Here is a 105,028-nt window from a genome sequence, read left to right on the forward strand (position 1 = left end):
GTACAAATAAAGAAACTAATGAGAAGGTGTGCCAAAATTTGATTGGAATTGTACATAAAATAACAAGTTTTATGCTCAACCAAACATCTTGAGGATTATGCTACTTGATAGAGGGCCAGTCTGGCTCTAACCTCGATGGTGATAGGCCTCAGCTCTATCCTCACACTTAATCCCATCAGTCATGATAGAGGAAGCTGATATCTCCTCTTCAACTGGCTCAGCTTTCACCTTTACCATCGGACAACTCTGGATTTTTTACTTTGGCAACAGGCGATCAGGATAGCTGTTTTCTTTTAAATCTTTATAACCCATGTCCTCAAACTTTGTCATGTTGTTGGTAAAGCTTCTTATGGTTGTTGCATTTTACAAAACAAGACTCCTTTCAAAGAAACTCAACATTCAAGGGAGGCTGAGCTTCTCCAGTGATGATGCAAGCAGTCCTTGTAGAAGCTGTGGCCAGACCTTAAATTTGATCTTCAAATCCAAGGCCTCATTTACTGTCACTAGCTAAATATTTGATGGAGAGCCTTATAGTTGTTTTCCAACTTTCACCTCCTTTGACAAACAACCAGAGAACCTTTTAATGAGGTGCCATCAACACACCTGCTGCTCAGGGCCACAATTTTCTGTTTGGTCATTTCCTCTTGATAATATAAACAAATATTGTATTTTATGACAGTTTTTATGGTAGTTTGCATAAAGGATTTTGGTAACACTTTATTTTAAGGATCATAATAAACCATTTATAAGGCATTTACAAACTGTATGCTCACCATTTATTAATCATTACTCCCATATTTGTAAATGTTAGTAAACTAGCTATTTACACCGGGTACTACAGGATTGTATACCAATGGCATGCCAACCTTTTTGTGGGAAATTACACTGGTCCCTCAGACACTTATAAATATACAGTGCCTTTGGAAAGTATTCAGACCTATTGACTTTTTCCACATTTGGTTACATTACATCTTTATTCTAATTTTTTTTAATCAAATCTACACCCAATACCCCATAATGACAAAGCAAAAACTGTTTTTTAGAAATTTCTGCACATTTTATTCAAAATAAAAAAACATACCTTATGTACATAAGTATTCAGACCCTTTGCTATGAGACTCAAAACTGAGCTCGGGTGCATCCTGTTTCCATTGATCATCCTTGATTGATCATCCTTGATAAGGTCCCACAGTTGACAGTGCATGTCAGAGCACAAACTAAGCCATGAGGTCAAAGGAATTGTCTGTAGCGCTCCGAGACAGCATTGTGTCGAGGCACAGATCTGGGGAAGGGTACCAAAACATTTCTGCAGCATTGAAGGTCCCCAAGAACACAATGGTCTCCATCATTCTTAAATAGAAATAGTTTGGAACCACCAAGACTCTTCCTAGAGCTAGCCGCCCAGCCAAACTGAGCAATCGGGGGAGAAGGGCCTCGTTCAGGGAGGTGACCAAGAACAGAGCTCTAGAGTTCCTCTGTGGAGATGGCAGAACCTTCTCTGCAGCACTCAACCAATCAGGCCTTTATGGTAGAGTGGCCCGACGGAAGCCATTCCTCAGTAAAAGGCACATGACAGCACACTTGGAGTTTGCCAAAAGGCACCTAAAGACTCTGACCATGAGAAACAAAATTCTCTGGTCTGATAAAACCAAGATTGAACTCTTTGGTCTGAATGTCAAGCGTCATGTCTGGAAGAAACCTAGCACCATCCCTACGGTGAAGCATGGTGGTGGCAGCATCATGCTGTGGGGTTGTTTTCCAGTGGCAGGGATTGGGAAGCAAAGATGAACAGAGAGATCCTTGATGAAACCTGCTCCAGAGCACTCAGGTCCTCAGACTGGGTCGAAGGTTCACCTTCCAACAGGACAATGACCCTAAGCACACAGCCAAGACAACGCAAGAGTGGCTACAGGACATGTCTCTGAATGTCCTTGAATGGCCCAGCCAGAGCCCGGACTTGAACCCGATCAAACATTTCTGGAGACCTGAAAATAGCTGTGCAGCAACATTCCCCATCCAACCTAACAGAGCTTGAGAGGATCTGAAGAGAAGAATGGGAGAAACTCCCCAAATACAGGTGTGCCAAACTTGTAGCGTCATACCCAAGAAGACTTGAGGCTGTAATCGCTGCCAAAGGTGCTTCAACAAAGTACTGAGTAAAGGGTCTGAATACTTATGTAAATGTAATCTTTCAGTTTTAAGTTTTAATAAATTAGCAAAAATGTCTAAACCTGTTTTTGCTTTGTCATTATGGGGTATTGTGTAGAGGATGCGTTAAAAGAAAAAGCTGTTTTAGAATAAGGCTAACGCAACAAAATGTGGAAAGTCAGTCTGAATACTTTCTGAAGGCACTGTAAATAGCACTCACTTTAGTGACCAACAATACTAATGATTTATTCATGTGAAAGTAATGATTGATAAATGGTGAACACACAATTTATAAATGCCTTATTACAGACCCCTAAAATAGTGTTGGTATAGTAAAAAAATGTCTGGATTTTCATTCTAAAATGCTAGAAAAATATACTGCAATTCTATACAATTAAGCATGACTTCTGTGAATCTTAATGTGAGATTGGGAAATTAGTGTACTTTAGTATCACTCCTAACCATGCATACAAATGAAGAGTGGATGTTTATATACTTTTTATTTGATCGCGTAGAAAAATCACATTGAAATTCCATAGAAGACAATTCCCAGCACAATTTCTCACTCCAGAATGTCACTAAAGAGCTTCCTCTTCTTCGATTCGCCCGTCTGCACTTCCTGCCACTGGGCCCTCCTCTTCACAAAGTGGGTCAGTGCAAATTTGGCCCAAACGTGACGAGAAAACTGGCCTGATCTAAGCTGTGTCTCACAAGGCACTGAGAGAGAAAGAGAGAGAGAGCAAGAATGACATTTAAAAACAAAACACATGGTCTCTAAAAACAGCGTTTCCCAAACTCGGTCCTGGGAACCCCAATTGGTACACACTTTGGTTTTTTGCTCTAGCACTACACAGTTGATTCAAATAATCAAAGCTTGAAGACAAATGTATTATTTTAGGGCAAAAACCAAAACATGCACCCCTTGGGGTCCCCGGGACCGAGTTTGGGAAACGTTGGTCTATGTGGTCCAACCTAAGACAGAATTTGATTATATGCTTGCCACAACCCCCAACACAATGAAATCAATACTAACCAGTGAACTAGTGAGTAGCCCCATTCTTGGGTGACAACTTAACTTCAGCAACACTAACACATTTCTGTAGATTTTACCTAATTCCTTAGCGATGCTTTGTCTCTGGGGGACAGTGGCGCTGTTCCAGACTGCCTCCAACACACGGCTGCCATACCTGGAGCAGGCCATCTGGACATACTGGCCCTGGGAGCCAAGTAAGGACATGGCAGGGAGAGGAAGCAGGGGATTAGGAGATATGGGGACTGCTGTGAGAACGTGATCAACAAAACAGTCAGCTTTGGACCATGACTAACAATGAGAGGAAGTACTCTGTTTAGGTTGTCATCTCTCCAGCAAGTACTACCTCCAGTCTCCTCAGGATCTTTCCCCTCCCCTTATCACTGGAAGATGTCACCAGGAGCTGCAGAACGTGGCTGCCTGATTGGTCGGTTCCCAGGGTCAGGTGGTCAGCGGGGGTCAGAGAGCGTAGGCTGTTCAGGAGCAGGGAGCGGTCTTTGAACTTGGCCAGTGACTGGACCAGACGCGAGCCATGGTAACAGATAGAGGATAGGGGGCGCTAGGGAGGGAAGAGGGAATACAAAAGACGATAGTGTTGGTCTTTTTATGGATAGACACAATATGCTTGGTGTCAGATCCAAAGTAGGGTGGGTGGGTGTATTCAGAACATCACGTTCATTTGGGGACTTTGAGACCAATACCTCTGTTTGTGTGTTGCCCTCTGCTGCCTCTGAGCTGTAGTACACCTCGTGTGTGAGCAGGGACAGGAAAAGAGGCAGGCAGGCGGTGTGTCGAGAGGCAGGTTCAGCACAGTGAAAGGCATTAAGGAGGCGTTGCATCATCTCTCCCTGTTTCTCCTCCCGCTCTGCACAGCTGTCTGTCAGCTGGACGATCACACCCATGTGACCTGCTGCCAAGATGGCCTCCAAACCCTCGGCTAGCTCATCAAACACCTTCAGGAACTGTGGAGAGAGAGAGAGGGAGGGAGGAAGAGACAAATAGTGGAGGTAGAGTTACCACTGTCATTGTAAACTTTTGTTCTGTTTTATCATGCACCCTGATAAATACAGATTAAATTCATCAGTATTTACCATCTTATGGATTTCAGGACTAATAGTATGGTATCTGTATGAATAACACTAAGTAACCATGATGCATACAAAAAACTTAATCACAGCAATAACTATAGAGGGTATACATATTGGCATACCACTTTGTAATTGGTAGAGGCTGCTGTCAGTCTCTGTATGGGGAAGTTGGCGATTGGATGGATGGCCAGGGTTACCAGCTGACCCTGGAGGTGGTTCTTATAGAGGTCCCGGAGCAAGGCCTTGTGGGATAACTGGAGGACTATTTCAATTAGCCGACTAGAGGCCTGGTCCTTCAGAAAGACCAAGAGAGGACTAAGAGAAAGGGAGACAAAGACAAGATATCCAAAAGTATAAAAAGTAGGACCGGGACGATACCAGTACAGCGATACTCGTAAGTATCGTGGCAAGGAAACCAAACACGAAGTGGATTTAACTTCTTTAGGAAAACAGCCCTAATGTTTTAAACATCATTATGTCATCCAGTCACATTTCTTTTCCCAGCTACAGAACACAATATTTTACATACAGCAGGTTTTTAAACAAAGAGTCTACTTTGTGTTTTCATTTTTGGCATGGAAATATATTGTAATACTGGTATCGTCCGGGCCCTAATAAAAAAAGGGCAAAGATACATTGATTCAAATGTCTAGAGGAAATCTCACTGACCTGACTCCAGGAGCAGAGCTGAGTGATGTCAGGTACTCCACGATACCTTTGGTGAGCAGCTTGCAGAGCTTGGGTCGGTTTCTGTGACACACCGTCAACATGGTCTGGAACACTGTACTAGCCACTGCATCAGTCACACACACTGATGGGAGAGATGGAAGAGGAGAGATAGATCATGTAATGCCATTGTGACTTGCTTGCAAGAAACATCTCCAATAGTATGTACTGTAAAGATCTACTATGAAGACGTACTGCGAAGTGCAATGAGGGGTTTCAATGTACTGTAGCTTGATGACAGAAGACTTACCATTGACATTATCCATCAAGGAGGTAGACAGGGTTTTTAGTTCCCACCAAAATGATGTGGGCGCCTCAAAGTAGGTCAGCTGAGTGGTGACATTCCTGTCCTTTACACCTGAAACAAAATACACAGTCAAGATAAGTTATTGTGTGTATGAGTGTGTTTGGATAATTGTGTGCGTGTATGTGTGTACCTGGGCGTGCTGTGTCGGTGCGGGCTGGACCAAGGCAGCCTGCCAGTACATGTATGAGCGTGCGGGCCACGTGGGAGCCGTGTGTGTGTCTGATGAACTCTGCACAGTGCTCCATCACTACGTGACACAGGGACAGAACCTGGGCCTCTAGTATCCCACAATCCTCCCCTTCCGTCTCGGAATCTCCTTCTGTGGTAGCTGTCTTTTCCTCCTCTGATGAGCTCTTTTCTAAGAGACAATATAAAGGAGATTTATTTCATGTCATTCTATTATATCTTGACATTTCAGGTGCTAGGAATTGTTTTCAGACTGGTCACAATCAGACTCACGTCTCCATCTGGGCATCTGTCTGAGGGCGCTCTCCAAGACATGACCCCCACATTTGTCACATGACACCGTCTTAAAATCGGACCCCGATTCTCCGCCAAGCTCAGCCAGCACCTCCCCCACCTGGCCGGGGCTAGCCAATGGGAGCAGACGCTGGAGGGTGACACTTCCTGTCACATCCATGGCAACCAGGGCAGCTTGCCCTTTGACCTCCGTCAGCACGTTCTCCACAAAGAGAACTATAGGGGAGGAAGACATTAAGATGTGAAGCTATGTTGTAAAGGTCACAGCATTGTATGCTCATGCAAACATTTATGCACATAATTGACCCAATCTCCTTCCCTGTGCAAGGGCTCTCACCTCTCTCCTCGTCCTCTGTGAAGCCTTCGCTGAGTCTCTCTCCCACTCTGCGGAAGTATCCCACACTCAAGGCATCTAGACGCTTCTTGGCACCTCCTCCTTCACCACCTCCTCTTCCACCCCTACTTCCTCTTCCACCTGCTCCTCCTCTCTTTCCCTCTCCATCTTTTCCTCGTTCACCTGCTTCTCTTCCTCTATTTCTGTCTTCATCTCCTCTTTCTCCCACTCCTCCTCTCATTCTTTCTCTATCTTCAGGATACTTCCTCTTCAATCCTGCCTCTCTCCACTGGTTGTTTTCCTCCATCTTTGCCAGCATTTTAAAGTAAGGACACCAATGCAACTTGATTACTTGGGTACTGGTGTCTTCTATCTGGAAAAAACAATGTGCATGTTTTTGAATAAGATGAAAAGCAGATGCTTACCCCCTGCTCACTCTTAAACTAACACGGACCAGCCATGAATATGAGACAAAAAATTAAAATTAAAATATTTGTCCGTTGAAAGTACACTTTTGATTATTAAGAACAACCTAAATTGAAGGAGCTGTCAATACATTAACAATCGGAATCTTCTTCGGTTTAGCTAGCAAGCTAACAACAAGAATAAACTGTTTTGGTTTAGCTGACGTTAGCTAGCTAACAAGAATAACCCATGGAATGAATCAATTGCTAACAAGCTAGATCACTGCGACCGTTCTCTTCCAGTTCAAATCGTCTGTATCTTTGATTGTCTCATAACTTATAAACTAGCTATATGAATGGACTCAAAAACAAGACACATAATAACATTTAAAAAAGTTTCAAAATGTAACACCAAGCTAGCTAACGGAACAACTCACATGTGAAACGATGGTCTGTTGTTGACGCGTGAAGATGACGTCAATTTCGTGCATTATTTTCATCAACCAGCAGGGGGCTCTTGGCTTTGCTTCATTATCCACAGGGCAACAGAACGAATCATGAATTGTGGTTGCTGGTTGACGTACAGTAGGACTGACTATGAATGGGCTTAATTGATTAAATAAAAATATCATTGTCACAGTGTCTAATTTCTCCTGAGTCCAGATATTCCATTACATTACAGTAAAACCAGTGGTGAAAAGGACTCAAGTAAAAGTATTTTAAGTACTAAAGTAGTTTTGTGAGTATCTGTACTTTACTTTACTATTTATAATTTTTGACAAATTGTACTTTTACTCCGCTACATTCCTAAAGAAAATAATGTTATTTTTACTCCATACTTTTTCCCTGACACTTGTTACTTTTTGAATGCTTAGCAGGACAGTAAAATTGTCCAATTCACACACTTATCAAGAGAACATCCCTGGTCATCCCAGTGCCTCTGATCTGGCGGACTCACTAAACACAAATGCTTCATTTGTAAATTATGTCTGTGTTGGAGTGTGCCCCTGGCTATCCGTAAATAAAAAAAACGAATTGTGCCATCTGGTTTGCTTAATATAGGGAATTTTAAGTTATTCATATTTTTACTTTTGATTCTTACGTATATTTTAACACTTACATTTACTTTTGATACTTAAGCTACCGGTCAAAAGTTTTAGAACACCTACTCATTCAAGGGTTTTTCTTTATTTTTACTATTATCTACATTGTAGAATAATAGTGAAGACATCAAAACTATTAAATAACACATATGGAATCATGCAGTAACCAAAAAACTCAAACAAATCTAAATATATTTTGTATTTGAGATTCTTCAAATAGCCACTCTTTGCCTTGATGAGAGCTTGGCACACTCTTGGCATTCATACCTCTGAGGAAGCACAGTTCCCGCTCAGCCCAGTCAAAACTGTTCGCTGCTCTGGCACCCCAATGGTGGAACAAGCTCCCTCACGACGCCAGGAGAGCGGAGTCAATCACCACCTTCCGGAGACACCTGAAACCCCACCTCTTTAAGGAATATCTAGGATAGGATAAAGTAATCCTTCGAACCCCCCCCCCCCCCCCCCCCCCCCCTTAAAAGATTTAGATGCACTATTGTAAAGTGGTTGTTCCACTGGATATCATAAGGTGAATGCACCAATTTCTAAGTCGCTCTGGATAAGAGCGTCTGCTAAATGACTTAAATGTAAATGTAAATGTAATTCTCTCAACCAGCTTCACCTGGAAATATTTTCCAACAGTCTTGAAGGAGTTCTCACATACAGTATGCTGAGCACTTGTTGGCTGCTTTTCCTTCACTCTGCGGTTTGACTCATCCCAAACCATCTCAATTGGGTTGAGGTTGGGTGATTGTGGAGGCCAAGTCATCTTATGCAGCACTCCATCACTCTCCTTCTGGGTAAAACAGCCCTTACACAGCCTGGAGGTGTGTCGGGTCATTGTTCTGTTGAAAAACAAATGATAGTCCCACTAAGCCCAAACCAGATGGGATGGCGTATCACTGCAAAATTCTGTGGTAGCGATGCTGGTTAAGAATTCTAAATAAAGCACAGACAGTGTCACCAGCAAATCACCCCACACCATCACACCTCCTCCTCCATGATTTACGGTGGGAACCACACATGCAGAGATCATCCGTTCACCCACACCGCGTCTCACAAAGACATGGCGTTTGGAACAAAAGATCTCCAATTTGGACTCCAGACCAAAGGACAAATTTCCACCGGTCTAATGTCCATTGCTCATGTTTCTTGGCCCAAGCAAGTCTCTTCTTCTTATTGGTGTCCTTTAGTAGTGGTTTCTTTGCAGCAATTCGACGATGAAGGCCTGATTCACACAGTCTCCTCTGAACAGTGGATGTTGAGATGTCTGTTACTTGAACTCTGTGAAGAATTTATTTGGGTTGCAATTTCTGAGGCTAGTAACTCTAATGAACGTATCCTCTGCAGTAGAGGTAACTCTGGGTCTTCCTTTCCTGAGGCAGTCCTCATGAGAGCCAGTTTCATCATAGCGATTGATGGTGTTTGCGACTGCACTTGAAGAAACTTTCAAAGTTCTTGAAATTTTCCGTATTGACTGACTTTCATGTCTTAAAGTAATGATGGACTGTCATTTCTCTTTGCTTATTTGACCTGTTCTTGCTGTAATATGGACTTGGTCTTTACCAAATAGGGCTATCTTCTGTATACCACCCCTACCTTGTCACAACACAACTGATTAGCTCAAACACATTAAGAAGGAAAGAAATTCCAGAAATTAACTTTTAACAAGGCACACCTGTTATTTGAAATGCATTCCAGGTGACTAGCTCATGAAGCTGGTTGAGAGAATGCCAACAGTGTGCAAAGCTGTCATCAAGGCAAAGGGTGGCTACTTTGAAGAATCTCAAATATAAAACATTTTTTGATTTGTTTAACACTTTTTTGGTTACTACATGATTCCATATGTGTTATTTCATAGTTTCGATGTTTCATTATTATTCTACAATGTAGAAAATAGTAAAAAAAAAAAAAAAAAAAAAAATCCTTGAATGAGTAGGTGTTCTAAAACCTTTGACCGGTAGTGTATGTATATTTCAAACAAAATACTTTTAAAAACTTTTACTCAAGTCATTTACTGGATGACTTTCACTTTTAATTGAGTTGTTTTCTATGAAGTCATCTTTTTCTTTTACTCAAGTATGAAAATTGGGTACTTTTCCCACCACTGTGTAAAGCACACAGTGAGGTTAACACCCTCATGATGTCACCAGGTCATTGTCTAGAACTTTTAAATGCACTCAAACCCTCAGACACAAGAAAGACATGACACAGTAAAACATGTATGTGCAAAACATGCACACAGATCATGTGTTTTCTTCATAATTTCCTCACTCCCTTCCTGTCCACATTAATGTTGCTCTACTCATCTATAGGCTCTCTGGGCTATCTTCACTATATATTTTTATTCCATACACTTTCCGATGTGGAGTTGCCCACTTGGCTGCCTGTCAAAATTATTATCGCTCTCGTTTTCTCGTTTCCTGTCAGTCAAAGGCATCACTTCCTACTGAATGTTCTCAATTGTGATGCTTTGCTTTCTTAAAAGCCAGCCCAACATACAATAAGTCACTATATTAAACATTGTTTGCCCATTTCCATTTCATTTCAGGCCTCAGAACATATGATTAAAATACCCACACTCTTCAATATGCTCTATTGAAATATTGGGGAATTATGTGACTATATAATCTCTTTCAGATTGTAATAAAAATAAAAATAAATATAAGTAATGGGCTGTGGTCAATGTTATAAAAATCGGCCCTGACTAAACCCATATCCTGTCAGAAAAACAGAATGACATTCCAGTGATTATATGGAATCAATACCTAAAATACCTGCCGCTGCCCACTAAAAAAGTCCTTCACTTTCCTTACACCTATAGTTGAAGTAGTAAACCCCTCAACAGGAATGGGAGAGGTCTAAATAACTCAGTTATTGTTTAACAAAGAGGTGTTACTAAGGCACATACCAATCCTGACTCTTGACCCTCAGCCTCAATCACAAGAACTCTCTGCATTTCTAGACTGTGTTAGCTGTACTGTAGTAGGACGAGACCCATTTGAGTATAAATATGCACTTTGAAGAATAAGTCGCTTTGTGAGCTTTTGTAGGACAAACTTTTGTATTTTCCTTTACCAATATTCTCCTCCAATCATAATAATGGATCATATTGGGACTCTATTCAGTGCATCCAGATTTCTATCTTTGTCATCACATTTAATCACATCATCATGGTTAAAGGTATTATTTATATAAATAAATAGAGGCGAACACTCTATAGACTGTATTCAGATAGTATTCAGACTGCTTGACTTTTTCCACATTTTGTTACATTACAGCCTTATTTTAAAATTGATTAAATAGTTTTTTCCTCATCAATCTACACACAATACCCCATAATGACATAGAAAAAACAGTATTTTAGAAAAAGAAAAAAAACTTCAATATAACATTTACATAAGTATTCAGAACCTTTACTCAGTACTTTGTTGAAGCACCTTTGGCAGCGATTACAGCCTCAAGTCTTCTTGGGTATGACGCTACAATCTTGGCATACCTATATTTGGGGAGTTTCTCCCACTCTTCTCTTCAGATCCTCTCAAGCTCTGTCAGGTTGGATGGGGAGCGTCACTGCATAGCTATTTTCAGGTCTCTCCAGAGATGTTCGATCTGGTTCAAGTCCAGGCTCTGGCTGGACCACTCAAGGACATTCAGAGACTTGTCCCGAAGCCAGTCCTGCATTGTCTTGGCTGTGTGCTTAGGGTCGTTGTCCTGTTGGCAGGTGAACCTTTAACTCAGTCTGAGATCCTGAGCACTCGAGCAGGTTTTCATCAAGAATCTCTCTGTACTTTGCTCCGTTCATCTTTCCCTCGATCCTGACTCGTCTCCCAGTCCCTGCAGCTGAAAAGCATCCCCACAGCATGATACTGCCACCACCATGCTTCACCGTAGGGATGGTGCCAGGTTTCCTCCAGACGTGACACAGTTCAATCTTGCTTTCATCAGACCAGAGAATCTTGTTTCTCATGATCTGAGTCCTTTAGGTGCCTTTTGGCAAACTCCAATCTGTCTGTCATGTGCCTTTTCCTGAGGAGTGGCTTCCGTCTGGGCACTCTACCATAAAGGCCTGACTGATGGAGTGCTGAAGAGATTGTTGTCCTTCTGGAAGGTTCTCCCATTTCCACAGAGGAACTCTGGAGCTCTGTCAGAGTGACTTTCGGGTTCTTGGTCACCTCTCTGACCAAGGCATTTCTCCCCTGATTGCTCAGTTTGGCCGGGCGGTCAGCTCTAGGAAGAGTCTTGGTGGTTCCAAACTTCTTCCATTTAAGAATGATGGAGGCCACTATGTTCTTGTGGACCTTCAATGCTGCAGAATTTTTTTGATACCCTTCCCCAGATCTGTGACTCTACACAATCCTGTCTCGGAGCTCTACAGACAATTCCTTCGACCTCATGACTTGGTTTTTACTCTGACATGCACTGTCAACTGTGGGACCTTATATAGACAGGTGTGTGCCTTTCCAAATCATGTCCAATCAGTTGAATTTACCACAGGTGAACTCCAATCAAGTTGTAGAAACATCTCAAGGATGATCAATGGAAACAGGATGCACCTGGGCTCCCGAGTGGCACAGCGGTCTAAGGCACGGCATCTCAATGCTAGAGGCGTCACTACAGACACCCTGGTTCGAATTCAGGCTGTATCACAACTGGGTGTGATTGGGAGTCCCATAGGGTGGCGCACAATTGGCCCAGCATCGTCTGGGTTTGGCCGTCATTGTAAATAAGAATTTGTTCTTAACTGACTTGCCTAGTTACATAACAAAAAATTGAGTCTCATAGCAAAGGGTCTGAATACTTATGTAAATAAGGTATTTCTGGGGTTTTTCCCTGTGTGTGGAGTCAGAAGAAGGATGTTTTCCAGTGCCTCATTTGTAAATTGGGAGGTGCCTGAACAAAAAAAAGGAAAGGGGATTGACCTGAGGGTCTCTGAGGTACTGGAAACTTTACATAAATACACCTTTTTAATAAAGCATTGCATGCATTATCATCACTCTTGCATTCTGGCATAGAGTAGTAGAGTATATATTATGTAGCCTACTGGTCATGGTTAAGACCTCATCATAACCTGGTAATGACCACCTGACTACAGCTTATTACCCACACTCTTAGAAAAAACGATTCCAAAGGACACTTCAGCTGTCCCCATAGGACAACCGTTTTTGGTTCCAGGGAGAAGCCTTTTTGGTTCCATGTATAGAACTACAATATTCTGTGGAAAGGGTCCTACATAGAACCCAAAAGGGTTCTACCTTGTACCAAAAAGGGTTCTTCAAAGGGTTCTCCTATGGGGACAGCCAAATAACCCTTTTAGGTTCTAGATACCACATTTTTTTCTAAGAGTGTACTGTAAAAAGTATTGCAGAGGATAAAGTTGGATATTGAAATCATTGTTCATTACATGTCTATTTGTTTCCATAGTCACCAATTAAAGTTATTCTTCAACATATTCTTACATTTAAAACAGATCAAGCAATGGCAAAAACAAATCTACATCAAACACTGTAGCACATCTGCATACAGTAATTGTTTCATAATTCACCCACAGACATTACATGCATAGAAATACTGGAACACAGAGTATATAAAGGCTGATTGTTTTATTTGATTAATGATTAATAAGAGTGGTGTGATGGGGTAGATGCTCATCAAGGACCTCTGAGCACAGAAGGTGATCTGGAGCGTAGTGGCCCTCTTGAAGAGTTGTGTGATTGGTCAGATCTGCATTGAAGAGAATCAGCTCATTCCAACTGATCAATTTTAGATATATACGCAAACTAGAAAAGGACATTCTTGAAGAAACTTTGTGGACTCAGCTGGCTAAAGGTATTTCCATGGTACTACATGAAGAATTCTATGGCAGTTATAGGTTAGAGATGTCTTCAGTAAGGAGCAACTTGCTCATATGCACACTTTGTGTCCTCCCCCACGTTGGTCAGGGAAATATTTTAGGACTTTCCAGAGGGCCAGCAACAAACCAACATCCTGAGTTTCTGGCTTTTCATGAGACTTACTGTAAGCATAAAAAGAGAAGAAAATAAATTATTGATTGGCATAATGTGGGCATGGAGAACACGACAGAACAGTAACGCACAGTAAAATATCTTTAACAGTCAGAATCTACTAAAAGTGGTAGCAAAGGGATGTTTTGTCCTCTGTCCCTTCATATTGACATGTTGTAATATATTTTTTTAAATGTATAAACACACCGCTCCATAATCCTGAGGACATTGTCCCGGACAGAGGTTCACCCAATTGAGTACAGCTTGGCAGTCTTAAAAAAAGAAAGCTAAATGCAAAAATGTAAGTATGTGTAAAGAGGCAATAAAGAGACAATAAAATACACTGCTCAAAAAAATAAAGGGAACACTTAAACAACACAATGTAACTCCAAGTCAATCACACTTCTGTGAAATCAAACTGTCCACTTAGGAAGCAACACTGATTGACAATAAATTTCACATGCTGTTGTGCAAATGGAATAGACAACAGGTGGAAATTATAGGCAATTAACAAGACACCCCCAATAAAGGAGTGGTTCTGCAGGTGGGGACCACAGACCACTTCTCAGTTCCTATGCTTCCTGGCTGATGTTTTGGTCACTTTTGAATGCTGGCGGTGCTTTCACTCTAGTGGTAGCATGAGACGGAGTCTACAACCCACACAAGTGGCTCAGGATGGCACATCAATGCGAGCTGTGGCAAGAAGGTCTGCTGTATCTGTCAGCGTAGTGTCCAGGGCATGGAGGCGCTACCAGGAGACAGGCCAGTACATCAGGAGACGTGGAGGAGGTCGTAGGAGGGCAACAACCCAGCAGCAGGACCGCTACCTCCGCCTTTGTGCAAGGAGGAGCAGGAGGAGCACTGCCAGAGCCCTGCAAAATGACCTCCAGCAGGCCACAAATGTGCATGTTACTGCTCAAACGGTCAGAAACAGACTCCATGAGGGTGGTATGAGGGCCCGACGTCCACAGGTGGGGGTTGTGCTTACAGCCCAACACCGTGCAGGACGTTTGGCATTTGCCAGAGAACACCAAGATTGGCAAATTCGCCACTGACGCCCTGTGCGCTTCACAGATGAAAGCAGGTTCACACTGAGCACGTGACAGACGTGACAGAGTCTGGAGACGCCGTGGAGAACGTTCTGCTGCCTGCAACATCCTCCAGCATGACCGGTTTGGCGGTGGGTCAGTCATGGTGTGGGGTGGCATTTCTTTGGGGGGCCGCACAGCCCTCCATGTGCTCGCCAGAGGTAGCCTGACTGCCATTAGGTACCCAGATGAGATCCTCAGACCCCTTGTGAGACCATATGCTGGTGCGGTTGGCCCTGGGTTCCTCCTAATGCAAGACAATGCTAGACCTCATGTGGCTGGAGTGTGTCAGCAGTTCCTGCAAGAGGAAGGCAGTGATGCTATGGACTGGCCCGCCCGTTCCCCAGACCTGAATCCAATTGAGCACATCTGGGACATCATGTCTCGCTCCATCCACCAACGCCACGTTGCAGCACAGACTGTCCAGGAGTTGGCGGATGCTTTAGTCCAGGTCTGGGAGGAGATCCCTCAGGAGACCATCCGCCACCTCATCAGGAGCATGCCCAGGCGTTGTAGGGAGGTCATACAGGCACGTGGAGGCCACACACACTACTGAGCCTCATTTTGACTTGCTTTAAGGACATTACATCAAAGTTGGATCAGCCTGTAGTGTGGTTTCCCACTTTAATTTTGAGTGTGACTCCAAATCCAGACATCCATGGGTTGATAAATTGGATTTCCATTGATTATATTTGTGTGATTTTGTTGTCAGCACATTCAACTATGTAAAGAAAAAATATTTAATAAGATTATTTATTTAATTCAGATCTAGGATGTGTTGTTTAAGTGTTCCCTTTATTTTTTTGAGCAGTATATTATCTTGTTCTATAGCTGTCTGTCATATCAGTCCTGCAACAAACATTGTTAGAAATGGGTGTAACTGGCTAATCTCTTCCCCTTCTTTGGAGTTTGAGTGAGCGACAGGGAGAATGAGCAAGAGAGAAATGGGAGAAACTTTACATGACCCACCAAGGGAGATTGAATCACAACACAAGGGTTTTGTTTACTTTACAAACTTATATTATTGTAGTTCTACCTGGTTTTTTTTATTTAATTTTTTATTTCACCTTTATTTAACCAGGTAAGCTAGTTGAGAACAAGTTCTCATTTACTACTGCGACCTGGCCAAGATAAAGCAAAGCAGTGGAACACAAACAACAACACAGAGTTACACATGAAATAAAGAAGCGTACAGTCAATAACACAATAGAAAAAAAGAAAGCCAAAGGAGGTGTTGGCTTTTGGGATGACCAGTGAGATATACCTACTGGAGCGTGTGCTACGGGTGGGTGTTGTTATTGTGACCAGTGAGCTGAGATAGGGCGGAGTTTACCTAGCATAGACTTATAGATGACCAGGAGCCAGTGGGTCTAGCGACGAATATGTAGTGAGGGCCAGCCGACTAGAGCATACAGGTCGCAGTGGTGGGTAGTATAAGGGGCTTTGGTAACAAAACGGATGGCACTGTGATAGACTGCATCCAGTTTCCTGAGTAGAGTACTGGAAGCTATTTTGTAGATGACATCGCCGAAGTCGAGGATCGGTAGGATAGTCACTTTTACTAGGGTAAGTTTGGCGGCGTGAGTGAAGGAGGCTTTGTTGCGAAATAGAAAGCTGATTCTAGATTTGATTTTGGATTGGAGATGTTTATTATGAGTCTGGAAGGAGAGTTTACAGTCTAGCCAGACACCTACGTATTTGTAGTTGTCCACATATTCTAGGTCAGAACCGTCCAGAGTAGTGATGCTAGTCGGGCGGGCGGGTGCGGGCAGTGAACGGTTGAAAAGCATGCATTTGGTTTTACTAGCGTTTAAGAGCAGTTGGAGGCCATAGAACGAGTGTTGTATGGCATTGAAGCTCGTTTGGAGGTTTGTTAACACAGTGTCCAAAGAAGGGCCAGATGTATACAGAATGGTGTCGTCTGCGTAGAGGTGGATCAGAGAATCACCCGCAGCAAGAGCGACATGCTTGATATATACAGAGAAAAGAGTCTGCCCGAGAATTGAACCCTGTGGCACCCCACAGAGACTGCCAGAGGTCGGACAACAGGCCCTCCAATTTGACACACTGAACTCTGTCTGCAAAGTAGTTGGTGAACCAGGCGAGGCAGTCATTTGAAAAACCAAGGCTATTGAGTCTGCCGATAAGAATACGGTAATTAACAGAGTCGAAAGCCTTGGCCAGGTCGATGAAGACGGCTGCACAGTACTGTCTTTTATCGATGGCGGTTATGATATCGTTTAGATTGAGGAGGGTTAATTTAAAAATGGAAAAGAGATTGAAAAATAAATTTAAATATATACATAAAAGATGAAAAATACAAAAAATAAACGAGAGGACGACAAACCACGTCTGCACTGCTACGCCATCTTGGTTCTACCTGGAACCAAAAAGGGTACTTCAAAGGGTTTTCCTTTGGGACAGCTGGTGAACCCTTTCAGGTTCTAGATACCACTTTTTTTTAAGAGTGTCAGATCAGGCAATCATTTGCAGCTGAATAACATTTCTCTTGTGGAATCCAGTCTCAGAGAGACCTGATGCAGAGAAAAAACGTTAATGATTATCAGCATAGCTAGTACAACCCTACTGTAGCTCTTACAAAGCTGGTTAGTAGGAATCAATACACATTGAAGATCAGAGTATTAAACAGATAACTTACTGTCAATCACTATGGATTTAATAAGGGAAGGTTCTGCTCTCTCCTTTCCCTGGGATGTGGCAGAATTGGTCACTGGTAACTGAGTGGGTGGCCAAGCACTGCTGTAGAGGCCATGCATCCGGTCAATGACGTGTTTCAGGAACTGAAAGACAGAGACTAATCATGATTAATCATTACCTATTGTCTTCACTAAATTAGACTTAGCCTAGAACAACAGAGAAGTATATTTTCTGGGTGATTTTAATATTGACTGGCTTTCATCAAGCCTCCCACTCAAGAAAAAGCCTCAAACTGTAACCAGTGCCTGCAACCTGGTTCAGGTTATCAGTCAACCTACTAGGGTAGTTACAAACAGGACATGAATTAAATCATCAACATGTATTGATCACATCTTTACTAATGCTGCAGAAATTTGCTTTAAAGCAGTATCCAAATCCATCGGATATAGTGATCACAATAGTAGCCATATCTAGGAATAGCAAAGTTCCAATGGCAGGGCCAAATATAACGCATAAGAGGTCATACAAAAAGTTTTATATGACCTCTTATGCAGAAGCAAACGTCATTCTGCTACCTAAGTAAATAGTAAAGAAATTGAGCAAGTTGAGGTGACTAAATTGCTTGGAGTAACCCTGGATTGTAAACTGTCATGGTCAAAACATATTGATACAACAGTAGCTAAGATGGGGAGAAGTCTGTCCATAATAAAGTGCTGCTCTGCCTACTTAACAACACTATCAACAAGACAGGTCCTACAGACCCTAGTTTTGTCTCACCTGGACTACTGTTCAGTTGTGTGGTCAGGTGCCACAAAGAGGGACTTAGGAAAATTACAATTGGCTCAGAACAGGACAGCACAGCTGGCCCTTAAATGTACACGGGGTGCTGACAATAATAATATGCATGTCAGTCACTAGTTGCTCAAAGTGGAGGCGAGATTGACTTTATCACTACTTATTTTTGTAAGAAGTGTTGACAAGCTGGATGCACCGAGCTGTCTGTTTAAACTACTAGCACACAACTACTCGGACACCCATGCATATCCCACAAGACATGCCACCAGAAGTCTACACAATCCCCAAATCCCGAGCAGACTATGGGAGGCGCACAGTACTACACAGAGCCATGGCTATATGGAACTCTATTCCACATCAGGTAATAACTGATGAAAGCAGTAGAATCAGATTTAAAAAACAGATAAAAATACATCTTATGGAACAGCGGGGACTGTGAAGAGACACACACACACAGGTACAGACACGCATACACACACACATGCTAGCACTCGCACTTGCACTCTACACACGCCTACATTGTAATATTGTTGTATGCTGATATTATACATTTTGTATTGTAGATATGTAGTGGTGTAATAATGTTTCATGATGTACTGTTTTATTTTCTGTTTCATGTAATGCAAGGGCCTTAATGTGTTTGGACCCCAGGTAGAATAGCTGCTGCCTTGGAAGAAGCTAGTGGGGATCCGTAATAAATACAAATATGTTGACTATGTTGCCCCTCAGCAATCTGGCAGTCAGGCAGACAGACGGAGAGAGATAGACAGCAAAACATAGGCTATTTACTTAACATACATTTCTTAGTCACCAGGCTGGATAACTTCTGTACTCCTTCTCTTTGTTACCTCCTCCATCCTTCCATCCAAGCTAGAAGATTCCTGCGAGAGAATCAATAATTGAAAAAGGCATTTGAGAGGTGTAACATTAGAAGGAGCGTTAAGGGGGAGCAGGTGTAGGGTAAATGTATCGTATTGTCAAATACAAAATACATACAAATACAAGGATCTCTGATGAATCAAGAAAATCTTCACATCCATATTGGGGGGTACATGTTTCAAGAATTAAGATAGATTACTGTCTCACACACACACACACACACACACACACACACACACAATCAATGTTTCCTATATGTGTATCCATGTACCATCTCTCTCTCTCGCTCTCTCACACACAAACAGCTAGCATGATACAATGTTGACATGACGACAATCTTTTCTACAAGTTATTGCAATCATAATCACCCCCCCCCCATACAGAGAATACACACACATAGCTAGCATGACAACGTTGACATGACAATGTTTTCTAAAGTTGTTGTGATCATCCTCTCTGTCTTTCACACACACATTTACTATCATTAACTAAACAGATATCAACATTTCTAAATGTTAGCTAGCTAGCTACAACCAACGCCTATAACAGGTACATATTTAAAAACGTATCATGTCCATGGAGGATTACTCAGAGTGCTAATGTTAGCTAGATAGCTAAAATTAGGCAGCTAAGTTAGCTAGATAATTAACTAGGGGCGGCAGGTAGTCTAGTGGTTAGAGCATTGGGACAGTAACCGAAAGGTTGCTGGATCAAATCCCTAAGCTGACAAGGTAAAAATCTGTTGTTCTGTCCCTGAACAAGGCAGTTAACCCACTGTTCTCTGGTAGGCCGTCAGTGTAAATAAGAATTTGTTCTTAACTTAAAGGTTAAATAAAAAAAAATAGCAAATCTCTCCTTGACATTCTCCTCCCCAACAGAACTGCTGCTTTACTTATAAAAGAGAAACAAGAATTTAGGAGAATAGGGACTACCACTTAACAGTCAAATTATTTTGTGTAAATGTTGAGAAACTTTTGTTGTTTTCCAGCTGTGTTGTTGTATAGCCTACAGTGTGCTCTGTCCCAACTGTTGTATGGAATGTTGACAGATGCTCTCGAGCAAGCAGGCTGCTTGCGTGCAGAGATCAGATTCCAATCCAAGTTTTAGCTGGAACTGATATGCCTACCTCCTTATTTAGCTACTGAAATGAAAATACAATTACTGCCACATTATGTTAATTGCTTAACCTCTAAAGGTCTAAGCCATTTTCCCTCAATAACGTAGCTGTCAGTAGAGTCGGAGCTAGAAGGTGTATAGAGAGAAAAGGAGAGGGCCTAGAACTGAGCCCTGGGGGACACCAGTAGTGTGAGTACGTGGTGCATACACAGATGGTCTCTACGTCATCTGGTAGGAACAGCCTGCCAGGTAGCATGCAATCCAAGAGTGTGCATAGCCTGAGACGCCCAGCCCTGGAAGTGTGGAGAGAAGGATCTGATGGTTCATGGGGTCAAAGGCAGCGGATAGATCTAGGATGATGAAAACAGAGGAGAGAGAGTCAGCTTTGGCAGTGCATAGAGCCTCCGTAACACAGAGAAGAGCAGTCTCGGTTGAGAGACCCGTCTTGTAGAAGATTGTTTTGAGAGAGACAATGAGAAAGTTAATCAGAGACAGCATGCTCAAGTGTTTTGAAAAGAAAGAAGGGATTCAGGTCTATCGTTTTTTGACGTCAGATGAGTCGAGTGTTGGTTTCTTGAGGAAGAAAGCAACTCAGGCCATTTTAAAGTGAGAGGGGACAGAGCCAGTGGTCAGGGATGAGTTGATGAGGGAAGAGATGAATGAGAGAATGTCTCCAGAGATGGTCTGGAGAAAGGAGGAGGGGATAGGGTCGAGCGGGCTGGTTGTCAGGTGGCCAGACCTCTCTAGTCACAGGATGTCATCTGGAGAGAGAGGGGAGAAAGAGGTCAAGCCGTAGGGTAGTTCTGCTTGAGTGAGATCACTGGACTCAATAGGCTGAGTAGCAGATGTCGTCAACCTTTTTTACAAAGTGGTTGACAAAGTCGTCCGCAGAGAGGGAGGGGGGGTGGAGGAATAAGGAGGGAGGAGAAGGTGGAAAAGAGTTTCTAGGGTTAAAGGCAGAAACTTCAAATATCGAGTGGTAGATAGTGGCTTTAGCAGCGAATACAGAGGAAGAGAAGGTAGAGAGGAGGGAGTGAAAGGATGATAGGTGTCACGTCCTGACCAGTATAAGGGTTATTTGTTATTGTAGTTTGGTCAGGACGTGGCAGAGGGTATTTGTTTTATGTGGTTCGGGGTGGTGGTTTATTTAGTATGGTGTTTGATTTATTATTTCCGGGTTTTTGGGTACTGTTCTATGTTAGTGTATTTCTATGTTCTGTCTGGTCTTTTGTATTTCTATGTCTAGTTTATTGGGGTTGGACTCTCAATTGGAGGCAGGTGTTTTCTCGTTGCTTCTGATTGAGAGTCCTATATATGGGTATGTGTTTGGTTTAGTGTTTGTGGGAGATTGTTCCATGTATAGCTTATGGCCTTACAGGACTGTTTATTCGTCGGTGTGTTTCATTTGGTGTACGTGTTTATTTTGGTTTTCCCTTCTTTCCTTAATAAAAGAAGATGAGTACACATATACCCGCTGCGTTTTGGTCTCAATCCGACGACAACCGTTACAATAGGTCCTCCGGAAATGTAGTTTTCTTCCATTTTCACTCAAATGCCCGCAGCCCTGTTCTGTAAGCTCGCAATGAGTCACTCAACCTCGGAGCAGGAGGGGAGGGCCGAGTGGAAAGGGGGAAGTGCGAGTCATAGGATGCGGAAAGGAAGGAGAGTAGGGTCGAAGAGGCAGAATCAGGAGACAGAAGGGAGACGGATTTAGGAGAAGGGAGAGATGATAGGATAGAATAGCAGAGAGCAGTGGGAGAGAGAGAGCAAAGATTGCAACGGCGCACAACGATCTGGGTAGGGGTTGAGTGGTTAGGCTTGGAGGAAAGTGAGACAGAAAAGCAAAGAAAGTAGTGATCAAATCAAATCACATTTTATTTGTCACATGCGCTGAATACAACAGGTGTAGTAGACCTTACCGTGAAATGCTTACTAGCCCTTAACCAACAATGCAGTTAAAGAAATAGAGTCAAGAAAATAAACTAAAGTATAAAAATACAATCAAAAAGTAACAAGAAAATTACATAACAATAACGAGGCTATGTACAGGGGGTACTGGTACTGAGTCAATGTACTGGGGTACAGGTTAGTCGATGTAGTTTGAACATATAGGTTCAGAATGCAGATGCCATCACATGAAGCATCAGGGAGTATTGGCGTTCCGGGTGGTATGGTGGTATCGGCTCTGGGTCGCCACCGATGGAACCGGGGGTGCCTAGCCAGCTCGTCAGGCTTCCACGCCCTAGCTGGCTCAAGAGGTTTCCTTTCCCCGGTTGGCTCGGATGGCGCCCATCCCACGTCAGGGCTCAGGCGGATCGTCAGTTCTTGTTCGCCCAGCCGGTCCAGGAGTTTCCGCCGCCGATGGAACCGGGGGTGCCTAAGCCGGCTTTCACGCCCTGGCTGGCTCGAGAGGTTTCCTTGTCTCATTTGGCGCAGCGGCTTCGCATCCCACGTCACACTCCACCGGATCTTAGGGCTCCCTCTCTGCAGCGGGATCAATAGGTGTCTTGCCTCAGCTGGATCGTCGGGCTTCCATGCCTCTCACGCTCCTGCCGGTTCGTTGGGCTTCCACGCCCCAACCGTCTTGCCCAGCGCCCATGTCTCGGCCGGTTCGCCCAGGTGGGATGCCGGATGGCGCCCCTGGGAGGGGGAGGGGGGGGTTACTGTCATGTCTGCTCCCGCTCTCCCCCCCCCCCCCCCCCCCCCCCCCCCCCCTGGTGCTTGAGGATGACAGGCTGCCCTGCATCACGCACTCCTATCATCCATTACGCACACCTGCCTTCCCTCATCATGCGCATCAGTGATATTGGACTCACCTGGACTCACTCATCACCTGTTATTACCTCCCCTATATTTGTCAGTTCCCCAGCTCTGTTCTCTTCTGCATTGATTGCCTTTTGTTTGTGTTACCTGTTTGCTGACGCTGTTCCTGTCTCGTTCCATGTCCGTTGTTTATTAAATGTTTTACTCCCCGTACCTGCTTCGTCTCTCCAGCGTCATTCCATGTGACAGGTAGGGGTAAAGTGACTATGCGTAGATAATAAACAGTGAGTAGCGGCAGTGTAAATAGTCCAGTTGGCCATTTGATTAATTGCTCAGCATTCTTATGGCTTGGGGGTAGGAGCTGTTAAGGAGCCTTTTGGTCCTAGACTTGGCGCTGAGAACAGTCTATGACTTGGGTGACTGGAGTCTTTGACATTTTTTGGGGCCTTCTTTTTCATAATAATAAAAATTGTTTTAAAAAATATATATAATAATCTTCACATTTTCAAACATTCAATTTAGTAAGGCCCGAGTCCTTAGAGACACATACCAGCTCTACTGGTAGTATTGCTACTACCAGGAGTACTACACCTGCACCTGTCGACGACACAAGTTGTTCTGCTTCCACGAGCACATCCAATGCTAGCATCAGTAATTCTACATTTGTTGTTAGCCCAGCTAGCATGGACACTGACAGTTGCGAATCTGATGCAGCCGAAGAGCTACAGCCCCCTTACCCGGGAAAGCACTGAACAACAGACAGGGACGTTGGACCATCGAAGAGGCGCAAATAGGATGAGAACTACATTGATTTGGGGTTCACTTGTATTGGGAGTAGTGCCTTTCCTCAGCCACAGTGTGTTATATGTGCAAAAGTACTATCTCACAACTCGATGAAGCCTTCACTCTTACGCAGACCATTTAGAAACGAAACATGCCAATTTGAAAAATAAGCCACGGGAGTTTTTTGAGCCAGAATTAAGACGACTTTCGAGTAGTAAGACATGTATAAAAGCAACAGATACCATTAATAAGAAGGGGCTAGAAGCGTCTTATCTGGTGATCTACCAAGTGGCTAGGACAGGCAAGCCCCATACTATTGTGGAGGACTTAATTATTCCTGCTGCCGCAGATATGGCTGGGACAATGCTGGGGGGAAAGGCCAAAACAACTATACAGACAATTTCTTCATCAAACAACACTGTTTCACGACGCATCAGTGACATGGCAGGAGATGTTTTGAAACAATTACTGCTTCGCATAAAACCCAGTGAATTCTATGTGTTACAGCTGGATGAGTCAACAGATGTGGCGGGCCTGGCACAGCTCCTTGTATATGTCCGTTACGTTTATGGGGGGTCAATTAAGGAGGACATCCTCTTCTGCAAACCATTGAAAACCAGGACAACAGGAGAGTATATTTTTCAAGTACTGGACAGCTTTGTGACATAAAATGGACTTTGGTGGTCAAGATGTGTTGGTAACTGTACTGATGGCGCAAAAGCCATGACAGGGAGACACAGTGGAGTGGTAACGAGGGTGCAAGCAGTTGCTCCCAACGTCACTTGGGTACACTGCAGCATGGCTCTTTCTGCCAAGGGAATGCCTGACAGCTTGAAAAACGTTTTGGACACTACAGTGAAAATGGTTAAAGCAAGGCCCCTGAACTCTCGTGTATTTTCTGCACTATGCAATGATATGGGCTGCAACCATGTAACACTTTTACAACATACAGAAATGTGCTGGTTATCAAGGGGAAAAGTATTGACACATTTTTTTTAATTGAGAGATGAGCTTAAAGTTTTCTTTACTGACCATAATTTTCACTTGTCTGAATGCTTGCATGAATAACGAGTTTCTCACACGACTGGCCTATTTGGGTGATGTTTTTTCTCGCCTGAATGATCTGAATCTAGGATTACAGGGACTCTCTGCAACTATATTCAATGTGTGGGACAAAATTGAGGCTATGATTAAGAAGTTGGAGCTCTTCGCTATCTGCATTAACAAGGACAACACACAGGTCTTTCCATCATTGTATGATTTTTTGTGTGGAAATGAACTCAAGCTTACTGACAATGTCAAATGTGATATAGCGAACCACAGGAGTGAGTTGGGTGTGCAATTACACAGGTACTTTCCCGAAACGGATGACACAAACAACTTCATTCATTATCCCTTTCATGCCCAGTCCAATTTATTTCTGGATTGGGCTGCGCTCAGAGTATCTTGCCTTGGCAATCACCCTGTTCAGACACTGATGCCATTTGCAACCACATACCTATGTGAGAGTGGATTCTCGGCCCTCACTAGCATGAAAACTAAATACAGGCACAGACTGTGTGTGGAAAACAATTTAAGACTGAGACTCTCTCCAATACAACCCACAATGCAGAGTTATGAGCATCCTCTCAAGCACACCCTTCTCGTTAACCTGTGATGAGTTATTCACCATTTTCGATGAACAAATAAGGTTTTATATGTAAGATGGTTAAATAAAGAGCAAAATTATATTATTATTATATTATTATTTGTGCCCTGGTCCTATAAGAGCTCTTTGTCACTTCCCACAAGCCAGGTTGTGACAAAAACTCACATTCATTCTTATGCTTAATGAATGTATCGTATACTGTGTGTGTGGCAGGCTTACAATGATGGAAAAAACAACATTTAATAGTGTGCTGACCCTGGTGCTCGAGGGGGTATGCAGCTGGAGGTTGAATGTTTGAAGGGGTACGGGACTATAAAAGGTTTGGGAACCACTGGCCTAGTATATAGGTGCTGGATGTCAGGATGCTTGGCCCAAGTGATGTACTGGGTCGTACCCACTACCCTCTTGTAGCGTCAGATGCTGGCCAGTTGCCATACCAAGCGGTGATGCAACCGGTCAGGATGCTCTCATTGGTGCAGCTGTAGAACTTTTTGAGGATCTGGGGACCCATGCCAAATCTTTTCAGTCTCCTGAGGGGGAAATGCAGGCACGGCGCCAGGATTTTTTGTCTTCCGGGGCTAAGGGGGGGCTTGACCAATACCTGGGGGTGCTAAGAAATGTGTTGATTTTCATGACTTCAGAGTTATAAGGAAGTTCTCATTTAAAAAAAAAAAAGGTTTATAGATGTCCACGAAGGAGTCTTTGTAAGGTTTAAGCATGGACAGGAACTCCAGTGTGCTGCTAACTATTTTGGCCTGTTGTTTTTTTATTTCCAAGAGCCAGCGCACTTGGTGCATCTCGGCCAGCAGATTGTCCTCTCTTATTCCATAGTGCTGTGCCATGGGCACAAGACTCTCCTTTTGAAGGAATGTGGCATGCTTGGGGTTGAGGGCTGACGTTCCCATGAGAACTGCACCTGCTTCTGTGGAAAAGCGTTGGGTAATTTCATTCACTAGTCGGTCAATGACAGGGTAGAACGAGGACATTTGGAGTTCATCCGGAGAGGACATGGATGGATATTCGGTTTGAATTGGAGCTTCAACTATAAATTCCTGTAGATGGCGAGGCTGTTGCGATTGTCTCTTCTCTTGTGGGGGTGGCGGTAGTTCTTTGGCAACACCGACCTTTGCGCACAGGGCCTCTGCCTTGCTCCATATGGGTCTCCAAGAGTCCTCCATGCACTTTTATTTTACGCTCGTGATGACCGAGGGTGCAAGGTCAGTGGCAGTCTCGAGGAAACGATCAGGGGACTGACATGAACATTGTTGTGCAGAACAGATCCTCAAACAGGATAAGGTGGAGGATGAATTCAGCATCAATGAGTGTGAGTAGTGATCGTGCATCAGTCGATCTGCCTGAATTTGGCTGAGACTTAATGTCCTTTAAAGTTGCAATGATGGCTGGGAGGGTTTTGTGCACTGCCCACAGCGAGTAGTACTGGCAGGGCCATCGCGTATCAGACAGTTTCTTGAGTTCAATGAGCTGCTGTGAAGGCTCAAGTTCCCTTTGCATCTTAATGAAATGAGCATGGACAAATGAGCCTGAGAAAAACTTGTACATGTCTTGCACAATAACAAAAAAATCCCCCGCTGGCTTCTGACACAGTCCACCAAAACAAGATTGAGACGGTGTGCGTGGCAATGAATGTGGATTGCCTGAGGGACCTCTTCTCTGAATTTCTCCTGGACCCCGTTGTGAACCCAGGTCATGATGGCCGCACCATCATAACACTGAGCAATACGGGCAGTGTGATCAGTGTTACATTTACTAAGAGTCTCTTTGATCGAAGCAAGAAGCGATTCGGAATCTAATTCGTCAGCTGGAGTGAAATGAAGAAATCCCTCTACAACTTCATAATTTTTTTACAAAGCGCACCACCACAGACACTTGTTTCGTTTTACTGAGGTCCTTACTCTCATCTACCATCAATGCAAATAGCTCAGTATCTTTGTCACGTCCTGACCCTTGTAAGATGTCATTTTCTATCGTAGAGTAGGTTAGGGTGTGACAGAGGGTGTTTTTGGGTGGTTTTCTGGTTATCTGTTTCTATGTGGGTTTCTAGGTTTCTATTTCTATGTTGGGGTTGTTGGGATGATCTCCAATTAGAGGCAGCCGGTTCTCATTGTCTCTAATTGGAGATCATATTTATGTAGGGGTTTTTTCCACTTGTGTTTGTGGGTTGTTAATTTGTGAGTAGTGTGTATTCTCTCTGCGTCACGGTTTTGTTGTTTTGTTATTTCAAGTATTTGGTGTATTGCAACATTTCACGATAATAATAAATATGTGGAACTACAAACACGCTGCGCCTTGGTCCGATCCTTTAAACAGCCGTGACAATCTTGTATTTCACCACTTATCTGATCCCTAATCATATTTGCCATAATGTCTAGTATTTCATTCTGTATATCATGATGTGTGTACTTAGCATTTCTAGGATTATCTGAGATTTTCTGTGCAACTATTTTGTCGAATTTATGACCTGTAAAAGTTCAAGGAATTTTCCCTGGTTGACAGCTATGTCGTTTTCTATGTCTCCTCTCTATGAAAGTCCCTGGTATGCAGTGTAACGCAATGACTCCACAACTGCTCTCATATACTCTGTCATTGCATATTTATGCTCCACACTAGCATTGTGTGTCTTGAACGAACTTGTCGCCTTCTTCCAGTTCTGGTAGCCATCGTGGGTAAATGCTCCTTCTCTCCACCATGGTTTCCTGGACTTTGAAAGTGGTTGCATGTAAAGCAGAAAACAAGGTCCTTTGAAATAGAATATTCCAGCCATTTGTAATTCTCATACCATCTACGATTGAAGTAGCGATCCTGCTGTCCAACTTTTGTGGCTGGATAACGCCAAAGAAGAGGGCGCCTTGGTACTTCAACAGGTGACTGGCTTAATTCATTGTGAGCGATGGCTGTGCTGACAGTGCAGCTAATGGTGGCTGTGGAGCAGCTAGCAATGACTAACTGCTCTGGTGCTCCCTCACATCGTGGCTCACAAGTTTCTCTCTCTCCGACTCATCTTTCTTATCTCCCTCTTCTTCTTTGGCCCCCTCGGAGACAGGGTCTGGGTTTTGATTTTCAATTTCTACCCGCACTCTTCTCTTGATCAGAAAATGGTCCATTGCAATGGTGCAAGATGGGCGACTAGCTAGCTAGAAGTTAGCTCACAGAACTTAGCCTAACGTGCATGAGCACACACACACACACACACACACACACACACACACATACACACACACACACACACACACACACACGACATAGGGTACACGCATGGCACAAGCATGCAGCCAGGGATCAGATTGGGGACAGAATGGCTGGTTATTAACTTTTACATATTTCTTTATTTAAAAATAAAAAAATACTAAAATGCTTGAGGGGGCTTAACTGGGGCTATGCAGATTTGTGACGGTGCTATAGCCCCCCTAGCCCCGGTGTAGCTCCGTGCATAGGGAAAGGTGTTGTCGTGCCCTCTTCACGACTGTCTTGGTGTGTTTGGACCATGATAGTTTGTTGGTGATGTGGACACCAAGGAACTTGAAACTCTCGACCCACTCCACTACAGCCCCTTCGATGTTAATGGGGGCCTGTTCAGCCCACCTTTTCCTGTAGTCCACGATCAGATCCTTTGTCTTGCTCACATTGAGGGAGAGGTTGTTCTCACAGCACAAGACTGCCAGGTGTACTTATCACTCCTGGAGATATCAAGAGTCCTCTAGTTATAGAATGAAGCACTTTAGGTATCCCCCAAAAATATTTTACAATTTGATAATAGTTTGAAATTGGCCTTTATAGCCCATAGAAAAATATTGAATAACACATTCATAAATGAAAAAAAATACAGTCCGTTGAAAAATAAATCATAAGAATAAGGTTTTTGAAGTCTCTTTCCTATATATAGGATATATAAGCGCAGGTAAAATATATATATATATATATATTTTGCACATATTTATCCCCTTACTTTTGTTGGCACAAAATGATCTCCATACTTCCATTCGTTTTTATGGGTTAAAGAACACCATTTGTAGGCCAGACCGTTTGGACACTACAGACGTTTTTGTGAGAAGACCGATTTTCGGAATGTCTGACAAACACCTCTGTAGCTCGGCCACCTTCCACCGCAGATGTGGAAGGCCAACATAAACAGCTGCGGTCAATTGAGATGCAGACACTTCTCAACATCAACTGTTCAGAGGAGACTGCGTGAATCAGGCCTTCATGGTCAAATTGCTGCAAAGAAACCACTACTAAAAGACAACAACAATAAGAAGAGACTTGCTTGGGCCAAGAAACACGAGCAATGGACATTAGACCGGTGGAAATCTGTCCTTTGGTCTGATGAGTCCAAATTTGAGATTTTTGGTCCCAACCACCGTGTCTTTGTGAGACGCAGAGTGGGTGATCTCGGATGATCTCTGCATGTGTAGTTCCCACCATGAAGCATGGAGGAGGAGGTGTGATGGTGTGGGGGTGCTTTGCTGGTGACACTGTCTGTGATTTATTTAGAATTCAAGGCATACTTAACCAGCATGGCTACCACAGCATTCTGCAGCAATATGCCATCCCATCTGGTTTGTGCTTAGTGGGACTATCATTTGTTTTTCAACAGGCCAATGACCCAACACACCTCCAGACTGTGTAAGGGCTATTTGACCAAGAAGGAGAGTGATGGAGTGCTGCATCAGATGATCTGGCCTCTACAATCACCTGACCTCAACCCAATTGAGATGGTTTGGGATGACCGCAGAGTGAAGGAAAAGCAGCCAACAAGTGCTCAGCATATGTGGGAACTCCTTACTTTTGGAAAAGCATTCCAGGTGAAGCTGGTTGAGAGAATGCCAAGAGTGTGCAAAGCTGTCATCAAGGTAATGGGTGGCTACTTTGAAGAATCTAAAATCTAAAATATATTTTGATTTGTTTAACACTTTTTGGTTACTACATGATTCCATATGTGTTATTTAATAGTTGTGATGTCTTCACTATTATTCTACAATGTAGAAAATAGTAGAAAATATAGAAAAATCCTTGAATGAGTAGGTGTGTCCAAACTTCTGACTGGTACTGTATATATACATTTATGCCATAAATGTATGGCATAATTCTACTATTTCTATTCATTTGCATCACTGTCAATGCCATACTTTTATTTTGAAGGCAAACCACAAATTCCACTATTGTGCCTAATCCTTATTGTGGCTAGCTTCACAACACATGACCCGGTCCGGTCGAGCGTCACGAGCCAGATGAAGCTAGCTGGCTGCTTATAACTACACACTAGGACAAGGGCTAACATAAGACTGCCCCTGCGGTATGGGGACTATGTCCCTTAAAAAGATGGATAATTTAAAAAAAAATCTTAAATACTTTCTTTTTTTTAAAGGGTGTTGATAATGTAAATAGATATTTTCACTGTGGTATTAAAATGGTATGAAGTGCTCGAGCTAATTTTATATAAAAAGGAAGCTGTTAAGATAATGGGCATAATGCAAACCCAGAGATGGCGCTAGTGGGGCACCTATCTAGGATATATAAACAGGTGCATTATGAGTGTCTGATTGGGATGTCGTGACCTGTTATACCTGAGTAAAGGATTATACTTGAACTTTACCAAACTCTCCGAGGTGAGTTATTCACATACACATAAAAACACCCTGTTCTTTGTGATTGAATCTGTGTTTCACTGCTTGACTGATGGACCTTACAGATAATTGTATGTGTGTGGTACAGAGATGAGGTAGTCTTTCAAAAATCATGTTAAACACAGAGTGAGTCCATGCAACTTATTATGTGACTTGTTAAATCTTCTTAGGGATAGACGTCCCGCTAGCGACAACATCCGGTGAAATTGGAGGGCGCGTAATTTAAATAAATCGTAATATTAAACATTCATGAACATACAAGCATCTTATATCATTTAAAAGCTTAAATTATTGTTAATCTAACTACGTTGTCCGATTTACAATAGGCTTTACAGCGAAAGCATACCATGCGATTGTTTGAGGACAGCGCCCCACATCAACATATTTTTCAACCAGCACAGGCTTCATAAAATCACAAATAGTGAATAAATAAATCACTTACTTTTGAAAATCTTCCTCTGTTTCCAATTCCAAGGGTCCCAGCTACAACATGAATGGTCGTTTTGTTAGATAAAATCCTTCTTTATATCCCAAAAAGTCTGTTTAGTTGGCGCCATCGATTTCAGTAATCCACTCGTTCAACGTGCAGACAAAGGAGTCCAAAAAGCTACCGCTAAACTTTGTTCAAACAAGTCAAACTACGTTTTTATTTAATCCTCAGGTATCCTAAAATGTAAATAAACTCTAATATTTCAGACGGGAAAAAAGTATGTTCAATAGAAAAGTAAAATTAGTAAGTGCGCATCCTCTTCACCGCGCGCCAACAGACTGATTTTGAAATGGGAGCCTTTGTACAAAAACTCAAAATTCTTGCTTGTTCTTGAAGAAACAAGCCTGACAATGAACATCGACTGTTGACATCTAGTGGAAGCCATAGGAATTGCAATCTGGGAGCTGGAATTACAAAGAACCCATAGCTTTCCATTACATAGTTGAAGTCGGAAGTTTACGTACACTTAGGTTGGAGTCATTAAAACTCGTTTTTCAACCACTCCACAAAGTTCTTGTTAACAAACTATAGTTTTGACAAGTCGGTTAGGACATCTAATTTGTGCATGACACAAGTAATTTTTTCAACAATTCTTTACATACAGATTATTTCACTTATAATTAACTGTATCACAATTCCAGTGGGTCAGAAGTTTACATACATTAAGTTGATCGTGCCTTTAAACAGCTTGTAAAATTCAAGAAAATTATATCATGGCTTCAGAAGCTTCTGATAGGCTAATTGACATAATTTGAGTCAATTGGAGGTGTACCTATGGATGTATTTCAAGGCCTACCTTCAAACTCAGTGCCTCTTTTCTTGACATAATGGGAAAATCAAAAGAAATCAGTCTCAATCAAAAGAAAGACCTCAGGAAAAAAATTGTAGACCTCCACAAGTCTGGTTCATCCTTGGGAGCAATTTCCAAACGCATGAAGGTACCACATTCATCTGTACAAACAATAGTGTGCAAGTATAAACACCATGGAACCACGCAGCCGTCATACCGCTCAGGAAGGAGATGCGTTCTGTCTCATAGAGATGAACGTACTTTGGTGCGAAAAGTGCAAATAAATCCCAGAACAACAGCAAAGGAGCTTGTGAAGATGCTGGAGGAAACAGGTACAAAAGTATCTATATCCACAGTAAAATAAGTCCTATATCGACATAACCTGAATGGCCGCTAATTAAGGAAGAAGCCACTGCTCCAAAACCACCATAAAAAAGCCAGACAACGGTTTGCAACTGCACATGGGGACAAAGATCCTACTTTTTGGAGAAATGTCCTGTGATCTGATGAAACAAAAATAGAACTGTTTGGCCATGATGACCATCGTTATGTTTGGAGGATAAAGGGGGAGGCTTGCAAGCTGAAGAACACCATCCCAACCGTGAAGCACATGGGTGGCAGCATCATGTTGTGGGGGTGCTTTGCTGCAGGAGGGACTGGTGCACTTCACAAAATAGATGGCATCATGGGGGAGGAAAATTATGTGGATATATTGAAGCAACATCTCAAGACATCAGTCAGGAAGTTAAAGCTTGGTCGCAAAATGGGTCTTCCAAATGGACAATGACCCCAAGCATAGTTCCAAAGTTGTGTCAAAATGGTTTAAGGGCAACAAAGTCAAGGTATTGGAGTGGCAATCACAAAGCCATGACCTCATTCCTATAGAAAATGTGTGTGCAGAACTGAAAAAGTATGTGCGACCAAGGAGGCCTACAAACCTGACTCAGTTACACCAGCTCTGTCAGGAGGAATGGGCAAAAATGCACCCAACTTATTGTGGGAAGCTTGTGGAAGGCTTCTCAAAACGTTTGACCCAAGTTAAACAATTTAAAGGCAATGCTACCAATACTACCAATACTAATTGAGTGTATGTAAACTTCTGACCCACTGGGAATGTGATGAAAGAAATAAAAGCTGAAATAAAGCATTCTCTCTACTATTATTCTGACATTTCACATTCTTAAAATAAAGTGGTGATCCTAATTGGCCTAAGACAGGGAATTTTTACTATGATTAAATGTCAGGAATTGTGAAAAACTGAGTTTAAATGTATTTGGCTAAGGTGTATGTAAACTTCCGACTGTAAGAGCCTGGGAGCTCAAAAACCCCAAATTTCTGGTTGGTTTTTCATTGGAATTTCGCCTGCCATATCAATTGTGTTATAGTCTCAGACATTGTTTTAACATTTCTAGAAACTTCAAAGTGTTTTCTATCCAATATTACCAATTATATGCATATCCTGGCTTCTGGGCCTGAGTAACAGGCAGTTTACTTTGGGCACGTCAGTCAGGCGGAAATTCAGGAAAATTAGAAGTTTTTAAGAAAAATGTTACTCCTGAGCTTATTTAGGCTTGCCATAACAAAGGGGTTGAATACGTATTGACTCAAGACATTTCATCTTTTCATTTTTTATTAATTTGTGAAAATGTCTAAAAACATAATTCCATTTTCACATGATGGGGTATTGTGTGTAGGCCAGTGAAACAAAATCTCAATGTAACCCATTTAAAATGCAGGCTGTAACACAACTAAATGTGTAAAAACTCATGCTTTCTGAAGGCACTGTAGATGGCAATGATTTTAATGGAGCTAAGGGTCTCCTTGCCCCCCAGCACCCAAATCAAATGTTTTGTGATGTGTTATTGAAAACCATCCTATAGAACAGTGACTGTGTGTATGTTTTCACAGAAATGTATGGAGCCAGCACATGGAGACTTGCAAGATGATGTGATGAAGTCCAGACGTACAGACAGGCTTGATACTATTGTCTTAAAATTGAGAGACCTGGCACTCGGCATCATTTTTTTTAATAGACACAAATTGTTCTTGTATTGTCTTTTTTTATTATTGATTGAATGGTATCAGTCAATATGGGGAGGTAGAAACCTGGTTTATCAGGAAACTATACATCAGGCGGTGTCAGAGGAAAGCCTGAAAAATTGCCAAAGACTCCAGCCAACCAAGCCATAGACTGTTACTCTGGTCCCGTCCTGCAAACGGTACTGGAACATTGGCTCTCAGACCAACAGGCTCCGAAACAGCTGCTACCCCAAAGCCATAAGACTGCTAAATAGTCAGACAGCTAAATAGTCAACTAGTGGTACTCAAACTATCTGCACTGACTATCTTGCACTGACCCAATGAACAATCACTAGAATTGATATACACACTCACTCACACACACACTACACTGTCACTCTCACACATTCAAACAGTACATACACACGCGCACACTCACACACACACTTTTAATTTGCTGCTGCTTCTCTGTTCTTTATTTTGCTCTTATTATTATCTATCCGGATGTGAGTCACTTTACCCTGCCTTCATGTACATATCTACCTCAAGTACCTCGTACCTCTGCACATTGTTCTGGTACTGCCTGTATGTAGCTCCATTCTTGTGTACTTTATTCCTCGTGTTAGTTACTTTAAAATTTGTATCATTCTTTTTTAAACTTTGCATCGTTGGGAAAGGTTCTTAAGCAAGCATTTCACACTTAAAGTCTAGACCAGTTGTACTCGTCGCATGTGATAAATGAAATTAGATTTTGATTTGATTTTGTATACGGGACAGCACACAGGAAGGTATGACCACTGAAATGTTTGCCAAGAAAAAAAATGGATTCTACCATGTGATGTCACAGAAAAGCATTTTTTTAGGACCTTCATTTTTTAACCACAGACAGAGAAACGCACTGTTTTTCTAACGCCCTGGCCATAGAGAGGGTTTTTTGTTCTCTATTTTTTGTTAGGCCAGGGTGTAACATGGGTGGGCGTTCTAGGTTTCTTTTTCTATGTTGGTGGTTATCTTTGTTTCGGCCGTGTATGGCTCTCAATCAGGAACAGATGTAGATCGTTGTTGCTGATTGAGAGTCATACATAGGCAGCCTGTTTTTCCTTTGGGGTTTGTGGGTGAATAATTTCTGTTTAGTGTTTGCACCTGACAGTACTGTTTGGCTGTCGGTTTCTTGTTTTTTGTCTAACGTGTTCTTTCTTGAATAAATTCATTTAAGATGAACACATCCTCCGCTACACCTTGGTCTCATTCTGACGACGGCCGTTACAGTTTTCATGTATGTAGACCTTGGTTTGGTGCTGAAGATGATGAATATGAAGTTGAAAAGTGGCGGAAATGCCCTTTAATTTCTCTCCACCCCATGGTACAATTAGTAGAATTGCATGAAATTTGTTATAATTTTTTTTCTCTCTTTCTGCCGCATGGCAAAATTTCTAAAATTGCAAATTAACTTTAAAATGTACATTTTTCTCTTTGCCATCAAGAGGGTTGCCACCAAAAAAGTGCCTGCTTGGTTTCCACTGCTTTCTGCATTAGAAACTAACGCGCCTGTTATTGCGTAACCTGCGGGTTTGCTATGTATGCTGTCTGCTGCAGTGCCTTGATGCTCCACACAGGATGTCCTCTATAGGGGGCTATGGTTTATTAGATGTCATAATGGGGGGGGGAGCAGGGTGGAACTGTCTGAGGCAGAGGGTGTGTCAAGTCAAGTCCCGTTTGCATTCGCAAGAGGAGCATAGGCTAAACCTTATCCAAGAAGCGTCTGTTAGAGACAGAAGAACTGGCATGAGCTGAAACTTTTGAAGCTGATAATACACGAACGGATATATATTACAAACTTTCAAAAGTCACTCAAACTTTTTCGTTGAATAAAGAAGCCATCACTCAACACAAAGTAAGGAATTGTTCATTTCATTCTTACAACTCTTGACAGTTAGTTACACTGTGGTACGATACTCAAGTAAAGAACTTTCGCAAATTTCGCAAGTGAGTAGCCTATAGGCTGAAAGCTTGCAACTAGAAGCCTGCATCCACCACATGTAGCTTATCAACTTGGCATGAGAGGCAGACAAAGGAAAGTGCTTATGTAGCCAATGGAAAAATCAAAACACCAGGCACTTTGAAATGGTAGATAGTTATTAGCTCAGCTGGGTGAACAATATTACGTTTCATTTGGCCATTGAATTACTGAACACTGAATTGCTCTCTCTCTCACACAAACACACACACACACACACACAGGGTGATGGGTGTTATTGGCTCCAGTGGTACCAGGCTCTGCTCATAAAGTGAGGGATTCCCAATTGCCAACACCTTTCCACATAAATATTTTAGATACCATGCTGATAAAAACATGGAACACATTTTCTCTCCCTCCAGAAAAGTTTTCCTGTTCCCTCACATAATGTTGTGCGTCGACAACCAATGGAAATATGAGGCATTTTTTGCCTTTCTTATATATATATATACATACAGTACCAGTCAAAAGTTTGGAGACATCCACTCATTCAAGGGTTTTTCTTTATTTTGTACTATTTTCTACATTGTAGAATAATAGTGAAGACATCAAAACTATGAAATAACACATATGGAATCATGTAGTAACCAAAAAAGTGTTAAACAAATCAAAATATTTATTTTATATTTGAGATTCTTCAAAGTAGCCACCCTTTGCCTTGATGGCAGCTTTGCACATTCTTGGCTTTCTCTCAACCAGCTTCGTGAGGTAGTCACCTGGAATGCATTTCAATTAACAGGTGTGCCTTGTTAAAAGTTAATTTTTATAATTTCTTTCCTTCATTATGCGTTTGAGGCAAGCTGTGTTGTGACAAGGTAGGAGTGGTACACAGAAGATAGCCCTATTTGGTAAGAGACAAAGTCCATATTATGGCAAGAAAAGCTCAAATAAGCTAAGAGAAACATGTCTCATTACCTTAAGACATGAAGGTCAGTCAAACCAGAAAATTTCAAGTACTTTAAAGGTTTTTCAAGTGCAGTCGCAAAAACCATCAATGAAAATGACTCTCATGAGGACCACCACAGGAAAGGAAGACCCAGAGTTACCTCTGCTGCAGAGGATTAGCTCATTAGAGTTAACTACACCTCAGAAATGTCAGCCCAAATAAATCCTTCACAGAGTTCAAGTAACAGACACATTTCAACATCAACTGTTCAGAGGAGACTGCGTGAATCAGGCCTTCATGGTCAAATTGCTGCAAAGAAACCACTACTAAGGGACACCAATAATAAGAAGATACTTGCCAAGAAACATGAGCAATGGACATTAGACCGGTGGAAATCTGTCCTTTGGTCTGATGAGTCCAAATTTGAAATGATTGGTTCCAACCGCCGTGCTTTTGTGAGATGCGAAGTAGGTGAACAGATGATCTCCGCATATGTGGTTCCCACCGTGAAGCATGGAGGAGGAGGTGTGATGGCGCTTTACTGGTGACACTGGAGGCCTGATTCAGTTTCAACTGTTCTGCCTGTGGCTATGGAACCCTGACCTGTTCACCGGACGTGCTACCTTGTCCCGGACCTGCTGTTTTTGACTCTCTATCTCTACCGCACCTGCTGTCTCTAACTCTAACTCTGTCTCTAACTATGAAAAGCCAACTGACATTTAATCCTGAGGTGCTGACCTGTTGCACCCTCTACAACCACTGTGATTATTATTATTTGACCCCGTTGGTCATCTATGAACATTTGAACATCTTGCGCATGCACTGTTATAATCTCCACCCGGCACAGCCAGAAGAGGACTGGCCACCCCTCAGAGGCTGGTTCCTCTCTATGTTTCTTCCTAGGTTCCTGCCTTTCTAGGGAGTTTTTCCTAGCAACCGTGCTTTGACATCTGCATTGCTTGCTGTTTGGGGTTTTAGGCTGGGTTTCTGTATAGCACTTTGTGACATCGGCTGACGTAAAAAGGACTTTAGAAATAAATTTGATTGATTTATGTAGAATTCAAGACCACTTAACGATCATGGCTACCACAGCATTCTGCAGCGATACGCCATCCCATCTGGTTAGCGCTTAGTGGGACTATCATTTGTTTTTCAACAGGACAATGACCCAACACACCTCCAGGCTGTGTAAGGGCTATTTGACCAAGAAGGAGAGTGATGGAGTGCTGCATCAGATCGCCTGGCCTCCACATAATTCATTTTTCAAGTTATTATTAGACATTTCATGATTTACAATTTCAGTGTGCATTGTTCAAAGGCAGTGCTTCTCAATCCTGGTCCCGGAGACCCAAAGAGGCACACACCCCCACCCTCACTCCCACACACCTAACCCCATTCAGAGACTTGATGGTGAGTTGAATAGTTGAATAAAGGGCAAGATCAAAATTAGAACCCAAAAATAAATGAATAGGCAAGTTATATATTTAATGTTGTACCCTTTCACCTGTGACACACACATGTGTACCCCCAAAGCACACACATCCATGGGTTGCTCCTCTTTTCAGTTCGCTGCAGCTAGCGACTGGAACGAGCTGCAACAAACACTCAAACTGGACAGTTTCGTCTCAATCTCTTAATTCAAAGACTCAAACATGGACACTGTTACTGACAGTTGTGGCTGCTTTGTGTTGTCTCTACCATATTGACCTTTGTGCTGTTGTCTGTGCCCAATAATGTTTGTACCATGTTTTGTGCTGATACCATGTTGTGTTGCTACCATGTTGTTGTGATGTTGTGTTGCTACCATGCTGTGTTGTCATGTGTTGCTGCCTTGCTGTGTTGTGGTCTTAGGTCTCTCTTTATGTAGTGTTGTGTTGTCGCTCTTGTTGTGATGTTTTGCCTTTTGGTAGGCCGTCATTGTAAATAAGAATTTGTTCTTAACTGACTTGCCTAGTTAAATAAAGGTCATGTGGTCTAAGGACCTTTCCTGTCAAATAAGAGGGGATAAGCTACATTTTAGGATTTTTAGACCATATCACCTAGACTCAATTTTTTTCAAAGTTATGGGCGATTCACAATATATATCTCGATTATTGTATAATTAAATGTAAAATACTAATCTAATGCATTTAGGGCTTGTGAAGTTATACCTAGGCTAAATATAAGCCTTCCACAATTAAACAGTCAGCAATAATCTAATGATCTCAGGGCTTGTGAAGTTATACCTAGGCTAAATATAAGCCTTCCACAATTAAACAGTCAGCAATAATCTAATGATCTCAGGGCTTGTGAAGTTATACCTAGGCTAAATATAAGCCTTCCACAACCATAAGATCCACTACTAATTGAATGAGTTTATCAAAATAGTTTAACCTGCTTTTTTGTGCAATAATCACTGATCTGGCTTTCAAGTCTGTCTATGAAAATTCCCTTTTTTGTTACAAATTTAACTAGAACCATGCATAATGTACATTCACTGATAATGACAAACTTCTTGGAGCAGGCATTAGGCTATAGAAAATGAACACAGGTCTCAACAATCTCTCAAGCCCACGCGCTAGTGATAGCCAAGATAATCTTTATATTTTAAGTTCTTGAAATCAAGTGGCCTACCTTATTTCTCAGAATGAGAACAAGTTGCCAATTCCTTATATAATTGTGTTTTATGTTTATTGCAAATTTATAAAACACAATTAAAAAAAGACTAGACAGCTAGTATAACAGTCTTTGGCTGAAATACTGCTAGCGATACATGGTACCCCAATGTCGCGCACGACAAACTGAGCATTCATTTTCCAGAATCGATGTTCATTTGATACTCTTGTTTTACTAGTGTCTGCTCTGTGCGCAACTGAGTAGTTGAGACATAAAAAGGGTATCGATTGAAAAGTTTATTTCTCCTCTATTACAGTAAAATAATGTCTCAATGTGTTTTGGTGTCCATATGGCCAATTCTGAGAGGAAAGCGCTTGGTATGTGTGTAAACCACATAGAAAGAGGCAAGGTGAGAGGTTTCACTCTTGCTCAAATCTGTCCAAAATAAGGCCAATGCGTTTCAATGGGAATATTTTGGGCCTAAGCTTGTCGCCTGCCTTCTTGCCTTTGGGACAACGACTCCCATTGTTAGGACGGAGACAGATCTCTGGTGTAAATGGAAAGGTGCACACAGCACAGAGGAGCGAAGGAGACGAGACCAAAAACACAACGAGAACAAGCGGACATAAACGCTCATAAAAACGAAAAATAACAAAACAGTGATTCTTGCGATACAGGAATTTGGAATATCGCACAAAAACATGAATTCGAATTAATCAGTCGTACTATAGGTTGCATGTTGTATGCCATTTAATTTGCAAACAAATGCTGATAGTGGGTGTTTTCTACATCTGGCATCAATTTGAGTGACTTTTTATATGTGTGTTGGTGAAGCAGCCTTCAACCCATAGCATTTAAAGTGTGGGTGTTGTTGTTGGGAAACTGCATTGAATTAAAGGCTCTTATCTCAGTGACCCATGTGCATTCCAACGGTGCTTGCATGGTGCTAGCTGCCAAAACAAACTTACTGGGCAGGAGAGAAACAGGGAGAGAGACACAGGTTTATCATCATTGGACCAGCATATAGACTGACACGTTTCTAAATCACACACACACACACACACACACACACACACACACACACACACACACACACACACACACACACACACACACAGCTATAGTTGCTAAACCCACCATGTACAACACACCCCTCTTCTTCACCCAGCTGTTTTCTTTCCTCCCTCTGAGCTGTCACAGAACTATCTTACCATTTGTTATTATCAAAAGGTTTGTGCATAGAAGTCATTTAGCTCGTCTGGTAGGCTTGCTTCACTGGGCATCTCGCGGCTGGGCTTCCCTTTGTAGTGCGTAATAGTTTGCGAGCTCTGCAACATCTGACGAGCGTCAGAGCCGGTGCAGTGGGATACAATCTTAGTCCAGTATTTGGTTTGATGGTTCGTCTGAGGGCATAGCGGGATTTCTTATAAGCATCCGGGTTAGAGTCCCGCTCCTTGAAAGCAGCAGCTCTAGCCTTTAGCTCAGTGTGGATGTTGCCTGTAATCCATTGTGGTGGCAATTCCCTATGAAAAGCCACTGGCACCGGAGAGAGCTGTCCATAACACCTTTCCAAACGTTACTCTTTTGGTGTGAAGTTCCCATTTATTGCACATATAAAATATGGATAGCTCCAAAACACATATTCGTATACAAAAAGGTAGAGAGAGATGCATTCTATAAGCTATATCTGTGATATGGTAAGAACTGTATGCCCTCTCCTCTCACCTGTTCTATCCCTTCCTGGTTACCTATATACACATGTGATCAGTGACCCATGACCCCAACATATAGTGCCCGCTAGTGTACAAAACAAGTTAAAATAACACTTGATAGACAACATATACACATCACATAAACAGGCCAAAACGGCTCCCACACATGGCATCTGGTTTGGGTATGTATGTACGGTCACTGTGGGGGACAACGTCCTCGATGCACTTATTGATGAAGCCGGTGACTGATGTGGTATACTCCTCAATGGGATCGGATGAGTCCCAGAACATATTCCAGTCTGTGCTAGCCAAACAGCCCTGTAGCTTAGCATCTGCATCATCTGACCACTTCTGTACTGAGTGAGTCACTGGTACTTCCTGCTTTAGTTTTTGCTTGTAAGCAGGAATCAGGAGGATATAATTATGGTCAGATTTGCCAAATGGAGGGCGAGGGAGAGCTTTGTATGCGTGTCTGTATGTGGGGTAAAGGTGGTCTAGAGTTTTTTTCCCCCTCTGGTTGCACATGTGACACGCTGGTGGAAATGAGGTAAAATGGATTTAAGTTTCCCTGCATTAAAGTCCCCGGCCACTAGGAGCACCGCCTCTGGATGAGCATTTTCTTGTTTGCTTATGGCTTTATGCAGCTCGTTGAATGTGGTCTTAGAAGAAAACTCTCTTGGTAAATAGTGTGGTCTACAGGTTATCATGAGATACTCTACCTCAGGCGAGCAAAACCTCAAGACTAATATTTGATTTTGCGCACCAGCTGTTATTGACAAATAGACACAGACCGCCACCCCGTGTCTTACCAGAGGCAGCTGTTCTGTCTTGCCAATGCAAATTATAAAAGTAAACATAATTGTTTACAACTGCTTTTATTTCTCCTAACTATGTGCAGGGCTTATGGCTCATTAGGGCAGTGAGTGTATTACAAAAGGGATTCATCAGACCAAACTGACTCCACAGGGACTTCATTGTTTGGGTCCTTGGAGAGAACCCAGGCCTGAGCCAAACTGGCTTTTTTGTTTAGACACAGCCGAAAGAAACAGTACAGATGGAGACCATGGTTGGAAACTTATCTTGGTCTTCTTGTAAACATGCCTCATGTGCTTGTTTTTACCTCTCCTGACCTTTGACATTTGACCTTTGATCCCCCATTATGTTTAGATGTGTAGCCTGGACTCTAGCGTGGTAGCCTGGATCCAGAGTTTCATAGTCTCATGGTTTGCTTAACCTTGCAGTTTGATGAATGGTGGTATAAACAGATGAACTAGACTAACTGAATAATTAAGCATTTTGCATTGTCATGACAATATGATAAATGGTCCCCATCATGTATAGAGATTACACACACATCTGTGGCTGGGTGGGGCTATAAGGTCAGGTATCAGTCAAGAGGAATGTTGGGGTGTTTGGGGAATTTGGGAACAGCATGCTTTGGGAACAGCAGGCTGTTGTAAAGAGTGTGAGTCAAGAATGGGGTAATTGTAGGAAAAGTTTAAAAAGAAAACAAGCTGGCTTCAGGAATGGAGGGAGGAAAAGAGGTGGAGAAGAAATGTAAGCAGCGAGAACATGCAGAAGAGAGGTTTACATTGGGGAAATACAGGCTGAACTATAGGAGTAGTAATGTTAACAGTCTTTCTCAGTAGACAATTGTGCGCTGTGTTGTCCGACTGACATGTGTGCACTTAACCTCTCTCACATTGAATTGTTGACATGCTTTTGCATCTTCATTTGATGTTATTTCATAGATTAATCTCAGTCAATTGGGCACTCCTCATTATGCATCATTATTATTTATCTCTGACTGTCTGCATGACCAATCTTACAGTTTCTTACAATCTCAATCTTACTATCTCATCTCTAACTTTATCTTTTGTAGCACCCCTTTCACAATGCCAGGAGAACGATTGACAGCGAGCGGTTCTGATGTGGGCCGTTTCCATGGCAATGCCCTGACCATAGTGGAGGCAATCAACCAGGAGGAGGCAGAGTCTAAGGAGCAGGTGGGCTGTCTCCAGTGTTTTCAGAAGATATTCTGCTGCTCGCCACGCCATAGCAGCTTGTATGACGTCCCAGATACAGTTGTCACGGACGAAGTGGTGAAACCGGACCCGCTTCCTGAGCCCCCTCAGCCCCATGCTGGAGACAACAAGCTGGAAGGTATAGTCGCAGTGAAGTTAATTAGTTCATAATGGTAAGCCCATGTAGATGGGAAAAAATACTGGCCCTACCTTTAAGCAATGACCATTGCATTAACTTTTTCAATTTCTCTTTCTCTTTCTCGCTCTCTCTCTCTCTCTCTCTCTCTCTCTCTCTCTCTCAGAGTTGATGTTGTCAGTGTACTCGGTGGATCTACTGAGCTCTAAAACGGGTCAGAACCGCATGGAGCATCACACCGACCGTTACCATGGCAACGAGCTCATCATCCGACGTGGCCAGACCTTCCAGATAGAACTGGACCTGTCGCGACCTTTCAACTCCAACACAGACAAACTCCACCTGGACCTCAAGACAGGTAAGTCTGACCTTGATGTCTGTCACAAAAAGGCTATTGTGTTATATTCCTTGGTACAGTATGCTCTTTGCATACAACATTATATCATACAGTGTGGAGTAGTAGGACATATGTGTCCAGCAGTTTCCCAGGCTCCCCGAAACAGGGAGGGAACACAGGCTGAAGCAGCTGTGACACATGAGAATTGTTCACATTATTCACATTGCTTACACACACTCGCACAAACACGCACCCACACACAGGCACGCACACATGCACATACACAAAAGCCCCAACCCAACATGCACAACCCCTCACCCAAGACACACAGTTGATGGAAATGTGTTCAGTGCTGTGTTTGATTAGTGAGAGGCTGTGACTGTGGTCTTCACACTCTAAACCTCCGTAGTAATGAGGTCCAGGCAAGAGGACACTAACAGAGACACTGGAGAGCATGGGCTCCTGGGCTCCTGAGTTCTTCTGCAAAAATATAGAATTAGAGTTGGATAAATATAGATAAACTATATATTTTTTTCACTAGGACTTATGCAGGATACTAACCTCAACATCAAAACCTTTAATCCAAATCACAATTCCATACCTAAAACCTTGATTTTGGACAAAATTACCTGAATGGACTATTACTACCAAGGACTATAAAGAGTACCCCATGGATATTAAAAATAACAATACGTGGATAGAATAAGTACAAAAAAAGCTCTTCAATTACAATCCAGAGACACTATTTGCTGACTGCTACGAAGAGCAACTATGTAAGCAACTTCATTTTCCACACAGACCATCCCCTGGCATGGCACAGTGCTATAAGAGCACACTACCTCTATGTCATTAGAGAGGGTATTGGCCCAGGGTGGAAACTTAGAATACGAGACATTGAGGAAATTCAAACAACCTCTGTCAATTTCTTATTTTTTTTGAATTCTTATTTTTTTTACCTTTATTTATACAGGTTTATTCTCATTGAGATAAATATCTCTTTTCCAAGAGAGACCTGATCCAATAGCAGCAAGGGGAACAACGTTTCAGACAAACCAAATTTCATACACTCACACAACATTAAACAAAACTGTACATTTACAGCGACTTACAAATTGGTGCATTCACCTTATGATATCCAGTGGAACAACCACTTTACAATAGTGCATCTAAATCTTTTAAGGGGGGGGGGTTAGAAGGATTACTTTATCCTATCCTAAGTATTCCTTAAAGAGGTGGGGTTTCAGGTGTCTCCGGAAGGTGGTGATTGACTCCGCTGTCCTGGCGTCGTGAGGGAGCTTGTTCCACCATTGGGGTGCCAGGGCAGCGAACAGTTTTGACTGGGCTGAGCGGGAACTGTGCTTCCTCAGAGGTAGGGGGGCCAGCAGGCCAGAGGTGGATGAACGCAGTGCCCTTGTTTGGGTGTAGGGCCTGATCAGAGCCTGAAGGTATGGAGGTGCCGTTCCCTTCACAGCTCCGTAGGCAATCACCATGGTCTTGTAGCGGATGCGAGCATCAACTGGAAGCCAGTGGAGAGAGCGGAGGAGCGGGGTGACGTGAGAGAACTTGGGAAGGTTGAACACCAGACGGGCTGCGGCGTTCTGGATGAGTTGTAGGGGTTTAATGGCACAGGCAGGGAGCCCAGCCAACAGCAAGTTGCAGTAATCCAGACAGGAGATGACAAGTGCCTGGATTAGGACCTGCGCCGCTTCCTGTGTGAGGCAGGGTCGTACTCTGCGAATGTTGTAGAGCATGAACCTACAGGATTGGGTCACCGCCTTGATGTTAGTGGAGAACGACAGGGTGTTGTCCAGGATCACGCCAAGGTTCTTAGCACTCTGGGAGGAGGACACAAGGGAGTTGTCAACCGTGATGGCGAGATCATGGAACGGGCAGTCCTTCCCCAGGAGGAAGAGCAGCTCCGTCTTGCCGAGGTTCAGCTTGAGGTGGTGATCCGTCATCCACACTGATATGTCTGACAGACATGCAGAGATGCGATTCACCGCCTGGTTATCAGAAGGGGGAAAGGAGAAGATTAATTGTGTGTCGTCTGCATAGCAATGATAGGAGAGACCATGTGAGGATATGACAGAGCCAAGTGACTTGGTGTATAGCGAGAATAGGAGAGGGCCTAGAACAGAGCCCTGGGGGACACCAGTGGTGAGAGCGCATGGTGCGGAGACAGATTCTCGCCACGCCACCTGGTAGGAGCGACCTGCCAGGTAGGACGCAATCCAAGGGTGGGCCGCTCTGGAGATGCCCAACTCGGAGAGGGTGGAGAGGAGGATCTGATGGTTCACAGTATCAAAGGCAGCAGATAGGTCTAGAAGGATGAGAGCAGAGGAGAGAGAGTTAGCTTTAGCAGTGCGGAGAGCCTCCGTGACACAGAGAAGAGCAGTCTCAGTTGAATGCCCAGTCTTGAAACCTGACTGATTAGGATCAAGAAGGTCATTCTGAGAGAGATAGCAGGAGAGCTGGCCAAGGACGGCACGTTCAAGAGTTTTGGAGAGAAAAGAAAGAAGGGATACTGGTCTGTAGTTGTTGACATCGGAGGGATCGAGTGTAGGTTTTTTCAGAAGGGGTGCAACTCTCGCTCTCTTGAAGACGGAAGGGACGTAGCCAGCGGTCAAGGATGAGTTGATGAGCGAGGTGAGGTAGGGGAGAAGGTCTCCGGAAATGGTCTGGAGAAGACAAAAACTGTAAACACACATACAGTACAACAAAAACATATTACATTTAAAAACACAAACATCTTGACTAAAAACAGCTGGCCTAAACAATTACACTCTTCTATAATATATACATCGATCAAGTGTTTAAACTCCGCCAACGAAACTAGATCATCACATTTTAAAATGTTCAAGAGAGAATTCCAGGACCACGGAGCTGAGTAACTAAAACTATTCCTACCATGACCTGTTCTAATTTTTGGTACTGTTAGAAGCAAATCAGAATGGGACCGTAATTGATACTTATTTACTGACCAAACTAAAAAAGAACAGAGATAAAATGGCATTTTACCCAATATGGCCTTATAAATCAGTGTATACCAGTGTTTAAGCCTACGGAAGGTCAATGACGACCAGCCAACAGCGCTGTAGAGATCACAATGATGTGTTAGACGTTTCTGATTTGTAATGAACCTGAGAGCTGCATGATACACTGAATCAAGTGCTCTCAGGGTAGTGGCTGTGCCTGCATATATATAACATCACTCAAATCTAAAACCGACAGTAATGTACATCGTACCAGCTCCTTCCTGGCCTCAAAAGAATAGCAAGCCTTATGCCGGTAATAAAATCCTATTTTCAGCTTGGTAAGGAATTTTCAGCTTGATAAGGAATTCAGCTTCCTTATCAAGTTGTCTACTTGCACAGTGAAGCTCAGCTTATCATCAACCCACACACCCAAATATTTGTATACTTTAACTTGCTCTATATTATGTCCAGCCAATGTAGCAATGACATGATTTGTAACATGCCTGGCATTTGAAAATACCATGCATTTTGATTTACTCAAATTTAGAATCAGCTTTAAATCGTACAGATTCTGTTGTATGATGTTAAATGCTCTTTGGGCATTTTCAAAAGCTAAAGATAAACTACTACCACTTGAATAAAGAACAGTATCATCTGCATAAAAATGAACATCCTCTGTTTCAATAAGATCCCCAATGTTGTTGATATACAAAATGAACAACAGTGGGCCCAAAATAGAACCTTGCGGAACACCTGAGCACACCTCTATGAACTCAGATTTGGAACCATCCGCCATTACACATTGTGTACGATTTGATAGGTAATTTATAAACTAATTTAGACCATGACCAGTAATTCCACAACATTTTAACCTTTGCACTAACACAGCATGGTCCACGGTGTCAAAAGCCTTCGACAAATCAATAAAAACAGACACACAATGTAACTTCTTATCAAGAGCACAGTGGATGTAATTTAAAACCTTCAATGTTGCTGAAACAGTGCTGTGGCCAGACCTAAAACCTGATTGCATTCCATTTAAAATATTGTTTTCTTGGAAGTAGGTCTTTAGCTGCCTACTAACTAAGTACTCCAGTACCTTTGATAGTACAGACAATTTTGAAATGGGTCGATAGTTGTCAAGTAGCGAGGGATCTCCACCTTTCAGGAGAGGCAGTACAAAAGCAGATTTCCATAACTTGGGGATTTCCTTAACATCAAGCGTAAGGTTAAAAATACATGTTAAGGGGGGAGCAATGATGTCAGCGACTAGGTGTAGGAGGCGGGGGTCTAGTTCATCAGGTCCAGGGGATTTTTTTATATCAATTTCTTTCAGGGCTTTACACACTTCCGAAACAGAGAAGGATGAAAAGGAAAACATGGTGGAGGAGTGCACAGGGGTGTCAGGTAAATTTATAGGGGGCTCAATTTTACCTTTGACCTTTTCAAATAAACTGCCTGCATCTATCAATGTCTACAAGTCTGGGACAGTAATGGTGCAGGACATGGCTGCGCAAATTAAAAATATATATATTTTTTTTATTTATTTCACCTTTATTTAACCAGGTAGGCTAGTTGAGAACAAGTTCTCATTTACAACTGCGACCTGGCCAAGATAAAGCAAAGCAGTGCGACACAAACAACAACACAGAGTTACACATGGAATAAACAAGCATACAGTCAATAACACAATATAAAATAAATAAATAAGCATGGCATGAGAAGGTAAGGCAATAAATAGGCCATAGTAGCGAAGTAATTACAATTTAGCAAATGTGCAAAAGAGCAGAAAAGTAAATAAAAAAACAATATGGGGATGAGGTAGGTAGATTGGATGGGCTATTTACAGATGGGCTATGTACAGCTGCAGCGATTGGTTAGCTGCTCAAATAGCTGAGAGAGCTAGTCCACACAATACAGACAGAACAAACCCACAAAATAGTCCAGCAAGACTGTGCCTCAAAACCTAATGTCTTCCTGGCCCACCACTCCACCCTGGACTTGAACAGCCTTTACGACCAGGTTCGCCTCTACAAGGCAGCAATCCCAACTTTTGCCAGGACCCTCAACCATAGCCGCAGCACCTCACACAGGAACAACAGAGCAATGGACACCCCGCCCAGACCAGCGAGACACCCTCGCAGACTTGCAAGACCCCCTCCTAAATGACCTGCACTGAGAGAACCCACGTCAAGAGGACCTACACCCAGACCACTGCATCAACAGCCATACCCCAACCAGCTAAGACCACCCCAAGCAAACCCTGGCCACACTCTATATAGCCCCCCCCCCCCCCCCCCCCCATATCAGACCTATGCTCCTTCTGCCCAACCCATGCCCCCCGCCCCTGCAGCAAGGACCTCAACATGACAGCAGGACATATGTCCAGGCCATGAGCAGAGCAACAGGCCCAACCCCCACTATTACACCTGCCAAAGCCCCATCCTGCGACCTAAGAGGTATGTATCACATGCTCAACATGCTCTGCTCACACCTACTGTAATGGTTTGGACCTAAACCACACAAAATCAACACTGGACACTATGGAACACAAATCTTTTACAATCTCATCCTGGAATATACAAGGTCTGAGGTCATCTTTTGGCCTAAAGAGCAGGAACCCAGACTTCATCAAAGAAATTGAAAATAAAGACATTGTCATCCTACAATAAACATGGTATAAAGGAGATGGAACCACTGGTTTCCCTCTAGGTTAAAGAGAGCTGGTAGTCCCATCCACCAAACTACCATGTGTGGAACAGGGAAGAGACTCAGGGGGTATGATAATTTGGTATATAGCAGACCTAACCCACTCTATTAAATTAGTCAAAACAGGATTTACTTAAACAGGCAAGTCAGTTAAGAACAAATTCTTATTTACAATGACAGCGGGTTAACTGCCTTGTTCACGGGCAGAACAACACATTTTTATCTTGTCAGCTCAGGGATTTGATCTAGCAACCTTGCAGTTACTGGTCCAACGCTCTAACCACTAGGCTACCTGCCAGCCCAAATGAACAGTGCCAATTATAGGAATTAATAAGGAAATTATCTCAACATAAAAAAATGACCTCTTGTGCTACCTGTATCCCCCCAATGTAATCCCCATACTATATATATATATATATATATACTGCTCAAAAAAATAAAGGGAACACTTAAACAACACAATGTAACTCCAAGTCAATCACACTTCTGTGAAATCAAACTGTCCACTTAGGAAGCAACACTGATTGACAATAAATTTCACATGCTGTTGTGCAAATGGAATAGACAACAGGTGGAAATTATAGGCAATTAGCAAGACACCCCCAATAAAGGAGTGGTTCTGCAGGTGGGGACCACAGACCACTTCTCAGTTCCTATGCTTCCTGGCTGATGTTTTGGTCACTTGTGAATGCTGGCGGTGCTTTCACTCTAGTGGTAGCATGAGACGGAGTTTACAACCCACACAAGTGGCTCAGGTAGTGCAGCTCATCCAGGATGGCACATCAATGCGAGCTGTGGCAAGAAGGTTTGCTGTGTCTGTCAGCATAGTGTCCAGAGCATGGAGGCGCTACCAGGAGACAGGCCAGTACATCAGGAGACGTGGAGGAGGCCGTAGGAGGGCAACAACCCAGCAGCAGGACCGCTACCTCCGCCTTTATGCAAGGAGGAGCAGGAGGAGCAGTGCCAGAGCCCTGCAAAATGACCTCCAGCAGGCCACAAATGTGCATGTGTCTGCTCAAACGGTCAGAAACAGACTCCATGAGGGTGGTATGAGGGCCTGACATCCACAGGTGGGGGTTGTGATTACAGCCCAACACCGTGCAGGACGTTTGGCATTTGCCAGAGAACACCAAGATTGGCAAATTCGCCACTGGCGCCCTGTGCTCTTCACAGATGAAAGCAGGTTCATTTCTTTGGGGGACCGCACAGCCCTCCATGTGCTCGCCAGAGGTAGCCTGACTGCCATTAGGTACCGAGATGAGATCCTCAGACCCCTTGTGAGACCATATGCTGGTGCGGTTGGCCCTGGGTTCCTCCTAATGCAAGACAATGCTAGACCTCATGTGGCTGGAGTGTGTCAGCAGTTCCTGCAAGAGGAAGGCATTGATGCTATGGACTGGCCCGCCCGTTCCCCAGACCTGAATCCAATTGAGCACATCTAGGACATCATGTCTCGCTCCATCCACCAACGTCACGTTGCACCACAGACTGTCCAGGAGTTGGCGGATGCTTTAGTCCAGGTCTGGGACGAGATCCCTCAGGAGACCATCCGCCACCTCATCAGGAGCATGCCCAGGCGTTGTAGGGAGGTCATGCAGGCACGTGGAGGCCACACACACTACTGAGCCTCATTTTGACTTGTTTTAAGGACATTACATCAAAGTTGGATCAGCCTGTAGTGTGGTTTTCCACTTTCATTTTGAGTGTGACTCCAAATCCAGACCTCCATGGGTTGATAAATTGGATTTCCATTGATTATTTCATTCATTCAGATCTAGGATGTGTTATTTTAGTGTTCTCTTTATTTTTTTGAGCAGGGTATTTATAACTGGGGACTGAAGCACCAGACCATCAGCAAACAGTAGACATTTGACTTCAGGTTCTAGTAGGGTGAGGCTGGGTGCTGCAGACTGTTCTACTGCCCTTGCCAATTGTGTGTATATGTGTGTATATATATATATATATATATATATATATATATATGTATGTATGTATGTATGTATGTATGTATATATATACATACATACATATACATACATACATACATACATACATACATACATACATATATATATATATATATATATATATATATATATATATATATATATATATATATATATACATACACAATTGGCAAGGGCAGTAGAACAGTCTGCAGCACCCAGCCTCACCCTACTAGAACCTGAAGTCAAATGTCTACTGTTTGCTGATGGTCTGGTGCTTCAGTCCCCAGCCAAGGAGGGCCTACAGCAGCACCTAGATCTTCTGCACAGATTCTGTCAGACCTGGGCCCTGACAGTAAATCTCAGTACACAAAAATAATGGTGTTCCAAAAAAGGTCCAGTTCCCAGGACCACGAATACAAATTACATCTAGACACCGTTGCCCTAAAGTATACAAAACCTATGCATACCTCAGCCTAAACATCAGCGCCACAGGTAACTTCCACAAAGATGTGAACGATCTGAGAGACAAGGCAAGAAGGGCCTTCTGTGCCATCAAAAGGAACATAAAATTTGACATAGGTAGCAACGTGAAAATCGTTGTGGAAATCTGTTGCAGCTCAAGTCGACTACTAAAACCATAATGCAATGCTCTCTCACTGGGCTGGCTGGCTAACTAGCTAGGTAGCTAGCTAGCTGACAAATGTAACTACATACAATAATACCAAAGTCAATATCAGCATGTGAAGTAGATGGGTAGCTGTAAAATCACCTAAACAAACTGTACTATCAATTTACGAGTCTTTCTAACAAGTTCAACTTGCAGTTCATCTCTTCCCAGGGCGAGTGCAGAATACGTGGCCACAGATAGATCAATGAGACAGATATTTTACTGGGTGTATCAATGTGAAGCATCCGCTTAGCGTTTCCACTCAGTGGAAGCCCACTGTCCGGCAGTGCGAGAAGATGAAATTACATGGATTTGGCCGATTTTCTACACATTTGAAATGTTTGATCTCAATACAGTTTTCTGTTCCCACAACTACAATCTGTTATGAAAAGAGTGGACTAAATGTTGTAGACTTTATCCTTTGTAAAAAATTGCATTGTTTATAATGAGTGCAAAGGCGAATTGAGTTATGGTACACACGCACTTCACAAAGTAGGCGTTCCCTAGAAGAAATATGCAGATGATGCTAGAACGCACCAACAGGATCTCGCTAGCTCGTGCTTGGCTCTGCCCACCTCCTTGCTTGTTCTGCCCACTTCCTTGCTTGTTCTGCCCAGGCTGTGGTCTATCTTGGTTTAGATATAAAAAAAATCTTTGATGTGGCTATGGCGACAATGGCCCTTTCCCACATTTCCCACAGACACACAGGGCAGGCGCATTGCGAGATGGTACTTGAAAGAGAAACTGAGTTGAATAATTTGGTACACTTTAGATGGAGCACATCTAAGCAAAATATAAACTTTGTCATTACGATGTGAACGGATGGATGTGTTCTAGACAAGTATTCCCATACCATGTATAGGCCATTGGAGGCTCCTCAGATGAGGAAGGGGAGGACCATCTTCCTCCAGTGAATTTCATAAAAATAAAAATTGTGAAACATTTATAAACTATACTAAATATATTCACGTCAACAAATAATTTATTAAAACACACTGTTTTGCAATGAAGGTCTACAGTGGCCTCAACAGCACTCTGTAGGATAGCACCATGGTGTAGCCGAAGGACAGCTAGCTTTCGTCCTCCTCTGGGTCTGTTGACTTCAATACAAAACCTGGGAGGCTCATGGTTCTCACCCCCTTCCATAGACAGTAATTATTATAACTTCCGGAGGATGTCCTCCAACCTATCAGAGCTCTTGCAGCATGAACTGACATGCTGTCCACACAGTCAAAGGATCAGAGAATGAATCTAGTACTGAAAGCATAATCTACAGCTAGCTAGCACCGCAATGAATGAAATGTGGTGAGTCGCTGACTCAAAGAGAGGAAGACAATAGTTGAACAGTTTTGAACAAATACATTTCTTTAAAAATTAAGGAGAAGCAAGAGAGCGAAAGAGAGATGCTTTTTTTGTACATACTTAGCTAGCATATGCAGCTAGCTAGTTTAGCCTACTCGAACACCTGGCTCAAGCAGAGGGATGCTATGTTAGCTAGCTGGCTATGACTATCCAACACAACACTGGAACTCTTCTAAGTCAAGGTAAGCTATTGGTTTTATAAATGTACTGCCACCAGTGCCTGCCGGTGTAACTGCTAAACTGCTTACTGACTGTATACTGTATCTCATGATTGTTATGATATGGTTTGGCTTGGGAAGTTTTTTTCGCTTGGTCACATACAGCTTATGTGTTGTGCATTAAAGTACACAAGGGAAGGGAAAAGGTGAGAGGAATGAATGAAATGCAATTGAGATTCTCCCCTTGTTTCCTCCATTGCTCAACTCCCTCTCAAAGCACATTGGGCTCCAATGCACTTTCAAGGAAAGGAGTGGAGGAAACAAGGACAGAGGAAGCAAGAACATGATGTCTAGTTTTCACACACAAACACTGCTTGAAGAGTTTACTGATTATAATGATTTCATTATTTGTTATTATTGTCAATGATTTTGTTGACAGAACCCATATATATATATATATATATATATATATATATATATATATATATATTTAAATAGGTTTAGGCATGTCTATAATTGATAGAGAAGTTGACTAAAGCACAAACAGCCCTGGCTACGAGGCATGACAAAGAATATGTTTCATGTGACATTTTGAATGACATGTAGATGATTTGTTGTTGCTAGGAGTTACAGTATGGTCTCATTGTGCCTATATCTAGACTCTTATTCCTGTAACTACACATGTGAAGCTACAAGAAAATCATATTTAAATGTATATCAAACCATTTTGAAATGTTGACTCTGATGTCACATATTGGTCCCTTTATTTATAGAAAGACTCTTATGCATTCTCATTTCAACGTCAAACCCACCACTGCTGTGCATGGCCAAAGAGCTCTATTTTCATGTCATCCAACAAATGTAAACACCTGGAGTTTGCTATACAGCATTGGCACTTGGGTGGAAACCAGTGCTATGGTCAGATTACATGAAAATAGAGCTCTTTGGCCACGCACACCAGTGGTGGGTTTAACGTTGAAATCAGGATGCATAAGAAGAAAATAACCCCATACCTACTGTAAAATATGGTGGTGGATCTTTAATGTTACCAGTAGCTGTGAGTGGGTAAAATCACTGAGGAAGAAAAGCCAGGAAAAAATATATATATTACAACCTATGTGTTGTGATAATTGCATTGTTTGCTCTATTTTTTTAACCTATTCTTTATTTAACTAGTCAAGAAGACATTCTTATTTACAATAACGGCCAAACCCGGACTACACTCGGCCAATTGTGTGCAGCCCTACGGGACTCCCAATCACAGCCGGATGTGATGCAGCCTGGATTCGTACCAGGTACTGCAGTGACACCTCCTGTATTGAGATGCAGTGTCTTAGACCACTGCGCCACTCTATAACCTGTTAGTTCATATGCCTTGCCACCGTGATATATAAGCCTAAGGCCGAGACAATAAGAAGACATAGCGGCAGAATAAATTCAACGACACCTTTTTCATCACAAAACCGGAGAGCAACATCTGTTCGCTGGAGTCTACAAAACATATTGCATTTAATCAAACAGTTACATGACCTACAGCATGGTCAATCAAGTTAATGTTTGCTCGCTAGCCTAACTTCCTTTCATGGGCAATGATGGGCCAGCTAGTTAACATTAGCCTACTATGGCCTCCTGAGGGCGCAGCGGTCTAAGACAGTGCTAGCTGTGTCTCTTCAGATGCTGGTTTGATCCCAGGCTGTGTTGCAGCTGGCTGTGAGGCAGCACACAATTGGCCAGCATCGTCCGGGTTAGAGGAGGGTTTGGCTGGCTGGGTTGTCCTTGTCTCATCATGCTCTAGCCACTCCTGTGGTGGGCCGGGCGCAATGCGTACATGGTCGCCAGGTGTACGGTGTTTTCTCCGACACATTGATGTGGCTGGCTTCCTGGTTAAATGAGCATTGTGTCAAGAAGCAGTGCAGCTTGGCTGGGTTGTGTTTCAGAGGACACACAACTCTTGACCTTTGCCTCTCCCGAGTCCAATTACCAATTGAATATTGCAAAAATAAATATTTGTTATTTATTTATTTCACCTTTATTTAACCAGTTGAGAACAAGTTCTAATTTACAACTGCGACCTGGCAAAGATAAAGCAAAGCAGTGCACACATAAACAAACGTACAGTCAATATCACAATAGAAAAATATATGTACAGTGTGTGAAAATGTAGAAGAGTAGGGAGGTAAGGCAATAAATAGGCCATAGAGGCAAAATAATTAAAATTACTAGAGTGATAGATGTGCAGATGATGATGTGCATGTAGAGATACTGGGGTGCGAAATAGCAAGAGGACAAGTAACAATATGGGGATGAGGTAGTTGGGTGGGCTATTTGCAGATTGGCTGTGTACAGGTACAGTGATCGGTTAGCTGCTCTGACAGCTGATGCTTAAAGTTAGAGAGGGAGATATAAGACTCCAGCTTCAGGGATTTTTGAAATTAGTTCCAGTCATTGGCAATAGAGAACTGGAAGGAAAGGCGACCAATGTAAGTTGGGTTGGGTTTGGGGATGACCAGTGAAATTTACCTGCTGGAGCGCGTGCTACGGGTGGGTGTTGCTATGGTGACCAGTGAGCTGAGATAAGGCGGGGCTTTACCTAGCAAGGACTTATAGATGACCTGGAACCAGTGGGTTTGGCGACGAATATGTAGTGAGGGCCAGCCAACGAGAGCATACAGGTCGCAGTGGTGGATAGTATATGGGGCTTTGGTGACAAAATGGATGGCACTGTGATAGACTACATCCAAATATAAGCATTAGCCTACTACATATAGCTACATATTGAACTTCCATCCTCTCAAGCCAGAGGCACAATGTATGAATTTATGGTTGGATCAGAATTGCAATCATAATCATTGGCCAGAACGGAGAATTAAGTAAAACCACAAGTCCAAATCTCTATCTCCATCCATGGCTAATTTAGGAAAGGGCCAATTTTAGCTAGCTAGCCATCAAAGGACAACAACACAGCGAGTTGCAATAATAAAAAATTAAAAATATGTCAATGACGTATGGCTTTTGATGTGATGTGATTGGTGTGAAGCTAAATCCAAATGGGCTTCCCTTGACCCTTTTTTTGGTGCGCCAGAACCATTCACAGTTGAGCTCAGTTTAGCTCAACACTGATTGGCTATTATTTTATAAAGGGAGGCCAAATGCTCGCTGGCTTTCCTTGCATTCAATGCTACAGGCGGCAACAATGCCATACTCTTTTTGACCAGACAGCATCCGATAGATGGGATACACATACAGAGACAGTGGGAAGTTGTTTCGCTCACTTAGATGCTTTTTCTGGTGAGATACATTCAGCCTCTTGCGAATTGAAGGAGAATTATGAAACACAGAGAGACAAAATATATTTTTTAACATTTCTTGGTACATTTTTGGGGGAAGTCTGGCTTCCCTTGGCAACCATGAATACACACCACTGGATGTTATGGGACTATTTTGCTTCCACTGGTCCTGGGGCCCTTGTTAAGGTCAACAGCATTGTGAACTTTGCCTCTGCCAGGAAACTTGGCCGCAAGTGGGTCTTCCAGCAAGACCATAACCCCAAGCACACATCAAAATCCACAAAGAAATGGTTGACCACAAAATCAACATTTTGCAATTGCCATTTCTTAAATCCCATTGAAAACCTCTGGTTTGAATTGAAGAGGACAGTCGGTAAGCACAGACGAAGATTATCAAAATGAGTACTTGATAAACAAAATCTCTTTCTCTGAGCAGTTGTATTAGTATAAAATAATATATTCTCCCATATGTTTTGAGCATACAACATAGCTCAGTATTTCAATTATTCATTTGATACGGCCAATTTTGGCTCGTCTTTATCAAGGGGTGTCAATAACTTCAGACCCCACTGTATGTGTGAAGACGTTCTGTGTATTTGCTCTCAGTGGAGTTTTCACAGTACTAAGCTCTGTTTACCTAAGCTGAACTGAACTGCATAACAGTGACACACTTGTGGTTTACATTTGGTTTTGGCACTGTCACTCTCTGGCACAACAGGCTCTGAATTACAGTGGTGTGGATACTGTGGTTTCCTCACTTTCCTGCACAGCAGACTACACGTTACCTTTAAAGGCTGCTCGTTGTCATTCCACTATCTTACCTTTATTTCAACTCTTTTAAGGTCAATTCAATACAAGACAGTGTTTAACTGGTATAGTTTGCAGAGCTTTTTCTTGCTGTTTCACACATGCAATTACATGCAATTACACACACATTCACTCTGTATAAATAGTCAGCATTGGCATTTGCCAAGTGGAGTGTGACGGTATTGGAATTTCCATCCCTCTGGTTATGTGAAGAATGTGATTCCTGCCTCTGCAATAGAATGTGTGTGCCAGTCAAGTGTAGCTGTTAGCTGTGTGTGTGCATGTGTGCATACACTAGTGTGTGTGTATGGTGTATTTTACTGAAAGCAGGTTTCAATTATTGCGTGTGTATTGTGGACCTTTTCTGTGTGAAGGGTGAGGGCTTAAGTCCAAGAAAGGTGCAGTAGGAATTCGATGTGGGTTGGTACGGTTTCCATCAGAGATAAGAGAACAATCAATCTTTACGGCGATCTTTTGGAGTAACACAATGGTCCTGAACACTGCATAGTTTGTTGAGATGGGTTTCAGGCACCACTACACTGTTATTACAATGATATTCCACCAATATTACACTGCTTCAATCCCCCTGAAGCTTTACCTGAAATGGCCCCTCTATTCCCTATAGTGCACTACACTATATAAGGGCACCATTTGGCACAAGCTTATGATGACCATAAATGATAACCTGACAAACCGTTTACTAATGTGTCTGACAGGACCCCTCCCCATGGTGTCAAAGAACACGCACGTCATCATTCAGTTGGTGGAAGAGTTGGAAGACGACCGCTGGGAGGCCAAGATAGTGGAGCGGAACGGCAACAGGATCAAGCTGTCCGTCAACTCGCATGCCAAAGCTGTGATTGGCCAGTACAAGCTCACCGTGACCGTGGAGTCTCCGAAGGGCGAGTCTGCAACCACACACGACACCAGGAAAGACATCGTCATGCTGTTCAACCCCTGGTGTGAAGGTAAAGACTGTTGGGAAATGAGGGAGGAAGGAATGAGAGAGAAGGGGGAGAAAAATAAATATTGGTCTGCACGTTAAGAACCATACCATTGCCACTGAAGTGCCAACCCCAACCCCCGTGCTCACCTAAAGTTGACACAGTGGGTCAAACAAAGGTATTCCATTGTATCACAGTTCAGCTTCAATGCTGTATATAAGTCTAATGTTTCAATGTTGTTATTCCATTGCTATAGGAACAGACTTATGGCCCAATCTAAACACCAGGACTAAGTGACAGATCACAGAGTAGACGTAGAGTTCAAAAGAGCTAGGGTTTACACACTGAGTGTACAAAACATTAGGGACACCTTCCCAATATTGAGTTGCACCCCCTTTTGCCCTGAGAACAGCCTCAATAAGTCGGGGCATGGTGTACAAGGAGTCGAAAGAGTTCCATCGGGATGCTAGCCCATGTTAACTCTAATGCTTCCCACGGTTATGTCAAGTTGGCTGGATGTCCTTTGGGTGGTGGATCATTCTTGTTATTTATGGGAAACTGTTGAGCATGAAAAACCCAGATGCGTTGCAGTTCTTGACACAAACTGGTGCGCCTGGAACCTACTGCCATACCAAAGGCACTTAAATCTTCTTTCTTGCCCATTCACCCTCTGAATGCCACACACACAATCCATGTCTCAATTGTCTCAAGCAATAAAAATCCTTTAACCTGTCTCCTCTCCTTCATCTACACAGATTGAAGTGGATTAAACAGGTGACATCAATGAGGGATCATAGCTTTCACCTGGATTCACCTTCTATGTCATGGAAAGACCAGTCGTTCCTAATGTTTTGTACCCTCAGTGTCTAACAGAGGCTGGCTCTAGGACTGTGCTCTATTTAGCCTCTTGGTCTCTCAGAGAAGCGCTAATGTAAATTTGCACATAGGCGGGAAACTCAGCTCACTGCCCAATAATGTGCTGCTATCCATCATAAAGTTACAGCTTGACCCAGTGTGACCCAGAATGTTTGTTTCATTCTCTGGTTGCACGTCAAGACAACACGTACATTTGCTTGGGACTATGGTCTTTGCCAATTGACATGTTGGCCTGCTTGGCCTGTTTTCCCTTATGTTGCTATATTGTCTTTTCAATCAATCCTGTATTTTGAGGTTTCTGGAGTTAGAACAAGAGAACTTCTGCGCAATTCCTGTACAAACTGCCTTGCGCCGTAGGGGAATATGACAGTAATACAGCTGCTGGAGGCAATCTGCTCTCCCTCCCTTGCTCTCTCTCTCTCTCTCTCTCTCTCTCTCTCTCTCTCTCTCTCCACGTGCTGTAGATGTTTATTAAGGAGTAAAGCCAGCCAAATCTCAGCTGCTAGATCCTGCAATAAAACCTCTACACAACCTCTGCCCTTCCTCCCTTCCTCCTTGCGATTCTACCACTCCCTCTTTATAGCGTCCTCTCCCTCCATTAGTTTGTGGAGCCTTTTTGTACCTCTTCCTTCCCACATCCCATTTTGACCACTGCTCCCAAGCATGTCGTTTAACCTCTCTGCCCCTTCTGCTAGTTCTCCCTCCCTCCGTCCCCCCTCTAGCTTTTTCCTCTGCCTCCCTTTCTTCTTGTCCCTCCTCCCAAACAGCTTTCTCCTGTTTCAGTGTCTCACACAGATAATCACGTCCATGTGGTCAGTAAAGACAACAAACGGATGGAAAAGAGAGAACCAGATATTCCCAGAGGGTCCTTACTCCACTGTATTATCCCTTTACGATGATTTCACACAATCCAGCCCTTTTCCTCTAAATGAGCAAGGCCCCTCAGTGAGCGCAAGGCCCCTCACTGTGCTAGCAACATTTAAACTTATTCTGGTCTCTAGTACTAGTAAACACTCTCCATGCTTTGTGTAGTCCAGACATTTTGCTAGTAGTGATTAACCCTCTCCTGGCTACACTCACTCTCCATCCTTTGTGAAGTCCAGACATTTTGCTAGTAGTGATTAACCCTCTCCTGGCTACACTCACTCTCCATGCTTTGTGAAGTCCAGACATTTTGTTAGTAGTGATTAACCCTCTCCTGGCTACTCTCACTCTCCATGCTTTGTATGGTCCAGATATTCAGCAAATAACAGTGAACCCTATCCTGGCCTCTCTGTCTGATTCTCCCCGGTGTTTATCAAAATAGTTATTTGTGGCAGATTTGACTGTGTTGTGGACTTTACACCAGATTACATTTCAGAAATGTTAAGAAAAACTATAAATTAAACTAATAATTTTTGCAATGCATAACTGATAAATGTATACCTAATCTTTGTCCCCCTTCCCACTCCCCCTAAGATGACACAGTGTACATGGATGATGAGGAGGAGAAGAAGGAGTATGTGCTGAATGACACAGGAAGACTCTACTACGGCACAGAGAAACAGATTGGAGGTCGCACGTGGAACTACGGACAAGTACGAGACAGGGAGGGAATTAAAAATCAAGTGTGGTTGCGATGAAGTATTTCTGTGAATTCCAGTCATTCCGAAAACCACAGTCGTTCAAGTCATTTATGAACCACAGAATAACAGTCATTTATTCATTGGTTGACCCCTATCATGTCTTCCATCTCTGCCTGTCTGTCTGTTTCCCACTCTCTGTGCTGTTCAGTTCCTTGAGGGGATGCTGGAGGCCTGTCTCTATGTGCTGGAGAAGAGTGAGATCCCTCCGCCTGGTAGAGGGGACCCTGTCAACGTGGTCAGAGTCATATCTGCCATGGTGAGTTACCTGTCAACTTATATGACCTCCAGTAGTGAGCATATTTCTTATTTCTCATACTCCACATACTTTCCCGTTTATCTATTCCTGGCGTATGTTCATTGATCTGAAATATGTTGAGGTATGTTGATGTTCATTTCATGACCATTACTATAACGTTAAGGTAAAAAAAAAAAAAGTGACCTACCTGGTTAAATAAAAACAACCACATGCTGCTGTATTTTATCTTATTGAAAATAAAACTGTCTCTCCCTTTGTTGCGTTCCAGATCAACTCCCAAGATGACAACGGGGTCCTGGCAGGGAATTGGTCAGGGAACTATGTAGGAGGAGTTTCCCCTACAGCCTGGAATGGCAGTGTGGAGATCCTGAAGAAGTACCAAAAGGAGGGAGGCCTGCCTGTCAAATACGGACAGTGCTGGGTCTTCTCTGGGGTCACCACCACAGGTGTGTCAAATCAAATCAAATCACATTTTATTTGTCACATGCGCCGGTAAGGTGTAGACCTTACCGTGAAATGCTTACTTACAAGCCCTTAACCAACAATGCAGTTTTAAAAATAAGAGTTAAGAAAATATAATATTTTTATTATTATAATATAATAAAGTAAAAATGGTAACACAATAGAATAACAATAATGAGGCTATATACAGGGGGTACTGGTACCGAGTAAATGTGTGTTGTTATAGGTTATTCAAGGTAATTAAGGCAATATGAACATGTAGGTAGGGATAAAGTGAATATGCATAGATAATAAACAGCGAGTAGCAGCAGTGTAAAAAAATGCAAATAGTCCGGGTAGCCATTTTATTAATTGTTCAGCTGTCTTATGGCTTGGGGGTAGAAGCTTTTAAGGAGCCTTTTTGGACCTAGACTTGGCGCTCCTGGGCCGCATGCCATGCGGTAGCAGAGAACAGTCTATAACTTGGGTGGCTGGAGTCTTCTGGGCCATAGGCACTACCCTCTGTAGCGCCTTGCAGTCGGATGCAGAGCAGTTGCCATACCAGGCGGTGATGCACCCCGTCAGGATGCTCTCGATGGTGCAGCTATATAATTGTTTGTGGATCTAGGGACCCATGCCAAATCTTTTCAGTCTCCTGAGGGAGAATATGTGTTATCATGCCCTCTTCATGACAGTCTTGGTGTATTCGAGCCATGATAGTTTGTTGGTGATGTAGACACCAAGGAACTTGAAGATCTCGACCCGCTCCGCTACAGCCCCGTCGATGTGAATGGGGGCGTGCTCGACCCTACTTTTCCAGTGGGCCACGATCGGCTCCTTTGTCTTGCTTACGTTGAGGGAGAGGTTATTGTCCTGGCACCACACTGCCAGGTCTATGACTTCCTCCCTATAGGCTGTCTCTTCGTTGTCGGTGATCAGGCCTACCACCATTGTGTTGTCAGCAAACTTAATGATGGTGTTGGCTTGGCCATGCAGTCTTGGGTGAACAAGAAGTACAGGAGAGGACTAAGCATGCACTCCTGAAGGACCTCCGTGTTGCGGATCAGCGTGGCAGATGTGTTGTTGCCTACCCTTACCACCTGGGGGCGGCCCGTCAGGAAGTCCAGGATCCAGTTGCAGATGAGTTTAGTCCCAGGGTCCTTAGCTTAGTGATGAGCTTTGTGGGCACTATGGTGTTCAACACTAAGCTGTAGTCAATAAACAGCATTCTCACATAGTGTGTTCCTTTTGTCCAGGTGGGAAAGGGTAGTGCGGAGTGCAATTGAGATTGCGTCATCTGTGGATCTGTTGGGGCGTTATGCGAATTGTAGTGAGTCTAGGGTTTCCAGGATGATGGTGTTGATGGGAGCCATGACCATACTTTCAAAGCACTTCATTGCTACAGACGTGAGTTCTACAGGGAGGTAGTCATTTAGGCGGGTTACCTTGGCGTTCTTGGGCACAGGGACTATGGTGGTCTACTTGAAACATGTAGGTATTACAGACTCGGTCAGGGAGAGGTTGAAAATGTCAGTGAAGACACTCTCCAGTTGATCCACACATGCTCTGAGTATACGTCCTGGTAATCCGTCTGGCCCCTACGGAGAGCGTGATCATACAGTTGTCTAGAACAGCTGATGCTCTCATGCATGCTTCAGTGTTCCTTGCCTCAAAACGAGCATAAAAGGCATTCAGGTCATCTGGTAGGCTTGCTTCACTGGGCACCTTGCGGCTGGGTTTCCCTTTGTAATCTGTAATAGTTTGCAAGCCTTGCCACACCCAACGAGTGTCAGAGGCGGTCTAGTAAGATTCAATCTTTGTCCTGTATTGACGCTTTGCCTGTTTGATGGTTCGTGTGAGGGAATTTCGGGATTTCTTATAAGCGTCCGGATTAATCCAGCAGCTCTAGCCTTTAGCTCATTGCGGCTGTTGCCTGTAATCCATGGCTTATGGTTGGGGTATGTACATACGGTCAATGTGTGAACAACGTCATCGATGCACTTATTGATGAAGCCGTTGACTGTTGTGGTATACTCCTCAATGCCATCGGATGAATCCCAGAACATATTCCAGTCTGTGCTAGCAAAACAGTACTGTAGCTTAGCATCCCTTTCATCTGACCACTTCTGTATTGAGCGAGTCACTGGTACTTCCTGCTTTAGTTTTTGCTTGTAAGCAGGAATCAGGGGGCTATAATTATGGTCAGATTTGCCAAATGGAGGGCGAGGCAGAGCTTTGTACACGTCTCTTTGTGTGGAGTAAAGGTGGTCTAGAATTTTTTTCCTCTGGTTGCACATGTGACATGCTGGTAGAAATGAGGTAGACACAGTAACAATATCATTATCCATCACATCAGGTTGGCCCTCACTCGGTAGCTGACCCCAGAGCAGCACATAGCAGTGCCTCTGATAGGGTCCCACAACTGATATCTACCCAAAATACCCCGACAGCATTCCTCTCATTCCTAACAATTTTGTCACAGACACACAGGCACATTTGTTGCTGACTCTCTGGCAGTGGTGGAAAAAGTACCAAATTGTCATACTTGAGTAAAAGTAAAGATACCTTAATAGAAAATGACTCAAGTAAAAGTGAAAGTCACCCAGTAAAATAATACTTGAGTATTTGGTTTTAAATATACTTAAGTATCAAAAGTAAATGTAATTGCTAAAATTGTATTTAGTATCAAAAGTTCCAGAGTGTCCAACGACAGTGCCCCGTCCAGAGTGTCCGACGACAGTGCCCCGTCCAGAGTGTCCGACGACAGTGCCCCGTCCAGAGTGTCCGGCGACAGTACCCCGTCTCTGAGTGTTGGAGCGTACCCCTGGCTCTCCGTAAATAAAAGGGAAAAAGAAAATGGGGCTGTCTGGTTTGCTTAACATAATTTCAAATTCTTTATGTTAAGCAAACCAGACAGCACCATTTTCTTTTTTCCTTTTATTTACGGAGAGCCAGGGGTACGCTCCAACACTCAGAGATATCTACAAATGAAGCATTTGTGTTTAGTATGTTCTCTTGATAAGTGCAGGAATTTGACAATTTTCCTGTCCTTGTCACGTCCTGACCAGTATAGGGGTTATTTGTTGGTCAGGACGTGGCAGGGGGTGTTTGTTTTATGTGGTTCAGGGTGTGTTTTGTGTATGTGTTTAGGTAGAGGGGTATTTGATTTATTATTTATTAGTCGGGTTTGTTAGTCATTTTTCTATGTTAGTATATTTCTATGTTCTATCTAGTCTTTTGTATTTCTATGTTTAGTTAATTGGGGTTGGACCTTCAATTGGAGGCAGCTGGTTATTGTTGCCTCTGATTGAGGGTCCTACAATTAGGAGTTTGTTTTTCATGGGTTTTTGTGGGAGATTGTTCTTGTTTAGCTGTTTTGCCTGACAAGACTGTCAAGTTCGTTTTGTTTTGTATACGTTTATGTATTTTCCTTCTTCACCTAATAAAAAGAAGATGAGTGTACATTTTCCCGCTGCGTCTTGGTCTCTACCCTACGACATCCGTGACAGAATCTCCCACCAAACACGGACCAAGCAGCGGAGGAGGGAGCCGCAACAGATGGACTACAAGGAGTACTGGAGTTGGGAGGACATCTTGGAGGGGAAAGGATCCTACACATGGGAGGAGATCCAAGCTGGAATGGATCGCCTGCCATGGAAACAGGTGGAGACAGCGAGGGAGGAACGTCGTAAATGGAGCGAGGAGAAGAGAAACAGTTACAGGGGAACACGGTTGGCGTTCAAACCGGAGAGGCAGCCCCAATAAAAAAATTTGGGGGGGCACACGGGTAGTTTGGCTGGGCGAAGATTAAGCCCCAAGCCAAATCCCCGTGCTTTTGTTAAACAACCTTTGACTGGACAGGTCCCGTGCTTCGGGTAATTGCGTACTGTGGCAAGGCCAAGTGTTTTTAGGCCGGTGTGCGCAGTGCCAGCGCCCCGCATTTGCCAGGGGGAATTGGGCACCCAGCCAGTACGGGCGGTGCCAGTCCTGCGCTCGAGACCGCCAGTGCGCCTCTACGGTCCAGTGCATCAGCCCAGTCCAGTATGTCCTGTTCCCGCTCCTCGCACTAGTCTTGAAGTGCGTGTCTCCAGTCTGATACCTCCAGTACCAGCCCCACGCACTAGGCTTCCAGTGCGTCAGCCCGGTCCAGTACATCCTGTTCCCGCTCCTCACACTAGCCTTGAGGTGCGTATCCATAGTCTGGCGTCTCCTAAACCAGCACCACACACCAGGCTTCCAGTGCGTCAGCCCAGTCCAACTCGGCCTGTTCCTGCTCCTCGCACTAGCCTTGAGGTGCGTGTCTTCAGTCTGGTACCTCCACTACCAGCCCCACGCATTAGGCTTCCAGTGCGTCAGCCCAGTCCCGAGCTTCCGACGACAGTGCCCTGTCCAGAGTGTCCGGCAACTGTACCCTGTCCAGAGTGTCCGACGACAGTGCCCCGTCCAGAGTATCCGACGACAGTGCCCCGTCCAGAGTGTCCGACGACAGTGCCCCGTCCAGAGTGTCCGACGACAGTGCCCCGTCCAGAGTGTCCGGCGACAGTGCCCCGTCCAGAGTATCCGGCGACAGTGCCCCGTCCAGAGTATCCGACGACAGTGCCCCGTCCAGAGTATCCGACGACAGTGCCCCGTCCAGAGTGTCCGACGACAGTGCCCCGTCCAGAGTGTCCGGCGACAGTGCCCCGTCCAGAGTATCCGGCGACAGTGCCCCGTCCAGAGTATCCGGCGACAGTACCCCGTCCAGAGTATCCGGCAACAGTACCCCGTCCAGAGTATCCGGCAACAGTGTGCAGTCCGGAACCGAGTGAGACGGCCTACAGTCCGGAACCGAGTGAGACGGCCTACAGTCCGGAACCGAGTGAGACGGCCTACAGTCCGGAACCGAGTGAGACGGCCTACAGTCCGGAACCGAGTGAGACGGTCTACAGTCCGGAACCGAGTGAGACGGCCTACAGTCCGGAACCGAGTGAGACGGCCTACAGTCCGGAACCGAGTGAGTCGGCCTACAGTCCGGAACCGAGTGAGTCTGCCTACAGTCCGGAGCTCCCAGAGGACAGTCCAGGGTCTTCAGTGACTGGCCTCGGGCAAAGGTATGCAGTGGGGGTGGTTTGGTCAGGTAGGGGATTAAGGCCTGAGCCTAAGCCACCTCCACTGTAGGAGGTTTGGGGAGGGGGGGTGTAGCACAGGAGCCGTCGGTGACTGCAGCCACCCTCCCTTCCCTCCCTTTAGTTTTGGGATTTATTTTGTTTTGTTGGTTTATTTTGGTTATTTGTGTGAGGTGCATCCGGGGTCTGCACCTTTGGGGGGGTTACTGTCACGTCCTGACCAGTATAGGGGTTATTTGTTATTGTAGTTTGGTCAGGACGTGGCAGGGGGTGTTTGTTTTATGTGGTTCAGGGTGTGTTTTGTGTATGTGTTTAGGTAGAGGGGTATTTGATTTATTAGTCCCTGGTTTGTTAGTCATTGTTCTATGTTAGTATATTTCTATGTTCTATCTAGTCTTTTGTATTTCTATGTTTAGTTAATTGGGGTTGGACCTTCAATTGGAGGCAGCTGGTTATTGTTGCCTCTGATTGAGGGTCCTATAATTAGGAATTTGTTTTTCATGGGTTTTTGTGGGAGATTGTTCTTGTTTAGCTGTTTTGCCTGACAAGACTGTCAAGTTCATTTTGTTTTGTATACGTTTATGTGTTTTCCTTCTTCACCTAATAAAAAGATGGGTGTACATTTTCCCACTGCGTCTTGGTCTCTACCCTATGACATCCGTGACAGTCCTGCTAAGCATTCAAAATGTAACGAATACTTTTAGGTGTCAGGGAAAATGTGTAGAGTAAAAAGTACATTCTTTTATTTAGGAATGTAGTGAAATAAAAGTAAAACTTGACAAAAAAAAGTTAAGTAAAGTACAGATACCCAAAAATCTACTCAAGTGTCAAAACTCCCTAGGAGAGGTGGGGGGGGGGGGTTTGAAGTCAGGCGCAGGAGACTAAATATACAGAGAAAGCATTTATTCCAGAGTCCTTCAAAATAAACAGGCACAGGACCAGAACAAGCGGTCCACACAAATGGTCCGGAACGCAGTCCAGAAAATACACCTGTCTAAATGAGCCAAAGACATAAAACGCTACCCAAAACCACGACAGGGAAAACAAAACAATCCCGCACGAATCCAAACTGGTAGGGCGAGAATAAATACCTTACTAATGAACCTAAACAAGAAACAGGTGTAACACAAGACAGACCAAACCAAACGAAAAGGAAAAGGGATCGGTGGCAGCTAGTAGACCGACGACGACGACCGCCGAGCGCTGCCCGAAGAGGAAGAGGAGCCACCTTCAGTAGAAGTCGTGACATCAAGTAGTACTTTAAAGTATTTTACTTAACCCTTGTGTTGTCTTAAGGGTAAAACATGTTTAACAGCAGAGAAAACCCCCTAAATTATATTTTTTCAATAACATTAGAAAAAGTGAAACATCGCCTTTGTTCATATTTCCATGAAAGCTGTACACCACCAGGGTACAATGATTGTGTTAGGGTCATTTTTGACCCGGCAGTTATAAAATCATTTACACACCACATAAACCACAAAGACACACACACACACAATGAAAAATTGAGATTATGTGTGCTACTGATTGAACTCAGCCAGCAGCTCCTGAAGAGGAAGATCACCATGGTTGGCACAGTTAGAAAGAACAAGCCTGAGCTCCCCCCTGCACTCCTCGCAACAAGGGGGAGCGAGGCCTTCATCAAAGTTTGCCTTCACCCCTACCACCAATATAGTTTCTTATCTCCCAAAGACGAACAAGAATGTGGTCCTCCTAAGCACACTGCACAAAACGGCTGAGATCAGTGATTGTGAGGACAGGAAGCCAGCCATCCTGGACTACAACCACAAAGGAGGCATGGACAACCTGGACAAGGTGATTGGAACTTACAGCTGCAGGAGGACGACTTCCCGCTGGCCCCTGGTCATCTTCCATAACATCATCTTGTCCAGGTTGTCCATAACATCGTTGATGTGTCCTCATACAATGTCTTTGTGATATGGAACAAGATCAAACCTACCTGGATGCCTGATAAGCGGAACAAGAGGAGTGTGTTCCTGGAGCAGCTGGGAAAGGCTCTTATAACCCCACACATTCAAAGAATGCACAGCAGCCTCTGCAGCACTTGTGAAAGCTGTTCAGGGGGCTGATTCTTGTCCTGATCCACCTGAGGCTGCAGCTGGGGCAGGTAAGAGGAGGAGATGCCAATTCTGCCCCCCAAAGAAGGACTGTGAAACAAATACTACGTGCTGCACATGTGAGAAATACATCTGCAAAGTCCATGCACACACACTTGCATACTATCCTACATGTGCTAATTAGAGTATCTTATTTTATTCTTATATATTGTTGTTGTTTATACACCTTGTGGGGGGGGGGGGGGGCAATGGTTAAAAAAAATGGGAGAAGACTAGTATTTTGTAGTTGAATTCCTCATTGTACAGTATATAAGAATATATCACTATGTTCCCAAAAATGTTCAAGACTGTTATTGTTTCCCTTCAATAAAATGCATTCAAAACTACTTTCTGCACATTTCTGCAACTTTCTTACGCTTTACAAGTGGTATCTCTTGCTAAAAAAATTTGTTTACACCTATTCAGTACCTTAGCAATAATAATAATAATAATAAACCTCTACTTTAGTAAAGAAAACAATTATGACACGTGTTGTAATAAAAATGAGTGGTGTCCACTGATTAAATGCAGTATTTCTGCATTGTGCAGAGGGAAAACCCAGATATTCACAAAGTCTGTGATGAATGACAGGTTGCTTCTTCATGCAAAATAGATTTGGGGTTTAAAATTCAATTAAGCTGCTTTTATATTAGGGGTTTAGTGAAGGCAGGTCATTTTTGACCCTTAGGACAAGGGGAGTATACAGAATGTTAAGACTACACAAGGGTTTACTTAAGTACTTTACACCACTGCTCTCTGTGCGATCTCTCTCCTTTGCTTGCTTTTCATATCTGTGTCAATTTTGTTCATGCCTTGCCTTATTTGTGGTCCTCGCTCCCCCTCCCCCTCCTTTTCATTTTCTCTCCATCTCTCAGTGCTCAGGTGCTTGGGTATACCGTGCCGTAGTGTAACAAACTTCCAGTCGGCCCACGACACAGACGTCTCACTCACCACAGACATGTATTTTGATGAGAATATGGAGCCGTTCGACGAACTCAACACTGACTCTGTTTGGTGAGTTATCATCCACTTTAAGTAGGGCCCGGTTTTCCTGGTCACATCAAATGCATCTAATCTGCCACAAGTTTAAAGTGTGCCACTTTAAATACCCATTGCCTTGCCACACAAATCATTCTCTATAAAAAGGCCTAGGAGATTCTCCTGACCATGTGACTGGATCAAGAAAAACACCAGGCTCTAGTTATATAAATACATGTCTATGGTCAAACTCCTGGTCCTAACTATGTAATCTCAAACCCCTCCTCCTCTCTGTAGGAATTTCCATGTATGGAACGACTGTTGGATGGCCAGGCCAGACCTTCCTCCTGGTAACGGCGGCTGGCAGGCATTAGACGCCACCCCCCAGGAGACCAGCCAGGGGACCTTCCGCTGTGGCCCTGCTTCTGTCACCGCCATCCGCACAGGCCAGGTCTACCTCAAATACGACACACCATTCATCTTTGCTGAGGTGAGTACTATGGGAATGAGATGGTCGAAAATCTAGGATCAGTTTTTCAGTTTAACTATCCCAAATCTCAAAATAGAAAGGGAACGTCAAAACTGACCTTGGACAACTACATAGGTTTTATCAAAGATTGCACACTTTCCATATTTCTCCTGTCTGTCTCTGTGTGTGTCTGGTCAGGTGAACAGTGATAAGATCTACTGGCAGAGGAACCTGGATGGTATCTTCACTCAGATCCAATGTGAAAAGAAGGCCGTGGGCCACTGCATCAGCACCAAGGCTGTGGGCTCTGACGAACGTGATGACATCACACACCTGTACAAACACACCGAAGGTACAGTCATGTCATCATACACTTCAACACACTGTCAGAGGGTAGCTTGGCAACCATACACACACATAAAAACACTACGTTTCGGATGGTTACCTGTACGAAGACAGTAATATCAGAGTTCACATCTGAGGCTCTGAGGAAACATACTATTAACATACTATTCATGTATTAACAGTGCAGACATCGGGGATAGATATTTACACACCAAAGTTTCCAGCAGAATACTCTCTCCTCACCCCCTTCCCTCTCTCACCACTCTCCCCCCACCAGGATCAGAGGAGGAGCGTATCGCCGTGGAGACGGCCAGTCGTTATGGCACCAAGCCTGACGTGTACTCTACATCCAGAGCGGAGGACGTGAGCTTGGAGGTGAAGTTGGAGGGAGAGGGGCCTCGTATGGGGGCTGACGCCCAGCTGACCATCGTGATGACCAATTTGAGCTCCCAGACCCGCAAGACCACGCTACACATCCAGGTGGCAGTCATGTACTACACCGGGGTGCTGAAGGGCACCGTCAAGAAGGACAAGATGCCTGTGGCGCTCAAGCCCAATGAAGGTTAGTAAGCAAGGGGAGTGGCTGGAGGTGGAGGGTGTCCTTAACCCCTGCTACAGGATCAGATATTTGTCATACTCCTAATGGTTAAGGTTAGGATTGGGGTAGGGTAATCTGATCCTAGATCTGGAGTTAAGGGCAACTAAAATCTCAAGCAAACAGAAGCCAGCAGCTAGCCCCACTGCCACCATTTCAGCTCAGTCACCGTAATATCAAAAATTGTCTCCAACGTGCATCCTCTCAAATGGTTCCTGTAGAATGTGTAGTAATCTCTCTCTGTTCCTCCTCAGTGAAGACCATGGAGTGGGTCCTGCCCTACCATAGCTACCAGGACCAGCTGGTGGACCAGGCTGCTCTAATGCTGACTCTGTCTGGACGGGTCAGTGAGACCCAACAGGTCCTGGCCACTCAGACCAGCTTCAGGCTACGCACACCCGACCTCAGGATCGAGGTAAGACACAGTTTAGCATTAACACAATCTGTTACTGGGATTCAGGATATACCTTTTCCATCTTTTGTAAATTTGATGGTCAATAAAGCTGTTTAAAATTGAATTTCAAACAGTGTAGAGACCATTTTTTTTAAATCAATGGTATACAATACGCTGGTTATGTTCATTTCTATCAGAATTTTTTTTCCCCTCAGTCTCTATTAATAACATGTACTGTACAAAAATATAAAACGCAACATGCAACAATTTCTACGATTTTACGGAGTTAAAGTTCATATAAGGAAATCAGTCAATTGAAATAAATTCATTAGACTGGGCAGGGGCGCTTGGTAAACTGGCCCACCCACTGGGGAGCAAGGCCAGCTAATCAGAATGAGAGTTTTTCCCCACAAAAGGTCTTTATTACAGACTGAATTACTCCTCAGTTTCATCAGCTGTCTGTGTGGCTGGTCTCAGATGATCCCGCAGGTGAAGAAGCCGGATGTGGAGGTCCTGGGCTGGCCTGGTTACGCGTGGCCTGCAGTCGAGGCCGGTTGGACGTACTGCCAAACCCAACAATTGAGAGAAATAAGCTTTTTGTACATATGGAACATTTCTGGGATCTTTTATTTCAGCTCATGAAATTATGGGACCAACTTTCCATGTTGCGTTTATATTTTTGTTCAGTATCCCAAACCAAATGTAATGCCACAGAAATGAAGTACTGATGTCTTGACTCAGGACCATGGCACAGACTGCATACAGATGTCACTGCACAGATAAACAACACTGAAAATAATGATTGTGTTTGTTTCCTCAGGCTATAGGGGAGGCGGTGGTAGGTAAGAAGATGACAGCCAAGATCACGTTCACCAACCCTCTGCCACGTACACTGAGGGGCGTGGTGCTCAGGGTGGAGGGGCTGGGCCTGCAGGAGATCAAAGAGGTGGTTGTGGGGTAAGACACTAATCACCTCTATTAGCTTGTTATTACACTGCTCTCTCCTCTCTCTTTCACTTTATCTCTGTCAATTACAGTAATGATATTCCTTTCGATCTCTCTCCGTATGAATATCAACTCCTCTGTTTCTCTCCGTCCCTCTTCCAGTTACTCTTAGTCAGGGATGGGCAAAGGGGTACACACAAGCCGCATGCACATAGATCAATTTCCCTCCCTCCCTCAATTTTTTTCATTTTTAATAATTTGGGAACTCAACTTACTGTTGAGAGTTATAATCAATTTTGAAATGTGGTTGTCCATCAGCAGTTTTTTTTATTTTCTTTCACTCAATTAGCTCATGTCAGCAATTTATTTATTTAATCATAAGTTAGTCTAGCCAGTGCCGTGGAAATGTCAGTACTGAGAGAGGCTTGGACAGTTATTCAAGCAATCACCTTTATTTAACATCGATTAATTATTGCAATAATGAAAGCGTTGACCCCACACTCCAAAGTGTGTTGCCGAGTGCTTAACTGATCATGAAAAAAACAGATCTTATATAGGCCCTAAAAAATGCTTAGTCAATCATTTCTACCATTTCCATAAGCCTCCTTGGTCCATCTCCTGGTTTGCTTCACGGGATGTTGTTTTACTTCCAACCCGGCTTAGTTTCCCAGATGCCAGGAAGATGAGGCATTGTTCTGAACTCCAGGCTCTCTCTATCTCGGGTCACACACACCACATCTTGTCTATAGAATGACAGTTTTTAGGTTTTTAATCACCAAGTCATTGTCAGCTCAAGCTATCTCTAGCAAAACACATTTGCTTGACCATAAGTCCAGACTAGCTGCAGGAAGCTGGAGTGGAAACCATCTCTTTAACACAGCATTGGTAGGACAGAAATACCTTAAGTAAATCATTTTTAAATATCCAACAAATGAGGTAAATACGTAATTTCTGTCACGCCAGCTATCTAAACTTGTAGTAATCATGGTAACTATAAGGTTACTACAACTGGGGGGCCCCCATTGATTTTGTTAGTCACTCTCACTCAGATATATTAAAAACTGAAAACATTTCTCTCTATCTTATGGCAGAATGTGTAGAATTGCAGGAAATTAGCTTTAAAACGTCACATTTTTTTCTCTCCGTCCCATGGCAAAATGACTAGAATTGCATAAAATTACTTATAAAATTGCTAAATCTTCTATCCGCCTCATGGCAAAATGTGTAGAATTGCAACAAAATTCCTTTAAAACTGCAACATATTCTCTAAGACGCTCCATGACAATGTGTAGAATTGCAGGAAATTAACTCTAAAAGTTTCTCTCTCCGCTGTCGGGAGGGCGAATGTTTCACTTAGAGCTCTGACTACATGTGTGGGTATGGATGTTGTTACCCAGACCCTTGAGCCACTGCGGCCCCTCATGATGAGTTCAGATTTTTTGTGGTCCCCCATCAGTTGCTCATCCCTGCTTTAAGTAGTAACTCTTGTCTCTCTCCTCTCTCAAGTGATGTTGGGAGCCACTCTACGGTGTCTCGGACAGAACACTTCATACCCACCCAGGCTGGACACAGGAAGCTGGTAGCAGCTCTGGACTGTAAACAGCTGACACAGGTGCACGGGGTTGCTGACATCGTTGTCCAGGACCAATGAGAGGGAGCCTTCAACTGCTCTCTCCTGTCCACTTATCTGGTGTTTCATTCAAGTCTCCTAAAAGAAAATGGGAAGCCTTTTATTCAGTTTTCCCTATGATTTGAGTATAATACATATTTTTTTCATGCTGACATGTAATTATGGAAATACCCTGATCTTTGGATGAAGTTGTACACTAAATTGTTTTACCAGTGTTAATGTTTTTAATACTCATGCCATGTTTTTCAAATCAATCAAGTGTATTTGTCACATGCTTCGTAAACAACAGGTGTAGACTAACAGTGAAATGATTTCTGACGGGCCCTTCCCAACAATGCAGAGAGAGAAAAAGCATAAATAGAAAAATAATAATTCGAGGAATAAATACACAATGAGTAACGATAACTTGGCTATATACACGGGGTACCCGAGTCAATGTGCTAGGGTACGAGGTAATTGAGGTAGATACAGTAGGTAGGGATAAAGTGACTAGGCAACAGGATAGACAATAAACAGCAGTAGCGTAAGTGATGAACAAAAATAGTTAACCAATAGCTACCTGGACTAACTATTTAGCAGTCTTATGGCTTGGGGGTAGAAGTTGTTCAGAGTCCTGTTGGTCCCAGACTTGGTGCATCGATACCACTTGCCGTGTGGTATCAGAACAAACATTCTATTATTTGGGAGGTTGGCTGGCCTTTCTCTGACACCGCCTGGTAAGCTCGGCCCCAGTGATGTACTGGGCCATACGCACTACCCTCTGTAGGGCATTGCGGTCAAATTCCAAGCAGTTGCCAAACCAAGTGGTGATGCAGCCAGTCAAGATGCTCTCAACGGCACAGCTATATAACTTTTTGAGGATCTGAGGGCCCATGCATAATCTTTTTAGCCATTGAGGGGGAAGAGGCATTATCGTGCCTTCTTCAGGACTGTGTTGGTGTGTGTGGATCATGATAATGCCTTAGTGATGTGGAAACAGAATCTTGTAGCTCTAGGCTCCGTCCACTGCAGCCCTGTCGATGTGGATGGGGGCGTGCTCGGCCCTCCTTTTCCTGTAGTCCACGATCTGCTTCTTTGTCTTGCTGACATTGACATCGAGGTTCACTCTCTCCACTGGCTTCCAGTTGAAGCTCGCATCCGCTACAAGACCATGGTGATTGCCTACGGAGCTGTGAAGGGAACGGCACCTCCATACCTTCAGGCTCTGATCAGGCCCTACACCCAAACAAGGGCACTGCGTTCATCCACCACTGGCCTGCTGGCCCCCCTACCTCTGAGGAAGCACAGTTCCCGCTCAGCCCAGTCAAAACTGTTCGCTGCTCTGGCACCCCAATGGTGGAACAAGCTCCCTCACGACGCCAGGACAGCGGAGTCAATCACCACCTTCCGGAGACACCTGAAACCCCACCTCTTTAAGGAATACCTAGGATAGGATAAAGTAATCCTTCTAACCCCCCCCCCTCCCCCCCCCTTAAAAGATTTAGATGCACTATTGTAAAGTGGTTGTTCCACTGGATATCATAAGGTGAATGCACCATTTTGTAAGTCGCCTGTAAATGTACAGTTTTGTTTAATGCGTCTGCTAAATGACTTAAATGTAATGTAATGTAATGAGGTTGTTGTCCTGGCACCATACTGCCAGGTCACTGACTTCCATATAAGCTGTCTCATCATGGTGATCAGGCCAAACACCGTCGTGTCATCAGCAAACGTAATGATGGTGTTGGAGTCATGCACTGCCACGCAGTCGTGGGTGAACAGGGAGTACAAGAGGGGACTAAGCACGCACCCGAGGGGCCCGTGTTGACGGTCACCGTGTCGGATGTGTTGTTGCCTATCCTCACCACCTGCGAGCGGCCCATCAGGAAGTCAAAGATCCAGTTTCACAGGGAGGTGTTCAGTCCCAGGGTCCTGAAATTATTGACGAGCGTGGAGGGCACAATGGTGTTGAATGCTGAGCTATAGTCAATGAGCTATAGTCAATTATATTCCAGATCTGGTTTGTTCTTAGTGGGACTGGCGTATCGCTGCAGAATGATGTGATAGCCATGCTGGTAAAGTGGCGATTTATTTAGAATTCAAGGCAGACAGTGTCACCAGCAAAGCACCTCCACACATCACATCTCCTCCTCTGTGCTTAAGATACCCTAGGATAGGGGGCGCCACAGCGCATTTTGAAAAAAATTCGTTCCCATTTTCAACGGCCTACTAATCAAACTCAGAAGCTAGGACATGCATATACTCTAAAACTGTTTGAATGGTGTCTGTGAGTATAACAGAACTCCTATGGCAGTCAAAACCCCGAGACCCATTGAAACAGGAAGTGGAATTCAGAATTGTGGACTCGACTTCTCATCTTTCCCTATTAATCACACCGTTAACAATGGTTCAGTGAGCACTTCCTATTGCTTCCACTAGATGTCGCCAGTCTTTTCACAGTGGTTTGAACCTTATACAGTCGAAACTCAGTGAATGAGACGCGTTGGAAATTGGTCACAGTGATGGGCCATCACCATTATGACGCCGGCGGCCATGTCTACCCCCACCTTTGTAAACGGTTTGAAACACAATGAAATCATCCCCCTCGAATCTTATTGGCTCTCTTGGTGTTACAGGCCCTGAAGATTAATGTTTTACAACGTTTGACATGTTTGAACGAACCTAAATGGGAAAAAAACGTTTTATTTCGAAACGGCTGTGCCGCGCCCGGCAGAGTATTTGGATACAGCATTCAGACGCGCTAACAACAGAAAGCTAATGGAACATAAATTATGGACTTTTTCGACCGAAAATACATCTGTTGTGGACCTGGGATTCCTGGAAGTGCTTTCTGATGAAGACAACTAAAGGTAGGCGATTATTGACAATATTATACAAGATGAGATGTGACATGCGATTGTTCCAAGATGGCGCCGAGCTTGGTTTATTAGCTCATTTTCTGTGTATCGCATCTCCTTTTATCGCAAAGTGTGATTACCCAGTAAAGTTAATTTAAAATTTGGTATGACAGGTGTTCTCAAGAGATATTCATCTATAAATGTTAGATTGACAATATAAATTTAAAAAATCGTTTTCGAATAGTAATAAATGGAATTATGCGCTGTTTCCCGGGACGCATTTGAGGGGAAAATAGTCAGTCAACGTTACGCGCCGATGTAAAATGCTGTTTTTATATATAAATATGACCTTTATTGAACAAAAGAATGCATGCATTGTATAACATGATGTCCTAGGTGTGTCATCTGATGAAGTTTGTAAAAGGTTAGTGCTGCATTTAGCTGTTTTTTGGTTATTTGTGATGCAAGTGGTTGGTCGGAAAATGGCTATGTTGCTGCTTTTTACGATGGACTCATCTAACATAATCTAATGATTTGCTTTTCCTGTAAAACCTTTTTGAAATCGGACGACGTGGGTCGATTCAGGAGAGGTGTATCTATAAAAATATATATATATATATTATTATTATTTTTTTTTTATTATGATTTTTTTATGCTAATTGGCAATATGATTTTTCGCTGGATTTTGATCCCGCTAACGGGATCAGACGCTGGAGAGGTTAACGGTGGAAACCACATGCGAAGATCATCCAAGAAACACAAGCAATGGACATTAGACCAGTGGAAATCTGTCCTTTGGTCTGATGTGTCCACATTTTAGGTTTTTGGTTCCAACCGCTGAGTCTTTGTGTGATGCAGAGTAGGTGAACGGATGATCTCCGCATGTGTGGTTCCCACCGTGAAGCATGGAGGAAGTGTGATGGTATGGGGGTGCTTTGCTGGTGACACCATCTATGATTTATTTAGAATTCAAGGTACACTTAACCAGCATAGCTACCACAGCATTCTGCAGCGATACACCATCCCATCTGGATTGCGCTTAGTGGGACTATCATTTGTTTTTCAACAGGACAATGACCCAAAACATACCTCCAGGCTGTCTAAGAGCTATTTGACCAAGAAGAAGAGTGATGGAGTGCTGCATCAGATAACCTGGCCTCCACAATCCCCCGACCTCAACCCAACGGAGATGGTTTGGGATGAGTTTGACCGCAGAGTGAAGGAAAAACAGCAAACAAGTGCTCAGCATATGTGGGAACTCCTTCAAGCATTTCAGGTGACTAACTCATGAAGCTGGTTGAGATAATGCCAAGAGTGTGCAAAAGCAAAAGGTGTCTACTTTGAAGAATCTCAAATATAAAATATATTTGTTTAACACTTTTATTGGTAACTACGTGTTATTTCATAGTTTTGATGTCTTCACTATTATTCCACAATGTAGAAAATAGTAAAAATAAAGAAACACCTTTTTTCACCTTTATTTAACCAGGTAAGCTAATTGAGAACAAGTTCTCATTTACAACTGCGACCTGGCCAACATAAAGCAAAGCAGTGTGAAACAAACAACAACACAGAGTTACACATGGAATAAACAAGCGTGCAGTCAATAACACAATAGAGAAAAAAGAAAGTCTATATGCTGTGTGTGCAAATGGCGTGAGGAGGTAAGGCAATAAATAGGCCATAGTAGCAAAGTAATTACAATTTAGCAGATTAACACTGGAGTGATAGATGAGCAGATGGGATGTGCAAGTAGTGATACTGGTGTGCAAAAGAGCAGAAAAGTAAATAAAAACAATATGGGGATGAGGTAGGTAGATTGGGTGGGCTATTTACAGATGGACTATGTGCAGCTGCAGCGATCGGTTAGCTGCTCAGATAGCTGATGTTTAAAGTTAGTGAGGGAAATATAAGTCTCCAGCTTTTAGCGATTTTTAAAAATTTGTTCCAGTCACTGGCAGCAGAGAACTGGAAGGAAAGGCGGCCAAAGCAGGTGTTGGCTTTGGGGATGACCAGTGAGATATACCTGCTGGAGCGCGGGTGGGTGTTGTTATCATGACCAGTGAGCTGAGGTAAGGCAGAGTTTTACCTAGTATAGACTTATAGATGACCTGGAGCCAGTGGATCTGGCGATGAAAATAGGTAGCGAGGGCTAGCCGACTATAGCAAACAGGTTGCAGTGGTGGGTGGTATAAGGGGCTTTGGTAACAAAACGGATGGCACTGTGATAGACTGCATCCAGTTTGCTGAGTAGAGTATTGGAAGCTATTTTGTAGATGACATCGCCGAAGTCGAGGATCGGTAGGACAGTCAGTTTTACTAGGGTAAGTTTGGCGGCGTGAGTGAAAGAGGCTTTGTTGCGAAATAGAAAGCCGATTCTAGATTTGATTTTGGATTGGAGATGTTTGATATGAGTCTGGAAGGATAGTTTACAGTCTAGCCAGACACCTAGGTATTTGTAGTTGTCCACCTATTCTAGGTCAGAACCGTCCAGAGTAGTGATGCTAGTCAGGCAGGCGGGTGCGGGCAGTGAACGGTTGAAAAGCATGCATTTCGATTTACTAGCGTTTAAGAGCAGTTGGAGGCCACAGAAGGAGTGTTGTATGGCATTGAAGCTCATTTGGAGGTTAGTTAACACAGTGTCCAAAGAATGGCCAGATGTATACAGAATGGTGTCGTCTGCGTAGAGGTGGATCAGGGAATCACCCACAGCAAGAGCGACATCGTTGATATATACAGAGAAAAGAGTCGGCCCGAGAATTGAACCCTGTGGTACCGCCATGGAGACTGCCAGAGGTCCGGACAACAGGCCCTCCGATTTGACACACTGAACACTGAACTGTCTGCGAAGTAGTTGGTGAATCAGGCGAGGCAGTCATTTGAGAAACCAAGGCAATTGAGTCTGCCGATAAGAATACGGGGATTGACAGAGTCGAAAGCCTTGGCCAGGTCAATGAAGACGGCTACACAGTACTGTCTTTTATCGATGACGGTTATGATATCATTTAGTACGTTGAGCGTGGCTGAGGTGCACCCATGACCAGCTCGGAAACCGGATTGCACAGCGGGATTCGAAATGGTCAGTGAACTTTTTATTAACTTGGCTTCCGAAGACTTTAGAAAGGCAGGGCAGGATGGATATAGGTCTATAACAGTTTGGGTCTAGAGTGTCACCCCTTTTGACGAGGGGTATGACCGCGGCAGCTTTCCAATCTTTAGGGATCTCGGACGATACGAAAGAGAGGTTGAACAGACTGGTAATAGGGGTTGCAACAATGGCGGTGGATAATTTTAGAAAGAGAGGGTCCAGATTGTCTAGCCCAGCTGATTTGTATGGGTCCAGGTTTTGCAGCGCTTTCAGAACATCTGCTATCTGGATTTGGGTGAAGGAGAAGCTGGGGAGGCTCGGGCAAGTAGCTGCGGGGGGTGCGGAGCTGTTGGCCGAGGTAGGGGTAGCCAGGAGGAAAGAATGGCCAGCCGTAGAGAAATTCTTATTGAAATTTTAGATTATCATGGATTTATTGGTGGTCACCGTGTTACCTAGCCTCAGTGCAGTGGACAGCTGGGAGGAGGTGCTCTTGTTCTCCATGGACTTTACAGTGTCCCAAAACTTTTTGGAGTTAGAGCTACAGGATGCAAATTTCTGTTTGAAAAAGCTAGCCTTTGCTTTCCTGACTGACTGCGTGTATTGGTTCCTGACTTCCCTGAACAGTTGCATATCGCGGGGACTATTCGATGTGATTGCAGTCCCCCACAGGATGTTTTTGTGCTGGTCAAGGGCAGTCAGATCTGGAGTGAACCAAGGGCTATATCTGTTCTTAGTTCTACATTTTTTGAAAGGGGCATGCTTATTTAAGACGGTGAGGAAATTACTTTTAAAGAATAACCAGGCACCCTCGACTGACGGGATGAGGTCAATATTCCATGATACCCGGGCCAGGTCGATTAGAAAGGCCTGCTCGCAGAAGTGTTTTAGGGAGCGTTTGACAGTGATGAGAGGTGGTCGTTTGACCGCGGACCCATAGCGGATGCAGGCAATGAGGCAGTGATCGCTGAGATCCTGATTGAAAACAGCAGAGGTGTATTTGGAGGGCAAGTTAGTCAGGATAATATCTATGAGGGTGCCCATGTTTACGGATTTAGGGTTGTACCTGGTGGGTTCCTTGACAATTTGTGTGAGATTGAGGGTATCTAGCTTAGATTGTAGGACTGCTGGGGTGTTAAGCATATCCCAGATTAGGTCACCTAACAGAACGAACTCTGAAGATAGATGGGGGGCAATGAATTCACATATGGTGTCCAGGGCACAGCTGAGAGCTGAGGGGGGTCTATAACAGGCGGAGACTGTTAGAGACAGTGAGAGACTTATTTCTGGAGAGATTCATTTTTTTCATTAAAAGCTCAAACTGTTTGGGCATAGACCTGGAAAGTATGACAGAACTTGAATCAGTAGGTGTCCAAGCTTTTGACTGGTACTGTATATTATTCACATCCTTGTTCAACCACGACTCTGAGAAACATGGGATATTACAGTTCTTCAGGTCCTGTTGATAGGATAGTCTCGAACGGAGCTCGTCCAGTTTGTTCTCTAGGGATTGTACGTTCACCAATAGAACGGAGGGTAGAGGCGGTTTAGTTACTTGGCGACGTAGTCTTGTCAGGGAGCCCACTCGTTTGCCTCTCTTGAGGAGAGCAGTACACCCACAACTGCCGACTCGTTGAAGTAGAAATCTTCATCCGAATCGAGGTTAGTGATCGCTGTTCTGATATCCAGAAGCTGTTTTCGGTCATAGGAAATGATGGCGTGAATATTATGTAAAAAAAAAAGAAAACACACATAGCAGAATTGGTCAACAATAATTGTTGTCAGGACCCCGTAAGACGGCATCTATCCATCTCTGCAGCGCCGTCATGATCAATATCCACTAGATTCACCAGTTTGCCTTGCTCTGAAATGGATTTGCCATTACTGTTAGGGTCGTCCACACTAATGAAGAAGAAACAGAAACAATTATTGTTAGGGCCATTGAAATGCTTTATGAAAAATACTGTGGTATATTTTATTATCTAGATATACATGATCTAACGTTACTGTATTTTCAGTAGAATGTACTGAACAAATGATGTCAAGCTTCTGTCATCAAAATATTTTATTAATACACTGTAAAAGCATAAGAGTATCCAATGATGTTATTATTCAAGATGTATGCATTGTACATTGTTGGATATACTGTATGTAGCGTAACATGCTTTATTTGAAGGTGAAGCGCTTCAGTTTGATTTTATGAGGCTTATGCCTAAAGAAGTCCTTCTCAATGTGTTTGTTTATTTTTATATGAAAGAATTGTTTTGCTAATAGTGCTTCCTTGCCATAAAGTGCTCTTATGAAATCACTGTTCCAAACAGCAGTCACCTCCTGAGAGTTTACAGTTGTATCCATGGCCCTTGTTGACCTTGGTCTGCTCTCATAGTTTGTGAGTTTTTATACCCCTGGACTTTAAAATACAAGAAAGGAAACTGTTTTAACGCATTACATTTAGATTGTATTAATTCATCTATATACATGTTTTTTTTTCAATTGTCAATGTATTTGTTAATAAACAATGTTCCCTGTTAAACTGCCCGGTGAAAATCTCCCTTTAAAAGTTCATTTTCTGTTAACTCATACCCAAATAATGTTGCCGACTCAGCCTATACTCGTATTTGTGGTCAAAGCATTAATTGGAGAAAAAAAAAACACTTTATAAACCCCACCTCAAACCAACCGTTTAAAAAGTATTACTATTTCCTCATGTCATCCTGAGGAGGATGAGCTGGCCAATCAGCGGTCTACTCGCATAAATATTTTTAATGACTTGTATATGCACCCACACCATTCCAACACAAAAAGCTGCTTTTTAACATACTTAATTACTATTTCATGAAAGGAAAACTATTTCACTCTTAATGTAATTATTTATAGGTCATATTTCATAGAAATGTTGAAACACTGGAAAGTTACTTTTAAGTTAAGTTATTTGCATGATGACTCCCTGTAGGACAAAAAGGTGTGAATAGATCAGAAAGATGACATTGTTCAATGTAACAGAGTAGCAAGTACATACCTCTAGTAGCCAAACTTTCCCTCCCTGGCGCACTTATTTCAAAATCCAGAATTATAAGTTTATACACCCTTGGCTTCCTCATTAACCTGTTATTATCTATTCAAATTGTGTAGCGTCAGGCAAAGGTGTGTCTTGCACAATTTAACCTGAGGAAATGGAAAATCTCATGCATATAATTCAGTGGAGGCTGCTGAGGGGAGGACGGCTCATAATAATGGCTGTAACGGAGCGAATGGAATGGCATCAAAACACATGGAAACCATGTGTTTGATGATGTTGATACCTTTCCACCTATTCCACTCCAGCCGTTACCACATGCCCGACCTCCCCAACTAAGGTGCCACAAACCTCCTGTGATATAATTTGATCTCTACAGTACAGTTGGCATGAATGGGATCTGTGTGGCTCATCCACACGTCCCTTAAAGGTAGTGCACAGGCCTACGTGGAAACACCCCAAACATACTCCATAGAACAGGAACTTAACCTCTATGGGCTAGGTGGGATGCTTGCATCCCACCTACTCAACAGCCAGTGTAATCCCGTGGCGCGTTATTCAAATTCCTCAAAAATGCAAAAACTTCAATTTTTCAAACATATGACTTTCAAAAAGGCTTTACAACGAAAGCAAAACATTACATTATGTCAGCAGAGTACCCAGCCAGAAATAATCAGACACCCATTTTTCAAGCTAGCATATAATCTCACATAAACCCAAACCACAGCTAAATGTAGCACTAACCTTTGATGATCTTCATCAGATGACAACCCTAGGACATTATGTTATACAATACATGCATGTTTTGTTCAATCAAGTTCATATTTATATCAAAAACCAGCTTTTTACATTAGCATGTGACTAGCATGTGACTAGCATTCCCACCGAACACTGCCGGTGAATTTACTAAATTACTCACGATAAACGTTCACAAAAAGCATAACAATTATTTTAAGAATTATAGATACAGAACTCCTCTATGCACTCGATATGTCCGATTTTAAAATAGCCTTTCGGTGAAAGCACATTTTGCAATATTCTCAGTAGATAGCCCGGCATCACAGGGCTAGCTATTTAGACACCCAGCAAGTTTAGCACTCACCAAAGTCAGATTTACTATAAGAAAAATGTTATTACCTTTGCTGTCTTCCTCAGAATGCACTCCCAGGACTTCTAATTCAATAACAAATGTTGGTTTGGTTCAAAATAATCCATAGTTATATCCAAATAGCGGTGTTTTGTTCGTGCGTTCAAGACACTATCCGAAAGGGTAAATAAGGGTGACGAGCGTGGCGCAATTCGTGACGAAAAAATTCTAAATATTCCATTACCGTACTTCGAAGCATGTCAACCGCTGTTTAAAATCAATTTTTATGCCATTTTTCTCATAAAAAAGCGATAATATTCCGACCGGGAATCTGCTTTTAGGTAAACAGACGAAAGAAAATAAAGCATGGGGTCGACTCGGGCACGCGCCTAAGCCCATAGTACTCTGATCGGCCACTTGCCAAACGCGATAAAGTGTTTCAGCCAGAGGCTGCCTCGATATCGTTCAGCTTTTTCCCGGGCTCTGAGAGCCTATGGGAGCCGTAGGAAGTGTCACGTTATAGCAAAGATCCTCAGTCTTCAATAAAAAGAGCCAAGATGAAACACAACTTGTCAGACAGGCCACTTTCTGCATGGAATCTTCTCAGGTTTTGGCCTGCCATATGAGTTCTGTTATACTCACAGACACCATTCAAACAGTTTTAGAAACTTTAGGGTGTTTTCTATCCAAATATACTAATTATATGCATATTCTAGTTTCTGGGCAAGAGTAGTAACCAGATTAAATCGGGTATGTTATTTTCACCCGGTCGTGAAAATAGTGCCCCCTAGCCCTAACAGGTTAAAGGCACACTTAGTGTATGTAAACTTCTGACCCACTAGAATTATGATACAGTGAATTATAAGTGAAATAATCTGTCTGTAAACAATTGTTGTAAAAATTACTTGTGTCATGCACAAAGTAGATGTCCTAACCGACTTGCCAAAACTATAGTTTGTTAACAAAATTTGTGGAGTGGTTGAAAAACGAGTTTTAATGACTCCAACATAAGTGTATGTAAACTTCCGACATCAACTGTATATACAAAGACTTGAAATCATTGGCCACTTTAATAAATGGAACACTAGTCACTTTGTTTACATATCTTGCATTACTCATCTCATATATTCTATTCTTAGTCTATGCCGCTCTGACATTGCTCGTCCACATTCCTTTACTTAGATTTGTATGTATTGGGTATATGTTGTGAAATTGTTAGGTATTACTTGTTAGATAATGCTGTACTGTCGGAACGAGAAGCACAAGCATTTCACTACACCCACAATAACATCTGCTCAACACGTGTATGTGACCAATAAAAAGTGATTTAGTTGTGTTAGGCTTTGAAACAACATCCACAACGACCATGTTCTGCACTCAGTTTCAACCTGTTGTTGAACTTCTTTCTTCAAATTGATCAATCACAGTGAGGTGAGTTTTAAAAGCACATACTGTTTTTGATGTGATTTTCAATTGCCTTTGCATTGATGTCAGAGTGTTTAGAGGGACAATAGAGCCCTGAGAACCAGACCATTAGTGACCTGATGGTCATTAGTGAGTTGGGTACTACTAACGCATGTCCAGAGTGCATAAGAAAATATTACCGGGACTCAACGGTCACGTAGAATTTTACTGCGGTCATGACTGCCAGTGTGGCAGTAATATGGTCAACACAACAGCCCTAGTGTACACATGTTTGCACTGTCAATGTATATCAAGCATTAGCTTTAAGGCAATACCATAATAAATACTGACATCACCACGAGTGAACAATAACATGGCCTCTCACCTAGAAGGGTGCTGGATGATGTAAGACGTTGCCAGCTATCCACCCAGACTATGTCCCAGTAGGATCATGTTCAAGGCCTACTGATTGCCTCTACAGCTCCTCGGGCAGGGCAGCATCTGTGGGGAAGGGGGGGTGGAGAGCTCTGGCCGAACCCCAGGAGGTCAAACGCATAGACTTTCCGAGAGCGATTCAAAGCATCCAGGTTACAGATCCACAGACCTACTCCTCCTCCTCCATCTACACACAATACCCCATAATGACAAACCAAAAACAGGTTTTTAGAAATCTTTGCACAATAATTAAAAATAAAACGTATTCAGAACTCAGATCCTTTACTCAGTACTTTGTTGAAGAACCTTCGGCAGCGATTACAGCATCAAGTCTTCTTGGGTATGACGCTACAATCTTGGCACACCTGTATTTGGGAAGTCGCTCCCATTCTTCTCTGCAGATCCTCTTAAGCTCTGTCAGGTTGGATGGGGAGTGTCGCAGCACGGCTATTTCCAGGTCTCTCCAGAGATGTTAGATCAGGTTCGGGCTCTGGCTGGGCCGCTCAAGGACATTCAGAGACTTGTCCGGAAGCCACTCCTGCATTGTCTTGGCTGTGTGCTTAGGGTCGTTGTCCTGTTGGAAGGTGAACCTTCACCCCAGTCTGAGGTCCTGAGCGCTCTGTACTTTGCTCCGTTCATCTTTCCTTCGATCCTGACTAGTCTCCCAGTCCCTGCCGCTGAAAAACATCCCCACAGAATTCTGCAACCACCACCATGCTTCACCATAGGGATGGTGCCATGTTTCCTCCAGACGTGACGCTTGGCATTCAGGCCAAAGAGTTCAATCTTAGTTTCATCAGACCAGAGAATCTTGTTTCTCAAGGTCTGAGAGTCTTTTAGGTGCCTTTTGACAAACTCCAAGCGGGCTGTCATGTGCCTTTTACTGTGCAGTGGCTTCTGTCTGGCCACTCTACCATAAAGGCCTGAACGGTGGAGCGCTGCAGAGAAACAATATGTCCACTGAAAAGAGACAAATTTAAGATCTAAAGACATTAACATGGTCTTACAGGTGAGGATTTTGGCCTCTGTGCTCTTCAGGAAGGACATGGAGGACCAGCTGCCCCACCCCAAATTTGGCCTGGGGGGAGAGAGAGAAGATTATGTTCCTGACAGCCATATTAACACATTAACACTGTATTATGACAAACACAATGATTACTACAAAGCAGAGACAGAGTAGGGTAAAGGTCTAAGCAGGCATTGTTACCAGCATACAACTGTTTGCATAAAAATAAGGGCTGTGTTTCATGTAGGCTTACCCTGATGTGATGTTTTGGACAAGGTGACTTATCAATATATTTGCCTGTATTTACCCGCTATAGGTCCGCTAATAATAATAATAATAATAATAAAGGCTCAGTGCACTACTTTTGTGAAAAAATATTTTTGGCCAATTTTATTTTTTTCAGTGGGTGCTGCAGCACCCTCGGCACCCCTATTTCCCACAGCTATGACTCCAAATGTCATGATGATCTGGACGAGACTGCCGAATAGAGGCAAAGGTAAGAATCTCTGGATTAACTATCTAATGTTAGCTAAATGTAGTAAGGAATAAATTGCCTACATTTCTTTGAATTAACAATTCTGTTAACTGTCTTGTGCAAGCTTTAAATGTATGCAATACCTGTTAGCAAAGGTGCCAGCTAGAGATGACGTGCATGAGCTTGCAGGGATTTGTAGTTTTGCATGATGTCAACTTTTATGCTAATTTCTATTTTCGAATAGAATACAGCCGAATAATTAATAAAAGTCATCTTGTCCAAGAGAGATTTACATGGTTATCAAAACATCACGCCAGATATGAAAGATAAGTAACTTATGTATCGAAAACCGTATAGCAAGCAATAACTTGACGTTTGTAAACATCAGTGCCGATTTCAGCACGTAAATCTTGGTGGGACAAACTCGACAAAAAAAATAACATTGTAGATGCATGCCAGCAAAGCCACTACACAAACACTAAACAGTACATTAATTGCACTATAACGGTGACAAACAGTGCCCACGAACTGTTAATACTTTCTTTCCAGCATCATGGAATGAATCCTTACCGCTGCTACCAGGGGCGAAAATCTGATATCAACTTTGGAGGGGACAATTACATTACATTTTCTCAAGAGCAATTCCTGAGGGGGACACCAAAAGTAGTGTTGTAACACATAGCCTACGTTTAATATGGTAAATGTATATTGAGGAACCAAACAAATAAGGTGTTTGCCGTACTCCTAACTACCGGTACCCAAAACTACACAACTAATCACAACAGCAATACCATTGCCTTTAACAAATCTTAGTTCAGTCACCAGTTTAAGTTGAGAGTGGGGGTATCCATGGCATTTTCCAATTATGTTCCTATTTTACAAGTCAAAAAAATTGAGAACCTTTCATAATGTTGCCAAACAAAGACTCAACAAACTTACCTGAGACTCCCTGTCTCTGCCAGTCTGTCCCTGCATATCTGTCCCCAACTCTGCTGTCTGTGTGCCATCTGTTGCCTGCTCTGCCTAATGACATCATTGTGAAACATTTCCATTAGAATTACATTTCTTTCTTATGAACATTTTATCAACTAGTCTTTGAGATATTAGGCTACTAGGGTTCTTACTTTGCGTTTTGGTGTACTGAAAAATACTCTGATATCCGTCTTTTTTCTGCCATTTTCTGCCATTTTTCTACCTGGTTGGCTACACACACACAGTATGTAGGTTATTTACAGTAGGAGATGGGCTTCTATCATCTTATCTTCTATCATTCTAAATGGGCTTCGATCTAAAAGGTAGCTAGCAAATGTGAAACGGATTGCAGTGACAAGAGTTGACAGCTGTATGAGTTCACCATTTACAGAACATATGCTGCAACCTTTTGTAATTTTAATCGTTTGTTTCATATTGGCTGGCTTCTAACAATAGCTGAATTTGCAAAGCTAGCGAGCACCAATTCAGTGGTGTTTGCTATAATCTTTGCTACCCGGGTTAAATAAAGATGAAATAAAATATATAAATAAAGGTTCCCTTGCGACAATTTAGCTTTTGCAACGAGACCATTAAATATATTTAAAACAATGGTAGAAGAGAGTGTAGTTCTGTTCAGGTTATCGCTAACCTTATCACAGGGACTTTGAAGCACTAACTTACATCATCTGCATGGTGATCTTGGAATAAATTGACGATAGCAAAGATTCCATCTTTGACGACACCACATAAATGGAATAGGAACTAGCTAGCTTAATAGTTCATATTTGCGCGCTAGCTCTGCATATTCAGCTAGTGTGTGTGTGTGATTGACTGGATTAACCTCACGTCAGTTACGTGCATTGAGTGCCTTTCAGACAGTAGATACGACCTCTACGTTACCTCGCAAGCTAAGGAACTGGCAGTGGATCAAACCATTGTGAGGCAAAGGGTGGGTGGGTCGCAATCTTTTGAAACTTAAAAACGCGCTATTAAGTGTCTATAATCAGCACAATTGCTTTCATTGCGTATTATTAATATTATTTAAATTACATAGTTATGTTTCAGTGATATATTGGGGGGGGACAAATCATATTTTTCCCAGGATGGGGGGGTCGTGTCCCCCCCGTCCCCCCCGGGATTTCCGCCCCTGGCTGCTACACCTGGCTAACAGCAGTTCATTCAGCCTCAATTACTGCCTTTTAAAAAAACCATAGCTGATATGGCTGACTTGCTTAAACAAATGTGGTTTCTACTGACAATTGAGATGTACAAACTATAGCATAATGGGACGACGAGCAGATAAGAGACAATCCGTAATTTCGATTAAGACATTAATGAGCTAGCAAGGACAGACGTAGTTAACATAACTATTTGTTCAGCACTTTTGTAGAGCAACAGAATTCAGAACATGGGCTGTTCTTATAGTATTCTCCCTATACACCAAGTCAGATGATTATATTTATCTAAAACAGGCTATAGGCAACATGTGCACCACCAAGTCAGAACAGTAGACTAAATTATGAGGGGGAAAGGGACTAATAATTTGGGTGAGGCACATGGGCTACTAACAGCTTGCTACAGAACTTACACTAATTATTACTTTCTTAGCTACAGTATACATATCTACCTGGCAGATTACGTCATTTATGTAGCAGCATACAATATATTTTTAGACTCACCTTGTTGTGCTGTGCTCACTTGAACAGGAAGGTGACACAGCGGTCCATCTTGTGGGCAATTTTTGTCATCAAATTTTGTCATCAAAAGGTGCTTTCAAGACAACTGGGAACCTGGACAAAAATAAGGTTGAATCATGACGTCAGTGATCTTCAGTTCTGAGCTCTAGAAAGAGGGCCTAGAAAGAGGCTCCAACACTCTGACATTATTTACAAAAGATGCATTTGTGTTCAGGGATGACCACATGTTCTGTTGATAAGTGCGTGAATTTCACAATTTTCCTGTTCTGCTAAGCATTCAAAATGTAAGGAGTACTTTGGGTTGTCAGGGAAAATCTATGGAGTGAAAAGTAAAATATTTTCTTTAGGAATGTAGTAAAAGTTGTCAAAAAATATAAATAGTAAACACAGATACCCCTCTTAAGTAGTACAAACATTTTTTTAATAAGGACTTTGCACCACTGCCTGAACATGACCAAAAGGAATGTGCAAGGAATGTTCCAAAGCAAAGCAGCTATCCTGCACCATTCACAGAAATATGTGGGAAGGTTGTATGCAAAATAAGGAAAGGAAAACTGTCACACCCTGATCTGTTTCACCTGTCTTTGTGCTTGTCTCCACCCCCTTCCAGGTGTTGCCCATCTTCCCCAGTGTATTTATACCTGTGTTCTCGGTTTGTCTGTTGTCAGTTCGTCTTATCAGGTCTTACCAGCGTGTTTTCCCATCTCCCTGCTTTCTCAAGTTCTGTTTCCTAGTTTCCCCGGTTCTGACCATTCTGCCTGCCCTGAATCCGATCCTGCCTGCCATTCTGTACCTGCCTGACTCTGACCCATTTACGAACCTCTGCCTGTCCTGACCCCTAGCCTGCCTGGTGTTCGGTACCTTACTGATTCTGCCCTGGATTACGGACATATGTCTGCCTTTGACCTGTCTCTTGGCGTCCACCTGTTTGGGTCAATACACATCTGTGACTCTAGCTGTCTGCGTCTGGGTCTTATCCTGAGTTCAGATAGTACGAACTGGCCCTGACTGACCCAGCAGACTCAGACCAGCTTCACAATGCTGTCTCCCTGCAAGGAGCCACCATTGGAAGACACGAGGAGTTACTGCAATGTCTTATGGAGGGACTCCATACCCTGGCAGAATGCTATGACCAGGCGTTCGATTCATTGCTGGAGCAATTCCTTGGATTCCCCATGGGGCACTGGGTCACACTGTAATCTTCCAGCCTACTCTAGTGTCCCGAGAACACCACTTACCTCCTTCAGAGCGCTACACTGGAGATTCCGGAACCTGCCGGGCTTTTCTCTCCCAGTGCTCCCTCATTTGAGCTGCAGCCTTCTTCGTTCCCCGCGGACCGCTCGAGGATAGTGTAAATCATTACGCTGATGTCCGGGAGGGCACTCGTTTGTGGAGGAAGTTCGGAAGGTGTTTGATTCTCCGTTGAGGGCTGCCGACTCGCCTCCTTCAGAGTCTATGCACCTGGGCTAGATTGACTCCGGCTGAGCGCTTACGCCGACTCCACACCCAGAGCTGCCTATATTGTGGAGTTACGGGACATTTCGTAGCTACATGCCCATTAAAAACCCAGGCTTATCAAGAAGGGACGAGTACTCTGGTGGGCCATACAGAGAACTTTTTCTCTCCCCTTACCATGGCATCCAGCTGTTGGGGAACCAGTCAAAATCTCTCCAGGTACTCATCAACTCTGGGGCCGATGATAGTTTTCTGGACGCTATCCTGGCGTCCAAGCTGGGCATCCCCACTCAGCCCATTTCCATGGATGTTAGAGCGCTGAACGGGCACTCTATAGGCCGAGTCACCCACAATACCACCCCCATCCACCTACGTGTGTCAGGGAACCACAGCGAGACAATCCAATTCCTGCTGACTAAGTCTCCTCAGGTTCCCGTGGTATTGGAATTCTCTTGGCTCCAGCGACATAATCCCCTTATTGACGGGTCTGCTGGTGCCATCATGGACTGGAGCTCGTTCTGCCACGCTCATTGCCTGAAGTCAGTGCTGGGGACTCGGAAGTTGCCCCGGCCCTCTCCGCCATTCTTGCGGAGTACCAGGACTTCCGGGAGGTGGCCCGGGCCACTTCGCTTCCGCCTCACTGACCCTATGACTGCGGGATCGACCTTCTCCCAGGCACAACTCCGCCCCAGGGATGACTGTACTCTCTGTCGAGTCCAGAAACCAAGGCTATGGAGGCCTACATTGAGGACTTCCTAGCTGCAGGGTTCAGCCGTCCTTCTGCCTCCCCGGCCGGTGGCGGGTTCTTCTTTGTGGAGAAGGACAAAAACCTGCGCCAGTGCATCGACTACCGGGGCCCCAATGACATCACTGTGAAGAACCGCTACCACTCATCTCCTCGGCCTTCAAGCCACTCCAGGGGGCCACTGTATTCTCCAAGCTGGACCTACGGAATGCCTACCACCTGGTGCGGATAAGGGGACAAGTTGAAGACTGCCTTCAACACAGCCAGCATTCACTATGAGTATTTGTTCATGCCATTTGGCCTTACCAACGCCCCTGCTGTGTTCCAGGCTCTGGTGAATGATGTCCTCCGCGACATGTTGAACCAGTTTGTCTTAGTCTATCTCAACAACATCCTTGTTTTCTCCCGCTCTGCCCAAGAACACATGCTCCATATCCGACAGCTTTTCCAACGCCTCCTGGAGAACCGGCTTTTTGTGAAAGCAGAGAAGTGCGAATTCCATTGCTCCACCATCCCCTTCCTGAGTTACATCATTGCTGTAGGGAGTGTACAGATGGATCCCGGGAAAGTGAGAGCGGTGGTGGATTGGCCCCAGCCTATGTCCACAGTGCAACTGCAACATTACCTGGGATTCGCCAACTTCTATCGCTGTTTTATCTGAGGTTACAGCACCCTGGCTTCCCACGTCTGCACTCACCTCTCCCAAGGTTCCGTTTACGTGGTCCCCAGCTGCTAACCAGGCATTCCTGGATCTGAAACACTGTTTCGCCCATCTTGGTTCATCCTGACCCACCCCGCCAGTTCGTAATGGAGGCCAATGCTTCGAATGTTGGAGTGGGGGCTGTCCTGTCCCAGCATTCTGCCCTGGACCTCAAGTATATGACGGGTATGTTGAGTCATTCAGTCAGAGTTTCCTCCTGATTGCTAGCAATAGCATCAACACTTAGTTTCACAGTGTTATATGACAAAGGTATTGATGTGAGTCTCTGAGCCTCTGCCTCCACACACGTTGTTTTCACCATATCAACGGTGGGCGGTCATATCAAAATCTCTGCAATTGTCTGGGGTTTCATAGTGTGGCGTGCCTAGCCATTCACTGTGGCAATGATTCAAGTGCAACTGTCAAGTGCGGCCTTTTCCCACGATCTAAGGGCGCTCTGTGGTTGAATTTTAACTTGAAGATTTTTATCATTTTCATTGAGAATTTTAAAGTTATCCACATTACAATGATTTTGAGAGACAAAGACGATATAAGATGCAATAATATATATATATATATATATATATATTATAATTTTTTTTACTAGGATTTTGAAAATTCTCCGGCAACTACATTTTCATATCAGGGACCCCTAGTTTGGGAACCGCTGCCCTAGACAGACAGACAGAGACAGACAGACAGACAGACAGACAGACAGACAGACAGACAGACAGACAGACAGACAGACAGACAGACAGACAGACAGACAGACAGACAGACAGACAGACAGACAGACAGACAGACAGACAGACAGACAGACAGACAGACAGAGACACCGTAACACCACTCAATGAGAGAACCAAGTGAAGATTAATCATGTTTTTTTTTTTACATTTTATTACAAACATGTTTAGAATTTTTTTTTAAAGCGTACATACTTACATATCATAAAAACAGTGAATGCTGGCAAAGCAAAAAATATTTACCAAAAAATCTCAAGACATTAGAAAGAACTGACCAGCAGTCTTACTCTCCTGTCTCTCTCTCTCTCTCAAACACACACACACACACACACACACACACACACACACACACACACACACACACACACACACATACAATATTAGGCTTTGGACTATTATCTTTCTTAGCTGGAGTGCAGACTAGATGACCAGGGCCTACGGTAGCACCAACAGCACGAGGGTAACATCACAACAAGCACCTGAACCTCTGTTAAACCCAGCCACTAGCACCTGACAACCTGTTGAATCTAACCAAAACTGAACCAGTGGAACAGGGGCGAAAATCTGATATCCACTTTGGAGGGGACAATTACATTACATTTTCTCAAGAGCAATTCCTGAGGGGGACACCAAAAGTAGTGCTGTAACACATAGCCTACATTGTAATATGGTAAATGTATATTGAGGAACCAAACAAATAAGGTGTTTGCCGTACTCCTAACTACCGGTACCCAAAACTACACAACTAATCACAACAGCAATACCATTTCCTTTAACAAATCTTAGTTCAGTCACCAGTTTAAGTTGAGAGTGGGGGTATCCATGGCATTTTCCAATTATGTTCCTATTTTACAAGTCAAAAAAATTGAGAACCTTTCATAATGTTGCCAAACAAAGACTCAACAAACTTACCTGAGACTCCCTGTCTCTGCCAGTCTGTCCCTGCATATCTGTCCCCAACTCTGCTGTCTGTGTGCCATCTGTTGCCTGCTCTGCCTAATGACATCATTGTGAAACATTTCCATTAGAATTTCATTTCTTTCTTATGAACATTTTATCAACTAGTCTTTGAGATATTAGGCTACTTGGGTTCTTACTTTGCGTTTTGGTGTACTGAAAAATACTCTGATGTCCGTCTTTTATTTTTCTGCCATTTTTCTACCTGGCTGGCTGGCTGGCTACACACACAGTGTGTAGGTTATTTACAGTAGGAGATGGGCTTCTATCATCTTCAATCATTCTATATTGGCTTCGATCTAAAAGGTAGCTAGAAAATGTGAAACGGATTAAAATGACAAGAGTTGACAGCTGTATGAGTTCACCATTTACACAACATATGCTGCAACCTTTTGTAATTTTAATAGTTTGTTTCATATTGGCTGGCTTCCAACAATAGCTGAATTTGCAAAGCTAGCGAGCACCAATTCAGTTTCAGTGGTGTTTGCTATAATCTTTGATACCCAGGTTAAATAAAGGTGAAATAAAATAAATAAATAAAAGTTCCCTTGCGACAATTTAGCTTTTGCAACGAGACCATTAAATATATTTAAGACAATGGTAGAAGAGAGTGTAGTTCTGTTCAGTTTGGACTTCAGTTTATCGCTAACCTTATCACAGGGACTTTGAAGCACTAACTTACATCATCTGCATGCTGATTCCATCTTTGACGACGCCACATAAATGGAATAGGTACTAGCTAGCTTAATAGTTAATATTTGCGTGCTAGCTGTGCATATTCAGCTAGTGTGTGTGTGCGCGATTGACTGGATGAACCTCACGGCAGTTACGTAGCAAGCTAAGAAACTGGCAGTCGATCAAACCATTGTAAGGCAAAGGGCGGGGGGGTCGCAATCTTTTGAAACTTAAAAACGCGCTATTAAGTGTCTATAATCAGCACAATTGCTTTCATTGCGTATTATTAATATTATTTAAATTACATAGTTATGTTTCAGTGATATATTGGGGGGGACAAATCATATTTTTCCCAGGATGGGGGGGTCGTGTCCCCCCCGTCCCCCCCCGGGATTTTCCGCCCCTGCAGTGGAAGCAGAGTTTATTGTGGCTCGCACATTCTTGGAAAGTGAAATCACAACCACAGTCAGCAACAACAAATGGACCCCACTCAGTGGTCTTAAAGATACGCCGACGGGCCTTTGTCAGCAATGCCGACTGTGCTGTTGGCACTGAAACATGACATTTTTTGTGGAATCTACAGCAATGTGCAAAACATTTATCCACCCTGAAGAACGTATTCAGTGAATACACACTCTTTTACATCAACAAAAAGCCCAGCTTGTCCAGCTGACATTTGAGAGGGACCTGACAAGTACATTTCGCCAGGAAGGATAATGGAATCAGAAACTTCACATGATGCTGCATCAAGGAGGCTGCAACTCTTCTAAATAGTAAGCTACAACCTTTTTGGCCCTGGCCACCGTGACATAATTATTTATTCATTGGTTTGCCCTCATGTAAGCCTACTGGTTGTTTGCCAATTATTTGTATGTAATGTAAAGTTTAGGCCTTTGCTATTTACTTCAATGCATCTTTTTGATTTATCTGTGATTCATTGCTTGCTTTTGCAGGTTTAACTGCTATTGATAGATATTCAGCTTTGCGTTATTTGATGGGTATAGGGACAATTACCAATGTAGCCTAATTGGTGGTGCTCTGAAGTGGGCTTGTCACAGTGCACCTGGCTATCCCCTCCAGTGGTGCTGAAATTGGGCCTCTAACGTTAACCTTTCATCGCGTTGACTGGCGGTGACCTTCTGTCCATGGTCCTGAATCGATGGTTACGGTGTGTACTTAATGAGCGGATCTTAGGCTACTAGGTCTTCACGAGGCTTCTCTTCAACATCGTGTGTGCAAAATGACAGTTGTGTATATGGCTGCATTTCCAATAGGCCTACATTATTGTAGGCCTACATTTTGTATGTCGCAGTAGTAGGACCAATACCGTGTGTAGCCTACTAAAAGAAGTAGGCAAACATTCACTCTATAATCATTCATTTGCATTACACAGTTGTTGAGTGATAGGCTACTGTAAAAGTGATGTGAGTACCAGGGGCGGAAATCCCGGGGGAGACGGGGGGGACACGACCCCCCCATCCTGGGAAAAATATGATTTGTCCCCTCCAATATATCACTGAAACATAACTATGTAATTTAAATAATATCAATAATATGCAATGAAAGCAATTGTGCTGATTATAGACACTTAATAGCACGTTTTTAAGTTTCAAAAGATTGCAACCCCCCCACCCTTTGCCTCACAATGGTTTGATCCACTGCCAGTTCCTTCGTTGTCAAGGTAACAGAGGGGTCGTATCCACTGTCTGAAAGGCACTCAATGAACGTAACTGACGTGAGGTTAATCCAGTCAATCGCGCACACACACTAGCTGAATATGCAGAGCTAGCGCGCAAATATGAACTATTAAGCTAGCTAGTACCTATTCCATTTATGTGGCCTCGTCAAAGATGGAATCTTTGCTATCGTCAATTTATTCCAAGATCAGCATGCAGATGATGTAAGTTAGTGCTTCAAAGTCCCTGTGATAAGGTTAGCGATAAACTGAAGTCCAAACTGAACAGAACTACACTCTCTTCTACCATTGTCTTAAATATATTTAATGGTCTCGTTACAAAAGCTAAATTGTCGCAAGGGAACTTTTATTTATTTATTTTATTTCACCTTTATTTAACCCGGGTAGCAAAGATTATAGCAAACACCACTGAAACGGAATTGGTGCGAGTACGGCAAACACCTTATTTGTTTGGTTCCTCAATATACATTTACCATATTACAATGTAGGCTATGTGTTACAGCACTACTTTTGGTGTCCCCCTCAGGAATTGCTCTTGAGAAAACGTAATGTAATTGTCCCCTCCAAAGTTGATATCAGATTTTCGCCCCTGGTGAGTACTATAAAACCCCAAAGCCTACTTTTTCGCCCCCTCCCAGTTCTTTTGCTATAGTGTGTGCGCGTGTGTGTAAATCTCTCCCACACAGAAAATATTTCCCACTTGATGTTGTGGCTTGCTTACACTCATTGCATAGTGTTACAAATTCGACAGCAATCTCGTTCAAGTTATGAAGCCTGTAAGAATCTTTAATAGCCTAGTGGTGCTCATACTGTTGAGCTGATCTGTGCGTGTTGGTAGGTGAAAATCATGTGTAGGCCTACTGCAGCTACAGATACACTTGTATGTCCCAGCAGGCACATATCTTTGTGTCACATGAAACGACGGTTGTTGATACACTACCGTTCAAAAGTTTGGGGTCACTTAGAAATGGCCTTGTTTTTGAAAGAAAAGCACATTTTTTGTCCATTAAAATAACAAATTGATCAGAAATAGAGCGTAGACATTGTTAATGTTGTAAATGACTATTGTAGCTGGAAACGGCTAATTTGTTATGGAATATCTACGTAGGCGTACAGAGGCCCATTATCAGAAACCACTCCTGTGGCACGTTGTTATAGCTAATCCAAGTTTATCATTTTAAAAGGCTAATTGATCATTAGAAAACCCTTTTGCTATTATGTTAGCACAGCTGAAAACTGTTGTTCTGATTTAAAGAAGCAATAAACTGGCCTTCTTTAGACTCCGTTGAGTATCTGGAGCATCAGCATTTGTCGGTTCAATTCCAGGCTCAAAATGGCAAGAAATTAAGTACCTTCTTCTTAAACTCGTCAGTCTATTCTTGTTCTGAGAAATGAAGGCTATTCCATGCGAGAAATTGGCAATAAACTGAAGATCTCATACAACGCTGTGTACTACTCCCTTCACAGAACAGAGCAAACTGGCTCTAACCAGAATAGAAAGAGGAGTGGGAGGCCCCGGTGCACAACTGAGCAAGAGGACAAGTACATTAGTGTCTAGTTTGAGAAACATACGCCTCACAAATCCTTAACTGTCATCTTCATTAAATAGTACCCGCAAAACACCAGTCTCAACGTCAACAGTGAAGAGGCGACTCCGGGAGGCTGGCCTATTAGGCAGAGTTGCAAAGAAAAAAGCCATGTCTGAGACTGGCCAATAAAAAGAAAAGATTAAGATTGAGGAACGACTCCCAAGCTTAATTGCACCCACCATAACCCTTCCTCCTACAGACATCTCCTGGTGTAAACCCTGGGCTAATGCACCCCTCATGTCTCTATTAGAACTAACGATTAATAATAGTTAACGATCAGAAATCCAAACCCCTCACTGGCATGTCAACTGAGCCAGGATCACAATCAAATGGATTCTGCTGATTTGGTCACTCATCTGTATATTTTTTTTTTGCATTTAGTCTGCATGCTTGCGTTCAGTTCATTCAGTTTCCCGAACGTGTCTGTTACGTAGGCAAGGATACACATTTTCTTTTCATTACACAGAAATTCAACAAAGTCGTTTTTTTACATCCATTGCGAATGACAACAGTTCCTCTCTCAATTCGAAAACTCTTTCCAACACTCCCCCTCAAAAACCACCAAGTTTCGGTGTGAGATAGAACATTGTCATGCTCTGATCCCACATCTCCACATAGTTTTGTTTGTGCAATGTAGTTTACAATCGAACTTACTTCCTGCATATCTCCCGAGTTCTGCGCTCAGCTCTTTTGCCGCCAGTTGCTCTCGGTGTATCCATTATAGCTCAGTGGGTGTATCATACAATGCGTCCATATGGCAGAGGGAGACACATTCATAACTAGAGTGCAGAGGCATGTCTGCTGTCCCGTGATAGATGGAGCTCCATCTGTGCAAAAGTCACCATTCAATCCCATGGAATCTGTTTTTCGTCAATATAGCCTTGCAGCACACTGAACATCCCTGAAACAGAAATATATGGCCTTGTGAATAGCATCCCCCGACATGTAGCGAGCAAAAGTCAATGCATGGGTATCTCGGCCCTCACAGCTAACATCCGTTTGGAGAGTATATGATGGGTATGTTGAGTCATTCAGTCAGATTTTCCTCCTGATTGCTAGCAATCGCATCAACTCTTAGTTTCACAGTGTTATATGACAAAGGTATTGATGTGAGTCTCTGAGCCTCTGCCTCCCAACACGTTGTTTTCACCATATCAACGGTGGGCGGTCATATCAAAATCTCTGCAATTGTCTGGGTATTCATAGCGTGGCGTGCCTAGCCATTCACCGTGGCAATGATTCAAGTGCAACTGTCAAGTGCGGCCTTTTCCCACGATCTAAGGGCGCTCTGTGGTTGAATTTTACCTTGAAGATTTTTATCATTTTCATTGAGATTTTTAAGGTTATCCACATTACAATGATTTTGAGAGACAAAGATGATATAATATGGCATTTTTATATATATACTATATATATACAGTGCCTTGCGAAAGAATTCGGCCCCCTTGAACTTTTCGACCTTTTGCCACATTTCAGGCTTCAAACATAAAGATATAAAACTGTAATTTTTTGTGAAGAATCAACAACAAGTGGGACACAATTATGAAGTGGAACGAAATTTATTGGATATTTCAAACTTTTTTAACAAATAAAAAACAGAAAAATTGGCCGTGCAAAATTATTCAGCCCCTTTACTTTCAGTGCAGCAAACTCTCTCCAGAAGTTCAGTGAGGATCTCTGAATGATCCAATGTTGACCTAAATGACTAATGATGATAAATAGAATCCACCTGTGTGTAATCAAGTGTCCGTATAAATGCACCTGCTCTGTGATAGTCTCAGAGGTCCGTTTAAAGCGCAGAGAGCATCATGAAGAACAAGGAACACACCAGGCAGGTCCGAGATGCTGTTGTGGAGAAGTTTAAAGCCGGATTTGGATACAAAAAGATTTCCCAAGCTTTAAACATCCCAAGGAGCACTGTGCAAGCGATAATATTGAAATGGAAGGAGTATCAGACCACTGCAAATCTACGAAGACCCGGCCGTCCCTCTAAACTTTCAGCTCATACAAGGAGAAGACTGATCAGAGATGCAGCCAAGAGGCCCATGATCACTCTGGATGAACTGCAGAGATCTACAGCTGAGGTGGGAGACTCTGTCCATAGGACAACAATCAGTCGTATACTGCACAAATCTGGCCTTTATGGAAGAGTGGCAAGAAGAAAGCCATTTCTTAAAGATATCCATAAAAAGTGTTGTTTAAAGTTTGCCACTAGCCACCTGGGAGACACACCAAACATGTGGAAGAAGGTGCTCTGGTCAGATGAAACCAAAATCCAACTTTTTGGCAACAATGCAAAACGTTATGTTTGGCGTAAAAGCAACACAGCTCATCACCCTGAACACACCATCCCCACTGTCAAACATGGTGGTGGCAGCATCATGGTTTGGGCCTGCTTTTCTTCAGCAGGGGCAGGGAAGATGGTTAAAATTGATGGGAAGATGGATGGAGCCAAATACAGGACCATTCTGGAAGAAAACCTGATGGAGTTTGCAAAAGACCTGAGACTGGGACGGAGATTTGTCTTCCAACAAGACAATGATCCAAAACATAAAGCAAAATCTACAATGGAATGGTTCACAAATAAACATATCTAGGTGTTAGAATGGCCAAGTCAAAGTCCAGACCTGAATCCAGTCCAGAATCTGTGGAAAGAACTGAAAACTGCTGTTCACAAACGCTCTCCATCCAACCTCACTGACCTCGAGCTGTTTTGCAAGGAGGAATGGGCAAAAATGTCAGTCTCTCGATGTGCAAAACTGATAGAGACATACCCCAAGCGACTTACAGCTGTAATCGCAGCAAAAGGTGGCGCTACAAAGTCTTAACTTAAGAGGGCTGAATAATTTTGCACGCCCAATTTTTCAGTTTTTTATTTGTTAAAAAAGTTTGAAATATCCAATAAATTTCGTTCCACTTCATGATTGTGTGCCACTTGTTGTTGATTCTTCACAAAAAATTACAGTTTTATATCTTTATGTTTGAAGCCTGAAATGTGGCAAAAGGTCGAAAAGTTCAAGGGGGCCGAATACTTTCGCAAGGCACTGTATACAGACAGACAGACAGACAGACAGACAGACAGACAGACAGACAGACAGACAGACAGACAGACAGACAGACAGACAGACAGAGACACACACACACACACAGGAATATTTGTCTGTTGTTAAGATGCAAAAAACTCCTCTGCTGTTGTGAACACTGACACCTGGTCCAGTATCACACGTCTGAACATGGCCACCAGAGATGTTTTGGGCTGACAGAAGTAATAAAGGCCTAGTGCACCAATTTTTGTGAGAAATACTTTTTTTCCTACTTTTCTTTTGTCTGTATTATTCTTGGGGGTGATATATCAGGGGGTGCTGTAGCCCCCTCAGCACCCCTACATCCCGTGGCTATGGTCTGAAACATCAGCCAATTTCATTTTCAATGTGAATGTGTGTGTGTGGGTAGGGGGGCAGCAATGCCATGATGATCATAACGGGATGTGACACACACAAATAGTCCCTTACCTGTGTGGGTGGGGGCTATACAGTTCCCATAACAACATCTGGAGAAACAATAAATGTCCACCCCCCCCTGCCCACACACACAGCAGGATGGTTTAAGTGAGCTTGACTGGCCAACCGTACCATGGGGATTTATACGTTTCACTTTCAAGAGCGTGAAGATTACACCTCATCTCTCTTTCTCTTTCTCTCTCTCTTACACACACACACACGCACGCACACCGTAACACCACTCAATGAGAGAACCAAGTGAAGATTAATCATGTTTTTTTTTTTTTACATTTTATTACAAACATGTTTAGAAGTTTAAAAAAAAGCATACATACATACTTGCATACCATAACAACAGTGAATGCTGGCAAAGCAAAAAATATTTACAAAAACATCTCAAGACATTAGAAAGAACTGACCAGCAGTCTTACTCTCCTGTCTCTCTCTCTCTCACACACACACACACACACACACACACACACACACACACACACACACACACACACACACACACACACACACACACACACACACACACACACACACACACACACACTATTAGGCTATAGACTATTATCTTTCTTAGCTGGAGTGCAGACTAGATGACTCTGACTCTGTCGTTGTGGACGTCGTGGCGCCTGTTCGTCTACGCGGGAGAATCTTCAGGCTGGACATGCGTGTAAGTGTGAGGGCGCGGCGAGCAGAACTCTTGAAACCCACACCCAGGAAGGCGTAGAGCAGCGGGTTCAAGCAGCAATGGGCGTACGCCATTGGCTCAGACACCGCTAACCACAACCCCAGGCCTGACTCCAACGTACAGCCCCGCGGGATCAGCTCCAAGCGGAGGAGAGCATCCACTGTGATACCAATGCAGTACGGCAGCCAGCAGAGGAAGAAACAGAGAACCAAAGCCACAGTGGTCCGCACCGCCCTCCTCTTCTGCCTCTGGCCTCCCAGAGGGCCGCGGGTCAGCCTGGACACGATCACACAGTAACACACCAGTAGCACCAGGCCCGGCACCACCAGCCCCACCAGCACCGTTTGAAGGTGAAACAGCGACACCCACAGTGGGGCGTTCTCTGGCGGATAGAGCCTTGCACACACCATCTCCCCTTCCCCTGCCTCCTGAGTCCGAGCGAACACCATGTCTGGGATGGCGAGGAGACAAGCAGGCAGCCAGGCACCAGCGTACACATACCTGCGAGCTAGCCGTTGCCGGATGTGTGTGGTGCTGGTGTCCGTGGCTTTGACCACGGCCAGGTAGCGGTCCAGACTGATGAAGGCCAGGATCAGCACGCTGCCATACAGGTTCACCGTGTAGATGACATGCACGCCGACACATGTGACTGCTCCAAAGCGCCAGTCCCCTAGTGCTGCGTCCACAGCCCAGAAGGGCAACGCCAGCACGAAGAGAAGGTCGGCGGCGGAGAGGTGCAGCCGGTAGCGGTCCGTTAGGCTGAGCCGGGCCTTCCGCTGGCAGCCCAGTACAAACACCACCAGGCCATTCCCGGTGATCCCCAGGGTGAAGATGAAACCGTACACCACCGGGATGAAGATACTCTGCACGCTGGGGCTCAGCAGTTCACGGTCACATGGCTCCTCAAATCCAGCGCCGAAATCGCCCAAGCCAGAACCAAAACCGGAAATCGTGTCATTGTAGTCATAATCCGATTCTTGTATCACAAAGTGCTACAGAGAGAGGGAGAGAGAAGGATAATTGAGTACACTTAAAAAATACGATGTGCAACATTTTAAGAACCGATTCTACAATCTGATTAGTGATTAACATGATAACCAAGACAAATGCTGACAGCCATATAAAGTCCCCGAAAAGTTTTGTTAACAAGGCCTAAATGCTAAAACAAGCCATACCTCGTAGTAGGACATGATGGAGACAGCTATATTTTAGTCTCTCCCTCTGTTCTCTCCTGCCACTTCTGTCTTTCTCTTCTCCAAATGGAGTAAAGTTCTGTACCCGGTGAGGTTAAATAGCTGAGCCTACCCTTTTTCCACCCTTGCTCCGCCCCCAACACACACACACACACACACACACACACACACACACACACACACACACACACACACACACACACACACACACACACACACACACACACACACACACACACACACATACACACACTCACACACACTCACACACATCTGTGACCCGCTGAAATGCTTTTCCTGTTTTCGAGGTGTCAGGTGCTGAGAGTGGCTCTATCACAGGATATTTGAGTGTGTGCATGTGTGTGTGTGCGTGCGCGCGCACGCCTTTGTTTACAGTTTAGGCCCCTAACATCACATCTGTGAGAAT

General features: G+C 43.4%; 3 protein-coding genes across 5 annotated transcripts; 1 reads left to right on the top strand and 2 right to left on the bottom strand.

Annotated features, from left to right (window-relative positions):
* Nucleotides 1-2,629: 2,629 nt before the first annotated feature.
* nop9 (NOP9 nucleolar protein) lies at nucleotides 2,630-7,042 on the bottom strand. 3 transcript variants are annotated; one of them, XM_014191540.3, is made up of 11 exons: nucleotides 6,955-7,042; nucleotides 6,117-6,486; nucleotides 5,759-5,995; nucleotides 5,430-5,657; nucleotides 5,243-5,350; nucleotides 4,936-5,077; nucleotides 4,389-4,581; nucleotides 3,880-4,140; nucleotides 3,525-3,737; nucleotides 3,259-3,364; nucleotides 2,630-2,865 (listed from the first exon to the last, which is right to left on the bottom strand). In XM_014191540.3, exons 1-11 carry the CDS (start codon nucleotides 7,015-7,017, stop codon nucleotides 2,711-2,713), a joined length of 2,076 nt encoding a protein of 691 aa, XP_014047015.2. In that variant the 5' UTR covers nucleotides 7,018-7,042; the 3' UTR covers nucleotides 2,630-2,710. The 3 variants fall into 3 exon arrangements, with proteins under 3 accessions (XP_014047015.2, XP_014047019.2, XP_014047018.2); XM_014191544.3 differs by lacking the exon at nucleotides 6,955-7,042 and adding an exon at nucleotides 6,790-6,946; XM_014191543.3 differs by lacking the exon at nucleotides 6,955-7,042 and adding an exon at nucleotides 6,646-6,946.
* A 28,912-nt stretch (nucleotides 7,043-35,954) lies between these two features.
* On the top strand, nucleotides 35,955-83,092 carry LOC106600218 (protein-glutamine gamma-glutamyltransferase K). Its single transcript, XM_014191538.3, has 14 exons — nucleotides 35,955-36,187; nucleotides 43,386-43,666; nucleotides 43,830-44,021; nucleotides 58,631-58,882; nucleotides 61,193-61,311; nucleotides 61,508-61,615; nucleotides 61,884-62,061; nucleotides 70,157-70,295; nucleotides 70,557-70,749; nucleotides 70,927-71,080; nucleotides 71,351-71,635; nucleotides 71,923-72,083; nucleotides 72,883-73,019; nucleotides 74,514-83,092. The coding sequence occupies exons 2-14, from the start codon at nucleotides 43,399-43,401 to the stop codon at nucleotides 74,656-74,658; spliced, it is 2,331 nt and encodes a 776-aa protein (XP_014047013.1). The 5' UTR covers nucleotides 35,955-36,187; nucleotides 43,386-43,398; the 3' UTR covers nucleotides 74,659-83,092.
* Nucleotides 83,093-102,985: 19,893 nt separating this feature from the next.
* On the bottom strand, nucleotides 102,986-104,728 carry LOC106600212 (C-X-C chemokine receptor type 4). Its single transcript, XM_014191536.3, has 2 exons — nucleotides 104,584-104,728; nucleotides 102,986-104,400 (listed from the first exon to the last, which is right to left on the bottom strand). Exons 1-2 carry the CDS (start codon nucleotides 104,596-104,598, stop codon nucleotides 103,294-103,296), a joined length of 1,122 nt encoding a protein of 373 aa, XP_014047011.1. The 5' UTR covers nucleotides 104,599-104,728; the 3' UTR covers nucleotides 102,986-103,293.
* Nucleotides 104,729-105,028: the final 300 nt, after the last annotated feature.

This window comes from Salmo salar, chromosome 03 (assembly GCF_965601325.2).
Source record: "Salmo salar chromosome 03, fSalSal1, whole genome shotgun sequence".
NCBI lineage: Eukaryota > Metazoa > Chordata > Actinopteri > Salmoniformes > Salmonidae > Salmo > Salmo salar.

Bases quoted from the DNA above. Each gene is read 5' to 3' on its own strand.
- nop9 (XM_014191540.3), bottom strand. From the start codon at position 7,017: ATGAAAATAATGCACGAAATTGACGTCATCTTCACGCGTCAACAACAG. The intron at 5,658-5,758 runs GTGAGTCTGATT...ATTGTCTCTTAG, and splicing joins ACAGATGCCCAGATGGAGAC to AAAAGAGCTCATCAGAGGAG. The intron at 3,365-3,524 runs GTAGTACTTGCT...CTTGGCTCCCAG, and splicing joins AGATCCTGAGGAGACTGGAG to GGCCAGTATGTCCAGATGGC.
- LOC106600218 (XM_014191538.3), top strand. From the start codon at position 43,399: ATGCCAGGAGAACGATTGACAGCGAGCGGTTCTGATGTGGGCCGTTTC. The intron at 44,022-58,630 runs GTAAGTCTGACC...TGTGTCTGACAG, and splicing joins CCACCTGGACCTCAAGACAG to GACCCCTCCCCATGGTGTCA. The intron at 72,084-72,882 runs GTAAGACACAGT...TTGTTTCCTCAG, and splicing joins CACCCGACCTCAGGATCGAG to GCTATAGGGGAGGCGGTGGT.